Here is a 102,609-nt window from a genome sequence, read left to right as displayed (position 1 = left end):
AAGACTTACATAGGCATCAGGGTTTTAAGGTGGATTGTTCTGTGAAATATCCATCTACTTTGGTTTAATTACCATAACTATCATGATTCTTAAAATATAATGTTTTACCTTCAGAAAGTCAGTGGAATGATAAATATGAAGCCATATCCAAAAGTCACACCAATCAAATTTCTGAACATTTTGACGCATGGATCTTTTAAACGCACACTTGGGAGGCAAAGGAGAAAAATAAACAGACAAAACCTTTCACATCAACTTTCATTGGCTCCTCCATTTCTGCAACAGCAGAGCTTAGCGTTTGTCTTAAGTGACAGATGTGATGGATCAGGCAAAGCTGCCAATTTGCAGTATGAAAATGCACCGGCCGCATGTCAGGTTGTGGAGCAGATGGGGTTAGGGGGGTCCTAATCAGGCCAAAACTGAGTTAAGCCGGGCCGACAGCAACTAGTGGCACTAATAAAGATGAAGTGAGATTGGTGGCTTGTGTCACTGCATTACAATTTCCCCTCCTTTCAGAAATATAGCAGGAGTCAAGATGATAGAAAGAAAGAGTTTTGGGGTTTTACTGTTTATGTATTTTATGGCTGTGGTGCAAAAATATTCTTGAAAGAAAGATGAGAACATATAAGGAGGGAGAGAGAAAGGGAGAAAGAGACACAGAGGGGTGGGGAGGGGGGTGTAAGAATGCATATATTATAGTCGATAAGGGTGCTTCAGATGGCGGAGGGTGGAGATCCGCCCCTTGCTGGGATCTAAATGGGGGAGGGGTCTCAAACTGGACAGAGAAAACCCCTTCAGTAGGGGTCCATTGTCTGCTAGCAACAGCTATGAATAGAAAGCTGATTACAACAGTCAGCATATTGTACCCCCATTGCCAGGGTGTCTATGTTTGATCACCACATGTTGCCATTTTGTCTGATGTCTCCCCCTCTCATTTCCACATAAAGTGTTTCACAGTTTTTCAGTGAAAAGCTTTTGTTTTCATTTTGCATCCAAACTGCAGGCTGTAAGTGTTTTCCTCTCCTCTACATCATGCCAGATAAAGCAAATCCTCCCTCTCCCCATCTCAAAACGACTTGTCTATTATTAAAAGCTTTTAAATGGAGCAGTGTCTTGGCTGACTACCAAATCCAGTGCCTTGTTGCCAGGGAAACACATACCCGTGGTCTCAGTTCTCTCTTTTTTCTCCCTCCCTGGTGGCTCATATTTCAAAACTGTCAGCAATCTTGTGCGCTCACACTGCTGCCTTTCAGCTAAAAGCTTTTTGTGTTGCCAGTGGAGCAGAATGGAGGGGAAAGGAGAGCGGATGGGAGTGGTTATAGGAGAGGGAGGGAAAATGAAGGGCCTCCCTCACCGTTGCCAAGGCAACTTGATGTCACGGTGACATCACGCACCACTAAAAGCTTTTAACCGGATTCCTCTCCTGCCTTAGGCCCCATTTTGAGTCCTCTTTCAGCTAGGCTAGGGGGAAGGGCATATGCAGGAACAGTGTGTGTGCCTTCTTGCATGTTTTACTCCCTGACTGCAGACTAAACACAGCTTATAGCACAGTAAAATACTTTCAAATTCAACCTCTAAAGAGCAAATCTCTGCAAAACACAGCCAGCACAGGCCAGGAGAACAATTTTTTTTAAAAATGGCATCAGACGATGGTTTCAGCTACTTAATGCCAGGCCACAGTGAGAAACACAGGCGGGCCCCAAACTGGACCGATGGTGAAATGAAAGCTCTCCTGTACGTGTGGGAGGAACACCACAACGAACTGAAAATGAGCAAGAGGAACGCCAAGGTTTACGAGAAGATGTCCCAGAGGTTTTTCCAGCTGACGGGTGAGCAGCGTTTCAAAGAGGAAATCAAGATGAAAATCACCAACATGTCTTTCCAGTACAGGCAAGTGCACCTGATCTAAATGTCCAGCCAAACTCCAAACTGTTGACTGCATAACTATAAACATCTATTTTTGTTTTCACAGGCGGCTGAAAGCCACAGTCGGCGAAGGTGGCGAGGCGCCGGACTGGCCGTATTATAAGGCCATCGAGAAGATCCTCTCCAAGCCGCTGGAGAACGGGCGGGTGAACTCTTTGGAGTTTCAGGCCTCCACTGCAGGTCCTTCCACTTCCTCTCAGTCTACAGATAACCTGGTGTCACAGGGAGAGGAGGGGATGATGGGATTCCTGCCAGAGTACACAGGCTCATCAGATGAGATGGAGATAAAGCAAGAGCTGGACTCTTTGAGCTCTGACAGTGAGCACACGCAGGGTTCCAGGTAACAGGGGGGAGGGGGGTTACATGTTTTAAGTGTGTGTGTGTCTTTTGATAAGGGTAATAAGAAGTTGATAAACTGACCTACATGTTCTAGTTACACAGAAAACATCCACTATTAATAGTCAACTAGATAATGATCTTACAAGGCTTTTTTCTCAGTCAAGTTGTAACGTGTTTCCTGTTGCATGTTTCATGAGAAATGTTACACTGTGAACCAGATCATTGCTTAATTCAAAGTTCCTCATGTAGCAGAACTCAAATTAAAAATACTGTATGCCATACAGTATGTTACATATTAAGAGTTAACAATTTATCAAATCAATCTCAACTCAAGGTTCTCTTACTCTGCAGTGTTTCTGAAGCTTTTAGCAGCTTTCAGCAGATAGAGTTGCTCAGTGTCATTGAAATGGTTTAGTTTTTTATCACAGGACCTAAGCATGCAATTTCAAACATGTGATACCAGGCTTTCACATGAATTTTACATATAAATTGATCTGATATCATATGATACGGGATGATGTCACACCATATTTTGATATAACATCTTCATATGACAATATGACTCATCATGTTCAAGCACAAAATCATATTCAACATAACTGAGCATCAGCTGAAGAAGGCACTAATAGGTAGCTGAAACCTTTGTTTACAACAATTAAGTAGACCTTGTGTAGAGATTTTTTTCTCCCCCCAAACTAATGTTTCTGAGGTATGAGCATGAACCTTCACGCTTAAGATTGAACTTGTTATTGGGTATTACTTCTGGAGCTGCACCATAGATTATGTTTTTATGATATTTTAGATATTGTATTAAGTTATTATACAAAATGAGCTTTAATTATGAGCTTTAATTTCTAAATTAGCAAAAGCAACTTGACCCCCAACAACTGTGAGTGCTTTTATCTGTTTTGTGTGATTATTTTTTATATACTTGTGACTATTTTTATTGGGGGGGGGTTCTGTTTTCTGTTGTCAGACATTTCAGACTGGACTGTTTTAGATCATACGAATAACACAGAGGCAGTCACTTCTCATGATACATAATCACTGCCTGTTCTAAAACGGTCCCCTCTCTCTTTTCCAGCTCCCATCCTACCTCAGCCAGGAAAAGGCATGCCAACAAACATCTGTTCATGAAGAGGAAGAAGCTGCGTGTGATGCAGGCCATGCTACAGCAACAGAAGAGGTCGAGCCGAGCCATAGAAGAGACGTGCAGGGAGGTCCGCCGGGCCTTGCACCAGCAGAACCTTCTCCAGGTCCAGTGTCTGCAACTGCAGGAACGTATGATGAATCTCCTGGAGAAGATGATCCAGCCTTCCTCCGCCGCGTCAGCATCGTGGGGTCAGAGTGGCGTCAAAGATCCTGGGAAGCCTTGAAGTGAAGCATGAGGGTTGGGAGAGATCATGGTCCTGTTTTCACCTTTAGCCTCTTTGGAGAAAAAACAAAGTATATTTATTTGGGATTTCCGTTCAACATTAGACATTTTTATTGTTTTTAGTGTTGCATACGTCGAAATATAGCCCTGATCAGCAACAAAATGTACAAAAATATACTGTAAGCTTTAATATATTCAGTGAAAGTTGACCCTTTTGACCATAGACATATGCTGGCACTTATACAGCACGTCTATCAGTATCATTAAAGTATCAGTGTTCATGTTAAGGATATTTCAGATATATCAGATCCTCTTTCCTGATACTATTCAAGAGTCCCATTAATATCACTGTGGAAACAACAGCCTTGCAAAAACAGACTTCTTTTTTTCACTGTGCCAGGATAATTACAAGTTGGAAAGGTTTGATGCCAACCAGGATAATTAGCAGCATTATAAACCAGACAGTATCATGAGTTACAGCAATAAACTCTCCTGATACTGAAGAGATTAGGAAATCTGACAGAAAATGGCAAAATTACCAACAAAAACTACATCAGATTTCTTTCCAAAAGGAAATTTTACAGCTCTCAAAAGATGTTTTATTTGTGCTCAATAGCAGTACAGACAGTCTTTGTTGAAAGCATGGCGGCTTTCCATCATTCATGGGTAAGGCAGAATGGCTGCTAACCTTGATTTCACAATGTCAAGCTGATGTCGCTCCACTGAAAAGAAACTGTAAAAGACATGAATCTCAGATGCAGGCCGCACTGAGTATAGGAAAAAAGGAACATTTCCTGCATTCTCGTGACTGTTCAACGTGAAGCTCATTTTGATTTAATTATTGAAAATCAAAAACATATATTGAATCCAGGTGCTTCAGATTGGTACTCTGCCTGTACGGTTATTGCACTGAGAAACAAATACCATTTATACAGTGTTTAATCTTGGGTGGCTTTTAGAATCAGATATTAGTGCAAAACTTCCAAGACAGACACAGAAAAGCACATTGTTTCTGATGTATCAGTACTTTAATATGTGAAAAACTGCCTGTTCTTGTTTGCATTTCTGCTGAATTAAACTGCACATGGTTTGCCATCATTTGTGTGTTTCATTTCATTGTAATTTTCCCCACTGTTACGCAGCATATCTGTTTCTGCAGGGTAATTATTGAAATGCAAAACACACAGAAGGCGAGGACTGATAGTGCAGAAAATGTTAAGGTTTTTGCCTTTCAGCCCATTTTAAGAGGATTTGGAGAAATTAGGGATTAATAGTTCCATCAGACACACTACACCAGCAACGTCATGGACTCCTGCATGAACATGTAAATGGAATAGTGTCTGTTTGAGGTGTAAACAAATGTGATTTGATGTTACTGTCACACTCATATAACACAACAAGTGTAACAGCTTGTATGGTCTATCACTAGTCTGTCAATAATCATCCCATGACCTCACTTCCATAAAACGACTTTCGGTTAATTCCCTGTTTACTGTCAGCGTGTAGGCTGAGACATGTGTAGTTAATAAGCCATGTGACCGTGTGTACAACCGTTGCAACCCTTTGACCAGAGAGGTATTGTTTACAGACCATCCGCAGAGAAGTGTCGCAGCAGTGTGAAAGAGACTGACAGGGGTCGACCCACATTCAAGATAGTGACACTGCGGAGATAACTAAATTATATGGGTAAGGTTGCTAATTTGTTGTGCTTTTTTATACTCATGGAAAACTTACCGTGTTTACAGCGTTGTTTGTTTTCATATATAACGTGTTTCGTGACAGAGCTTACACTGTCGCCTTAAACGCTGTGTATAAGCGGCGTTGCTCATTTAAAAAATCCATACTTTTAAATTTGATTCACTTTAGCGCACATTAAAGATTAGCAACTGTCAGTATCCGTATCAGCCAATCACGTCGCTCCAATCGTTTGAATATTGAACGTGAGACGCGGGCTGATTGGCCAGAGAGTGATACGTCACAGACTCCAGAGACGTTGCGCTGTCATGGTTACTATGAAAGACGCTTTGTGATAGCAAACGTTGCCGTGTGGAGTACTGAATCACGGCAGGGAAATATTGCTGAATAATTAATAAAAAATAAATAAAAAGGAGCTGTAATGTGAGAAATGTAAACGTTTGGACTTTGAGCAGCGTGAGTGTAAAACTGGGCGTTTTGCGGAAGTTTTCAACACTGGGAAAAGGTAATTTCTAAAGTTAGTCATTTAACAACCTCATTGTGGGTGAGTAACTTTGTGATTTACCGTAAGTTATGTGCGTGCGCATTACTTTAAAATACTATTAAAGGAGTCACATGGCTTCGTCTGGGTGTTTCTGCTGTTTCAAGCTATTTAACTTGTGGTTAGAAGAATATTGTAACATTTAAAAACGGTGGCTGACCGAAACCCAAGAGTCTGGTTGTCATTAAAGTGTTGGTGAGTACGGAGCCAGCTGGCACAGTTTTTTGGGGGGTGGGGGGTGGGTCCCTTAATTTACAAGCTCTGTTGGGACATAAAAGCTTTCTGTGTCTTATCTTTGACAGATAATTGCTAAATTAAGATTTATATCCGTTTCACGTGGTTATTTAATGCTTTTCTAATAATAATATGCACCACAAGAAACACTCTACTTCTTAATTTGGCTATACATATAGCCTATTTTTGTCATTTCTATATTAGGCTTCATAAATTAGTGAAAGAAATGCACGTGTGTGTTGTATTTTGATTCGTTTTAAAGTACATGTATTGTAAATTCAGTGATTCCTCTGTATTCAATTCAGCTTGATGTGTCACCACAACAAGAGAAAATGTTAAATCAATTAAAAGATTGTAATTTAGCCTTAATGTTATCTGTAACTAAAGTGTAGTCCAGATGCTTTAGAAGTAGTGATTATAGAGTGATTAAGATTTTTTTATTTATGATAAAGCCTCAACTTTAAAAACAATTTAGACCTAAACAGTAATAGATATGGGATAAACTATTATTGTCCAAAGCACCACAGCTGTTTTAAAATTACAGAAGAAACACTGAAATTATTTTGTGATTCTGTTTTCAACAATTTCGCTCAACATAAAGTATTAAATATAACTATTTAAGCATAAATATAGTGTCACTTAATACACTTAATGATGTAGAGAAAGTTGAAACATTTAGTCTATTAATTGATTACTCCAATTAAAGTTATTGAAATTGACATAGACTTTGATCAACTAATTGTTTAAGTTAGTTTTCAAGCAGAAAAATGCTAGAAATGCTGGCTTAAAAGTGAATATTCACAGCTTTTGAACTCTTTTAGTTTGGAAAAAACAAGACATTTGAAGATTTAATGACAATTATTCACTCAATTATCTAAGTTTTAATAGTTAATGGATCATGAAAACTGTCTAATATAATGCTTCAAATTAGTATTTCACCATATGTCTCTATTAAAAGCAGATGGGCAACCGTATTATTTGGCAATGCTTTGTAATTGTCCTCACTCCTACTCAATGATTAATTGTGAACAAACTACTACCACTTAACATTTGTGTCTTCCTGTCTTTTGCCCACATTTGTGCAACTGTAGGATGACAACAACACAATAGTGTTGGAGACCTGAAAGTGTTTCATGACAAACATGAGGATACAAGGACAGCCTGAAGGTGCGAGGAGGCGTCTGGATTTAAATGCGGTCGGTGATCTCAGGGGTGTGGAGGTCATCCGTGGTCGGGCAGGATATGGCTTTACTATTTCAGGACAGCAGCCATGTTTGTTGAGTGGCATCCTGGAAGGAAGTCCTGCTGACCTGGTGGGACTCAAACAAGGGGATCGCATCATGGCCATCAATGGAGCAGATGTGTCCACGGCTCTGCATGAGACTGTGGTGCAGTTGATTGGCAGCTGCAAAGGGCCTTTAAGGTTGGTTGTGCACGCCGAAGGCCGAATCATGGAGAACCCCATCCTTAATGACGAGAAATTTGGGATTGGACAGAAACAGCGTCTTTTCCAAAAGGCAGGTGTTCTTCGCACCATCTCGCACGATTCAAGCAATTCCTCCTTTAACTCGAGTCAGTCGTTGACCCCCAAACAGAGGCCGGTGTCAGAGCCCGACATGTCACAGTGGTCACAACAATGGAGCGCTTTAGCTGAGCGGCCGAAGGAGGAAACTTCCAGAGTGGGGGACACAGACTCTGTTTTTACAGACACAGAAGAAGCTAATTCAGACTGGAGTATGTTAAACATGACCTTGGTGGTGGGCTACCTGAGCTCTACGGAGCTGATTTTAAACACTACGGAATCAGAGGAGGACTGTTTGAAAGCCATTCGGGAGCGAATACGTCAGCTGGGCACAGAGCAGGATACCCATACTCTTGTGTTGATGAAGATCATGTTTGACTGCGTCCGACTTTGTGATGACGCCGGAGCTGTTTTGGCAGCCTTTCCTACCGAGAACCTGGTTTTAGGGGCTGTGTGTGCTGAGGACCCACGTTTTTTTTGCCTGGTCACTACAGCACATATAATCAATGGCCGTGTCCCAGAGGACGGTCCTTTGAGGGCCTCCTGCCATGTTTTCTTCATCGACCCAGAGCTTGGAAATCATGAGGACCACATAGGGATTGCTGGGCGCTTTGGCTTTGACTGCACTCCAGATCCAGATGCTTTGGGCTGTCTGGAATTCCCTCAGACTCCTCTGGATGTCCTTCACTTTGTCACAGTCCTGTACGGCGATTTGGGAGACGCTGTGGAGAGGCTTAGAGTCAAACTGGACGCAGAAGCTCAGCAGCAAGCCAAAGAAAACGGCAGCTCTGGCAAACAAGGCAGCGCCAGCAGCAATGGGGACAGTGGAATTGGCAATGCTTCCCCCCCTGAGGAGAGAGCGGACAGGGATTTCCCTTCTGCAATCCGAAACCACCCTGGGGCCCACCTCCCCAGCTGTCCATGGGATTATCCTCCGGCGGAAGACCTCACCCCAATAAATCTCTCCAAAAATGGCCACAAATGTAATCCAGAGAAGAGCGCCAGCACAAATTCCCTTTCAGAGTCTCTACCTGGCCCAGATTCTCTAACTAGCTTTTATGGTGGCCCCCCACCCAGGCTCGAGTTCCAGTTCAAGCCCCCACCACCACCTCCTCTGCCTTTGGGTAAAAAAACGAACTTTTTGGGAGACCCTCTCAGAGGTAGCCAAAGGTGGTTCTCTAAGCCAAAGTGGCCTAAAACCTTCAGTGGTGATTCAGAGCCTCTGGTGATATCCAACAATAACTGGTCCTCCAGCGTTAGCCTCAGCAACAGCACAAATAACCTGCCGCCCCCTATGAGCCAGATCCCCTCAGATAGGTATCAGTCAGCAGAGGTTATGATGCTGCCCCCAAGAGAGGAGTGGACCAAAAGGTTTCTTGATCAGAGAGAGAAACAACGGAAGGATGGTAGTACCAAAAATGTGAGTAAAGCATTTCTCTCTCTACATTTTACGACTAAACTCAGCAGGATCTGAAAGCAGTGCCTCAATCCTAGCAACAGATGCTCTCTTTAATCTGCTATTGAGAAATATCGATCAGGTTTATCAGATCACAAATAAATCAGTTGTTCCCAACCTTTTTTTTCTTGTGACCCATTAAAACAAAGCAATGTCTACTTCTGACCCCTCGTTACCAATGAAAACAGTTTGTCTACGAGTTGTGAAAAGTTCAACCAAACAAAAACTGATTCTTGTTTTTGTTTCATTAGGCCTGAACAGGTTTAATCATTAATCATCTGCAAGAAAAAAAGGCAAATGTTGGAAGAATTTCTGGAAACGATGAAGTGAACCAGCTTCTCTAAAACAACAGTAGATTAAAAATTTTGATTAATGGTTAAAAATATTTTACCTGTGGCTATTAAATATACATTTACACTTCTATGTAATTATTCAAGCTATAATAGGATTTTCGGTTTGCTGTTTGTGTATGTGTATCCATGCAGGTATTTTCTGCGCCTTGTGTTAATGAGAAATCCTTACACAAAGCAACTATAAATAGCTCCTTTGTAAATACGGTCGCTCTGAGACGAATAGCATCTGTTTCTGTACTTAATTCATGTTTGACAAAGCAACACAGGAAGTATTAAATAGTCAAAGGGAGTAGAGTTTCCAGACACTGAGGGGGGGTTTTTGGTGGCACCTAATATGAAATACAATACCACTTTTTCAGCAGTCAATTGGTGCTGAGTGTGAATTGAACCTTGAAGAAAGCACCTGTTGTAAGTCAATGATGCTGTTGTCATAAACATGTAGAAAGAAGGAAGCAGTTTTTTTTCTTCTTTTTTTTTAAGTGTTGCTGTCCTCATTGCCCACAAGATGTCTCTGTGTATCCGTGTAGTCTCACAAATGAGGCTCCTCTCAACCGGAAACTGTGATTCATGTACAATATCACTGATTTAGTTTCTTTCTCTCAGCCACATATTCATAACGTTGGTGATTTATATGCTGAAATGTAGTTAATAATGTTTTTACACATCAATTCAAATTCAAGGCATTTTAGGTTGTGTGCAAATGTGTGTTGGATAAACTTCATCCTCAAAATCTACACTTCTTTATTGGTGTTTTCAACCTTTTTAAAAAAATTAAAGCGACATATTTTTCTGTGTTTATAAATCAGAAGTGGATTGTCTCTTTGTCTGCCAGCTCGCATTAGATCAGAGACAATCTTGCACAGGAAGCCTGGCAAATTACAGGGTAGAGCCCATGTCATGCAGCGCTAATTATCCGCAATTCAACTCTCGTTCAAACATCAGACCCAACCTCTCCAATCATAAGAACCAGGGGTGGCTGGTTGAACTGCATTTTCTTTTCTAAACTGATAACAGGGAAGCTCTATGTTATCTCTTCTGGTAGTTTGAACAGTAGTAGTTCAGGTTTACTAATACCTTAACATGCATCAACTTAATACAGCAGCTTTAGCAGGAAAATCTGTCAAATTCTGTTAAAAATCTGACATTTCCACGTCATCTTTTTCGGCTGACACACCTCAAAGACCCTCATCAGTTTGCAAAATGTAACATTAATCATTAAATATTATTATTAATTGAGGCTCCATTTAGGTTTAAGAGAGGACTGTGTGTCTTCGGCCCCCATTATCTGTAAATAGCAGGAAAATCTGTCAAATTTAGTTAAAAATCGGACATTTCCACATTATCTTTTTCAACCGACACACCTCAAAGTCCCTCATCACTTTGCTTATAGTCCGCAGATATACATGCTTGTAACTATGTGTTCAGGTCAGTGCTAGATTGGAGCAGCGCGAGGAACGATTTGCGAAACTCTCACAAGATTTGTATGCTTTGTAACACACTGACTGTTGAAGTATACAAAGTTATCATGAGTGTGTATTGGTTATTGTGTCCTTTCTAATGAATTTCTCTTGTGTTGTGACAGGGCTCCAGGTTTTGGGTTAAGGGGGTTCTACGCGCCTCCAAACGCCGCCCAGCTAAACGTCTCAGCCTGGCACGATCTCTAGATGATCTTGAGGTAGGCGCCACAGTCTTTTTCCTATCATTGGTTTTGCTAAGACGTTGGATGTCTGTAACTTTTCTTTTTATTGTTTAAACCAGACCTTGATGAAGTTTTTTTTAAAGTTTTTGTCCTTGCTGCCATTGTTTTTCTTCAACAGAGTTGTGTCAAAAATGATAAGCAGCGGCAGTGTTTTGTAGGAAGTGAACCACATTTTTTTCCATCGCTAGTTTTCTTGAATATGTATGTATATTTTTATTTTTCAGTCCTCTGCACTTTCACTTCTGCTCAGCCTGTACACAGAAAACTTCGACAGTTAGACTTAATGTACACATTCAGTCCAACCATCCCCCCTCCTTTTTTTCATTCTGCTCCACTTTTCAGCTCTTTTTTAACCTTTCATTTCCGTTGCCTTGAACTCTCCGTTTTGCTGCTACACTTGCGGCAAGCGGTGGCTCACAAAGTGGTCTTTGTGCGGACCAGAGGCATGGTCCTGTTTGTTTGGGCTTTGCTAACGAGCACTGCTTCACGACCGAATATCACGCTCGCATTCTCTCATATTAATGTTGCCCAGTAACTCACGGACTCCCCCAAATACACGCATGCCTTTTTCAGACATCCCATAGTTGCTCAAAACGCCCCATGTACAGACACACACAAAAAAACAAGAGCAAGAAATGACACACTGTGCTGTATATCCATGCATTAGTCACAGTCGCACACAGACACACCCGCAGACCACACATTGCACTCAAAGAGGTGCGCTACAAACCTCCTCACAATTGTTCCAAACTCACACTTAAACAGCACTGTTGTTATGAAGCTTCAGGGTCTTAGCAGTCTGCCCCAGATGTACCGCCGCAGGATTAGAGATGGCTATAAAAGGTTACAACAGCTGCATAACATCTATGCCCTCTGTCATTGTTGATTTATGTAATCAAAAGTCCACGACCCCCCCATATCCTTTCTGTATCCTCAAATGACAAAAAACTTCTTTTGTTTTTGCTTTATTCTGACAATTTCTGGGCAGTGTGTCCGGTAGAGTTACAAGCTTTTAAACAAGTAATAAATTGTGCTTTTTTTATTATTTTATAGCTGAGATACAAGTCGCCTGATGGTGAGAGTTCCCCTCACCATGTGTTTTTTGTTTTTCCTATTTAGCTGCCATGTCTCCTCAGCAATTGCTAATTAGGTGCTATCAATAGTAAAATTAATAGTGATTTTTACCTTTGTCTCTAAATGACACAGCTGTCGTTGTGAGACATTCATTCCTGATTTCTGTGAAGTTGAAATGTAACTGAGAAGCTATCAATTTTCTATTCTACACTTCAAGTATCGTCAAGTTCTCTCTTTCTTATACCGTAGAGTTTGTTTTTATTCACCTGTGATAATACGTGGACTTCACAGCTCTCCCCTATCAGCAGCTATTTTCGAAACTAAACTGGGTGAAACAAGCTCGAGCTGGTTTGACATGATATACTATGTCAGTCATGTCAAGAAAAAACAGTGACCTTTTCCACGCTAGCATCAAGGGTAATGTGATTTCTGTCCATAGTCAAGCTCTGACATGTCCGCTGTAAAAGGACGACTTTAAACAGATGAACTAAGCTGAGTTTGATTTGGCAGCCGTGTATTGTGGAAAATGCAATGTGAGCTTCCATATGATGGCATTTATTTTTAGATTAATGAGCTATCAGTGTGATTTTTCATTGTTAGGCTTATTTTGTGTGGGATTGGCTCATCACACACTAACCACTTTGAAAGCCTCATAGTTTAATCAAATTATTTCTGATTGTCTGCATTTGGTTTTCAGGACAGAACCATCATTTTTGTTTATATAAAATATCTTTTAATGAAAAATAAAGAATTTTAATTTAAGAATGTACAGCAAGTCATCTGTTGCAAAGGAAACACCAGTGTAGAAATTAAGCATTTGGTCAATTAATTGATCAGGGAACCAACAGACAATTAATTGCCAACTATTTTGAGAATCAATGAGTTGTTAAAGTCATTTTTGAAGCAAAAATACTGATCATTTGTTGCTTCCAGCTTCTCAAATGTGATAATTTGCTGCTTTACTCTCTTTTACATAATTTTAACACTTACATACTGTTCATATTCTGACTCATACCAATCAGTCTCTACACCAATTCACATTCATAAATTCCCCATCAGTCATTAATAAAGAGTGTATTCTATTTATTTATAATATATAGTCATTTAAAATCACTATTTTATGGACCAGGAGAACATTTTATAGAATATAAAGAATACAGCAACAGGTTTGAATGCAGATTTTTGAAAAACAAGTCAAATTTAGACATTTTCATACATATAAATTAAAATAATTATGCGTTTTTGTATAGTCAGGGTCACATTAGAAAAAGTCCACCTATAGTAAATGAGTATTGGGTGTTTTTACAGCTCTTAAATGTAAAGAATGGGTCAAATGTGACCCTGAACAGTATTTAAGGGTTAAATTGAATCTTTGCAGACAAAAAAATATAATGTAAAGATATTTCCTTCAACATTTTTCTCAATTTCTTACATAGCTCGTATCAAAACACAGCCAGGAATTCTTTCTATTTCCATTCATACAGTTTCAACATACTCACTGCGGTGATCCACCCAGTGCAATCACTACCCAGTCAGTTGTTTGTTTTTGCTCACGGCCATATCAGTTGCACAAGCGAAGGGTGAAGATTGTTTGACATTACATTCTCAAAATTTGCATGTGGTCCAACATCTTGTACCATTAAACGTTTTTGTAGAAATCTTACATAATTGTACAAAACCACCTCCAGGAGAGTTTAGAATATTGCCAAGAAAGCATCAAACATGTTGGAGCTACTCAGACCACATCTAGTTGAGGACGATAATTTACCCGTGAAATATAATATTGTGGCAGGCATATACATTCCAGGTAATAATACCATAGTGGATGTTTCATGGTCGTTAAAGGCAATTAGATCCTTACCTTGCCCCTGGGGCTTTCATTTCAAGGGCTGAGCTTCACCCTGGGTTCATGGTCACAGATCAGTCGGTGCACTTCTAAAAGCCCCTTTTGTCACAAACAAACCTCAGCCCTTCTAATGGCATCACCAATTATCTCCTCATACATATGCAAAGGTTGGTGGTTTTTACTTTTGCATCAGATGTGGAGAATAGCTTTTGATTTTCCTAGAGGCAGCCAAATATGAAGTTTGATACTGTAATCTGTTGAGAAGTTGTGCATCAAATTCAAAACTAGAGCCTGAAAACGTATCGAGCCATTGAGTTAAACTAAATTGTTGACCTTAAATGACTCCTCGCTCATCTATATTCAGTGATAGCAGTGCTGCTATGTGCTAAAGGGGGTGTGTTTGTGTTTGGTTTCCGCAGCACTTTCTAACTTCTATGTCGTGAAGGATGTTTTTCAAGGACTGTTCTCACGCTACGTTTTTGAAAACAAAACAATGACAAAAAAAATCAGTGATAAGCTCTCCGTCACTGCATTGCATCTGGACTCACAAGGACACCGTGAGACTATTTTGGAGGTCACCACCAGTGCTCGGGGCAGACCCCTGCGGATAACCCCTGTATGTGGCCTCGCTGCATGATGCGGACGAGCCCAGGACAATTTGAAACGCGTGTAGCTTTTTCCACGGTCGCCGGTTTTGCGTCACAGCGGCTAGTACAGGATGAGCAAACGCTTGTTATTTTCTGCACGTTACAAAAAGCTCTGACACTTAGCGTTTGCAACCCACACACCAAGTCAGAAAGGCATCGATATATATATATATAATCCTGTGTTTTTGGATGGGTTTCAATGTGCGCCTCTCTGGCTCAGCAGAGGTTGAATGAAATTGGAAATATGATATTGAGTTTGTGCAGATTTCTGTGATGAAGAGTATTTTGATGCACGCTGAGCTTTTATTCTCAGATCCCCTTATGTTCGGGCATGTCGACAAATGTGCCGCTTTGTACCCCTGCGTCTTATTTCCACACAGAGATGTTCAGATCCCAACTGCAGATGCCCCCACATCACCTCACCTCACCTCACAGTTCCACCACTATAAGCCTATTTCTTCTTCAACACCGACTCTTCGTCTGCAGCTCCGAGCAGATGCTGTGCACATGCAACGCTCAGCAGATGACGGTGTGTTCAACTTCGCTCCGTCTTCCCCACTGACTCCGTCTTCTGAGTCTGACGTGTCGCTGCTTGTGAACACATCTGTTAATGTGAGCCCTTAGTTAAGGCGCTCTGTTTTTACTCAGTGCCCTGCTGAGACATTTTGGGGGCTCCTCTCTTGCGCCGTGCGCCCTTTTTTCCTTTTAGGTGTGGAGACATTAGCAGCTCTTGTTTGCACGCCTTCGGGTAATAGATCTATCCTGTGGGCGTAGCAGAAACCAAGAGAGGGCATGAAGACACAGAGACGGGGAGGGAGGTAAACACAGAGGGAAAGAGGAGGAATTTACAGCACACAGAGAGAGAGAGAGAGGAAGGTAGAGCGAGCGAGAGAGGGAGAGAGAGAGGAACCGGCAGCAGAGGAAGAGAGAGGGAGCTTTTGAACTCCCAGTAGCTGTCAGGATTTTCGTCTCTCCTCTCCTCCCCTGTTTGAGCTCAGTCTCTCTCAGCACTGAAAGCACAGATTCGCAACACGCACCGCGGAGCTCCAGCGGATGGACCCGTTTACACACACCAGGCGTCTGGAGCAGCAGCGCTGAAGAAGAGCCAAACGCACGCACACAGCGCCATACATGGAGCAAACTTTAACTCTCAACTCTGTAAGTCTTGTCATGAAAAATCACGGAGTCTTCATTCTTTCGCCCTGTTCTTCACTTCTCCTCTGTTTGGTGATGCCATCTTCATCTTTCACACTAGTGGTATCTTCTCTGCTGACCCTTTACTTTTCCTTCTTTGGGCTCTTTGTAGCTCCTGTTGTTGCCTTTTGAGCGGCATACAGTGGTTAGCTTGTGTGGTCTGTCAGAGGAATGTTTTGACCAGTGCCAGCTGAACTCTCATGTGCAGTATGACACACACTGCACCGCTGTATACAGCAAAATGTGGTCCAGCATCTATATCAGGACGCACGCTGACTTTAAATTAGACGTTATACTAAAGGGGGGTTTTGTGAAGTGACCCAGGATTATTGAGCTGCACATCAAGGGTTGCTTATGGGCCTTTTGAATGTGTGCGCTCTGTTGCACTCGCCCCTGAGAAATTGACCCTTTTTTTTTTTCTTAAATCAATCGGCGGCATTAGTGAGAGGTTAGATTTGGTGTGAAAGGGGAAGCAGAGATCGTGGCGGGGGGATTGTGTCAGATTGAATTAAATCGTCAGCGAATGTTCAGTTGTGTTTTGTGTTTTTTAGGTTGGCATGTAACAGCCGCAGTTGAGTTTGAACTTGAAATGGTTGCCTGTGTTGTTTTTTTTCGCCTTGCCGCTGTTGGCTCTGTGCAGGCATGTCCCCGTTCTGATTCACCACTTTATCTCTAAGCAACCTTTGCTAAAATATGTCTCCTTTTTTTTTTTACTGTATGGTCTTATACAGTGTGTCTTAAAGGAGCTGGTACATGCAAGCAACCAGCCTACATGCACATGTTGAGTTATGATTATTATTAATATTATAACAGTTGCTAAAATTAGATGCCATACATCATTATATGAATTTCCCCCCTTTTTTTTTTTTGATGTGGGTGTTATGACTTGAGAAGATGAGCAAGAATCGTGTGTTCTCGGGGATTAGCTGTAGATGCAGGAGAACACGACGCACTTTTATCTCACTGACATCACATGGCCAGCTCTGGAGTGTGGGTGGACAGTTGCGCTCACGAAATGTGTCCTTAGGCTAGCATTACAGGATGCAAAGACTAAAGCTACAGCCTGACATTTTCTAAATGTCTCTCCACTATGATTCTTTTTCTTCTTTTCTCCTCCTGCAAGAGTTTTTTTTTTAGTTTTTTTTATTGCAATTACACAGACAGCTCTCTCCAAACCCACTGACTGGAAAAACAGTACATTAACAGAGCAAAACTTGAGCAGAAGTTATTTAACTGTCCAGCTGCTCCGGGTATGAATATGCAACAGCCAATAACCAGATGACCAGATGTGGCTGTGGTTGCTGAGTTTGCTGTATGACCAAAACTGTAACCACGGAAAATACCCGCCGCCTCGCCATCTCTGGACGGACACGCACTGCAGCTCCGCTTTTGGCGGTTGTCACACCAACACTATGACGTCATCTATCAACATTAAGGATTATGATATATTTTTTAGGTTAACCACACAGCTTCACGTTATGCCCTGCTGATTGGCTTGTAGGGAATGCTGTCCTAGCCAGGATGTGTATTCGATGTGATACCCAACTTCTGGAAATGATTCATCGTCCACACATTGTTTACCTTCCTCAATTATACTATTATTAAGTTTCTCCACTTCACTGAAAGATAATTTATTGCCAAGGGTGTGGAGGTTACTCAACAAGGAACGGCCTTAGAGCTGCCAAAGACTTTTATCACCTCCTTGGTAACAGTTTAGACATGTTTGGGATACAGTGGGCCGCTCACGTTCAACTCTTTACCTCACACCCGTGGTAGCTCAGACGACGACGGGGCGCGTTTGATTCATGGCTTGGACGTTGAGCAAGACAGCCTGTCTTGTTTGAATTGGAGAGGATTGCAGGGAGTTTGAGAAAGTGAATGCAGTTGGTATCTTTTCGTCCTTGTGTTGGCACAAGACGCTGCAGAAACAGGCCAAGGTCTGTTCTACGTGCGCTGTGCAAGTCATAAACAAGGATTGTCAGGGCGGCCATGTTACCCTCACTGTGATAGTGTGAGGGATTGGCTTTACTCTCTACTCTACGGCAGCCGAAAAAACTAACTTTCACTCGTGAACTATTTCTGTAACGTCTTTTATTTCATGGTCAACGATGAAGAAACAGGAAATATCTATTTATATAATTTGATTATTGCATCACATGCTAGTTGAGTAAAATGTTACATATTTTTCATGTTGTGACCTGCAGCATGTGTCCTGAAATTTCTAAAGGTGGTACATATGACAGCTGACCTGAAATGCAAATTAGTAGTATGAGTAATGCTAGATTAATACCATATTATAGAAAACATATGCTTAAGCAAAAAAGTGGCTCTCTGCCTGTAAGTCTCAAATGTACCTAGAGGAATACTACATTTTTTGCCGCTGTGAGCATTGACATTAACTTGTCGCCATGCCAAACACCCATAAAGACTGAATAGCATCCTATATCCCTCAGCCTAAAGGGTTAAATTTAAACCAAACTTGTCTCTTTCCTTTCTTTCACAGTCTCACTCAACCAGCTCAGGTTCCCTGCATGACCAAAAGGATTAGACAAGTAGGCTGGAAAGTCAGAAGGACTTGCACAGGAAGCAAACAATCATGGCAGCTCCTCATCAGTGGCGAGGTATAGCGTTGTACACATCCAGAAGGCAGATATTGATTCATATCATGCAACAAACAGGCACCCAGACTTTTCATAACACTGTACACTGAGTTTGGTGGAAAATAGGGGGGGGAGTCAGTGAGCTAATTATAAGTGTCAGGTTTCAGGTTGGAAAGTCCATTTTGGGTGTTTTTTATGGAAGAGAAAGAGCAGTATGAGGGTGTGGTTGCATCTTATGTGGTTCACCCACCTCAAGCCCTCCAGGCTCATGTGAATACAGCGTCTACGATAATACATTGAAAAGGGAGGGGTTGTGGTCCCTGGTTCTAGTTTCCCTCTCTGAAGTTATCTTATCTTTGTGAGGTTCAGCTGGGCCTGTAAATGGATAAATAACGATCACTCATTTTTATGTAGCATTTCTTCCTTCCAACTAGTCCACCTGTGGTGTGCCAAGATTCATGTTTATTAACTTTGGGTTCAAGCAAAGTTAAAGCCACATTACTGTAAAAAGTTGGGAAAGACTGATATTGGTTTCCTGACCCTGCAAGAAGTAGAACAGCAGAGGGAAAAAAGGTAAACATCTCCATTCAGAGGAATGCTAACACTCCCTGTCAGCCTTTTTTTTCTTTCTTTTTTTATCAGCAACAAGTGGCTCACTCGCCCAGCAGCAACACTGTACAAATCATAGTAATGACACTTTAATCCAGACAGGAGAGGAGCCGTACCCATCTGTTGTGGTAAACTGGTTAGAGTTGAGGAACAGGCAGTAGATTACTGCTGATCAGGAGGATTAAGAGATGAAACGCATGTTGACGGTGGGCTCTGTTTGCATGCAAATGGCTCATGTCTTGAAAGACATGGAGAACAACTCATTTGTTAGCTGAGGGGGATTACACTTGAAAGCCACCTCCACGGATGTCTGGACTCTTTACTTGGCTCAAGACACACATCCTCCCAGTGTTGTTGTAAAGTCCTCATTTTGTTTATTTAATAGGAAACTCATTTTAATAGATTCATGTTAGATTAAACATGATTAAATCACAACTACCCATTCACCTCTTGGTATTTAGTCTCATCTACTTACATCTGAATTGGTAACCAGTTATTTAATGTTACATTTCTTGTTTCTTTTTATGTAAATCTTTAAAATACTATAAGTCTATCAGTAAAGGTGAAATAATGATCTTGATCAACAGATTCAAAGAATGTTTTTTCAGGTCTTTGATGGTAAAGATCAAAAAGTTACATAAATATTTTTGATTTGCAGTGACTACAATGCTACATGCACACCTGTAAAGCCACCTGGGACTGCTCAGTTAGTTGCAAAACACTTTTATTTAATCTGAAATTCAAATTCAGGATGATTTGTGCTATGTTAAAGAAGATTTAAACCAAAAATCACAAGCCTTCTGATTTCATATTTTCGATGTAACAATAAAACTCAACTCCGTCGGTTTGACTCATATCATTGAGACAAAAATAACTTGCAAGAACATTTGAAACTCAATTAGATCACAAGGGAGGTGAAATTATATCACTGACATAAGTTCTGAGGCTCTTGTGATCGAAATAGGATTAATCAATAGAGCATGACAACAAGTCACATATTAAGATATTAACTATACACTGATTGTGAAAATATGTTGTGGTTGTTTGAAAGGACTGAATAGAGTTGCTCAGTCCTTGATCCGTGAAAATAATGCTGATAGCAAATCTAAGGGGACGCTAATTGTGTTCATATTGTTTACCATTCCTGGTCCCTTAGCATCACATAAGCATGCGGACCTCATCAGTTCCTCGCTAATGTGTGTCTGGTGGATTTGCTGCGATAAACAAGATTTCTCACAGTAAAAACAGAGTCACACTCTGTAACCTTCAAAAAACACTCAAACACGAGGTTGTCTGTCTACACGATCGTCGCTTAGATATTGTCAGAGGAGTTTCATAATTCTCTAAAGAAGTCTCTTTCTCCGCTTCTCACTCCTTTCTCGGTTGGGAAAGAAATGTCTCTTCTTATCAGTCACCGCACCCTTGCATCCCTCCCTTAAAAGGAAGTTGCCTCCATGCGAAGCTCTTTCTTGATGTTATTTTCAGGGAATAGTCTGCCACAGATAGCAGGCCGAGATTATTTTCCGTCTTCGGTCAAGATTGCCCGATGGAGAGCTTGACATGCAATTAGATGTCTTGTGACAAGCAGCGCCCATTGTCGCAGTGAAGTCTGTCTAGAAATGTTTAACAAATTGATTCAATCAAACGGAGGCTCAGAGCTCACGTGAAAGCTGTTTATTTCATGGCAGACTGTCGTCAGTCAGCAACATAAAAGAAATAAATAGAGAAATGCTTTTGCTGATGGCATTTTGGTTTGAAAAGTTCCAGCATGCTTTGCTCTTATAGATGTGCTCACCTGGCTGCAGTGAACTTTCCGCCTCCGGGGGGGGGGGGGTCAAAGGCCAAAAGTAGACCTGAAAGGCTTAAATACAGCATTCTGTGTCCTGGCCACAATTATAGATGACTCAGCTCAGTCCCCTGAATAGCTTCTAATTACTGCATGTCTGCATCACTGCATACATGAAACCATACACAATCTGTCTTCCTGTGGCCCAATGAAGTATGCACTACTGTATGTAATAGTCTGCATAGTGTGGTGTTTTTGTGTCAGTCTATCTAAAGAAAATCTTACTTTTAAAGGAGATTCTGCTACCTTTAAGTTTGGAAACATAAAGAGGAAGTAGGACATTTCCCCACAGACTTTATAAGACTTTATATAATATTTTGGAGATATTCATGGGGCTGTCTCAAAGCTTTTATTTCTTTCAGCTGAGAGTAGCTTGTTAATTTATGTTGTGGTTTACCTTATCGATTAAATTGAGCTTGTACAGACTACTCTGTTATTTCTGTGAATGCGCAATGTACCCAAAACCCAGTTTGAAGAAATAAGTAAAAGATGGAAATGGAACATGGCGTCTTAAGGCCTCAATGTGCTTCAAAAGAAGTGCTCGTGGGATTCGAACAGTGTCTGAAATCATCAGATGTCGGATGGACGTTTTCCGAAACAGGCAATCCGACAGTAATGCAGACTGTGCTTCACGCAGTGATTGGTTGGGTGTGCAGAGGTGGGAAAGTAGGCAGGATTTTACATGAGAACTTCCGTCACTTTTTATGTGTACAAGCGAGTGCAACACATGAATACCTTCGGGAAGAGACAATCTGAAAGTGCGAGTGGAATAACCTAGATTCCTTGAAGCGTACTGAGACTTTTTTTCTGTCAGTATTTCCCCGATGTGCCCCCTCTCTCTTTCATATGTTCATATGTACATGTATGATAACACGCCCCCTCCCATAAGACGTGAGCTGTCATCTGTGACTCGCCTGTCAGGGAGACCAGATTGGCCCCTCCGAACCATTAACACAGCACCACGCACATATGAAAAAACATCCAATTTCCAAAGTGATAGACCATGTAGAAATCTAATTAAACGCGGGGAAATCTACCGTGAAAACCAGGCTGTTAATAAACGCTGCATCTGATCCATTATTTACGGCAAAATTAAGACTAAAGAATACTAGCTCTTTTGTCACGAGAAAGCCTGAGAATGTGCCACCCATGCTTTGATAATAATTGTCGGTCCAGAAACAGTCGGCATAGCTGATTGTAGAGATTTGCTAGAAATGTGGAGGCACGGTGCTGCAGCGGAGACGGGGAGCGATGCCAGAATAAAAACCTATTTTCTTTTTCTGGTACATGAGCTAAATTGCTCGCAGAAAACACCAATTGACACGATTATCGGGGGCGTACGAACGGCTCTCTGTGACAGCAGATAATGAAGCTCGGAGTTCAATTTGTGGGCTAGCAAACTTTTCCTTTTTCTTTTTCTTTTGATTAAACAAAATTCATATGGTTTCAATTTATCCTGACTGGGTATTTTCTCTTTTTCTTTCATGTAAGGAGAGAGCACCCCGGCTGGAAACAAAAGCGAGGGGAAAGGCCAATGTGGTTTTGACAGAGCGAGCGTGTGTGTTTTTGTGAGGGGAACGAAGGGGGGTTTAATTCATCTGATTCCCTCATGCCACTGTGGCAAAGGCTGTATGTATTGTCAGGCGGGTTACCATAGCAACAGCTGCAGAGTAAGGAAATCTTTCTTTCCTCCTATGTACCCCCCTTCCCCTCCTCCTTCTCCCTTCTCTCCCTCCTTCTTTCTGTCCAGTACCATGTCACATTTCTGCCTCTTTCTCCCTCCCTCTCTTTCCCTCTCTCTGACTTGTACAGACATGGTTTGCAGAGTTTTTGGGTGGGGAATGTTCAGGTATGCGTTCGCACACACACACACATATTCTGTCTGTGAGCTGCTTGTGTAGCAGACTAGAGAACAATGAGTCTCAAAAAGAGACTTTCTTTCAAGAGGACGTGGAACTTCAACACTGTAAGTAAACTGTGGCCGAGCCTCCTCTTCCTCCCGCGTATGAAGTGGGGAGCCTCCTTTTGTTCAGTCAGCTGTTTTTCTCATTAATCTCCCTCTTTGTCGCTCGTCTCGCTCCAGCTCTGAACAGCTGTTTGAAGCGGTGGGGACCGGTGGTTTGTTTGTGATTTGTTTGCGGGGTGCTCGAATCAGCCTTGACTTGTGTAGAAGTTTAGAAGAGGCTGTTTTTTAAATCTCGACTAAAGTGATAAAAAGGGTAAATCTCAACCCTGTTTTGAAGGCAACAACATGCCTAAACAAGCCCAAAAGATGAAGAACTCACTTTTGAAACATCAGAAACTCTCTCTGTGAGAGGTGTCAACGGGTGACATTAACATTTGAGAGTGTGCGGTGTACCTTTCAACTTATTTGGCATTGAGAAAAGTTTGTTTTTGTCTCAGTGGCTCAGTTCAGATCATACACATAAATCTGTCATGGTGTGATCATCTACGTTCCTTCAGCATGTGGTGTCTCGAGATGCCAGACTCTACGGCGTGGAGGCTGTACCACAGTAAAGCTGGAGGAGCGTTTTCCAACCGGAGAGCCAAATCTTGCTCTATTCTGAGCCAGGGTACTCGCTGTGACTCAAATTGTGATTTTTGTCCACTTGGTTGATAACAACCTAACGTGGACAACTTCAAGTTGGTTTCCAGCTGGGAAATGGGATAATTTGCAATATACCCTCATAGAGATCAAAGAGAGCCTGTACTGCTCAACAGCCACCCACAGTGGACCGGCTCGTTATGGGAGGTGTCAACAGAGGAAGGGAGTGTATGGACAAGAGGTGATGGTGTGCCTGGGTCATCACTTCAGCCTCATTGTAGGGGACTTGTGGGTAAGGAAGCAATAACAAGTTAAAAAACACACAGTGGTGTGTGTGGTCTAACCCCCGCTGCCTCATGAATACATACACACAACAGCCTCTGTATGTTTGCAGACCTAGTGAGGTAGACCAGGTATGCCTGTGTAATGTGATGTCATCACATTATTTTACTGAAACACTTCGTTATTAAATATTTATTAATATTTTTTAAATGACAGTTGTTGCTTAAGTCATTTAGAATGTACATATTTGCTGACTCTGATTTTATAACCTTTGAAACTGAATATTTGAACTGTTAGTCAATCAAATCAAGCAATTAGAAGACTGGGAACGTTTAAAGGGCAGTTTTCACTATTTTCTAACTTTTATACTTAATTAACAGTAATTTACAAGCAACCTTATTTGATAATAAAAATATAGTCTGACTTTAATTTAATAAGTTTTTAGTTACAGTAGCTCAAATATTTTGCAAAATTTCCATTCACTCTGACATTTACACATAGTTACACAACTTATGACGCCATGCATTAACATAACTCTCCTCTGACATGTATGTGGTATAAAAGAATTAGATATTACATCAACTGTGTGTCGAGCAGCATTGATTATGATTACTGTCACTCCCCCACTCGTATGTATCACTGAATAAGTGGAAGTTCCAATGTTACAGGAAGTAGACGTCAATCACATTTGTCATCTTAGACAGAAAAAAAACTCTCCATTTATAGTTTTTAAAGGTCCTGAAGTATTAATATTCCTTCTCATATACCACAATCTCAGCTTAGAGTCTTTGTTCAAAACCAAAACATACGTCACAATTTGTGATGTCTGTCTTGTTCCTTAAAATGAGACGCAGTCGCAACACATCTATATATTTAAGGTTTGAGGTTTAGCTGCTTTTAGATCCAAAGGGACAGGCAGATGGAGTGGGTGTCTCTCTCTCTCTCTCTCTCTCTCTCTCTCTCTCTCTCTCTCTCTCTCTCTCTCTCTCTCTCTCTCTCTCTCTCTCTCTTCTCACTCACTCACTCACTCACTCACTCACTCACTCACTCACTCACTCACTCACATCACTCACTCACTCACTCACTCACTCACCTCATCTCTCTCTCTCTCTCTCTCTGCTCTCTTCTCTCTCTCTCTCTCTCTCATCTCTCTCTCTCTCTCTCTCTCTCTCTCTCTCTCTCGTCTTCTCTCTCTCTCTCTCTCTCTCTCTCTCTCTCTCTCTCTCTCTCTCTCTCCCCTCTCTCTCTCTCTCTCTGTGCCGACTTCATCCATGCCACCATGATTACTGTACACATGCTAGCCACCGCAGAAGGGGGTGGCTCTTGGGTGTTGACTATGCGGGGGTTGGTCTCAGCAGCCGAGGAGTTGTAAAGAGCCTGTGACAGACAATTAGTGGTTTAGTGGTCTATGTCTGATAGAGCTTTTACATGTGGTCAGTCCCAAAATGGAAACGAGCTGTCACGTCATGACCCTGCTTTCAAATGGCCGGTTGCATCAACACAGACTTAAAAGAACGGGCTGGTCCACAATACGTCCAGATTTGTTCTAACGAACGATTGATCAAAGTGAAAACTACCAATTAAATCACATCTAACAGCAATTAGATATTATAATATGAATAAAGTCAGGCTGGAAAAAGACACCATTGTTTTAATGTCATTGTTCTATTATAAAAAATCTCCACAATCCAGTATTATGAAACAGCACTAAAGCACAAACTGCATGCACTGCTCACACCAAAGCATTAGCCTGGCAGTAAGTGCCTTGTTTAGACGTATCATCATCCTTGAATATTCACACTTTGAAGTGGCAGCTCAGAAAAAACACTCTTCTTGGAAATAGTCGCCTCGTTTCAGACGAATCCTCCAACGCGCTGATTTTTTCAAGTGTTCTTGGACCAAGCCCTGAGATGTGCCTCTCATATCCTCCCCCTGCATTTAAATATATTTTTCCACAACAGCGTCACAGTTTGGGGCATTAAATCTCTCTCTAATCATAATCACACTAATAGCTCTCACAGAAGCCCGATGCTGATGCATTGATTTCAAACTGAAGCGAGTAAATATTTGTTGATCCGCATAAGACATGGTTGGTGTTTTATTGAGCGTTATTATTTGACTATAATTACACTCAATTATGGAAACTGTGAAATGTTCGTGCAACACAAGGGTTCTTGTGTTGGTTGCCTTTAGTCAGGGACGTCGACACATGCATAAACCACTCACTCCCTGAATTAGCAAGTGAAAAGAGGACCATTACAGCCAGTGATGGCCTTTCAAGTAGTTCGGCTACTTGATGAGCTCTGATGGCAGTTAGCAGGAATGCATAGATTCAGGGCTGTGAGTGTGTGTGTGTGTGTGTGTGTGTGTGAGGATAAAACAAAATGAGGGGTGGGTCCTGGTGTGGAGGTGTGAACAGCTGTGCGTGATGGAGGCCAGGGGTCCACCCACTTACAAATTAATGGTCTTGTGAAAAGACCCAAGATCCAACCCCTTCCCAATAGCATGCAGTCTCAGTCACTCACACACACACTCACACACACACCACAAAGAGACACACCTCAGAGCGACTGGTGGGATGCCTGGAGACACCCTGCTATCTGCACACTCTTCAGTCCCTTGTCTCAGCACAGGAGGTCATGAGGGCAGCCTCTCACTCATGTCTTTCTTTGTTCTCTTTCAGTCTGCTGCTTCCTCAGATGGCGGTGAGTACAATTCTTTTATTTATACTCTAACAAAAAAAACCCAACAACATTGAAACATGAACCTTTTGATATTTACTAGGGAGTGAAAGCTGTGTTAAGTAATGCTTTCACTCCTGAAACTGAATTTTTAATCTTTCCCCCTAATCATCCCCTCTCACTGACATAGTGAAAGTTTCTGATGTTGTCCAGCATGTAATTCTTTGTTCAGCATTTTCAGTGTCAGTTTCTGTGTTTTTATTTTCTCATTTTCTGCTCTACCCTCAAAACAGCACTTTGTAGTTGCTCAATAAAATGGTCTAATAAAAAAAAGACATTTTAATAAGGATGATGTATTCACTGTAGGCAGCATGCCTCATTAACAAAAGATGTTTGTTGAGCGTGGTTTGGGTTACAGTCGGGGTGAGTGTGTGTGTATGCTGTCTGGTCCTCCCTTTCATAGCAGTTTTAATAACATTTGCTAACAGGGTGACCTCTTAGTGCAGCTCTACTTTGCTTTCTAAAGCCACCTCTCTAACTGTGCAGCACACAATGCGGTGAACACGGATCCCAAAAGCCTCAGCCTTAATACATTAAACCAAGCCCAGGCATATTTTTAACAGGGACTTTCAGTGTCACTGACAAACAGGTCATTCGGCCTTATTGTAAAATGGGAAATTCCACAGTTTCTCTGATTGTACTCAACTCAGTGCCTGTGCAATTTTAAGGACACATCTACTGATTCACTTGGCCTAATTGCTAAGAAACAAGGATATACTGTTGGTTTTAAGGTCATGTTGAGGCCACATTAGTCATAATCTGAAAGGCCTCACTGTTGGACTGTCGGTGATGTCATGTTTTATTTACAGTGCTTTTATTTCACAACGACACAGTTGACCCCAACCTATTTGTAAATGCAGCCCACTTGTGCAGGCGTATTGGCAAGATGAAGATATGCAGCGCCGTACCTTACTTGACCCAGCTAGCAATTCTGTTCTCATCAGCAAATATAAACGCTGTTAGCGCTGGTTGCCCATGCCAACCGGTTAACTCTCTGCAGAATGACAAAAGCTATATCTGTAACAAGTCCTACTGTGTCCCTTTTGTTTTTTTTCCTTTTAACTGCTTTTCCCTGCTTGGTCGTTCAACAGTTCTCAAATGGCCATCTGTTGCCATGATAGCAGGTACTGTTCAGGGCTGTATTTTAGTAGACCCCCAAATCCCCGACCCTCACCCATTCTCCTTCCTTTAATCAGCTGTGACTCCTCTCTTTCTTCTCCTTTTATTCCGCTCCCTCTTTGCTCCTCTTTTACCAACTGAGTGACATCAGCATTTCTTCCTCATAGGACACAATCAGATCCATTACCCCTGAGCTCCAGTCTGGTCTCATAACCTGTTGTGAACTTTGACATTAGTTTATTGTGTAGCATTCATCGATGAGATGTTTAGCAACTAAAGAAAACCATTTGCTTTCTTCTCAACCCCCTTGGCTTTTGCCTTGTAGTGTAATGCATTTTCTGTTTCTAATTTTATTTGTTGCAGTTATAGGGCACCCATTTCCCTCTTCAAATAATCATTGTGTCTAGATAGATTTAGGATTAGTTCATCTCGCTTTGCTTTTCTTTTCTCTTCTCTTCTTTTAACTCCACTAGGATCAAGACTTTCATTAAATTGCTGGCAAATTATGTGTCTTTTACTTTACCCTCAATTTCCTCTGCCAAACTTAAGCCCTTAAGGAAATTGTTGAAAAGTTTGTATTGAGAGTTTGTGGTGAACTAGCTGAGCTTGATTATATTAGCGCTAGAACTAGACTCTGATATTGTTCCAACTATACACGTTTGGTATTTTGTGTTTTTTTTCCTCCTTGTCTACATTTTCACCAAATATCACAGACATGCCTACTTTTACCATGGATGTTTTTAGAGATGTGTATCAATGGAAGAAACTTTTCTTTCACAAATCATGTTTTTTATGGTTTCCTTAGCTGCCAACAAAATCTTTATCCATAAAAGCCATAAAAGCACGGATTAGTTCAGTTAGCCCTCTCAGAAGTTGAATGGAGGAATGTGGTTTCAAGAGTAAAGAAAACCAACACACACACACACACACACACAAACACACACACACACACACACACAAATCTAAAATCCACAGGAATATTTAAAAGGTTGAGAGGGCACACAAGAGGATGGCTCTAACATTCCCTCTGGCTGGAATTACCCTTTAACATTAGATCCTTTTAACCTTTACAATGCTATCTCATCTTTGCAGATTATAGTGGAGTCCAGTTGCAGGGATGCTGTAGCCAGAGCAGCCTGAACAGTAATGGCAGTCTTCCAGGAGCAGGAAGCCTTCGAGGGGTTCCAGAGCAGCGTGTGGCGAGCTGGGCCGCCTGCTTCGAGCGTCTGCTTCAGGATCCGGTGGGCGTGCGCTACTTCTCGGTAAGCTGAACTCGAAAAAAAAATATTGAAAAATTATCTAACATCTAATCTGGAGCCCTATTTCTGTACACCTGACACATGTCCAGTTCAGTATTCACTTTCTTTTAGCTTTATCTTGCTCTCCCCCAACCCCAGAGGGAAATATCTGTGTTTTTAGCTGCTAAATGCTCCACTATGCTCACCAGCAAGTCGCCAACTTTGTTCATCTTCCATTTAGTGATGGGAAAGTAGCGTACAGTCTTTTTACAAGAGCTTGTTTCACTTATTCTCACTATGTCTGGAAATGATGCTATGAGAGAGGTGCGAGTGATCCCAAACAGTAAATTTGCAGGACAGATAACCACAAAAATATTGATTTCCAGCAGCTTTCACAAATTCCAGGCTCTTGATAATTTGGTTCAGGTTCTAGTTCAGAACTACACATCCATATTCAACCCCAGTGAGTCCAGGCTTTTCATTAAAGTCACCACGTTGCTACCTCCTACATAATTGTCTTTACATGGAGCCCATGACAACATCAGAAAGCTCGACACTAAGTTCTGGCTCCTGGAACCACCTCTCTCCTCACCTTCCCTCAACACCGATCAGTGCTGCACTCGCCTACACTATCCTGCGCCTACACAGACGCAAGTCTTGTTCACAACATTACACCCAATAATTTATATCCTCACTACTGCTTTCAACAACAACACCAGAGCAGGAATGGAAAGAAGAAGAAAAAAAGTTACCACCAATTTGAGACCATATAGAAACTCTTACAATGTGTGTCTCCACAGGAATTCCTCAAGAAAGAATTCAGTGAGGAGAATATCTTGTTCTGGCAGGCCTGTGAATACTTCAGTCATGTCCCTGCAACTGATAAAAAGCAGGTAAGTCCACAGTATGCAGCTACACATGAAGTCACCACTTTTGGGTGCTTTTGGATATTGTTGTTCACTGTGAATTGACAAATCATGACACACTGTAAGCTTTTAACCACTGGGGAAATTCTATTCTTAAAAATGTACTGTATACACTGGATGAGCTACATTTGTCTTCATGTTTTAAGCTAAATGCTAACATTATCATGCTACCATACTCAAAATGGAAATGCTAACCAGCTGTTGGAAAGCAGGTATAATTTAAACCTCGTTCACCAATGCTTTTTATTGGGTTAACAAGTTTACATTTGAAATCAGGGCTAAAAAGTAACAAGTACAACTGATTCTGATGGGAATGTAAATAGTCTATAAATATTTAGTAATAAACCAAAGTACATTCATGGCAATCCATCAAATAGTTGTTGAGATATTTCAGTCTGAACCGAAGCAGTGAACAGACTGAGATTTATTTTTAGCCTCGTTATTAATATGGCTAAAAATTAACTGAGAAAGTCAGAAAATTAAACATGATTTTATGTAGATGAAATATGATTTCGAGTCTCTCCTGTCCTATTAATCATTTCTGACCTCTCAGATTTATCTTGTTACTATTGCTTTATAGTACAATAAGGTTCCAATGAGGCTAAGAACAAAGACTCAATCTAATCTGTATAGCAACCTTGAAACCTGATTCATTTGTGTGTAAAACACATTAATAAAATAGCAGATAAAAAGACATGTAGCAACGTGGTTTTCTACAGTTCTTATCACCGTCTTTCCTGCAGCTGTCCCAGAGAGCTGGAGAGATCTACAACAGCTTCCTGTCCAGCAAGGCCACCATGCCGGTCAACATCGACAGTCAAGCCCAGCTGGCCGACGACGTCCTCACCTCCCCACGGCCCGACATGTTCAAGACGCAGCAGCTACAGGTATCAACAAGGCAGCGGTTGAGCTCATTGATTAAAACACGACAATCTGTTTGATGATAAATAATGTTGTGTTTCCACATTTAGGCCCTCTCCTTGTTTAAGTTATTCAGTCGCACTTTCCTTCAAATGGAGATCAAGACATTTTTTAGATGGTATTAGGAGGGATTCTGTTTGCACTTGGGGGGGGGGGGGGGGGGGGTTCTCATCTAGCCTTTAGTCACTTTGCACAAGCATATTGGGTTCTTTTGGTGGCCATCTGGTTTTGTTTACGAAAGGGCTGTGAGGCTTTACCAGAGAGATAAACACAAACTGGCATACACCCACAGAGAATCTAGCGCATAATGTACACTTAGACACATAGACGTGCAGTCAGAGATCTGTATATTTTCGGCTTGCACACGGGCGTTATACAATGTTAACTGTCAAGACACCTGTCATAACATCAGCTGTAACCATGTGTTAAACACCAGTAGTTTCTTTATTCCCTTTTCTGTCTTTGTTTTAATTTTTTCCAAGTTACCCCCTAATTTTACTCGCCACATGGCTCGTTGTTTGTTTGGCCTCACCTCGTCATTTTCCTCTCTTAACACTTTTCACGAACCCGCATCATCCTCTGTCTGTCACCGCTCGTTTACTTACAAACACCACACACACTCACTCTTTCTCTCCCCCCCCCCACAGATCTTTAACCTGATGAAGTTTGACAGCTACTCACGATTCCTCAAGTCCTCGCTTTACCAGGAGTGTATACATGCCGAAATGGAGGGCCGACCCTTGCCAGATCCCTACCAGATCCCCTGCAGTCCTGCGCCGTCCAAACACAGTGCCAGCTCTGATCGCTCCAACCTCTCCACTCCGAAAAATGTACCAGTATAGCATTTTGACTGTTTTAAAGAGACTTGGATGGAAATATATGGTTAATCAGTTTTGCAGGTTAAGTACATATTATTTGTTCTCCAACCCATAGGACGGCAGAAAACAGAGGTCAGGGAGGTCACTCAATGAGGACAGCAAAGACGAGAGCGCCGACAAAAAACGTGGGATTTTCTTCTCATGGTCCCGCAACAGGAGCTTTGGGAAGGGTCCAAAAAAGAAGGAAATTGGAGACATTAACCTCGGTGAGAGTCTCAAATCTTTTTGATTTTCTTTAACAAACTAAATTAACAAGCCTATTGCCCGCTGCGTTCAAAGATACACACTGTTTTAAGCGTTTGTAACACATCAACTTCTCAAAGTGATGAAATGTCCTTGAACAAGACACCGAATCCCTGCCAGCTCCGGGGTTGCCATGAGTTACACGCAGGGGAGGCATATAGAAACACAGCTGCCCTGCAGTGATCAAAGTGTTACACACACATACAGACAAAGGTCGTGAACTTCTTTCAACGCTGCTATAATGATGAGCTGAATAGACTTTCACCCACAGATAGTGTCGGAAAGTATCAGATTTTTAATGAATTTGAATGCTCATTAAATTCAGTTTATAGATCTCACTACAAGACAAAAACTGGGAGTGTTGAATTAGAAACAAGTGAGGTGGACTACTCTTTAATTTTAAAGGCAAAATTTATTTATTTTTTTACTCTTCAAGCATGAAATATAAACTACTAATGATAATACTTCTTGTAGGCAAATATCCAAATAAAGACCACAAATAGCCATATCAGTATTGATTTAATGAAACATCTACTGTTTATTCACAAACATTTTGTCAAGATGTTGAGTTTTGAGTCATTTTCCTGCTTTACCGTGTCTGTGCTGCATACTGAAAGTGTCAGTTAACGAGTCACTCGCTGGTGTTTCTGATCTGCATGAGCTCATCATCTCCTGTGCTGTTTTGTGCAGACTACTGGGGTAATAATGGGCGGAGGGAGTCCCAGGGCTCCTTGTCGTCCGGCACCAGTCTGGAGATGGCCACTTCCTGTTCTACTGGCAAGATTGAGGTAAGATTCCTCTGGACACATCGCCATGGCAACACGGAGCCCAGCGCCTGCTGAAACCATCATAACAGACCAGAAGTTTTTTTATTTTTTATTTGTCAGCCCACTCATGTTTTGTTCATGGATCACATGAGGAAAAAAATGCAGCTACAATTACAGTTGATCTAGATATGTAAACTTGTAACTCTTATTAAAATCTTTTTTTGTCTTCTCACCTCTAGTCTGACAATCGCCACTCAGTTGGAGTTTGGGAACGCACCCCCAAACATTGCAGTGTGATGTTACCCGACGGCTCCTGCTCTTCTATCGCGCTTCGGCCCGGTGCCTCCATTAGAGAAGTCCTCCAAGTTCTCTGTCACAACATAAGCGTGAACATCGCCGCCGTCGACCTCTTCCTGGTGGGAGGGGAGAAGGTACAATAAACTTTATTGTTCAAAATGTCACCAGTGCACTGAAACAGTAAACTTCGCTGGGATTAATAATTATAAATAACTACTAATAAAAAACACAGAACAATAAATAACATATAAAATTGAATCAAGAAAAAGGATAAAATATTTATAATATGCTGCTTATAGAACTTAAAATATTGGCTTGTATCAGACAACACATACGCTGATACTCATATGATACTGATATATCTCAGGCCTATATCAGACAATAAAAATGAGCCGACAGATATGTTGGTCAGGCTCTACAACAAATTACTGACAAATGCCAACATCTGCTTCTAATATAGCTATAAGCAGACCAGTGCTGCAAGCATCTCTTGAATGAATCGAATCAACCTCCTGTTTATTATAAACCAAACCTAAACTGGTTAATCCAGTATGACTACACCTCCAATTTGAACATGCTTTATTTTCTGAGGAGTCATTGTTAGAACTGAACTGGAAACGTCTGAATTTAATTGAAGTGAACCAAAAAGATTTGCAGATGATTAAAATGGAGACTGAATATTTTAGTTAAGTCTAAAAGATGTTACAGGGCTTTATGTGTTGTTAATATGTTTTTTTTTCTCACAGCCTTTAGTGTTGGACCAGGACTGCATGACCCTCAGCTCACGAGACTTGAGACTGGAGAAGAGGACTTTGTTTAGGTATGAATCAAAGTGTGCTTGGATTTATTGTTGTTCTATAAATGTAGCCTTTTCTGACTTTCCTTTAATGCCGTCACACTCACTTAGTTTTGCTCTTTCTCTGCTCTTAGATTGGACCTGGTACCCATTAACCGCTCCGTGGGGCTGAAAGCCAAACCGACCAAACCAGTTACTGAGGTCCTGCGTCCCGTGGTGGCCAAATATGGCCTCCACCTCAGCGAGCTTGTGGCCAAAATAGTAAGTCGTCCCTGGTGGCTACAATGCCTTAATCTTTTTGAAGCTCCTGTGTGTTCAGAAACCAGTCCGTGCAGTGTTTGACAGTGCCACAGGGTGGAGTATTATGGTTAGGGGAGGGAAGCGACCGCATCCTTTTCCATCTCTACACGGTGGTTAGCGCTCTGACTCAGCCCAGCCTCTGAAGATGGAGCACCAGGACTATAATTAAGAATGACGACACTCCTCAAACATGCCGACTCCTTACTCCTCCCCTAAACCCCTACCAGATGATGTATTTTAGTCCTGTGGGTTTCCAAGAATTATAACTGTATTATACACTCGACCCAGGGCTTAAAAATGTTTCATAAATTAAGTAAAATGCTCATGAACTCAAATGCCAGCTATACGCTAAATATGACTGACAAACTTCTAACCAGGTGAATGTGCTAATTGTTTTGTTTCAGAGCGGACAATCTGAGCCTTTGGATTTGGGCGCCCCAATATCAAGTTTGGATGGCCTGCGGGTTGTGTTGGACCGAGTGGAAACAGCCTCGGGGAAAGGTACCTCCATCAAACACCCCGAAGCCCAATATTTAATGCTAAATATCAAAAACGCTTAAAAATAAAAAACTAAACTTGAAGATAAATGGGTTGTAGAAGCAGTTTTTTGCCTTTTTGGACAGGACACCAGCTTCTATAAATTTTACTGATGCTTGGAAATGGTTTGAACTTCTGTAACTCCACTGATTAGCACATCAGAGTTTTGCAGAACATGTCTCTCATGTCTATAAGGGTCCTCTCCACCCTTCTCTGTCTCACTCACTCTCTACTCTTCTCAGTCTTAACCTGATGAATTTTTCATGTGCCCCTTCTCTCTTCAACAGACAAATCCAAGTCATCCTCCCTAAAAGGCCACCCTCCTACCAGGAGTCTTTCTGCAACCGTAAGTACTCCAGATGTCCAGATGTGGTGTTTTGTCCTTTTTGCTAATGCTGTGCTGCTTCTGCAACATTCAGTATCATTTAATAGCAGCCCATATTAATCTTTATTAACATTGAACCAATGCTGAGCCTTCAATTGGTGTATATTTCCTGTCTGTTTGGCTTGGATTTTTTTGGTATTCCTCACCCTAACACTGCCTGCGGCTGACTCACTCACTCATATTTTTCTGTGCATACGCTATGAAGACATATGTAGGTAGATTATACTCGCTGTAGATATTAGCAAGGACGGTAAAGACACAGAGGCGACAGATGGACCGGGCTCATCTTTATGTGGTCTCAGTAAATCTGGACACTTTGCTCAGTAGGGTGCTTGGCAGCTCATGCTTAGCCTCCCCTTATGACACCCCCCCCCCCCCCCCCCCCCTCCCCCCACACACCTCCCCTCCCTGTCCCTCATCCCCTAACAGAGTGCATTGTTATTGTTGCATCTGCAGGGAGATGAGAGGTCAACACCAAAGGACTTTTCTGTGAGAGCAAGTGGACCAGACTCAGCACTCCCAGGGGAAAAGAGAAAACAGAAAAAGATTAATATAGATGAAGCTGAAGGTAAACCCCCCTTTTCCTTCTTTCTTTCTCATTCTCTCTCTTTTTAAAACAATTTTTTTATACCTCTGGTGGATTTCTTAGCTCTGCTTTGCCTCAGGACTAACTGATATCTTTGGCAGCTCTAGAGGGTGAGGCTGCTATGCTGCATGTTAAACCCAACTAATCCTTTTTCTCACACTTGCTCACCTATTTGGAAAGTTTCAGCGATGAAACGTCTTTGATCTGTTTTTCAGAATTCTTTGAGCTGCTGAGCCGGGCGCAGAGCACCCGAGCCAACGACCAGCGTGGGCTCCTGAACAAAGAAGACCTGGTGCTTCCCGACTTCCTGCGTCTGGCTCCCCCCACCTCCTCTTGCTCCGTCTCCTCTGACCTTGCCTGCTCCACTCCTGAATCGCTGAAGCGAAGCAACGGCGTTTCCTCACGCGGGCCCCTCACCTCCAGTCTTCGTTCGGAGAGCCTGGACTCCTCCCTCAGCTCCAGTGCCAATGGACACTCCGGGACCAGGCGGTGCCTTTTACCCCCTCCTCGTCACGCGCCTTTCGGCACCCACTTGTCCCCCATCCCCCGGCCCTCAGACCCCCGGCCAACCCTCCGCACCGTGGAAGAGGACTCCAACAACGACCTGACCCTTGTGGGGGAGGGCGACATCAACAGCCCCAACAGCACCCTGCTGCCTTCATCTCCATCCCCTATGCCGTCCTTCGAGGGCAGCCTGTCCGAGGCCAACTTCACCCCGCCACCACCCTGCTCCCACCCTCAAGACGCAGGTGGAGAGGGAAAGTCCAGTTCAGGTATTTCTACAGCGTAATAAACCAGTGATCCGTGTGTTTGCGTGTGTGTCGTACGTGCATGTGTGCGCTCTCTCCAGTGGTCTGAACCGGACCGCATTCATGATTAAACTCTACACTGACTCTAATGCACTTTAATGACAAATTGATATTGACTCTCTCTGTCTCAGTTTGCCAATCATTTAAAACTGATCTGTTTTATTAAACATAGCAAAGCATGTGTGTGATTGACTGATTCCACTCAGATCAACTTGTAAATAGTGATGTGTATATTTTGTTCAGTGAGTTAACGTTTACTCGGATGTCACTTCCCACGCCACAGATTGTTGGGTCAGCCACATGACTGGGATTAGTTTATTCCAGTTAAATTTTTAGAGTTTATTTTAGTTTTGGGTGCATGAGAATGCGGATGTAACTGATTGCAGAGCTTACGAATATTAATCATATATGCATAATGCATATGGATTAATGATCAAGATTTGACAGTACTGTTGTCAGTAAATGTACTGATGATTATAATTCAGAGCAACTGAGCGATTTGACAGTGACGAGATAAGCAGCTGTGTTTCCTGGTGTTACGGCTTCATCATGTACAATTAGAAAACATGGTAGCAAACCATTACAAAACAAATGCTGTATTCCTCTCCATCCCACCACCTCTAGTTAAGTGCAATTCAACAATGTCAATGTCAAACGCCATTTTTTATCCTTTTTCTTATGCAACTCTCTACACCAGTGAGTCACTAAACGGTGTCAGCTCCTGCCGTGGCAGTTTGAGCAATGGTTAAAAAAGAAAAAAATTAGTCATTGGAGGACAAATGCTCCTCAGCGCTGGTGGTGACATTGTTGAATTGCCTGTCATTCTTTATCTGGGTCATTCACTCCCTCTCCAGATGCCTGTTGTAGATAATCACTACCAATAAACTCTGTACCTGTGATTGAGTAGATCTAATAAATGTTAGAATTTGAAATCACTCTCGTCTGTCTTTTTACACGTTTGTGAGCTCAGTTTTTCTCTCCCTCCCTCCCTCCCTTCCTCCCTCCTCCCTTCCTCCTCCTCCTTTCCACCTTCACCAACACCACCACCACATCTTCTCCTTTCCGCCTCCGCATGCCTTCTCCCTGTTCTCCCTTAGCTCTGTCTCATTTAGTCTTGTGGCTTCCTCCTCTCATCAGCTCCCACTCCTCTGTGTACTTTTCTGTGCGCTGCTCTTGTTTCTGGGTGTCGCTGCTGCTGCTGCTCGATGTGTGTGTGTTTGTGTGTTTGTGCTCTGATTGCTCGGTGTGGCGGGGGTTCGTGCGGTCTTGTTTAAACGTTGTTTGCCTTTATAGTGTGCTCGGTTTACCTGCTTTGGTGTATTGTGTTTTCTTTTATGGTCTCTTTATGGTGTGTGTAGCTTTAGCAGGGCTTTATGGATCTCTTTGGAACTTGTTCTTTTTCAGAGCTTGCCCGTTGTGTGCAGTGTGTGTTTGTTCATTCAGAACGGAGTGCAAGATCATATCATCTCCTGCAGATGGCTTTCATTTTCTATTTCCCGTCCTTACTCGACATTTTCCCCCCTGCTCCTCCACTGTGTGAGATCTGATGATCTAGAGGTGAATTGATTTGAAACGGTGATTGTTTCCTCTACAGATGATGTGACATTTTAAAAAGTTAAGTATGTGAGGAAGGAAAAAAAACAACTTTCTCTTCAGTTCCAGATATCCAATTAGAAACAGTCAGCGTGTTTTGAGTCTGAGCATGAAAGAAAAATCTTCTTTGACACACTGTGATCTCCACAAAAAGAGAAAATAATCACGCTCAACATGTTTTCCAGCAACAAAGCCTGCACTTTTGATGAGTATCTCGCACTTCAAAGCACTTTATCGGAAGAGGGGGAGACGAGCATGCTCACTCTGACCCCGCTGCCTGGTGTTAATAGACGGGCTTTAATGTAAGGTGATATGGACACAGGATGATGAGGAGGAATCGAAGCCTTTCAGCGTCTCTACAACCTCGCTCCCTCTTTTCTGGTTGCTAAGTGCATCAGCGCTGATTCTTCCCACCATCGGGCGCCATGGTAACCTTATCCACGAGTTGACTGAGCCACAGATAGAAACTGTCACTACTGGTTTTCATCTATCTCCCTGCCTATTTCTCTCTTGTCTTTTTTCCCCACCAACACTTTCTAAAATAGGATAAAAACACTATGATTCAGTATGACTATATTTTAAACCCCAAACACAGAAATGCAGCAAGTCAACACGCCCCTACTTCACTTTATAAAGTTGTTACACTTGGAATTGAGCGGAAAGTCACGCTCACAAACATGATGATGTGTTTACAAGACAAACAGCCTCTAAATATGTCAGAGTCCATCAACCCAAACAGGAGAAGTTCACTGAGTACGGGTTCTCATCTTTTCCTCTGTCAGTATACATGATTCAGTCATTGCTCTCCAGACTGTTTATTACTGTCAGACTGACGCCCTCTGCTGTTCCAAGGGAATAGATATAATTGCGGCTGGGGTGGATCAACATGCTCCTCAAATCAACTTGAGTCAAAACTTCCAAGACAATAATGAAGTGCTGTATAAAGGAAGAGAAAAGTCAAGATGTATAATTTATCTTTACATATGTGGATAAAAGAAATACTGTTGAGTTTCTACAAAATCTCCAAACTACACACAAACACAAACAAGATGAAGGGAAACTTTGACATTTGTGTGTCAGCCAAAGGATAAATACAGTTTATCTTGCACTAAAAAGACACCAGTAATTTACAACTGCACATAAAATAGAAGTACCACGATTATTTCTGGCCCAACACCTCGTTTACTGCATTCATTTGGCATATCCAGTGTAAATTGGCCCATAAATAGACTGGAAATCAAAACCACAGGGGCTCTGGTTTGTACCCAGTGGCGCACAACTGCAGCGTTATGTTACCAGGATTATTTCTTAATTGTCGCTGTAATAACTTCTCCCTGTCTGGCAGTGTTGGGTCTGTGGTCCCGGTTGACAGTGATTCAGGGTATCCACTAGGGGGAGACATCACACAGCCTAACTGCACTCATATGATACTGATTAGTGTAAGTCAACAGTGCAGCAGCTGCTTTCCTCATAAACAAAAATTGATTGTAGCATTTCAGTGTTTAAAAAGAATGTATAATAATTTATTAAGTTCATACAGAGACTGTTTTTACTTTTTCTTCCTCTTTGAAGTTTTTAAGTTTTCAGTCAGATGTTTTGGCCCATACATATCAGTTTAAAGGATTCCTAGAAGTAAATGGGACCTATCTTATGGCCAGGCTATCTCAAAAGAAAGTACTCTGTAATTACTCAAAAAGAGTTTCAGCAGTTTTCACCTGAGGGGCCACATGGTTCAGATTTGATTCAGACTAGTTTCACTTGTCTTCCCTCTTGTGTCTCTGCATCAGCTCTCAGAGCTGGCAGTTGTCGACCCAGGGCCTGCCTTATCTACCATCTGGCGGTCAAGGAGGACCCGACGCAGATTTTGGCAGTCGAGACTGTGTATCTGGGTCCTTTCCAGTCTGGCTGGTCTGCCTCAGCTCCCTGCTGCGGATGCCATGTCTGTGGACGAGACTCACCACAGGAGGCATACCCAAGTTAGACGACTGTGCCAAGAGATCTTTTTTTTTGACACAGCCGAAAACATGTATTTTTCAACTGAAGGGGTAAACAATAGGACACAATTATTCTTGTGAGGCTCTGTATGGCAGATAAAAGAGGATGTAAAGACACACTGAATCTAAAATAATCAAATATATTGGAGTAATGATTTTCCCCTCCTTTAAAAGATGTATGGCTAAGCAAAATCAGTCATATTTGCAAATGACATACCCAGATTTAAGTAACCTATCAACTTCATCCACATACAATCTAAAACCTCTAAATATATATATATTTTTAATGTCAAAATAAGTCATTTATTGTACAAAAGGTCCTGGGTTCAACCCTCAGTGTCCTACTTGTTGACCATGAATGGGTAATAGGTGATTATAGTGGGTATTAATAATGAAGCAATGAGGTTAATTTGCACTCCCCTGTAAAAAAAATTACATGTTCTTTGAGCTATAAGCACATTTTTTAATCTTCACATGTATCTGGATATATTTTATAAGCCTTCAGTATTTTAAAGTATCCAATATTTCACAATTAGATAGCAATTATAAGATAAATTAACTAATTTTATGTAATAGATATAAGGTTTTTTTCATTGTTAATCACCTTGTGACCCCTTTGGAAAGATAGATGGATAGATGAATAAATTTATGGCTGTGAAATTACAAAATTTTATTAATTCATTAAATCCTAATTCATCAAAATGTGCCACCTAGCAGCTCTACATACCAGCCTCAATACATCACATCCTGCGGAAAACCCTATGATGGAGATTTGTGATGATTAAGCACCATCGACGACAAGAGAGCTGAATGGTTTCAGGGTTTTAACACAGTCCCACCATGCAAGTCATGTCCTTGCACTTCAGTCAAAATGTTGGCAGGTGCTGAGAAGTCCTTGAATTAGTTGGAGGTACAATCCTGTGCTTTTAGTTGTTATTGTAGTTGTGCTGAGGGTCTGTGTAATGTCAGCTGTTGGAACTCACCGGCTGTGTTTACATCTGTACTGAACATCAGTGAATCACATTCAGAGGAGTTAGAAGAGCCTACGGGTTGAAGTGCTGTTTTTGAGCCACTCATGCCTCTGTGTTTAGAGTCTTTAGGGTCAGGGGGTTCAGATGAGAAGTGGAGAGTTTATCACTCATCATAATTGTAATGCCACCATCACGGAAACTTTGGTTTTAGTCTCCCGAACGCACACTTAAATGAGATGAGGGGAATACCGTCCCCATGCCCAACACATGCTCTTTAAATCGGATGTTTACGGTTTGTGGTTTGGCTTGTGTTCAGGGTCTTGTGATGACGTCACAGGGCTCTGAAATGTTTGAAATGACAAGTGGTAATGTTGAAACATAACACATTTGACAGAAAGCCAACGCTTTATTACATTTAATCCCGGACTAATTTCATTCGCAGTTCTACGCCATGATTTGGCAAGCGTGTTAAGCAAGTTCGAGCGGAAACAGTTATGTCATCAAGTTTGTCTTGACAACAGCTGTCCAGATTACACAACAAGCCTATACAATTGTCACATTATACAAACATATTAAACTGATGTCTTCATTCGAGCGACGCAGGGTTAAAATGTGTGTGCACCCAAGCAATGACAGGGGACAAAGTTTTCCATTTCTTAGACCCTCTAAAATCTAATATAATCATACTGAGCATCTGGCCAGTGTAATAAAGAGGTGATGCTTAGTTGCCTGCAGGCCCATGAGTCAAAGAAACAGAGATGAAGTGAAGGCCAAGTATGACTGGGTTTTTTGCCTCTATGTTTGGACATTGTCATTTTTTAACAATCACAATGTTTGGTTATTTAAAGCTGCACTAATCCATATGTATATTAACAATGGATTTGTAATGTTAAATAAGTCACTCATAGTGATAAATCCACAATTATTGCCCGACCCTGCAGCGTTTTACTCATTTAAGCATCATTTCGCTCATTCTGTTGGTTAGCTGACCCACAAACCCAGCACTACATGACAAAGTTAGCAACTAGCTAGTGAATGTAGTAGAGTGTTTAATGTGAAAATATCCAGATATGTCCCTTACGCATGAGTGAAAATCAAAACAGAGCTAAATTTTGAGCTTGCATTCCACATCAGGAGGACCGCTGCTGCCTGGCAAACTTCCTACCAAAGCAGTAGTATTAATCTACCCATTCCCCACCTTTTTACCCAATAATTAAATTTCTCAATACATGTACATCCCTACATGTTCGAGCCTGAATCTCAAATATGTGAGTGGGCAAGTGAACAATCCCAGTTTGAGGGAATGTGTAAACAATCCATCATTATCAGTTCACTGAGGAAATACAGGTGCCTTTGCAAGCCCTGGCTTTTGACTTCAAGGTGGCATTTTTACATACATTCAGCTCAAGTTTTGGAACTCTGACAATGTTTAACAAAGACTTCCGACAATATAAGTATAGTATATAAATAAGAGAAAATCACAAAAAGCACGATATGTCCCCTTTAAGTGCACATATTTCACAATCACCTTCATAAATAATCATTAAAATCATCACATCTTGACCATCAAACTACTCCACTAATCTATATTTACATTAACAATGGATCAAAAGACGACTCATCTTGAATTTTCCATGTCCTTCTTTTCTCTGGTACACAGAGGGAAAAACAGACACAAGCTCCAACAACAAAACACCCGCAGACAGAGCCGACGCCGCAGTCCAGGAGGTGATGGATGTGGAGGGAGTACATCTGGAGGAGGGAACAGTGGAAACATCCCAGGGAGAGGACACTGAGCTCAGCCTGAGCTTCCAGGGTTACGTCGCAGAGCTGCGACAGTGCCAGAGCAGGATGAGGAACGCCCAAATGCCCCAGAATGGCCGCAACCCACCAGAGGGCAAGGACTGCAAGACAGACCTTTACAAGGCCACTGTTGTCTGAAAGGGAAACCCCACCACTGCTGCACTTTTAAACCCTGAGGCACTGTCTTTTAAAAGGGAATAAGTCCATTGATGGGCTGCATGTACAAAACTGTCAATATCCACTCCACAAAAAAAAGAAAGGGAAAAAAAATCAATATTATGGTGATAGATATTGTAAATTTCTTAAGAATGCTGGTGTTCTATTGTTGATTTTTAGTACTGGTTGTAATTTTGGGACTGTGATATATGTTCTTGTTATATAGTTTAATAATTAAGTGCAAAGTAATTTTATTATGAGCCATGCAAGACCAAGGACCACCATGGAAAAAGCCCAGGTATCCTGTTCTAATAAGGCATACTTGATAAATAGTTTATAAATTGTAATTAATGGATCGATCATAAACCATGAATTTACAGTCAATTAATATTGTTCTTATTGAAGGTTTTTTACTTTTTCTCTAAAGCGCTACTTAATGACTTATTAAATGTTAATGAATTAATTACAACCTATAAACACTTTGACATGAAAACCTTAACTTAATGCACATAGCAGCTGAAAGCCACAGAAAAAAGCAAGTAAGTGGACCTTGAATTGGGATTTTCTGGTCAAGCTAAAGGTGAGAAAGTGGTGCCAACTTTTGTTGGACCAAATGTAGGCAGGACCTTGTTTTTAGGATCATAAGGGAGGCAAACCACAATGTTCTTCTTTCTATTTAAGTATTTCTTCATGATATCTTCTTCCTGTTTTACAGATGATACATGATGGTACCTGTATTGCTTGTGCTTCCTGGTTGATCAAATGTTGAAGGATTAAAAAAACTTTGATGGCTTTCATTCCAAATATATGAGGCTCTTCTTCCTTTTGAAAACATGTAGTTATTTATTTGCAATGCAATGTACATTTTATCCAATTACATCTGGTATTTATGGCGGGAGGGAAATCCTCGCCAAGTAACCTCAAAGTCCACCTTTTAAAAAAATACTTTAAATACTCATCTGTCATGGTTTATAACCCAAAGTCTTCTGTAGGACACTCCCAGTACTGGATTCTCCCACTTGGCATATTTGGCTAGCTAAATGTGTTTGCTAAGTTAAGCAAAACTTTCAATAATTAACGCTACTGTTATCTTAGTTGAACAATCTCCTATTCTTAAACACACAAACCTCACCTGGGGATTCCTTATTATTGTGGACGTGCTGTTTAGTCGTCCGGTCTCCTCTTTGTATTTTTAACTCAGCATCTGGAGGGAGATTATTACAGCTGGTGAAAATTAGAGGTTAGATAATGGCACTGGGGAGTTTGTCTTGACGCAGCATGTCGCTGCTGGAATGCTGACAGCTTACTTGGCCAACAGTAGTTAGCTCTTCAAATTTATGCTTCACTAAATTCAAATATGTTGCCGTTACTGTTCCTCAGTGGGAACAACAATTCCTTCGGGATCCCTGATCTTTCACTCACCCCAAAATTGAACTCTTGGGTCCAGTTTCTCAGACAGAGATTGAGACTAACCTAAGACTAAAGACAAGATTCTGTGGAAATATCCATTGAGAAATGACTCTCGTCTTGGACTAGACTTAATCCCTGTCCTGCAAATCAGCCCTTGATCTCAAAAACTGGAGATTACTCAGTGACCCAGATGTGAATGTCTTGATGTCTAGACTGCTTCCACCCTCGACTTTTATGCCATTTGCCATCATAGCTGCAGTGGCACCATGACTGTTGGGAATCTTGCAGGCACACCTTTATTTCTTCAGTCCCATTGAGAAGCAATAAACTGCAAAATGATGCGCTTCCAACTTTTTGTAGAAGATTTTTGTAATTTGCAGCAAGTGTTAGCTACATTTGGAAGAAACAAAACCATGCAGAGGTTCATTATAATTACAATAAACTTAAATAATTTTAGCTATTGTCTGTCGTTTCAGTTCTTAGACCTTCATCAGTAAAATTTCTCCTAACCTGATAAAGTCTATGAACCTTAATGTTTCAATGTTAATCACATGAGATTAAAGGATGACGGTGCGCCACCTGTTGGTTCCTTCTCAGTGTTTGATCCAATGCAGAATTTATGCCTGTGTGCAAGAACTTTTCTGACATTTAAGGGATAGCCTACTCTAGAAAATGTTGTATTGCATCTCCATAAAACTGAGGGACTTGGCCCACAGCCGTTGTTAAGAGGTTAAGAGGGGGCTGACCATGAACCGAGATATCCCAAGCCAGGGACCTTAGTCGTAGATTTTTCCCCCCTCATTTCCTGTCCTGTCTTGTACTCCAAAATTTTTTTTAAAATGAAATAAAATAAAATTGGGGTCTTGTGAGAGACAGATTTATAAAGTCTCCAAGTTTTTTGTTTTGTTGTTTTGTCAGCTTGATGAAGCTGCTTGTAAGACACTGTGCACATGTTTTCACTCAAAATGAAGTAAATTCAGCTTTACAGTAGCTAAAGTCATACATATAGTCAAGTGGACACACCTTCTGGCCCCTGGTGAACAAACTACTGTAAGAAACAACCATCATAGCAAAACTATGATAAACTCCATAGGGAGAATTGGGTGCTTTTGACTGGGGGTTCCCCGGGGGGCTCTGACTCATTGATGTTTTTAAAAAGCACTAATTTAAAACATAAAACAGAAAACAATGATATGAAGTCATTAGGAACAAATTAAATTAACAAGTCATGAACAATTGGAAAGATACAACAAAGCTCCTGTGAGATATAAGGAAAGAATAATTCCTCTGGGGTCTGTGGGGACCCAAGCCGGTAGAATTAAGGTTAAATGAATAACAATGATTAAAAATAGCATAAACCTTTACTCTCTGTGGAATTAATTATGAGCGAATAATGACGATATAACCTAGATATTTAGACTGAAGTCACTTTGAATCACTAACTAAATTGTAACCAGATGTGGGCAGCAAGGTCTGGAACCAGGTTTATATCACTTTCTATATGAGTTGAGTTATTTTCCTTTCATATTGTTACTGTTGTGGCCTTAATGTTGCTCAAAAAATAACTTGCTTGATGGTTACACCACCTCCTCTGGGAAAATGTGCTTAATTCTTACTTTTCTATCTTAATATGCTACACCTTTATTATCCATTTAGCCCTGGAGGTCACAATGGGGCTAAATTTAAAGGCTGCTGTTAGTTAATTGACCGTTAACCTGCAATTAACCCCAGACAGTCTAAATGAGATATATTGTTTATTCAGGAATATTTATGAACAATGCAGAACAATGAGGCATCACAAAATGAAACAAGTGTAAAATCTGATAATGCTGGAAAAGTAGACATCGCAGCTTTAAAGACTTTAGAGACTCAGACAAGATGTGAGGTCCCACTTTGAGCCCCAGGCTGCTGGAAAAGGGGAACCCTGCCGAACCCAGATCCCCGCCTCCACCCCTGGAAAACTTTGGTCTCGCCTCTGTCTTGTCCATAACTTGCAATGATAAACCGTGGGCGTCTGCAAGAAGAGAGGCTGTTGGGGGAACACCAGCCGGGATATAGGATGCCTCAGAGATAGACAAGCCTAATGACGCAACGGGTTTACTCAATACAGCTTGAAATTGTGAGGAACAGGATACTACTTGCAGACTTTTCCACGTTTCCTATGACCAAAAGCAGGCTGAGGACTCTGAAACTGACAGATATAACGTGACAGGCACACAGACACTCTTCAGGAAATAAGCTGCTCCGGACACCAAGGACCAATCGATGCAAACTTTCATCATGGCATACATTATCCTACTTTTTCTACCTTGTGTTTTCAGTGCACAGGTGGTAAGTTTTAAACATCCTACTCACCTATGTGCGACTTTTATTTATTTATTTATTTTAAACCATTTTGCGTGCTTAAAAGACGAAAGACAGTGAAATAACTCCTCTTCCTTGATTTCAGCGCATATTAATGCCTGGATATGAAGCAGCCATCTCCAAAGAGCCACACAGGGAAAGCGGGAAAGGTAGGTTTTTACTTCACCTTCAAGAAGTCCTGTGTTTAATTTAGAAGATAAGAGAGGGAGGGAACTTGCAGTGAATCTAATGTATAATTAACTGAGAAAGTTATTGGTGCACCAAAAATCTTCAAGCATGCGTGAGCTGGAGCTTGTTTGGTCTTTAACTTGTCTCAGAACAAATATGATTCAACTGCCTGAGGAGAAGTTGAGAGATTTCCAATCAGATGAAAGTCAGTTTATAAGGAGGGAGACTGCACAAATATTTTGGACAATTTTCTGATTTCATTATCTTGTATTTTGCCTGCCTGTCCTCAGTAAAGGTCACTAACCAAACTTTTTGCTCTGCCTCCAGTTCTTACTACAACAGGCAAAGAATGTAAATTCCCATTTCGTCAGGGTGGAAGGATTCATCACCACTGCATCACCATCCTCTTCTCAAGACCTTGGTGAGTCCTTGCGTGGTTCCTATTAGCCCAGCTGTCTGGATCTACTGTTTTGGTTCACTAATCACTAATGTGTGTGTAATCGCAACAGGTTACCACACACTCACGTTAAGACAAAGACGCAGCTCAACACTTGACAGGTAGAAGTGCTGACTCGTCATAATTGGTTTTATTCAGACAGACATACACTCACACACCACACACGTCACAGGCTTACGGCATGAACTCATATGAGCATGATCTGGTATTTTCCATGATATGTTGCAGCCAGTAATGACACTTATGTGGCATGTAATTGGAATGTGTAGTCGCGCTTAATTACAGCTCTCAGTGATGTGGGATTTATGCAACAGTGTCATCAGTAAACATAATGAGGTAATGAGCTAGTCGGCTTTAATAAATTCCCCATTGCTGAAATCCTTGGCAGGCCTTATAATGATTTGTGTGTCACTAAGAGAATATCATGGTTTTGTTTAAGGTGTCATGAGATAAAGTGTTGAAACTTCCCTTTTAATCTCTAGCCATATCCGTAGTTTACACCACATTTATGACTTGATGTAGTTTATCCTAAGGGAGTATAAACAGCTGTCACAATAAAACCATCACTTTTATTGCTCCAGATTGAGACACAGCAACAAAATCTTCTTTTTATTTTTGCATTACAAAAAAAAAAAAAAAGGCCATGCTGAAGGGCTTTCCAGTCATCATTCCTTGGAGCTGAGACAGGAAGGGTGGGTGCCAGCAAGTTGGAGCAACATGAATCCAATTATATACGGCTCCACAGCTACACATAAAGTTACTGCAGTATGTGTTTTTCTGTGATGTGCTCAGTGCTGGGATGGATTTGCTGTTATGAAGTGCAGATTCTGTGAGAGCTGTACAGGTATGCTGATGTTGGTGAACAATTGACAGAGTTGGTTGGTCATTGTTGAGAGAGAGGTCCCTTAATATCATACTGGCAGTCCAATGTTGCCATAAAACTGTCCTTTACATGGATTTGCAGCATTTCCCACGGTGTTTTAACTAGTTTATGTATGCATTAGTCATATTGCCTAATCTGGATGTGTCATCATAAAAGTGTCCTCATGTTGTAATCCACCTGACGTACTAGTGGCTGTATTATGATTGCTTTTCTGTCACAGGTGCTCTATTACGCATAATTTTGACCGGGACCGGCGGGGGGGCTTCTGTGCACCGGAGAAAACTCAATCAGATGGTTAGTTTAACAAACACACATTAATTCTAGGGAGGATTATTATCTGAAGTGTTTTGCTTTTGTTTATACTTTGTTGCTGTGTTTCAGTTTTTGTCCACACGTCACGAAGAGTCACAGTCAACCCGTGCCAGGTGAATCCGTGTCAGAACAGAGGCGTCTGTACGCAGATCCCATACAGACACTCGTTTGAGTGCTCCTGTCCTGAGGGCTTCTCTGGGAGGCTGTGTGAGCAGAGTAAGCAGACTTTTTGATGATTATTATAATTGTTTAAAATAAACTTAAGCCATGTATTCTGATATAGTATTAAAAACAAGTGTGAGTTATAAGGCTCACACTGTTATATTGTTAATGATTTGCCAACAAATCCAATGAAAAAAACCAATCAATAATTTCATTTATACACAACATTCATGTTTTTTTCGTAGATGACTATTTGTTGGCACGGTCAATTCATTCTTGCTTTTCATTCGGTTTTTGACAATAAGAAACATAAAAGATTGATTTAATTGCCAGACGGAGGTAATCTATGGCAGTAAACACAAATCCTTTCATTTGGTTTTGTCAGATTCTCTGTGCCATCTTTATCTCATTGTGCTTGACAGTGCACCTTTCAAACACATCCCATGGTCTTCATCAGCGATTGAAGTTTGCTCAATTGTTATGGAGTTGCTTCAGTTGAATTCAGTTGAGTAAACACCAGTACAGAAACAGATTGAAAACGACCCCTGTTTATCGTGCAATGGAAGTTCTGCACATGAGCCTTTTCATGTAGGTTTAAAAGGTTAATGTCAGTTGACATGCATTATAAAATAATTGAGGGTACATGGACTCTATTGTAATTATTCTTGTATTTTTTTTTCTTTCTCCCTTAAAGAAGCATCAACTTTAGATTCAGAGACATGATAGAGACGTGGTGGAAATACCAGCCATGAGTAATTTTCAAATAGGTTTTTACTTGATATTTGAAGCTATTTGACTTCAAACTATGGAAAATAACACGATCAAAACTAAAACCCGCACATTAAAAAAAAGGATGTACTTTGAATGCGTCTTTTGCAGCTGAGCCAGTCATCTTTGCTCTGTTACGCTCCATTAAACTCCTCTATCCCCTCTCACATTTCCACCTATCGCCTTTTATGTTTTGTGTCGTTCTTTTCAGAAAAGTGCTATGAAACCATACACCTGCGCTATTATGACATCGGAGAGTCTTGGGGACGAATTCATCTCCGTAATGTGGAACAGTGCACATGTGTGGCAGGGGAAATCAAGTGTGAAAGAGTTCGCTACACAAGTAAGACATGATTTCAGCTGCTGTTGTTCTGCTCCAACTTGTCTTTATTCTGTAGTCTGCTTTGGCTGGAGTGATGAGGGTGGAATTCAATAAGGTGATATATACATGCTAACCAAACTTTCTTAACTCTAGTTACTAATTAGCTACATTGCCAGCAGACATGCATTTTTATACATCATTTATAGCTTATACATTGACTAAAGATGGAGAACAGTACAACTGAGGCAAAGATTGCTTTAGGTTTTCCTGTTTCAGAAAAGTTTTGGACTTATCACACCTCAGAAAATAAAAGTATCAGGTCTCCTTCCAGCCTGAAAAAAAACAAGCTTTTTTTCTCTCTCTCTCCAAAATCATCTCACAGCAAAAGATATGAAAGGCAGGCCCTACCCTTTCTTTGATCACAGCACCATAGTTACAAGAGTAACCCTGCCATGGAAGAAAAGACAGATTATATGACTCACTGTGACTCAGGAATGGTGTTTTAGGACACACCCCATGGGTCCATAAGATACTTTCATCTCAAAGGGGGGATGTTCATGGACATTTACCTGATCCGTGCTCCCTGAGCTGAAATTCTTTCTTTCTCATGATGGTTGGAGCTTATCTTACAGTGTACATATGAAAAAAATCCCATTGTTAAATGAGCCTGAATGTGCTTATCAGATGACCACAGATGTGCAGATGAGGGGGCTTTATTTCTCTGCATATTTCACAGATGCTGCAATGTATCTCTGGAGATTATTCAGGGTCAGATATACTGTGTGTACATTAGGGCGTAGTAGCAGTTTGAATTGTGCTTCCAGAAAGATTCAAATCAGTATTTAAGTAGTAAGATGTATTTTCTAAACCTCCACTAATTGAATTGTTTGCCCTTTGGGACAAAATAAAACACTGACCTATTATTATCTCATAAAGTTAAAACAGCGATTGTGTTACCAAGCTTACTTATTTACATATTGAGCAGACATGGAGCAACATGATCAGTTATTTTGAGTTGTGTTTCTGTCCACAAGGTGAATGTAAGTCTAATATTTACTCTCCTTTCCACTCTATTTATGTCTCCACCAACTCCTGATGCAATTATCTAAATGCTCTAATAGGGCTAAGGATTATTACGGTTATTGGTCTAATCTATTTTTTTGATTAATCGTTTTGCCTATAAAATGCGGGAAAATATATAATTTCTTAGAGTGTATGGTGACATTCTGAAATGTTTGTTATCTGATCTGCAGCTCAAAATCCAAAGATATTCAGTTTACTGTCATGTGTAATACAGAAAGACTTCAAATCTTAACATTCAAGAAGCTGCAACCAGCAAACTAAGGCTAGACTAATCAATTAATCGGCTAATTTTTGCAGCTCCATCTGGAAACAAGGTTGATGACAGTGATATGAGGCTGCAATTAAACTCAGATAATGATAAAAGCATGTATGCATTGAGAGGTTTGTCAAATTAAAACTGTGAATCATCTGCAAAGAAACACACACAGGAAAATGTATCCAGAAAACGAACATGTTCTGTTTGAAGTGAAAGTTATTGCGGAGATGTGATCGATGGTGTTCAGATGTGACATTGTGTGCCTTCATGCGTCCAGCCTGCCGTTTCAACCCTTGTCAGAATGACGGAACGTGTCGGCTAATCATAGCCACCGGCAAGGAAGTGTGTAGCTGCAGACGTGGCTTCGTCGGAACGCACTGTAGCTTTGGTGAGTCAAAGAGTCAAAAGAGGTGCATGACTCCTTGTGATTAAATCTCATCAGTATCATCAAATAATGCTTATATTTAACTGAAAATAACAGATGATAGCTTTAACATGAGAGCACATCTTGCATGCTTTTATCGGGCAGTTGAAAGTCATTCTTCATGTGTGCCGTCCTGTGTATTTGTCCGGTATAGTGTGTCGGTGCAGTGAAAGCGTGTTCATGCATGTGTGTGTGATAATTGATTGAACAGTAGCAGGCGAAGACATGAGCAAACTGCTAAACTTGCACACAGTGGTTGTAGCTGCTATTGTTAATTTACACAGTCGTTTATTTTTTTTAAGACTTGTTCTGACTGATTCCACTTTGAAGATCTGTCATCACACCGCTCCTCATCAGCATTTGGAAACTGTGTGGTAGCATTTAAACTGTTTACATCACCTGCGGAATCAAGATTGGCACAACTGAGATGGGTTTCTGCCTGTTGTTTGTGTGTGTGTGTGTGTGTGTGTGTGTGTGTGTGTGTGTGTGTGTGTGTGTGTGTGTGTGTGTGTGCGTGCAGAGCCAGAGACAGAGTGTTATAACAGAAGGGGCACAGATTACAGAGGGGTGGTGGGCACTACGGTATCTGGTGGCCGCTGTCTGCCGTGGAACTCGGACCTGCTGTATGACGAGCTCCATGTGGGCACTGTGGTTGCCTCTCCCCTCAGGGGCCTCGGGGAGCATGCCTATTGCAGGTGTGTGTGTGTTTTTACGTTGAGACATCCCCCTAATAAGCTGCTACTGTAGATTTCTGGTAGCATCATGATAAATAGAAGCTACTTTTAATTATAGTACACATTTACCGTATGTTGAAACCTGTAGCTTTGTGTGACAAGTTCTTGCAAGAGCTATTATGAGATCCATAAAAATGTCTTTGTTTCTGCAAACAAAAGTTACTCTTGTTGTTTGCCAGTACTAATTGGCTTATCTTTGAGGCCAGATTTCCCTGTACTTGTCCCATAAATTCTTCTTTGAAGCTGCAATAATCAACTTTTTACCCTAAGCTAGCAAAGCTGTCTGCGAGTCCTACCCCTTATCTGTGCAGTTCATATGCCGACACTTGTCATTCATGTGGATGAGCAGCTCAAACGACATTTATTCAGCGTCATTGAGCAACCATAAAACCACCACAAGCATTCAAAAAGCACATGGTGAATGCAGCCTGTCTGCGATTAAAAAAAGTCTTATCTCCTGCACACTCACTCCCTTTTTTCTGTTGCTTACTGCTCTCCTCAGATATTGTTGCATAAGGCATGCCAACAGAAAATTGTACGTGACCCAAAATCTCCCAAACATTTAAAGAAAAGCCTATTTCAAGCAAACATTTGGATTTCGGCACAAACAAAAGCTCAGACTGATTGAGTACCTCAGATTCTGATGGTTCATGGGAAGTTGTTGTGAGTTTATTGCTTGGGAAAAAGTTGCATATTGCAGCTTTAAAATCACTGAGAAATCCCTCAAAGCCCCTGTTGGCCAGTTTCTAGTGTGTTGCACTGAGTGATGAAGTGAGTGTTAAAAACAACGATGCCACACCTACACACGCTCTGTCCGCTGTGTTTCTGTGTGTGCAGAAACCCAGATGGAGACAAGATGCCGTGGTGCTACACATTAAATGACGGCGCCATCTCCTGGGAGTACTGTGACGTCCCCTCCTGTGTGATGGCTGTGTGTGAGTAAATGAGGCACAGGAATTTTTGTTTTATTTTTTTTGGCAGCGGTAAAGTGGATTTTGGGCTTATGAATGTTCAATTATTTTTGTCAGGGCAAACTGCGGATCATATGGTGTTGCAGATCTTGATTGTAATAAGATGGTTAAGACGTCATATATCTGGTAACTTGGCCAGATATATCTTGAAAGCAGCATGATTTTGCTTGAGTCTTGCCATTCCTGCATTATTAACTCTGTTCTGTCTATTAATTGTTGGCCTTGGATTAATGATACATGTTGTTTATTTGTTGTTTTGGTCATTCAAAGCCAAAAACTGACATTTTTTCTCACATACCTTGTCAAGGATGGCACATTTATTTAGCTGTCCTTATCACAGACCTCTCTTCGAACATTCATCTCATCATAATAAAAAATAGAAAGCTAATCTCTGTTTCTCTCAGCCTTGATTAAATGACACAGCGACACTTCTCGTCTGGGAAAAATTCAAAACACCTAATTAAATGCTTCCACTTTTAATTAGAAATCCAATGTTTGTGATAAAAAAAAATTAAAAAAGAAAAAATCAAGAGCGCGGAGAATACAGCTAATCTTTGCTGAGTCACGCTACTCTGAAAATGTCGAATCAAGCCAAGTCGACTGGTTCGGCAGCAGAGCTTTAACATTTTAACAACAGCGAGGGCTTGATGAGACATGGGAGGGAAAAAGAAGAGAATGACTCACCCTAAATCAACATGTCATGTCAGGTGAAGCCAAATGTTTATGTGGTGAGTGGGATTTGGCACAGTTGGCCTTCTGTCACGATGCCAGCGGTATGCACAGAATCCATGAGCTCGTTCCATCCGCTGAGCCTTCCACAGCATATGATTTGCAGCAGGAGGATGCTTTGTTACCCTAACATTATCACCCTTCTGCTTCTTGCAGGGGAGAATCAGTCAGCAGCAAAATCCAAAATAATCAGAAGAGGTATTTCTAGGAGGCGTGGTAGCAAAATATTGTAGCTGTTCGACTAGTTTTTTAGTCGTTTGTTGTAGCGCAGCATCAGCAAATATTGTAGCTGTTCAATAATCATGTATTTCAATTTGTGTTGTTGTGTAGTTTCTCGAAGGATAATCCCAATGAACGTCCTGCCCGGTGTTAAAAAACCAAAACCCTCCAAGCCTGGCAAAAAGCCTGTGTGTGGGAAAAAGCACAAGAAGAGGTTATCGGTTCCCAGGGGCCGGATAATGGGGGGAACTTCCGCTCTGCCAGGTACTCACCCCTGGATGGCAGCCCTTTACATCGGACAGTCGGACTTCTGCGCCGGCAATCTGGTTTCCTCTTGCTGGATCGTCTCTGCAGCGCACTGCTTCTTCCGCAAGTATGTCTGAGTGCACTTCAGTTGCAGTGGATGGTGATATTTATATTTATGCTACTGCAGCACCATTATGTACAACATGTTCTTTTTTTATTCACAAAACGTCACCAAATGCCTCTGAAACACTGTCAGTGAAATTTCCTCGGGAACACTTTTTGACCTGTGTATGAAAGGTTCAAAGCATTTTATTTGAGTCCTTCAGTATCCTTCGGAGACAAATCATTCATGGTTCAGAGGCAGCATTATTTTCTCAGAGCTGTTTTTCTTACCAACGCCGCTAACACAGAGGTCACAACTCAAAAGGCGTGCGATTTAAAGACTTTGACCCCGCAGCATCACAGCTTTATGAACACACTATATTTAGACAAGCATCCAGTTCGAGGAAAACCTAAAAACGTCTCATGCACAGATGCTGTTTACATGCAGGAAAAACATACATTTCCCTTGTGATGTCAACATTGTTCAGGTTCAAAAATGCTTTTTATGAGCATTAAATCATTAAATAGGAGTACAGTATATTTATACTATATCTACAAGCCTGCAAGTCTTTCTGTAAACTGTATTTTGGTACCAGCTGGGATTTGATTAAACTAATTAAAGCAGAACAAGAGAGCATTACACTCCACAGTACAAATTGTTGAACATAATGAGCAACATGCTGGGGGTTTAATTATTAATAAAGCCTTTATTATTACAAGTGGGGCTGAAAGTGTAAAGTTAATCTCATGGAAAAGCTAAGAGATCATTAAAGTCAAAAGGGTTCAAATCAAATGAAAAGATCTTCTGGGGAGCAGGAACATACTAATGGACTCATTATATGGCAGCCAGCCTGTGATTTTTAATATTTCCTGTGCAAACCTGGACATTTTTTGGTTAATGGTGATGCTAAAATAGAAGTCAAGGGTACATCCTCTTGGGAGCATTCTCAATGAATTTCAAGGAAATCCAGCTGGTAGTTGTTGAGATAACAAAGTGTTGGACAGAGTATTATGAGTATACCATTGCACTACCTACCTATGATAGATAACATAATGTGTCCCCCCGCAGCCCCCTGTTGTCCCAGATTCGTGTGGTGCTCGGCCAGCAGAGATTCAATGTCACCGATTCCAACACCAAGACGTTCGGAGTTGAGAAGTACATCTTTCCAAAACAGTTCTCAGTGTTCAATCCAACGCTACATGACATTGGTAATAATTATACCCCCACACACACACACACACACACACACACACACACACACACACACACACACACACACACACACACACACACACACACACACACACACACACACACACACACACACACACACACACTCACACACACACACACACACACACCAGTGACTCACATTAACTAGAAGACCTCCTGTCCCCCATTCAGAAACACACAAACTCACTCAAGACCCCAGTCTGTGTGCACAGCTGTGCGTCACTGAACAGCTGTGTCTGTGTGCTCCCCCTCATGAACACACACACACACATTGATGTCAGGGTGGGGGGGTTTCAGAGTATCGGAGTCTTCAAGTCTACCACTTGTTTTATTATTTGTGTGCTTGTTTTCTAATGCCGCATTTCTGTTTGGCAGTTCTGATCAAACTGAAGAAGCAAGATGGGAAGTGTGTGAGAAAGACTCCGTTTATCAGGCCCATCTGTCTCCCAGACAAAGGCATGACATTCCCTGACAACTACTGCTGCACCATTAGCGGCTGGGGACACATGCACGAGAGTAAGTGATGAAGAAATCTGAATCATTATGATGATATGATCATGAAGTTATCTACATTCATACTTGATCACAGGTGCTTTGTTTGGTATGAATGAAATTCTCCAAGCAGAGCTGGTTTTGTTTGCACTCTAGCACTTTGACAAAGGTTTGTCTACATTTTCAATGCACTTAAGGTATCTTGTATCATTTTGGAACATGAGTTGTACAAGTTTTTGTAACTCTGAGTTTAAATAGGAACAAGAAACCTCCACAGGGCACTTTTAAGCTCTTAGTAAATATGTCACCAATTGTGTCATTCCAAAGGTCTCTGTAGTTTCAAACCATTGATTTACGGGCTCAGGTTGCACCATTGAAATGTTAAAAATGCCACCGCTTGTGAAGACTTCTGTAATGTGTAAATTGGTTGCTAGGAAACATCTGTAGCTCTATCCAATCAAAAGCCTTGTAAACAGGAAGTCTGCAATTGCAAAAAAAGTTGCAGATGTAGGTATGACTTTGTTTTATTTATATAAAAATACACAAAGAAGTATGTGTACGTGTTTCATGACAGCAGTACTTCTATAATCCTGGCTCTTCAGGATAACAAGGATCCTCTTTTTTGCAAAGTAATGAATTATTATGTGACTCTTTTTATTTGACAGAGGCAGAGGGGTACTCCAGTCTACAGGAGGCTGGTGTGAGACTGATTCCTCATGAGTCTTGTAGGAAGCCAGACGTCTTTGGCAACCATGTCACCAATGACATGATTTGTGCGGGGCTCAATGGCTGTGTTGACGCATGCCAGGTAAGAAAGTGTTTGGAGACAGACTGCTATTAATAAATCCAACACCACAGACTGGAATCCTGGATTGTCACACTATTTTACCTTCTGCTATAACACATTTTACATTACAGTGGACAGAACATACAAAAATGCACCTTTTATGACACTTTCATTGCTCTGCCTTATTTGACATTCCGACTAAATAGACTCCTAAAACCTACATGGTTGTTGACTTCCTCCCTCGGCTCTGCAAGGGTCAATATCAGAAAGTTTACTTGAGGTATCAGAGTAATGGAACGGCACTTAAAATGGCAGCAGGGATTCCCCTGAGTAAAGTCAGTGAGGATCTAAAGTTTGCAGTGCCATACTACCCACTCAACCTGCTGTGTTAAAATATTTAAGCTCTTTCCTGTTAAGTGAAATGTCACAGTTAACTGTTTATCTCAGGGCAGAGTGCAAGTTTTAGTAATATATTAGGTTTCAAGTGTGTGACTCAGCTGTTTGTGTATCTCCGCTTTGATCCGCACATATATGTTTATATGTGTGGATTTCATCTTACATATGTGTTTGTGTTTCCTCAGGGCGACTCCGGGGGCCCTCTGGCCTGTGCGAAGGATGATGTCAGCTTCCTGTATGGGATCATCAGCTGGGGAGAGGGCTGCGGTCGCTATGGGAAACCTGGTGTTTACACTAAAGTGGTGAACTATATCGACTGGATTAATTCAGTGATCAGACGCAAACCTAAGATTTCGTGAATAGACATTACCTTCCTTAATGTATGTGATATTGTACTATATTGTTATCTATTATTTTATGCGTAATGCTTGTAAAAATGAACAGGATATCTTTTTTAACTGTGAAAATTTTTGTGACTGAATAAAACTTGACTCGATAAAACTTTGTGTGTCTTTAAAATCAAACAACCAAACTTTTGTACAACACATTTCATACATGAAACTGCTTTATTTCAGAGTGGCCTTTTATTGTGGCCAGCCTAAGGCACACCTGTGCAATATTCATGCTGTCTAATCAGCATCTTGATGTGCCACACCTGTGAGGTGGGATGGATTATCTCGGCAAAGGAGAAGTGCTCACTAACAGAGATTTAGACAGATTTGTGAACAGCATTTGAGAGAAATAGGTCTTTTGTGTATATAGACAATGTTTTAGATCTTTGAGTTCAGTTCATGAAAAATGGGAGCAAACACAATAGTGTTGCGTTTATATGTTTGTTCAGTGTATTTTAACAGTATGCAAAATGGATGTAATTAGGGAACACGTTTCAACCACCTAAGAATTTCATTGTTTTTTAATATTCCATTTAATTATCTGCCTATTTATTTTTATAGCAAGTTGTGCTGGGCAATATATCCGCATTATATTGATATTGTAATATGAGACTATATATCGTCTTAGATTTTGGATATTGTAATATCGTGATAAATCATAATTGTTTTTTCCTGGTTTTAAAGGTTGCAATACAGTAAAGTGGTCATTTTCTGAATTTACTAGACTCTTAGCTGCTGCATTAGTTGCCTTTATTCACTTAGTCATTATATCCACATTTCTGATAATTGTTTATCAAAAGTTTCATTCTGTACATATTTTGTGAAGGCACCAATATGTTAAGCTAATGCTAATGCTGTTTGCTTATGGCTTCAGAGATTTAGACTGTGTACACATGGTGAAATACTTTGACTTTTTGCTTATTAGGTTTCTAAGTTCCACTTGATACATGTAGGTTTATTTTGTTATAAAACTTAAACTTAAATTATTGTTGTTTATTGTTGTTGTTGTTGTTGTTGTTATAGTCATCCCTACAATATCATGGCAATATAGATATCGAGGTATTTGGTCAAAAATATCGTGATATTTGATTTTGTCTATGTGGCCCAGCCCTGAAAGTGTTTGTTAAAACTTCTAAACAATCAGGAGTCTTTAGGCTATGGGATTGTTTTTTTTTTAGTTTATGGATTATGTGATTGTTCCTTCCAGTAGTTTTCTCAGTGGCAGCAGGTGGTGTAAACCAGCCCAGGTGGCCGCAGCTTGGTCTGCTGTGCTCAGACACACACACTGACACTGCTCATGCCATTTTCCATGTGCCTGCCTTGCTGGGGGCGAGTTTGCGCCCCTCAAGCAGAGAGAACAGCTATTTTGAAAGTGACCCCTCATTCAGGCAGCGACTCTGCAGCTGTCAGGAACCATGACTGAAGATGACGGATTCTGTTGTCGTGGAAGGATACGCCAGACTCAGAGATGGAAAAAAGGTGTTTTAGTTTGACTATATTTACTGACGGATATGGTAGAAGTAGCTTCAGCTGTGCTCATAAAAAAAGTTTTTCTCTACTTTTCTTTTCTCCCACAGTGGAAAACTAGGTGGCTCGTCCTTCGCAAGCCGTCGCCTGTAGCAGGTAAAAAAAATATCGACGTTTACTGGAAAACCGATGCTCAATTGCACACACATTGCTTTAATTACTGCGACCATTATCCAAATGAATGTGGAGCTTTTGCGCAGTGCGTAAACAAACCAATGCGCTCGTCAGCTGCGTCACATAGCAACTTGAAAATATCAGGTGCTGCTCTGCATGTGTTTTCCAGTTGCATGGACCCTCTTGTCTGCAAAGAGCCTGGTTTGGTGTTCTTATTCAGAACTTGGAGCCAGTCAAAAGGGCTCAAATAAGGCTAAAAAAGATTAAGAGCACGGTGAAATAATGTTCAGAGAGTGTTTCTAAACCCATGGTTGTAAATCACCCTTTCTAACCTGACAAAACTCTGCATAAGAAAGTCGTTTGTGAATGTGTTGAAAAGAGTTTTGTGAAGCAGAAAAGAAGTGTTTTGTATGAAGTAAATGTTGGCCTTGCTATTGGCTGTAGAAGAAAAGTGCAGGGCCAAAATTCACACTTGAAATTGAAATGTTTGTTCATCTCTTAACTTGAGTGAGACACACAATGTAGGAACTTTGAGTTTTACAGTTTTCTGCTTTGAATCTGTGCTCAGATTTTAACAAACGCTGTTATTATGCTTTGTGTAACCGTACAATCGATGTTTTTGTGCAGAAATGTCACAACAACAAATCTTTCTTTGTACGTTCACAATCTTGGGTTGCATGCATGCAGGGTTTTAGTCACAGGTTTGATATACAACCACTGATTTAGGAAATATACACTAGCCCTTAAACTTAATGAGGTAAAGACTGATAGTCTGAGCCTCGCTGTATTTTTAGATGCACTCTGCTGGTGCTCTCAGTGAATTTGGACTAATTATTTGGCCACTGAGGAGGCTTCTGCTTCCCTGACGTTGGTTTTGTGCTTGTCTAAACCCTGGAATTAAACAATTACCTATGTCCTTTTTGTGTAACCAACGGGGATTGAGAGTGATGAAGTGCCTATATTGCGTTACACTGGACCACAGAAGAGTTTTAGTGCCGCACGGTGCAACATGCTCCACAGGTTAGACCGAGGTTGCGTGATGCTCCTCTTCAGATCTTTGATGCCGGTGTTATCACAGCTGCCTGCTCTCATGCCTGAGTTATGTGTGTCAAGAGGAGTGTGTGTGTGTGCGTGCGTGTGTGAAGGAGAGAGATGCGAACCCTCACAGTCTTGTTTTGTCAGTTGACACTTGATTGTTTGAAGGTGCCAAAAGACCAGAGGACACCAGAGCAGCTACTGTATGTCAGAATGCATCTGATTAGTGTCTAACTTTGGAAATTAATAAGTTACTGCAGTGTTTAAGGACTGCTATGACTACTACTAGAAAGGTAATGGTAGCAGCAGTTTAATGATAGTTAAATGCTGTGGTTTGATGTGTGACTGTTTAAAAACCTTGTCTTATACTGGAAAGACTGTTTTCACCTTAACACACTGCACAGATATTAATTCTGCACTCAGTTTTCGATATTCGGGCAGGACTTACATACATAGTTTTTTCCAATGATTAATGAAGCTCTTTTACACTTCCAGTAAAGCCCCCAGCTGCCCCTCTACACATATAATTTTCACAAGTACTGACCCATACTTGCTTCTCTCATATGGCCTCTATGTCCCCCTCAGACTGCCTAGTGCTGCTGGTTTTTAAAGACAAGTCCGACAAAGCCCAGGGCAACAAGGAAAGGGCCAGTGTCACCTTGGAGGAGATTTGCGGCCTGGAAACAGGACAGTGGTATGAGGGTGTGGCTTTTACTCTGGCCATCCTCTGCCTGAACCAGACTGCTCTACTGGGCTTCGACAGCAAGGAGACCCTGCAGGCGTGGGATGCCCGCCTGAGATACAGCCTCGGAGAAGGTAAAGGAACACTCAAACACTCCTATTTCACTGCTTTGGCTGCTTGTGTGTTTTGTTCTTCAAGTGCTTATTTGCTGTAGAAATGTAAAAGACTCACCATAGTTAAAGTCAGGGTTGAGATCTGAGACTTTCGGGCTCCCCTTAGACAAAGCTTGGAAAAAGCCCCCTCCCTTAGTTTAATTGCTTAGTTTTGCTCAATTCCTGGATGCCTATGGGATCATGACTATGTTATTTCATTTCATATACACTCAACAATTGAGCCAAGATTTTTCTGTTTGATGTACTTCATACTGAACCAAATACTAAAAAATGTCTGTCTGAAGGCATTATTTGTCTCTCTCTCTTGGAAAGTGGGAAAAATAATAAATTCCACAAAACTACTGCATCTCTGAGCTATCTCTTTAACCAGATCACACACTTTTAGGCTTTTCAAGGTAATCTCCTTTTGATAACTAATATGTTTAACTTCCATTCACTGAGCCTCACCCGAAACTGTTTGGAGCCCCCCTGGGGAGGCTTGCCTCTCACTTTGAAAACTTCTGGTTAAAGCAATTCTCAACAAGCGGATTAGTTCATCCATCATGCTGGCAGGCTTCTGTGTTGTTGCTGTCAGAGAAAAGCGCTCTGTAATCTGCCAAAACCTACACAAAACAAGTGATTTTTTTAGTTACAGGTTTGCACTGTTCTAGAGTAAGTTTCAAAGTTCACAAGTCAATAAAAACAGCGTCAGACCAACAAACAATCTACCCTCCGCAGCAACGATAATGTTCAAAAAGGTTTTTTAATGCGGAAAACAGTCTGCACTACTGATTGACCTGATGTGTGTAGGAAGAAGACAGAGACATGAATATTTGACTCTAAAACAAGAACAAAGTTGGAAAAACAACCACAAGGTAGGGACCTGGTATGTCACTCATGAAATGTAACATTAAGCTTCCATAATGAGAAAATGTGATGTTTTCATTGATGTTATGAATGATTTTTCTGAAATGCCGTCGGTCTTCAATATCATCTGCATTAAAAATAAAACAAAAAAACAAGTGAGCAACGTGAAGATGTTTTCAGTTAAAATCCCTACTGGCAAAGAATACCTCATCCATATTCTAAATATCAGCTCCCGTGATCTAAGTCGTACAAAAGAACATGTTTAAATACAAGCTTAACATATCACTGCAGTAGGGCTACAAATGTTAATGTATCTAACTTTCTAATACAATCTGAAGGTAGAGAGTTATGTAAGTGAGAAATAGGCTGCTAAGATGGTGGCTGCAGTCCAGCTGAATTTTAAAGTGCTTACTAATGACAGTGTTACGGGACGTGATGATGTTCCAGTCTGTCGTGTGTGCATGTGAAATATATGTGTGCTTGTATGTGTGTTTAGAGGGCTGGATACGTGCATGATGTGTGTGTGTCTTAATGCTTAATGCCGCGCAGTGGATTGTGTCCAAGTCAGCAGAAATGTCACCTGCCAGCCTGTGGGCCGAGGGCCACCGAGCGCAGAGCTTTTGTTGCTGTGTGTGACACGGCATGAATCTTTCTTAACCTGAGTGATGATGTGATGAAGCTGGCTGACATTTCCTCATCGTCGGCCTCCATCAGTCTCACCTGGCCGAGTTTGTTGAGCACAGAATCGGTCAGTTAGAAGAACTTAAAATGGCAAACAAAGCAGGTAGAAACACAAACTTAGTGCTCTAAGTTTTCATCCAGTTTTCGTCTTTTGTTTCTTATTAGTAATAATACACAGACTCATATACACAGATGGTTATGAAAATCTTTGATTCATTGTAATTGGCTTTAGATCTGAGACCACATGTTGATTTTATTGTGTGTGTGTGTGTGCAGCTGCTTTTCCAACTTTTATTGGTGAATGAAATTAAATCCACGCGGAGGTAATTATTGTTTGAGGTCACATTCTTTTTTTATCCTTTCATAAAGTACGACTCATAACTTATTTTTCTATCATATCAATGGATTCTCAGTTTTTTGGACTACCAAACTGATGAATTCCACAACAATGAAACACAATTCACGAAGAATGTCTTCCTTAACATAATGATGCTCAATCTAATGCTGTAATGTCACATGTTGATGAAAAGGACCGCTTTTGTCCCATCTGTCATTGCAGCGCCAAATAAAATAACTCACTTGTTGCTGATTGTATGGAACTGTAAATGTGTACAAGTAAGGATATCTCTGTGTTTGCATGCATGTGGCCACATTAGAGCTGATGCTAAATGATCCACAGCTATTTGAGTAATCAATTAATCAATTAAGGAATTTTTACTTGAGTGTAAATTAAAGGACTTTGGGTTTTGGACTGTTGGTCAGATAAAACATATAGGGTTAGGGTTTGGAAATTGTGACCTGCATTTTTGACTGTTTTCTGACTTTTTAAAAAACCAAATGAAGAAACTATTCAGCATGTCATTCTGTAATGAAAATAACCAGTAGTTGCAGCTGTGGACCATGTGTATGTCCTGTGTGAGACATGCACATGTGCAGGTTTTTCTGTGAAAACAACCTTCTTTCCAGCATCAAAATTATGTTTATTTCATGCTGCATCTACCAGCTTTCGCATGATATACTGTTTCCTGCTTATTTTTGTCCATTTCATTGAAGTAAGTAAGTCAATATGTTGGAAAAGACATGCTTCGGGTACTTGTAGAATTTGATGCAAATCCATCTTCTAAACTGAAGTTGTATTGAACATTAAAAATGATGGGAAAATCTGGTACCAATTGATATTAGCTTGAAGTTTCAAGACCCTAATTTCTGTCATTTGCCTTCCTTCCTTTCTCTGTATGCTCAGTTCACAGATTTAGTGTTGGAATCTTACCAGGGACCAAGTTGGAGATTGGACCTGCCACTCTTCATTTGTGCAACAACTTACTGGCTCTTGCCCGCGATGTCCCCCCTGTTATCATTGGCCACTGGAACCTTCCAGACCTGCGCAGATATGGACCTGTACCAAACGGCTTTGTGTTTGAGGGAGGAACAAGATGTGGTTACTGTAAGTTTGTTGCTGCTTACATTTAGATGTGCTTAGTTTAGAATAATCAGCCATTTTCTTATTGTGTGGATACATTAAATTTGTGTTTTTGTGCTTGGCAGATAGTTTATCTCAGCATCACTAAAATGTATTATAACGCTGAAAAAGTATATATCTGTAAGGCATGAAGAGAACTAAAGGAACTTTAAGGAGTTCAAAGCTTAAGGAGCATTGGACATAGTTTATTGGTTTAAATACCACAAAAAAAGGTGAGCGAAATACACATCCACAGCAAAAGTGAAACAGAAAAGAAAGTCAGGTTAACAGCAAGGTTAAAATGAAAAAAATAAGAGAAAAAAGGCACAAAAGATCTTGTCAGACATTATAAAAAAACAAAAATGCCGGATCTGATGTTTTTTTTTAAAAGGACTGACAGAATACAATTGGGTCACAACGTTATAGACTAATAGCTCATTAAATTATTATATGAGCTGTGTTTTCTCAAACCGACCAAATAATCACTGACTGTGATTTAAGATGATTAATTTGTATCTTTCATTCAATAGAGGCTGTGAAAGAGATTCTCTTTCTCACCACAATAACTGTCTCAAGGGAATAATGAATTGTTCAACTTTAAAAAATAAAGACACGCTTTACAGACAGTCAGAGGAGGGAAAGAAGTCCATTCTGTGGTGTCTGCAGTCGGGCAATGTGGACTACATACAGATTAAAACAAGAACATTGATGCTCTTCTGTTCAAAATAAATTAAATAATCATTCACAGGGCTTTGGGGCCAGGGAGTTCGAGACTTGAGAAAAGTATCTGACCCCTCTAGCCAAGTTTGAGTCATTAGTATTGATTATGTGGTCCTGCCTTAATTTTGCATATTGTTAAAAAAAAAAGAGTTTAGTCCAGCAGTCCATAGAAATTGATAATTCGGCTTACAAGTCATTTTCCTTCAGGGCCTGTTTTTCAGTTGAGGACTCTCTGCATGAAAGCTTGTTCAGCAGAGCAGTAATAACTTGAGGGTGATTAGTTTTGATCACACTGTTTACTCTCTGCACTGGAAGGTTGATGAATAATTTATCAAGTGTGGACAAATGAATGTGATTCACAGAGGGGCACACCAAGGAAACAAAACTATTCAGTAGACTGTTGAAACCTTTACAGCACCGTAAAACCACGTCTGTAGGATTATTTTTTTTAATGAATTATAGTTTCATGATCCCTCTATTCAGAGTTGTTTGTCAAGCATAATTAATATATTTTCCTTTGATTCAGTTTATCCCTGTGAAAGTCGCTGTGTTTGATGGGTTTAAATCATAGCCATCCTGTGTATTTTAGTGCTGATTCTTCTTGTGTGTGACACTCCCACTTCCAACTGGCATCTCAGCACGGAGAACATCAGTGTCAACATTAGGATTAGTAGGCTGAGCTGAGTCACTGGATGTGTTTTTTCCCCTGTGGTCGTACATCTGCCCCCTTCATGCAGGCACATTCAGAAAGATGCTCAATTAAATTTTTATGAAACAACAAAAAAAAAAAGAGCCATCAGATGTGTTTTATAGTTGCCAGAAGGTTGAACATCTACATGTGCAAATGTCGTCATGAAAGATTTTAGGACTTCCAATCCTTGTTTAACTGCTTCATATCTGAAAGGCGTATGATATTAACATTTATATGGCAGCTAATGACCCGTGACTTACTTCTTGTGCTGCAGCTGTTTCTTAATGGTTCTACGCTGGCTTTTATTTTTTCACATTTGTGTTCGATTCAGAGTGTTTGAGGAAGTGTTTTGTTGGCTAAAAGAAAATCCATTTGGAGTATCGAGCTCTCATTTCCCTGACTTACTATAGCAGGCCTTGCTACAAGCATGTGCTCATGTCCACACATGCCATTGTTTTATAGTATGACCTCTGTTGGTGAATACGTGGAAGACTAAATTGATTAGAAAGGAAAACTTCACAAAATGAAACGATAAAACAATTAGTATAATAGAAAACTAAGACCAAAATGTGATTTAAAAAAAAAAAGAAAACATGGTTACACTTTAAAAAAAGGCTATCCAGTTGAAAAGCTGGTAGTTTGTTAGCCATTGTGACAAATAAATATACTTACTACTTTTTAAGATGCAACATTACATTTTAAAAAGTAGTTAACTTTTGTTAAAATGAACAAAATGTCTTTTTGACTCAGCCTGCTGGAGTGACATGTCAGAGGCTTGTTTGATTGACATTAGCTAGCAGGCTACTGGTATTACCATGTAAAACAGAGACAAGGTAATTAAACTGCTGTAGCGTCAAGTCATGGACAGACGGCGTGTTGTTAACAGGAATTTTGAAGAGCAACAACCAAACCAGCATCTAACGGGACCAAAGGGACATTTTCAAGTGTGCTGTAGCTGAGCAGCTAGTTAGCTACCTTGCTTGCTAACTGACTTTTAGCGATGCACTTTTCCCCCAGGTGATTTGTGTGTTTGGCAGCTTGTTCGAAAAGCTAAGGAGCAGAACAGGTTATGTGTTCATGTTTAGAAGTTATATAAGAGGCAGGAAAGCTAATGTGGATTGTTGTTCAGTCTTGTGTTGTGTAGCAGGATGCCAAATGTGTCAATATATTTTATCAAGTCGTATTTACTAATTCTTAATAGCTTTGTGGCAGCAGTTAGGTTAAGAAAATTGACTTTGGAAGAAATTGACTTCCACAGTCCTGTACAGTGCTGTACACTTGTGGGATAACTGCCAACATGAGCGCCAGTTTTCACTAATGGTTTTTTGGCTGAATGGGAGCAGATCCCTGCAGCTGAGTACCAAAATACTGTGGAAAGCATTCCCAGATTAATGGTTTTGGAATTGGATGTCCAACAATCGCATATTGGTGTTCAGATATTTGTTGTTGTGTATAATATGTATTGGAAATCAGTACAATTAATAGTTACAAATTTGAAATATTGGGCAGATATTTTTGATTTGATTTGCTCAGATGAGTAATTGAAAGCATGTGTTTGCCCTCTCTGATTCGGTCGATGGGGCATTAAAAACATCTGATTCATGACGACAAAAGTTGCGTCGGAGAAAATGATTCAGTTTATGTAGGATCCCCCCTGCTGCCCCCCAAAATTAAACATTGTGCGTCATTCCAGAGAGGAGGTTGTTTTTGAGAGGCATGAGTTGTCCCTGAGCTCAATTTAACAGTCACGACTGTGACTGTGTGTGTGTGTGTCTCTTTGATAAGTTAAACCACAGTTTACATCTTGGAATAGAAATGAAACCATTAGAGTGAAGAGGAGTGTATGTCAACACCTGAAAGGGACAGAGACAGACATGAGGAGAACGCCGGGGAGCCGATGAACATCAGAGCGTTACAGACACATGATGACCCTGCTGGAAACATGACACTGAAGAATGTGATGTGTGATTTATTTAGCTCCATTAAATCTTGAGCACTGTATGTCACATAATGTGAATAAGGACAGAAATCACTTTCACCTTTTATGTAAAAAAGCAAATAACACAAAAAAAGAAGGACTATGAAGATGCATCTACTGTAAATGTTAGTGTGAGTGGAAGGGTTTGCATTCCTGTGACATGTAATATCGCAGCACAGTTTGTCCACAGCAGAGAGAGAGGTGATGTAACGGTGTTGGACCTCTCACTTCTGGTTAAAGCAGCTGTTGAACACTCTTCGCTCGGTTGTTTGCGTCCATCTTGAGAGATTTTTCCTTAATGTTTCCTCAGTGTTATAGTGGGAAATTAGAGAAAAGTAGCCACATTTTGATGGTGAGGAGAAGTGTTTTAGGGCTCATTTAAGCATTATGCATCGGACTAAAGAGGACTTGGAGACTTAACCTTGGGCCCTGAATTGGTGTGAATTATATAAAGAGAGATTTAAAGCTGCACTATTTATTATGTAAAATGTGATAGGTGTATTTTGTAGTGACAAACAAACAGAGAATCATAATTTTAGTGTCTTATTTTGGTTTTCTTAACTGTTGCGGTTCAGTCTCACCCCTCTCATCAACTTCCAGAAGCTAATAAATCATCTGATTATCACAGCTGTTTAACTTCCCAGCACCAAATGGCAAGTAGCTGGTGAACACAGTGGAGCTAAAGAGACACATGTGTTTTTCTCAGAAGGTGTTCGAGGCAAAAACTGAAGACTCCAAAGTAGTGGATGTGTAATCAGGCAACTGTTTGCTACATTTTTTCCACAACATTTTTAAAGCAGCTATAATCAATATTTTTCACAACAATACTGTATCAAAAGACAGTGTGTAATCTAAGCCTACAGAAAATGTATCACCAGAGTCTATAAACCCTCTCGACTGTGTGTAGCTTCAATTTCCAGTGAAATTGAAAATGTTGTCCCAGTTTTAATCCGGCATCGTGTTGTTCATTTATCTCTTGTTATATGCCAAATATATGTAAAAAAAAATCAGTGTCAGATTATTTTGACTTCCAAATCCCTGTCTTTTCTTTTCCTGTAGAACTGTTTCAAAGGTTTGATGACTCACCCTGCACTTGAGGGTGTTTACTTTGGGCGAGTAGTTAGCCACACTTGTCATATAAAACCGCACTACACTGTTTGTGGGTGGTATTACAGCAATATGGAGAGGGATAGGAAGAGGTGTGTTTGGATATTAGTGGGCAAAACCTTTGTTTTCATTTCCAAAACATGTGACTGACATTTAGTCATCTTTCCCTCATCCTCCTCCTGATCTAACAAAAGGTTTGTGTGTGTGTGTGTGTGTGGAGCCAACAGCCCCCTGTTCAGTGGTCCAATCAAATGCAAAGGATTTGATTTAAATCCCTCTTGTAACTGTACACCGCTCAAATTTTACTGGGGAAATAAGTCACAGTACAGAAGCTAAAGATGTTCTGACTTCTGTTTCACTGGGACTTTAATAGCGACTTTCAGCTGACTGTTTAGCTGCAGCTTTACTGTTTTGATTCACTCTCACCACTCTCATGGTGTCGTTTTCGGCAGTTGTTTTCGTAGAAACCCACTGCACGAAAAACCCACTGAGCTCTATCTGCTCAGACAGACACAGTAAGCGACTAGCTGGTGAACATAATGGAGCATTTAGTAATGAGCCCTGTATTCCCCTCAGGAGTTAGATTAAAAAAAAACAAAAAACAGAGCAACTTCAATTTATCAGGAGGCCAAAACTATGACAAATGAATGTATAATAAAATAAATAATATTACTCCGAAACAGCTGGATGTGTAAAAAAAGAAAGAAGAAAGAGTTCAACATGTCAATTTGAAAGGATGATTTGTCAGTGGTGTGTTTACATCCTGTAGCTGCTGTTCCCAAGTGGCCAAAAAAAGCTGCAGTTAATGCTGCGTTTAAGAGTCACAATGAGTCAGATGCACTTTGTTCTTTTAGTATTGCCCAATAGATAGTTCAGGATGGGGGTTTTTATCTTGAAGGGAATTAAATTACGCATGGTTAACATGTATTTATAAAGTTGCTAATTTCTGTATTAGTCATGCTGTGGGAAAAGTTGTACCACTGAGGGAAGTTCCTGATTACATAAACCTCTGAGTTGATCTCAATTGTGAAAAGAGGTAGTTAAAAAATAAACTCTTTTTTTTAATGATCGTCTGTTTGGGTGTCAGATGCTGCTGTAAAATTAAAAAGGCCAAACCGCGCAGTGCCTGTGAAGATTCAAGTTAATTTACACTTCCCACTTACTGAACAAATGTACTAAGTTTTATTTCTTTGTACGTTTTATTAGTGTTGGAGGAGAGAACAGGAGGGTCCACTTGAGTTGTTTTGTTCCTACGCAGAGTCTTTATCATGCTGTAAACTGGAGCGAGCCCTGCCACCTGTTCTTTGTTTTGCTTTGGGGTTGTTGTATTTTTTGTACTCTAGCTTCTCTCGCTGCACCTGATACTCAGTCACCTGCTATCAAAGCACGGCATCGTTAAATGAGGCTGAATTTAATCTCTTTTTAAGTCTAATGCAAGTAGTTATTGTGCTGCAGGTCAATATAAGATGAGATGCTTTTCAATCAGATCTATATCATAACCGTGTTAAATGTGCAATACATCTTCAATTTCGATTGGTGCAGACATCTTAGCAGTTTGCCAGTGACCTTTGACCCTGCTCACAGCCAGGGGAGTGTTTGGTGTGTGATTGACGCCAGCCTTGACATGGGTGGTCTCCAGGACAGGCCGACACTATGTCACCTTATTGGTGACCCCCTGTAAAGGACAGCCACTTGTATTGTCAGAGGGAGGTCGAGAGTGCCCCAGGGAGCATGATCTTTGGCTTTTGCATCAGTATACATCACCTTTGACACTGTAAATTTACTAGAAAGACAACTTGGAGTGGTGTCTGTACGGCTGCTTGTATTCAGATGACATTAAACATTTTGAGAAGTTTGGGTTTCTTTGTTAAATGTAAAAAGATTCAGATTCAGAAATCATCTCTACATTCAAAACTCAGACATACAATACATCCTCCTAAAAACAGAATAAAATACACAGCTCCACTTCCCGTTAAAAGGGAGTTTTTTCTTGCCACTGTCACCAAGTGCTTGCTCATGTGGGAATGTTGGGTCTCTTTAAAATTAAACTTAAAGAGTACGGTTTAGACCTGCTCTATGCTTAAAGTGCCTTGAGATTACTTTTATTGTGATTTGGTGCTATATAAATAAAGATTGATTGATTGATCGACTAATGCACCTGTCACAAACACCACACAGGTGTGCAAAGATTTTTTGCATACCAAAATGTTTTTACTTGATTATTTTTCTAATTAGTTCCTCGATTATGAGGATTTGTTGCTTCTTTTTGTCTTATGAAATAGTAAACATCATATACATTATCTTTACGTTTAGGACATAGTTACAGCTGTTGTTTTCAGTATTTTTTAGAGATTTATAGACAAAAGAAATAATCAATAATTCAAATAATTGTTGTTGCCCTACCAGATATCGTATTGATTCTAGACAGACTGATAAAATTAAACCTGGCAGTACTGAAAAAAACTGAAAAACTGAAAGTGACACTAACAAACTGTGTGTTCTACAGGGGCTGGTGTTTTTCTGCTTGCATCTGCTGAGAGCGAGCAGATCAGCTTTCTGTTCGACTGTATCGTCAGAGGCATCTCCCCCACCAGAGGCCCTTTTGGACTGCGGCCAGTTTTGCCAGGTCAGTACTGGAGCAGCTGGAGAGGACTGGAAAACTCTCCGCAAACAGGGCAAAACAATTTGTAAGGGATATCATTTAAAGAAAGAAAGTACATCTCTTTGTGATGGATGATTAGTAGCTGCGCAGTTGCCAAGCAGTGTGAGCAAACACTTCAAGTCAACAGTTGCTGTCTAAACTGTAGCGCGGCTCCCCTCATGAGCTTCCTGGGGTTTATCATAGCCGCTTGGTTTGCTGCCTTCCTGGCATCCAACCATTTCTGTGAGAATGAGTCAGAGGATTCCTCTGCGGATGGAAATGCTTTGATGTGACTAAATCATGACTGACAGCTGTTTTTTTTTTTTTACATAATTTATTAATCCTCTGAGGCAATTTATAATTTTAGTCAAACATCCTAACCCCTGACTTAAGTGTACTGCGGTCACCTTAAACATCAGTAAGAGGATAACTAAAGTAGTAACTGTGGTTATAGCAGCAAATTCAATTGTTGTCTATGTATAGATGAGTGTAGTGCTACTGGTGGGCGAATTGGAGGATGAGCTGAGCTTCAAATAGCCATAGGGTTTGTTTTTTTTTTTCACATAAAAAACACACTAGTTTAATGTGAAACCTAATATATGAACATCACAATCTCCATTTGTGAAAATGAGGAAACTGAAAAGTAAAACAAAAAAGGGTTAAAAATTGCAGCACATGTATAATGATGCTCTGGCATGTCCGTCCTCAGCTCATCTGCTCTCCTGTGCTGCTGCCTCTCATTGTGCACATCTGACAATTTCTTGGATAAAAACAAGTTTTAATGTTCCAGTGCACATCTTGTTGTGTTAAAATAACATCCATATTGTTCATTTACTTAGTTGTGGACGTCAGTCGGTGAGCTGATCAAAAGAAAAGTAATCCCCAACCATTTTTGAGAATTGATAAATCAACTATCAAACAATAACTCAGAAGGTTTGTTACTTCCATCTTCTCACATGAGGATTTGCTGCTTTTCTCTGTGTTACATCACTGCAAACTGATTTAATCTTATTGGATAAAACAATGCGTGTACTATTTTCTGACGTTTCACTAAATAGTTAATTGTATAGTTTGAAAGATTAATTGAGTTTCTTTTAAAAAAAACATTTTTTTAGTTGACAAGATAAAAAATCTCTCATCTATGTTAGTTCTCCTATTTCTGTTTGTAACACATTGGACGATACATCTAATATTGCCAAAGCTGCTAAAGTGCACAGCAGGAGAGCAGAAAATGTTTAACACCTTCCATTTTCTACACTGGCACTTTTAAAAGAATGTTCTCACCCAGTCTGAAACTTTACAAGAGACCGGGCAGCTGTGGGCGCTCGTGGATATTCTGGTGTTCACACATCTCGCTCCCCAATCGCAGGTTGAGCTCATACGCCTATTATTGTTGTGCGTAGTAGAATAAATAGCAGTGAGGATGTCAGAGGGGGAGCGAGGGGTCAAAGTCACAGTTCACACAAGCAGAGCAGCCAAAGCCTCCTAATCACTCCGGGCATGTGTGTAACCTCATCCACAGGATTCCACTGCCTCCCCTCCTCCTTCATTTCATACCCGGGTCACCCAGCGCCTCCCCTTTCTCTCATTTTAATACTCTGTGTCTTTGCTCTCCTTAATTGCGTCTCTCGTGTTCTCACTTATGGTTCACCTCACAGTCCTTGTCTGTGTCTTTGTCCTACATAGCTCCTGACTAAATCTCCTCGCCTCTCCCGTAGACGCTATTTTGATTAATTGCTGTTATGTTCCCAGGCTCAGTTATCTGTTTGTCACCCTTGCGTGCTGTAGACTTTCCACCTCTCTCTGCTATCTATTCTGTCTCAAGGATAGAGACTTTATTCCCACCGAGGCCATTTTGAGCCTTCATCACTTCGAAAGTTTGTCTCCAAGGATGGAAAATGTAAAACAAGTGGACATCTAGGAACTTAAAGACCTGAATGTGCAACTTAAATTACAGATGATGTTTGAAGATGTTGACCAGCTAGTTAGATAAACTAAACTATGATTTGACACGTAGAAAATACGATTTCTAGGATTCGTAATGACAGTCTTGTGCTCTAATTGATTATAGTGTGTTGTTTCTTAAAACCACAGACTGAAGAGGACATTTACTAAGGCGTTTTTAGAGCTGTAAAATACTAGTTTGGTTGAAGGGGAGGAAGAAGAGGAGGAGGAGGCCAAAGTGGAGCTTGGGTGGGAGAGGATGAGACACTCGTCAGTGAAGGAAATGTAACCCAAAACACGCGCTCCAATACTTAACCAGCACAGTGTTTGTTAGAGCCGGGTGGGCAGGATTTCCACTCCATTTATCCTTGGCACACAAAACATACCACTTATACTGACTTGAATTGGTGACCCGGTGCGTCAGATAAACAAAATCGCATGTACGCCAACCACAGCGTAAACAATACGTACAGATAAACAGATATTTACTTCAACTTTGCTGAATCCAAAAAGAAACTGCACTGTCTCTGGCAACAAAGAGAATATATAAAGAGATAAAATTAAAGTTTACCTCAGCGTCTTCACTTCCTGCTGCTGTTTGATCAGTAATATAACAAGCGGCAAGCAGCCTTTTCTGGTTTTGACCTGGGATTTGTTGAGAAAAGGCCAATTTACTACTGTGGAAGTACAAGGATTCTGTTCTTTTGAAGTTCTTTTATTTTGGTTTTTAAATTATAAACATAAAACACTAGACAAAAATGACGAAAACAGATTTTTGTCTGACTGTAAATTCAAAAATTTTAGACTCGAACTGCAATAGACTTGAAATCTGGTTATAATGAGAGAACCATTTTAAAACCTTCTCACTTTACAAAGCAAATGTTCTGGTTAAATTTTTATATAAAGTGGTGATTTCATGTTTTTAAATGTTAGTACTATGATCTTTAAGTTAAAACCTTCTAAAATCTGACAGATAAAAATGTGAAAATAAATGATGTTATTTGGATACATCGTTGCACAATCTGTCAGGGAGTCTGTGCATCCTGGTGTTTGTATGATGATGTGCATGGTGGTATACAGCAGTAGACGAGAAGACAAATGCACACCAAAGTATTTGTGTGGTGCTGGAGATAATAGCAGAAATCAAACCGGATAAAATAATAAATATTTATTGCTTTTTTTCCCTCTTTTGTTTCGACAATACTTAATCTATATTTGCTTATTCTAGTGACACATGGTGACAGATTCTGCCCTCAGTAATTGTGGCAATATTCTGCTCTTGGAATGAACTCCACCTGTTGCACATACCTGAACATGTGACCCGAAGAGCCACACCTTTGTGGACTAATGCTCTTTAAAATCAGCTCAGTGCTTTTTCCTTTATTATCCTATCGCTATACAACAGTAGAACATAATGTCAAACTACATACGTATATTGAAGTCTGTTTTACAAATGACATCATCTGTCTTTGGACATTTCATGTGGATAAGGAAAACAATATCAACAAAACATACATATGAGTAAAGCTTTGGTCTTTGAGGTGCAACATGAAGGCAAAAGGAAAGAAGAGATATCCATAATCAACACGACCATTTTTCTTTTTAAATTTGAGGACACATTTGTGAAGCGTGCATGTCGACGGAGCGCATGGAAGACGTCATCTAAACCATTTGCAGAGTTCTGCTTCATTTGCCACATCCCTGTTGCAGCCTCGGATGGATTTAAAACAATCGATACCGTGTTAAAGTTGACCTTGGTGGTCCAAAGTACATTAGATCCCTGCACAGCACCAACAATCTTTAGCCACCAGCAGCAGCGTGCGTACCAACAGAGCCACGTGGCAGCGCTATTAATAAACCTTGTAGTGTTGCACAAATACTGCAAGGTGTTCCCCCCTGTGTGACCCTTTTCTCTGCCCCTCCAGAGGCCTGTTACACTCAGATACGAAACAAATAGCGCACGCCGCTTCTGCCAACGTGTTTGCTGTTGTACTGTTGATCTTTTTTCGCATTAGTCTAACTCTGACATGGTATCTGTTGTTGTGGATGTAGCTTGCGTAATGCCAAGGGAAGATGAGCGAGACCCTTGTGGTTACAGTGTCACTTTGTGTTTCTCTGGCGTAGCTGGATGTGTTTTCACAGCTGTGTCTGTGTCACTGCACTACAAAATGCTCAGCTGCGTCACATTCGATCCCATGTCACACTCGCTAAACCTACCACGTCCCTCGTTAGTTTGATTAACCGCTCAGAGAAATATATATATATATATATATTTTTTTACAATCGTTATCATTTTTTGGGATACAATACAAGTTTTTGTACATATATTAATTATACACTCTTTTGTGTGCAGATCCGAGTGCCAGTCAGGCTAATACGGAGGAGAGATTGAACCACGAAGCACAGGAGCTGGAGAAACGACTGAGCATGCTCTCTCACAGGAGCAGCACAGGTAAATTATGCACTGTAATGTCACAATGAATTAAAAAAAGCATTTAAAAACTCCAACTACAAGCCTGTTCTACAAATCTTTCATTTTATAATTACCCCAAAGCAACTATAATCATTCTTTCACTGCGGTGAGCCTTCCTCCCCTCCAAGGAGTGCAAATAAAACATTGGCTTTTAATCATGTTGTACTAAGATTCAAATTAAGTTTGCAGATTTGACATTACTCGCACAGCTGATTTATTGTTCCTATTATGTGGTGAATACCGGGGAGAGAGGTTGCAGAGGAAAAACAGGCCTAATGACATTATGATGCTTTAATATGCTTTATTGATGAAAGCAATGTTTTTGTTAGAGGTGTTGATTAAATTCATTTAAGTTTAATAAATGCTGTCCTTGGCAGTCTCATCCACCTACTGCCCGTCTGCTGGGGGAGATGACCGCAGCATATCCGGTTCCTCCGACGCCTCTGACACCAGCCAATCAGACTGCAGTATTGGCAGCCGGCTAGTCATTTGGACTGAACCGGCCTCAACCCCATCTGAAAACCTCAGCCACGTGGGCGCTAAAGTGGCACTACAGAGCGTGGAGAAGCTCTCCATCAACCAGGGAGGCGGAAACCGGCCCTTAGCCAAGGCGCCCCGGCAGCTACAGGAAATCGGCCGTCAGAGCTCATCCGACAGCGGCATTGCCACCGCCAGCCATTCCTCTTACTCTGGAAGTTTCTCCTCCTACACAGGCAGCCTGGATATTACCCCCGGAGAGGAATTTGGGTCTGTTTTCAGCTTGCCCCCACACTTGGCTCAAGAATTGAGCCCTTGTACTTGCACCTCTGTTCCAGGACATGAATACCAGGTGCCGACATCAGTTAGATATCTGTATGACACTCCCAAGAGTCTGTTACAGGAGGGAAGTGGGGGTGCCAAAGACAATGAACCCTCCACATTAACTAAGACCACCCCTGCTCCTTCAGAGTCTTTGAAGGGGGATAAAAGCAGTGCCATGACTTGTGAGGGTCACTTAGAAACTCATGTTAGACAGTCTATGAGTGAACACTTACAAGGCCCCTCTGAGGAGAGCAAGAAAACCAAGGTGGCGCCCTCTAGTGACAGTCAACATCCTGACTCCTGTCACATCTGGAGCTCTCTCACATCCGTCTCCAAAACAATCGTGGCCATTTGTTCAGTGTGTGGTGGATTTAAGGTAAGATGGAAAATATCTTTGTATTTTTGTCTTTTTTTTGTGTCGCTTTCCATCCAGAAACATGTACATTTTTATTCTCGTTTGCCATCTGTTTGCTTTAAAACTTAAAAAACGTGCACCTTTCCCTTTCAAATGGTGTCCCGAATGTGCTCCGTTGTGCAACCCGCTGTCATACAGGAGCAGCTTGTGTGAGCAGGTCTCATCATCACTGTATCATCTGTTCTGTAGCTTGCTGTCAGTGTGACCTTTGTGGTATCGTGCGGGCTGACGGTGATGCCAACTAACAACTCATAGTCCCACAGCCCATCTGTCTCACAAGTTAGCATCTCGGCAGCCAACCGAGGTTGACACTGTCATTGTATCCAGCAGATTTAGACCTTGTGAGTTGTGAGTGACTTGCAGTTTTTCCTCTCTCTCTCTCCCTTTTTACAACTCATATTCTGTTTGTGGATATTAGAGAAAAACTGTTATTTTTCATGGATATTTGATGGCTTGTAAGCTTATTCGCAGCAGTTACTTAGTGAGTGTTCTCTTTTTTTAATGAGCAGCACATATAAACTCTAAAACAAATGCCATCCAAGTTTAATTGCTATCCCTACACCCAAAATACAAAATGAGCTTCTGAGGTCTTGCTCTTCTTGTAAAATGAACTTAGTGAGCTACTGTACAAGTTTTAGTTATCTTATTGTGTGAGGTTTTGTCTTGATTTGCCAATCATGGAGTATTTTTGAGAATCATGTCTTTTATTGTCTGGTCTTGGTGAGTTTCTGTAGCTGAAGATAATCCTGTTCGATTTTTGGATGAATTAGTTTTTGTCCTTTTTATTCTGAGACAGATCCTGCTTTGCTGTTACACACATCATGCTGCACATTGTTAAATGTAGTCATGCACATCAGCTTCTTAAATGTTAAGCATGAGCTGTGACTTAATTTACTTTGAAAAATACAATCAGGAGCAATATTAATGAAAGCCCTTTTCTCCTCTGTCAATTTATTGAATATGCCAACATACAGCTCCACCTGCTGGTAGGGCATTTAGTTAAAAAATGCAAATTGTGTTTGATTACCTTTTTTTTAACGTCTTCCTGGATAAATGATTTGTTCTCTTTGTTTCACTTCAGTTCCCAGCAAACTAAATTAAACATGAGAGTTATTGGCCAGAAGCTGATGGATCAGGCATGAGCAGTGAGGCAGGGCATTTATCACCCTCAGCCTGAGCAGCACCATCCACCCCTGAAGTGTTTATTGGCTCACAGCTAAAGGGCTAGTCCAAAACCAAAACATCAAACCATTACTAAATGCATTTCACATTTTTAAATACATCTATAAATGCATGATCATTATTTTAATTATACTATAATTGCAGTCATGCTGTTGTCATCAGACTCCGACTGTGTAAGAGTAATAAATCTGCGAGAACAAACAAAGTGGAAGACTGAAATATGCTGTTGTGGATTCAGAGTGTTAATAGACGTGACACTTCACAGTTTTGAAATGTAAATTAAGTTCATTTCTGTAGAGACTAAACCGTTCACTTTACATCATGTTAAGAAAACAGGCTACAGTGTTTGTTTACTGGTGTTTATTTTTAGGTTGCAGTTATAATCTAATTAGTATAATTTTCCATATCATTTCACAGGGGACATCGTTTACACCTGCAAGTGGTTCAGCGATACCTACCATACCAGGTAAGTGTAATCAGCTGCAGTGTTCTTTGCACACTGCATGCGTTTATTCTTGCAAGCATGAACAGATTTTGTTGCATGTTCAGAAAACAGCTTTGGTGATTTGCTGTAGCAGCCGCAGCTTGCTGATTTGATTAAAAGATCTGCATTTTGGACATAAATCAAAGTGTGTTGAAGGGTTTTTGCCTCCAGAACATCATATTTTCAACTCCAGCAGATCAAAGTGTTGACAAATCACCATGCAGAACCATCACTGGCAGTGAATACAATATTGCAGTAAAGACAATTCTGGAGAAATCCTGGGGCTCTGAGAAGCAAACGCTGAAGAACAGTGAGGAATCACTGTTGCCAAAAAAAGGAAGAGAGAAATTAGCCAGTCTCTTAGCTGATCTGCTCGGCTATCCAAGAGTGGGTAGAGAGCCAGAGGCAAAGTCTAACTCACTGAACTTGTATGAGTCAATGAGCCCTGCATTTGGAAATGAGCTCAAATCGGCACCAACTGCCACACGATTACAAGATTCCCAGCAAGACAAAAGAGCTGTCATTTATGAAAACTGTTTAAAGTGTATAAGAGAGCACTGTCACCCTCCTCCACGGGTCCTACCTGTTGAAATGTACCGCAACAGAAACATTTCCACCATACAAACCTTTCTAACTGGGCTGCACCCGAAGACAAGTCAACAACATGAAGGCGCTGCTAATGAGGAGCTGCGATATCAAGCTCACGGTCATGGATCACAGAGCGTGGACGGGCCGTGTCAGTATGAGGAGATGAATGGTCAGACAGTGACCAGTGAAGGTAAGAGGCCTCTTGAGCTGATTACAAAGCTCCTGCGTCACATTTGGTGTCCTTTTCCTCTTCAATCCTTTGAAATGGACCCTGTATTCTCTTCTTTGTAATCAATAAAAAAACACTTTCTTCTGGGCTTTCTTTTGTTTAATCATCTGCGTGTTTTCTCTCTGCACTCTACGGTGTTTTCTTTTGTTATGTTGCTTGTACATCTGAGCATTTTGAAGTCTGAAAAAAAGGAAATTAGAAATGACACATAAGCTCTACTGCAGGTGGACTGATATTTGAGAGTTTAAAAGAAATTTAGTACCACTTTCTAACAAGATACCTTTTTATAAAGGGAAATAATTGGTTTATAAATGGTTGATTGTTTCACCAGGTGGTACACAAATCCTTTTTACTTATTGGATCACATTTCCTCAAAGAGCTGCAGAATATCTGGTTCAACATCTGTTTTTAACCTGGTGCTGGGACTATAGACTATGGGCAGATATTGTCAGATTTTTTAAAAAAGTCTCACATTTCAGTATGAGGTTCAGATTTTCACATCATTTAATTGAAAGTATCAGTGATATCAGTGTTTCCGTAGTTTAAGGGTTGTGGTTGAACAGTACAGGAAATTACACTAAACTGTCTGCAGCATGTTCAAACTCTTTCCCAGCATGCATGTAGTGATGTGTCGGTCCCTTGTACATTATCTAACAGAGCCCTTATTGAGAGTACCAGACAGCATGTGTTATAATTTGCAGTATTGTGACATGATTAATCATTTCACTGTTGTTTGTTCTCACTGGATCTGCAGGAATTCATGCATTTATACCCAGCAAGCACTTTCTGTCTGCTTTCATTCACAAAATGGATTAAAAAAGAACACTGTGGGATTAATTTCTCTACTGGATATTGGCACAGTATGGTTTCTTATTTTTAAAGCACACTATATTTTTCTCCACCACCAGACAAAAGGCTTAATAGTAAAGAGGAAAGACGCAGAGTTGATCCTGCTTATGAGATCATGGAGAGTCGGGCACCGGAGAGAAACGCAGAGGTAGGCCAATCCAAAACTCTCTAATCCGCTTTATGCTATCAACCGCTCACACATTTTGGCTGTGTAACTCATTGTGCTCTGAGTTCAGCCAAACATTTCTGTGAAAACATCTGATATCAGGGGGAATAAAAATTGATTGGGGATTGTAGAGAAGGAATAACGGCTCATATATGTCAGATTTTTAAAGCAGCTCAATTAATATCTGAAATTGAACTTGGAAAAATATGTTCACTCAGCATTTGACAGCGCCAGTGAGTTATCCCATGAGTGTGTTGGATTACTACACCCAGCTTCAACTTTAGGGTCATTTGGGGGGCTGCAGTTTGTGCAGTTAAATTGGCAGGAGTTTCTAGAGGGTAGATACCTCTAAAATACTTTTAACAGAACTGCAATAAATGTACCTACATGTTGACAAATGTAACTATAAAAAAATACATCAATGCATGATATTTTATCATAACCTTTATTTAAGATTCTCAGAAAACCATTCAGGGCGACCCTCATTTACAATGGTACTGACATTACACATGGAAAAATAAACAGAAACATAAATAAACAACATAATCAGTTAAAACAGCTACTAACAGGCAGTGAACAGTTATTAATTATATGCCTGAAGTGTCTAAGAGGCATGAGAGTATCTATATACAGTACAGGGTTGGCTCACTTGTGATAATGTTCATCCTGATTACTGTTTACTGGCTAGTATAAATGGCTGAAGGCCAGTTCTGCGCTGTGGCTAATTGGTTGAACGTCTGGTTAAATGTCACTGGTTGATGTAGCTATTCTCAGTTTAAAGTAATAGTTTGACATTTTCTCAGTGTTCATTGAGAAGATTTCATGTCTGTGTGATAAGCACTAAGCTAGCCCTTTTGAGATGGTTTAGCTTAGCTTAAAAGTTAAAAGGGAGAAATACAGTTAGCGTTACACTGCTAAACTAAAAGTTATTTTTTTCAATATTGTTTTTTGTATGTATGTATTGTATGTATATGTATAAACAATTATCATCATGTGGTAGACAGATTTTTGTAGATTTTAGAGAGCTAGCTAGCCATTCCAACCTATTTTAAGGGTTTATGCTAAACTAAACACTAGATTTAAATTTTACATGTAATTTTAATATTACTCAGTTTATCCCATATTTATTATGACCTTACTTTTGTTCTATTTTTATTCTTTTATGTGTCATTTGTTGAGTAAATGCCAAGATACAGTCTTTGAATGCTTGCATACTTGACACAAAACAGATTCAGATTCATAATTCAGATGAGCAGTTTCTGGTTCCACTTCTGTACTCTCTTTCTATATATATTTCACTATTCCTTTCACTATATGGCAAACAATTGATTGATAATTTGATAAATTCAGTTCATTTTCCAGTCTTTTTATTCATGTTTATCTCTTTAGTGCTCTGATATGGAACATGAATGTTGAAAAATGACGCTAGTAGATGAAAGTTCAACTGCTGAGAAATGAAGCAATAAAATCAGTTACATCAGTTCATTACTGATATGAGCTTTTATGTTCTAGGCTCATTCACTCTGAGCATGATGATCAATGAATCCCTTGCAGTGGCCTCTGTGACAATGAGAGCGATATGACTGCACTCCACCACTGATATTCACACCTTGATAGTTTAGTTGATAGTCTGGAACCACAGATTATGGGGTAGCAATTTGAAAGGCATGGTTACCCATCCATAACGATGAGTCATCGCAGACGGTGTTTCCACGTGTAAGACATAGCCCTGAGCTTTCAGTAAATCCTGAATATCTGCCTCTCTGCCTATAAATACTCCTGACATGTCCACTGAGCTGTTGAGGAGGAAGTCAACGTCACACTTATTATGTAATAAACATAGGCACAAGCTATAGGTTCGTCATTCACTTCAAATTATAATCAACTGTGATTCCTGTCTGTATGTTTTGCAGGCAGAAGAGAAAAGCAAGTATGAGCTAATGGTCAACTGTGGTCAGCAGAGGTTCCTTCAAGAGACTGAAGGTGAGTGAGACATCCTGACATCCAGTAATCAACATAATAAGGTTGTTTTTTGGTTAATTTTTTTTTTTCAACCAGGCCAGTCAACTATATGCAGATTATTGGTCTGTAGCTGCACAGATGGATTCTATTTTTTCCTTTCAGCTGCACATTACCCAAGCTTCTTACAATAACCAGGACCCACTTATGGAAAGTGAATTAAATTGATGAGTCATGCACCTGAATCAACACAGTTACAAACACATTACCTGTTGTTTGGCGTATATGAATTGAAATGAATAAATAAATGAAATGAGGCTCATTTAGTGTTAGAAATAGCAGGCTGGCACCACACACATACTGTAATGTTTAAGTCCAATATTGATGGGAGGTGGCTACCTCTATATAGCATATGCAGTACTTCAAAAGTTATATCTGATGTTCATGACTGAAAAGTGAGTAGTTAGTAGTGAGTAGTCTGTGAATGGATTGTGCCTCTCATGTGTAATCATTACATTCAAGTCACAGAAATAAGCATAAAACCCTGGTGATATTTTGGAAAACCAGGTCTGTTTTAAAGTTATTTCCAGAGTCTTAAGTTTTTATCAGAAAATGTTCCATTATTTCATATTTTCATGCTGCATCGCTTTCAGTTACCATTCTTTTTTTGCACAAGTGACAACCTTGGCAACAGCTTAAAGGTCAAGCATAAAAGCTCATTCTTGAACTTGGAAGTGGTATTTTGTTATAGTTAGTAGATTGTCTGCCTAGTAGCATTCAAACACAGAAGCATGAACTTCTATTTATTCATCTGCATTTAATGTATCGCCACAAACTTGACCTGCCTAAGAGCTAATTGTGTCGAGAGAAAAAACGTTTGTAACCAAACAGGATACCTGTCCTGAAATGAGGTGAGAGGACAAGTTGTCAGGGGACGTTTGGCCACTTAAAAATCCTGCACCCAGAAAAATGCCCTTGCACGACTGCTCTAGGAAGTCCCAGCAGTTGTCACAATGTGGCACCAAACCCATCAGTCATGTTCATGTACCTACACACACACACGGCTCGGTTCCCGTGTCATCGTTCCCATCATCCCCCATCATCCTGCCTCAGCAGGCACTTAATGGACGGGGACGTGCAGGAGGTGGCCAATTCCAGTGGCTCATGTTTATGTGACATGCAGGCTCAATTTTATAGTTAGGTTAGTTACTTTATTTCAAAAAGCTTTATCTCCTGATTTCATAAAACAGTGCAGGTAGAACAATCTTGCGGGTTTATGCATGTCACATTGTGCAAGATGGGTCTCGCAAAATCTTGATTGCAATCAGCGTCAGACTGTACAATATTAGTTTTGAAACATGTCAGACGTGCAATGAATTCCTGATGAATTGTAGCGCCACAAATTATCTGTGCTATTTTCAGGTTTTTAAAATTCAGCAAAATTGGAAACCAAGCTTTGGCTGTACCACTGCTGCAGTTATTACTATTCCAAAAACGTGAGTCAGTTGGGTTTTGACAATTTGGCAATTATGTTTTTATTGATAAAACAGCAAACTTAAATAGTTTTACATCTCACTCTGTTACGTCTTTACTGTTGTAATGTGTGTTTCCCTATTGGCTGGTCCCTGTTTTTCTTTTAATATGAACATACAAATAATTGAAGAGAGACAAACAAACAAAAAGTGGAAGAATAAAAACAAATAATAAAAAGACTGAACCTACTCAACACAGTATATTAAATTAAGAAGGTGCAGCAATGGAAAGCACACCTGCACGTTTTATAGAATATCAAAAGCAGTGGCTTTACACAAATTAGGGGTCTTCATACAGAATAGCAACCTCAGCAAGTCCATTTTAAATCATTTCATAATGTTGGCTGGTTTGTAGACATTAGTCATGGCAGCTGTCACTTTAAGGGAATTTGGTGCTGAATTTTGGATGCTGTCAGAGTTAAAGCAGGCTGCTTTTGTTCGCTAATTCTTAAAATTGGCCGTCAGTAGACATGTCTCACAATGCAGTTTAGGACTACTGTTTATATGAGGGGCAACCTGCTGCTGCACAGGGGCCTTTAGTTTTAGGGGTGTTTAATCTGGTTGCTCTGGTGTATTAAGAATTGCTCTTGTTGATGTTAGTGCTGTTGGACAGGTCTGCAAAATTTCAACATTTAGGGGAAAAACCTGGCCGGTACCATTGAGACTGGGCTTGAATCCCTGGCAGTGCTACCTGTTGTTTGGTCCTGAGTTGCAAGGGGAAGCCAGTGAGGGATCATGCCCTGGTTGGTCTGTGCACCTGCTTCTAGGAGGGAGGGTTACAAGGTGGAAAGATGCAGCTGGCAGTGCTGAGTTTAGCGTGGGTGGGGTCATGGCTAATCCCTCCCAGGGCACGGTTGGATTTAGCAGCAGCAAAGATGAGACATTGGCTCGTTTAAACTGCGGAGAAAGAGGAAAAACATTCTTAAAAGGATTTTCTTTAAGCATATGACTTTACCATTTCCAAAGGAAGTTTGAAAATGTTCTAAGTTCATATGAGTCATTTGTATGTAATCTTTTTAATTGAAGTGAAAATATGATACTGTGTCAAATGTGGTAATCTGAACAACTGGAATAGCTTGTACATGTATATTAGCTCTTTAGCCCACACTAAAAACAAATATGGCACTTGTCTGAGTGATGTAATAACTGTGTGCGGGGCCCTTTGAACTTCTTGTGGAAGGCAGCAACAAAATCTGGACACAAGTGCTCAGCTCAGCTCGAAACGCATAATAGAGACAGATGTGAATAGTAATGTGTCTCGGCTGTCCGCTTGTGATGGGATCACCTAAGACGCCTGTTGATGCCAGGTGTAAACAAGGCTTATGAGAAACTGCAATATCTGTCTCAAATGTTGGCACTTTGATCACAATCTTCACTCCTGTGGATTCAATCAGGCGTGTTTTCACCTCCACACTACAGCCTGTCTGCTACAGCAACAGGTGAAAGGCTGAAAACGAACTCGAACATGCTCTCACCCTGAAGACACAGCTGTCATTACTGACTTGTGTTTCCCCTCAGAAGCAGTTGACTTTTTTGAATTCAGGTCACTAAGCACAGCCAGGTACTGCCTCAGACATCTCCCCTAGAGGCTTTGGAAAGTATATTATTGGAAAGCCCCCCCTTGAGCCTTAAGCTGTGGGTGAACTCACCATTGTAATGGCAGCCATTATAAAATGACACACTTCTGCAAGGGCTGGTTGGTGTCTGATCAATTAGAAATCAGGCCTCTTAAACGTTGCCAAAGGCTGCACCCACTGAGACTCTGCTGGCGTCTAATGGCCTCTCAATGATTATACGAGTGTCCCCTGGGGTTCATGCTTCAGAGTTGCGGGCAATGGCAACTACCAGCTGCCATTAAGGGACGAGTCAATAGCGAGTGAATCTTTTTATTTGTCCCCAAGTGTTACATATTACGCAGCATTTATGGTAAATGGTAAATGGCCTGTACTTATATAGCGCCTTTCTAGTCTTTTCGACCACTCAAAGCGCTTTACAATACATTTCATTCACCCCATTCACACACATTCATACACTGATGGCAGGAGCTACCACGCAGGGTGCCAACCTGCACATCAGGGGAAGCTAATCATTCATACACATTCATACACCGTTGGCACAGCAACGGGAGCAATTTGGGGTTAAGTGTCTTGCCCAAGGACACATCGACATGTGGACTGGAGGAGCGGGGAATCGAACCGCCAATCTTCCAATTGGTGGACGACCGCTCTACCTCCTGAGCCACAGCCGCAGCACAGAGTAATTATATGACGACAGAAACAAAACAATAACGTTTAAATCCATGACTATCTTAGTTACTGTGAAAACTAAAATGTGTGAGAGTTTATGAAGTATTTCAGAATACAGTAGGATCGACACATGTGATAGAGCATTTTTCACTTTTAAGAATACATTGATTTTACTGTACTTACTGTTAGATGTCTATAATAACGATAGTCGTGTGTTTTTGTTTCAAGCTGTGCTCTCTGTTGTTATTCTCCTACTACAGTTGGGATTGCCTCACACGTGACGGCACACGCAGTTATAAAATCTACCTGTCAGTCATCTAGATATTCTCTTTTATCTTCAAACATCAGCACATATACAAACAGTGTTTATATTGGTTTTATATATGTTGTGTTTTCTTATGAAGTGCTGCTGAGTATTTCAGTAAGAGTCTGAGCTCTGTTTTTATAGAATTGCTTTGAGCTGAACATTTTTAGTTTTTGTTTCTTGCTTTACATGAATTACACAGGCACAATACAATAATTTTTAATTATTACAATAATGTTTCACTATATTATCATTCATTATCTGTTTATACAGCAGCCTCCACTAATGAATACCCACAGGAGGCGTTATAGTTGACAAATGGATTATTAAAAATGTATATGTTTACAATTACATTATAAGGTGTTATAAACCATTTATATCACATATATAAATGTTTGAATGCTGCTTAAAAATGCTAAATAGAGGGACTCAATTGATTGGTTTAAAGTCAACGCCTGGCAAACTTGATCATGGGTGATTCCTATGAAAAGTAAATGTAATTTCAGCCGTGTTTATTTGGCTTTATTGTCTCTCAGCTGTTATATTTGCACAGAGGCAACATCACTAACAAATGTTTGTATAACTGTTCATGAGAAACTGATCATATGTTTGCTTTTCACCAACAGCAGTGCTCAAGTTATGAAATCCTTCAGATATACTTCAGTGAAATGTTCATGTTTTGAAAGGTTATAGCCATCTACGCAGCATTATATTGTAGATACAGGCATTTTATCTAGCTGTTCAGTAACACACTGAGCTAAACAGTATTTATTCAGCCAGCAATGAGCTTGATTCTGCACCTCTTTATCCTGGCCAGCTTTCAGGTTTATGACAGGTAAAGCTATCAGGGGCTTCCTGTTGTCACTGGAAACCAACTATCTAGCACAATAAATTACACAGACAAAGCACTTAAGGCATCACTGCAGCTGTAATTTATGTGTTTGACAGGAAAAGCTATTCAGTTAAAATGGTTCAAGGCGATGTTTCCTTCCTAGTTTTACTTCACACCTTTTTTTTTTTTTTTTTCCAATCTGCTGACTGCACCACAGTATTCGATCAGTTTCATGGGTTCTTGAATAGAACGCTGCGGTTGTGTCTTGTTTTTATCTGGTTGTCTTGTTTTTATTGTCTTAAAAGTACAAATGGAATGGCACCTGTAATATCATTATATGTTTAATATAATGACAATAAAGCTTTGTATTCTATTAGATTCTATAAACTTTGGCTATTATTACCCATAATACGACAGTTTGTGTTGAACATCAGGACAAAGTTGACTATAGTCAATTTTAAATAGCTTATTTTTTAGTACATTAGGCTAAGAGCAATTGCATAAATGCACATGCTTTTTTAACAGTGATTTAACTATTTTATATAATAGAGACTTTTGCTATAATGTGTTGTTTTGTAGCTCTGTTGGTGTAGCAGATATTGGGGAAGAAAAATCTGCTCATTTGCATTTTTTTATTATTTTGTTTTACAAGCACATAGCTGCTCCTGTAAAAGATTTATTGGAATATCAACTTATTAGGATTTTGAAGAAGAACATGACATGCTGGTCAGTAAACGCACCAGCAGGTTTTCACATGTTCTAGGCATTCGATATTGCATGGGGAGCTTGGCATATAGTTTACAGCAGCATAACTGAATTGACAGAATGGCTTGATGGTGGCATTAAAATGGCAATAAGTTAGTGTTTTACTGCCCTATTGCACAAAATGACCATAATGCCTCTCATAATTTATCCTCGGGACCTATCGGCTAATTATGCACAATTAGCCTCTGGGGGGGAAAAGGGAAATTCAATGGGATACAATGTGCTCCAGTGTAACTGCTTAGCCAATATCTGCGTCTGCGCTTTACTGGATAATGTCACTGCCGGCGTATAGTCACTTTATTACAGATATCTGTATTTTAATTAATCTAATAGACTTGAGGCGCTTAATAATTGCTAATCAGGAGTTAGTCAGCCTGGCTTTTGATTAATGTTAAAAATGTTACAAATAATTACTGCTTAAGGATAAGACTGGTGTTATTTTTTTAAAATCTTTTTATGATTGTCAACAAAATCCTATGAAAAGATGAAAAACTACAATGAACTTATCCTGCTGCATTTATCTCTGTGAAGTCACAGTCTGGTATAATTAATGCTGCCGTGTGCCGTAGAGCTATAATATTGTTCAAACACAGTTACAAAGACATAAAAGACACATCCCATTGTATGATGGTGACACATTTTTCATCACAATGAAAACAGCCGATGCAGAGAAGTCCTCTCAGAAGTGTAAACAAAACTGCATCCTCGAGCAAAACACTGCCTATCATAAATCTTCTCCATAATAAACACTGTAAAATACTCTAAAATCCACTGGCAATGCTCATTGTAATGAAAGAGTTGTCACCCAAATATAACAACATGGCTGTTTTATGTGCTTTTAATGGTTTTTGGATGACAGTGGAGTTATTTGGCAGGGAGATGCAATATAAGATATCAAGCTACACAGGCAAAACCTGTTACTAAAAAAAGTTGGTTGACCCTTCGAGGGAATTTGATGCTAAGAATAAACATGAATGAACACCAAGGTTTACACCTTTAAGGAAAATATGGCTATGCTACTGACACAAGTTTCACTGAGATAATAGAACAAACCTGAGCTTCATTACTTTGCCACTGGTTACCTTTTACAACATATCAAGCCTGTTGAAAGAAATCTTATCTTGTTTGAGCAATTTATGTTTTAAGCAACATATCACTAAACTAATCTTATTGTGTTTTTATCATCTCAGAAATGTTGCAAAAAGATCTGTTTTAAATTTTATAGATGCAGAAACTTTTGCTTGTGCTTTTATGTCCTCACATCTTGATTATTGTAGCAGGCTTTTCTCTTGTCTTAATCAAAAGGGACTACAGACTGTTCAGACCTCAGCTGATAGGCTTTTAACCAGAACTGAGAGGCACAATCACATAACACCTGTTTGAGCCTTGTAATATTGGCTTGCCATGTTTGTCTTAGGATTGATTTTAAGATATTATTTATTACCTTTTAAAGTTCTTTATGACCTGGCTCCAGATTATATTTGAGCCCTTTTAATCCCTTATGAACCTTTGCATTGTAAGATCCTCGGAGGTCTTTTTTGTTTTTAATTTCATGTATATTATTTTTAATTTTGTGTTTTACTCCCTTCGTATTTTATGTGTTTATTTTAATGGCTTCAGTTTGATTTAATCTCTGTGTTTTTACTGTAAATATATCATTATTATTATTTCACAAGTTGTTACCCTTGCTTTGACAGGAGCAGTGTTCGTTTTCCCCCCGGAGGCACCTACACTTCCTGAAAGGCCTCGCGGCGACGGTGTGACATACGTAAATATTCCTGTTAGTCCCACATCCAAGAAGCAGCTCAACTACATGGAGCTGGAGCTGCAGGAGCCAGGCACACGAGGGACTGTCGCACATCTGCCGGCACCGAGTAAGAAAGCATCTGAAATAACCTCTATTAAGAAAAAGTGCTTATTTCTAAAGGCAACTGTAATCTGACCAAAATTTGACCACTTACTCAGACAGTAGCCATGTTGAACAGGTGGTTATTTTTTCCCCCTGCTGTTACTGTTGTGTAGGAAGATGCATCAGAAAATCATGCACTACAAGAGACAGCATCAAGAATACCAACATGCAAGATAGTAAACCTAACCTCGGATTCACTCTTTTAGACTTAGTTTTTTAAGTGTTCAAAATGGTTGTAATGTGCTACCAAAAGTAACTGATAAAACATTGCTCCACATCTTTCTGCTTGTTTAGTTGCCTTTAACTCTGAAGAGCCATTTTGAGCTGGTAATTACAGTCATATGTTTCTCAATTATGTCCTCTAAAGTATCAAATCTCCTAATGATGTATTTTTTTGGTCCCAATCAAAATGTGTGAACCAAAAAATTGGCTCTGATTACCTTGTTGGATTCAATCTTGTTTACTTATTATTAGTCATGTTAGAAGCACAGCTCTAGTGTCAGTCGGTCCAGACTGAAATATCTCAACAGCTATTGGACAGATTGCCATTTTGTATCCTAGCAGGTGAAAGTTCTCATTTATCTTGAGAAATATCTCAGATAAGTGAAATATCTATTTATTTTATGTGCCATCATGAGTTTGACATTTTCAGTTTTGAGTTGAATGTCTAAACAACTACAGGATGGATTTCCCTGAAATGTGGTACCAACATTCAAGTCTAGTTCAGAATAAATTGACATAACTTTTTGTTGAATGCTATTTAGCAACTATTAGCAGTCTAACTTGCCAAATGTTGGACATGGTAAACATTATACATCCGCATGTTAATATTAATTGTTGTTAGCATGCTAATGGTAGCATTTAGCTTGAAGCAGAGCTGCTTGCATGATTGTATATTTTTGTTTAATCAGATAAAGTTTTAGACTATTTTATGTGGAGTTGTTGTATTGCTGATTGTGGTTTAGATAACATTTGGCATTTAAAAACTTTGACTCCTATCGTTACGCATAAAGTATATAATTTAAATAAACATTATTTCCCAATGTCAGATATAAGTATGGCTTTGGTATGAAAACGTTGATAGAAAAATTAAGTGACTCCCAGCCCTAGAGTGTATTTGATATATTTTTGTAATGTCCGTCATATCGCAGTATTGTATTTGTCCTGTTTCTAAAGGACAAATCTGCCAAAATGTATGTACTTGAATTACACTGGTGGCTAGGCTAGGTACACAGCTCGCCTATTATTAGCAGCTGTTTCGAAACCCTGCTTAGTTTATATCAATTCACTGTTCCACTTTATAAATCTTAATCATTGCATGAATCTGTGCTAACAGGCCCTCAGTGGACACACTATAAATGCCAATCATCATCATAATAATGAACTAGAAAAGTGTAGATGCTGGTTGCTTTTATATATTCATATCTCTATTAGAACTTGATGAATTAAATCCTCATGAATTTCTAATGGAGATTTTTTTTTTTTTTTTTTTTTACAGATAAGATGTGAGCAGCTTGCAATGCAAAGTTTAAATGTGAGGGGGAAAAAATCAGCTGTCTGAATAAATTACAATCAAAGCAAAGTGACCTCAGCTTGTACCCACATGTTGTTGTTCATAAAGGCTTTCTTATTTGTGCTCATTTTCTGATGCATGGAGAATTGTGAAAATTAAGCTTTTAAATGACACATTTACTGTTTGATTCCTGCAGACAGGTTGAAAAGAGCCAGAATATCAATATCAATCGAGGGCGACAAGACACTCTAGATACATGATTGTTCTGTAATTCCATTTCGCTTCGTCTGATTTACAGGAATCACTCCTCAGCATTTGAGAATGATTTCCTCTCATCTCACTAAAAGACAGCTGAGTCCGTGTCATCGGAGATGTGGTAGTGAGCCGTAATTGACGGACAAGTCGACTATTAGCGTCATTGCCCTCAGGAATATGAGCTTGAGCTTTGACATGAGAGAGGTTAATATCTGATGTCAGCAATACAGCCTATATCTCGGCATGCGGCCTCATTAATCTGTCACCTTAGAGGGGGAGGGGGAGGGGGGGGGTGTCCCTTCTCACCACTGAAAGAGGGTCAGAGGGCATTCATATCACAGCTGTGAATTCACTGGCTCTGATGGGATCCTCCTGCACGGACTGCTGATGTGCTTTGAGTAGCTGGTTTTCAATTTCTCGACTTTGAGACTGTAAGACGCACAACTCGAGCAGCAGACAGTGATACAGTGACATGCACTTTACTGATATTCATGCACAATCTGAGTCTGCGATTAAACCTTGACATCTTGCACTTATTTGATTTTCACACAAGGAAGGACACTGAATTATGGTAATGCCAGTGGCCTGCATATGGCCAACTACTCAGTGCGTGACGAGAATTTGAAAACCAAATCATTTGCATTTCCTCCAGCTTTGTGAGTCGACACTCGCTCGTGCTCACACACATACATTAAGCAATCATGCTGGCAGCGAGGGCAGAGATCCGCTTCACTTTGAACTCAGAGTTGACATGTTTGTTTGGCTGTTTTCAACCCTTGTAGAAATTGTGTCTTTTTGAGATGATTCAGCAGCTATTTTATCTGTCACCTCCAACAAAAATGTGCTTTAATTTCTGAAATATTTGCAGAATTACTATGGTATGACAAGAAGTTTTGCTTCAAGCTCCAGAGAGAGTTGAAACTACTATATTAGCGTGCTTATGAACTACACTTACTAGCATTGTATGATCTCAGAATAGGCAATGGACCCAATGTCCAAAACCCACATAGAGATCTAATGGCTTGCTGACTAGCAGTTTTCAGTCTTTAAGCTAAGCTAGGCTAACCGAGAGATGGCTTCAGCTTCGATCTACCATACAGAAATAAGTGTGGTATCCATCTTCTCGTCTAACCCTCAACAAGAAGCTAATAAGTGTATTTCCCAAGAATTTCAAAATATTCCTTTAATTTTCTCAGTAGCAGGCTACAAGAGAGGGCATCGAGCGCTCTAGTGATGAATATTCCAGTATTTCACTTTCTATGACTTTCCCAAGTTAAAAGAAGTTCTGTATTGTGTCTCCACAGGGAAGAGCTCTACTAAATACGCCCAGATTGACATCACTGCCACAGAAACGGCCCACAAAGTCGGTACACAGCATGCGCTGGGTCGGCAGGAGGGTCTCCACACTCTGGAGCAGAGAAGAAAGGGGACGCCGCATTGACTTCTTCACCATTGAACTGTTGATCTCAGCAGGATGTTTCTGCCAAGCACCAAGCCTACTACATCCAACTTTAAAGTTTGCAAAAACGCGGCTCCGAAGGGCTTTTTCCAGTCCAGACTGTTCCTGAAATATCCTCATAGGTTTACTGTGGGATTCCATCTATTGAATACAGATTATTTTTGAAATTCCTCCAAGCAAATCTACTGTACGCACGCTCAAATCCGAGAAAATGTCATCTGCCTCAGTGGGCATTTTCATAGATCCGGACTTGCTTCTGTAATCATAAAGCAACATAAAGATGAAGCCTCCTTGGAAAGGTTTGGCACTGGATCAGGAGCAACATTTCAATCTTGGTCTCTCCTTTGTGGCATCTCATTAAATGGCATTATGTCAGTGCTGGAGCCTCAGGCTAAATTGGAGGAAGATGTGCCAGCTGAGCTGAGTCACCGGTCCTGATAAATCCCCCAGAGCAGAGGCATTTCACAGCTCACTCGGGCCATCCCTAACAACATGCAATATGCTGTATTTGTCCTTGTTTGGGAGAACGAGGCAGGGTGGCGACAGGGGAGGAAGTAGAAATGGTGTTTATTCTCACAAGGAGTTTACGCTCATTTATTCCTCAGTGATTCCACGTGTAGTTACACTTGTAGAAACTCTTTTCAGCATATTCAAATTTGGGGGACTCTTTCCATTTGTCTTAGTCTAAAGTTTGCAACATTCTGAGTATCTCACAACATTTCTGTTTGTATAAGTAAGAGCAGGATAATTAATGCTTCTCCATTCATTCTTCCACGTTTTGCATGACGACTATTGTTTGCGTGGTTGTAACTAATGAATTGGTGTACATTATATGAACAGAATCTCAATGCTGCTCTTGTTTATTTTCTGCTTCACAGTTCATATGGAATGGGAATTACTGTGGAAACGTGTTCATAAATAATGCAAAAGGGGAAAATCGCTGGATTTTTCTTTTTTCAGCAACAACTAATTTATCCTAGAACTGACTCTGGTACTCTCACTACATGATATCTAAATTTCAAAATTATGCATTTGAAATATAGTTTGGAGATTGCTTGACCATGAATCCATTAAAATGGTTAAAATGGCATTATTTTATTATTATTCCTTATTATGTGTGTACACATAGGCATATTATTTTAAAAAAACTGGTTTGTTACTTTTTAGAGCTACCCATGTTAGACAATATATTCTTTTGCCTGATACTCTATTTTGATATCTGTAAATACATTTTATTTCTGTTAAGGTGATGTGGATTGTATACATGTGAAGAAATAATGTATGTACTGTAAAGATGTGTGGAAAGAGGTCAAGGACCGTGCCTGTCTCCTAAGGCACCTTTTTTTTTCTTGTAATACTATTTTTCTTGTAAATTATTTATAACTATAACTCCAGTACTGCTTTGATGCGTGTATTCAGTATTTGTAGTGCTAGATTATATGGGACTCCTCCCACCCCCATGTACAGTTGTAAACCAGTTGTGTACCATATTATATAAAGCAGCCTTACAATTGATGTGTCTGTTTTTCATTCAACACAGACTGATGTATGAAGTAACTAATCACGCATTGTCAAAATATATGCAGGGCCATGATTTTTATCACCTAAGGTTATGAGTGAAACATCCTCCACCAACAGACAATTTTACGCTCCAAAACATTTTAAAGGATGAGTCTGAAGTTTTTCCTAATCACTACACATGAGGAGATGACTTTTTACAGTTAATGCTCTGTAAAAGATGTGGAACCAAATGTGCATTCTCAGTGAAATCTGGAGAGTGTTGTTGTCCTTGCAGTAACATAGATAGGTTTACGTTTATTGCAGGTGTTTTGCCCCTGCGACTGCCGGGACATATCCCTCCACTACGGCTGTGCAAGTAAAAAGCTTGGAAGGTCTTTACTTTCTTATTAGTTTGATATGATCTTCAGAGTACCAGACGGAGGACTGAGGATTTTGTCCCTCAACTCTTACAGCAAAGTCACACTACGAACTAATTCTTGATCATAGCCATGAATGACTCTTTCAACATACATAAAAACATGTCACTATTGTACTAGACTATTCCCGGAAAAATATAAATGACTATAGATCTCAATGCTCCCAGTAGTGAATGAACACATATATATATATATAATATATGAACATTTAGGCTATAGTAGCCATATTAGACATCTGCTGTTATTGAACAACATTTTTTTTAAGTGAAAAGTACTCAAATGTACTTTACTATTTCAGTCGTATAGAACAGATGTGTTGAATTTTGGTGCCATTTCTGATATTGCATTGCATGCTCACTAATGGTTTTAGATGCTAGAGTGAGTAGTTGTCCAAGGTTAATATTAAAATGAGCTTTTTTTGCTTGTGTAAATTAGTATGCTGAAAAGAAAACAGGGATCAAATGTATCATCTTTACCTTGCACTGATGTTTTTACTGCCTCTTTGTTATATACTGGAGATGGACATAATAACAGGAACACCTTATTAACCTTTGTTTAGCTTGTAATGGTTGAAACTGTGGTACAGAGGTATTGATTGGTCATTTTCTAATAGTGCCCTGCATATTTGCCTACAGTATTTAAAACTCACCTGCAGAGCCTGCATGGACGAGCCCACAGGACCACAGCTGGCCAGCAGAGACTTTGTTCTTTATCCACAGTAGAAACATCTTTGCAGGAGAAGATCTTGCAGTCTAAGAGATTTGGAAGAGAAAAACAGTGGCACATTATTTTCACAGATCCGCCTGCAAAGGGTCCATATTGTAAGCTTCTGCACAGAGGGACTATTAATAGAGATTGTTCTTGCTCCATATATTTTCAAGATGGTGATATATAGCCACATCTCAGAGCGACATGATTTACATTGTCACACAGTCAGTCACACTATGGACATTAACTTCACTGACCTGGAACGAAGCCATACGGTACAGCGAAGTGTTTCTTAGAAACTCATTTACTCATTAAATTTAGCCGGAGAGAGCAGAGAAGTAAAGCATAATTGGCTGTCTCTGCGGTCAAATATTGATATAAATAAATGAATGTGAATGCCATTGAGAAACTGGTGGCAGTAGTTTAATGAACTGTGCAAATCCACAGACAGCTTGTGTGCAATTGTAGTGCCTGTTTTCAATGAGGGAAACAGCAGTTTTGATCTTCTGGGTAGACTTTTAATATCTCCTACTGTGCCCACCAACAGTGAACACACCACAGGTCTGTTTAATTCTGTACTACCATCTGTCTGCCAGAGCTGCAGATTTGAGATCTGGACTCAAGCCACACAGGTTAGGACCTCAGACTAAAATACTGTGAGACTTGACTTGAAAGCAAAAAAATTTTTGCAAAGAAATCTCAAGTCTTGACCTGCTTCAGTCTCAGAACATAAAATAATCAGGAACAGACAGATCTTGTATGACTACAACCATTTAATATTTAATTATCAGGCCTCTACATGGAGATGTCTAATAAATTCAACTGGTACCACTTTAAAAAGCTTCTCTGCAAATTGCTCAAGTAGACTTGTGACTTGACTCAGTAACTTGACACTGACATGAGATGTCATTTGACAAGTATAAAGACTGACTGTGACAACAATTGAAACTTGTGACTTTCTTTGACAGAACTTGAGACTTGATTTAAAACTCGCTTTGACAAGTTAGAGAAAAACTTTTCTTCGAGTTGACTTAAAATCATCTCTGGTATTTACACTGTCAGTCTATTCAGGAATGTAATGTAAACATATGAACAATGCCTTCATACAAATAAAAAAAACTGTACAATCCCCACTGTATCCAGGCTCACACACACAAAACACACTCAAATTACAAAAGCTGTGCCTGAAACTCCAGGACCCATCTGTTCTACTTGCACTGATTCAATTATCTGAAATCTCCTTCTCCGCCTCTAAGAAAATTACATCCATTGAATAAATAATTCGTACTTCCAAATCAAACTGGCTGCTTTGCTTTGTCAATCTTATACATACTTGTCTGAAAACAAAGTCAAACAACTCAGCCTGATTAATTATTTATGCAGTATTTTTTTCCCCTCTGCTTTTTAGTAGTTGATCAGTGATTTCACTGCTGCTTTCACATAAGTCAGAACTAGAAATAAAGGCTAAATTTCATTAATTATGCAGGAACCCTAAGAAAGGATTATTTGCAAGGAGGCGCACTTTCACGCCAGACAGGAAACTCTTGCTATAGAACACATGAATAATTCTTCAAGAACATTAAAAACATTATTGTATGTAATTATTACACCTCAGTGAATTGCACACTGTGCAGCTCTGACTGTTGCAGTTGTTAAATGCCCAGAACATGAACTTTCACTTCACTCCTGCTGTAACCTCGTCTCTTATGTCATTAAGGCCAAATAAAGATGGTTTTAGTATTTTTTTTGGGGGGGGGGGGGGGGCTGCACTGTGGCATTTAAAGCCGCAACTACAGTATCACCTGCAGTTTCACTCCTCTCTACAGAACATTTTAATACATTTTACTGTTCTGGTTCACTCTCATGGCTGTCATCAGTTGTTGTCCCATTATACACTACTTTTCCAGCACAAAATCACAAAGGTTAGGTCTGTTGCTGGATGTGTAAATTGGAAACTATTGGCTAACAAGTTTCCAATAATAATAACTTGTTTTCTTTACAGCTTGTTGCGCTGCCTCCAAGTGGACACAAAAATCAATTAATGCAAAATAACAATAACCCAACCAATACTGTAAACTCTGTAACAAAGCCACGCCAGCAGCACAATCCACAGCTGAAAAAGAAAACATCAAATCATTACACGCTTTCAAAAATTAAACTTTCTTCTGCAGCAAAGGAAAATCAAGTGAAATGTCAATAATCAGTCAAGTTGAACACAATTTAGCGTAAAGAAAAAATGTCCCTCCGAACAAGTACATAAATACAAAAAACGACAAGTGTTACTGAGGAACTCTCTACCTCTGTGTCATCTGCTACATTAGCCCATTGTGGTTGATTTAATGCATCTATTAATGTTATCACAAATCCATTGATTTTACTGTTTTGACAAACATTATTTCCCTCTGACTATCGATCGGCTAATTGTCCTTTCTCACTACATGATATTGTTATTCATGTCACTGTTTTCCTCTTGTTTCAATCAATTCTCATTCTGCATCAGCAACAGATTAGATTACAGCAGCACATGTTCTTCAGGTAGGCGTCTGGCAGAGCAATAAAGCGCATAAAGGACACTGGAATTAGTCATATGTAGGTTAAATGTCTTCCTTACCTTGAGACATATTGTAATGACATACGGTAATGAACTGGGGTGACATTAGACTGCTTTTGTTGAAGTATGTTGATATTAACTGAAATATTGCTCACGGGGGGTCAAACTGTGAGCAGGCGAAGGGAATCATCCGGAGCCTTAACATACTCGTTTCCACTTTTGAAACTCACAAGCACGTAACGTCACAAGTGTTGAGTCTTGCTTCACTAAGTGTTAAACAATGATCTCTTAACTCGCGCACTGAAGCTTGAACCTACAACCTCATGTCCTCTAAGTAAATGTTATGCTTCCACAAATAGCAGCTGATGGTTTATCTGTCGGAAGTGATTTGTTGCAAATGGTCAAAGCCTCCAGGGTTTAGTAGCATTTCCAAACGGCAACCCAATAAACTCTAGCCACTGACCTTTTTGCTTTAGTCATTGGCCTTGTTCAGCCCAACTCAATTACGACCCCTAATGTCTCACACAAACACACAAAGAGCCTCTTGCAGTCAGTGCCCACAAGGCATCTCAAGAGGAAACGCCTTAATCTTGTTCTTTATTTCCTATGCAGCCTTTATTCCCCTTGGACTGCCATTGTCTTTTTGCCTGATGCTTCCATGTATCTTTATTTGTTACCACTTTCAAATGTGCTCATATGTGGATAATTGTCTATTTTAAGTATGCTAAATTGTGTTCCTTTATTCCAGACTTTCAACATGGTTTAAGGACAGTTAAGGATACAAACAAAATCATTATCTCCACTTGACCTGCCTGCAGATTACTGTGGAGACTGAAAATACAGACAACCCTCCCACACGCAGACACCAAAATGTACTGCACATCAGTGATGGTACAGTAGCTCCTTTAATGTGTTCATTGACACACCCTGATGAATGTTTTTCCTCTTTCCTCTTGCTGAGTATACTAAGTGTTCAAGGGTGCTCTTCAGATCAGACAGAAACCTTTTTTTTCTTTAAATTACTGGCTCAAGTCATGAAAACCCATTCAGCCTGTTTGATTGAGTCAGTATGAATTAAAAACTAATTTTTGGAAAGTATTGGTTCACATTCTCTTTCTATTGTGCACAGATGGCTGCCTTCTGGTTATGTCCCAGTTTACTTTAATACTGCTTTTGTCCAGCCAGTTCTAAAAACAACCTGGGCTTGAACCTACCCTCCTAGATTATCACTGTATAAACTGCTTTTTTATTTATAAGACTCTTGAAAAAATTGTTTCAGAGCAGCTTTTTGCTGCTGTGAATAACAATATCATCTTAGGAAAGTGTCAATCAGGTCTCTGTTAGTATTACAGCACTGAGACAGACTTGAATGTGCAGCCTTTTGTACAACTGATCATGGTATTCTTTTAGATAGACTGAAGCACTGGATGGGCATATATGGTACTGCATATATGGGACTCATTCTCATCATATTCGTCAAACAGGAAGTTTGTGTCTCTGTCAAAGACTTCTTGTCATTATTTTTCCATACCAACTATGGTGTGCATGAAGGCTCAATTCAAGGACTGATTTTGTTCTCCTTATATATGCTCCCCTTGGATGATGTCATCTGTAGACATGGTATTTCTTTTCATTGTTATGCAGATGACACACAGTTGTACCTCCCTGTTGAACCCTGTTCTCTATAGGATTGCCTGATTGATATAAAAATCTCTGTGTTTTGAATTGTTTTTATTGTAAAGTACCTTGTAACAGTGTATTGAAAGATGCTATATAACTAACGTTTATCATAAATTATTACATATAGTGTGTGACAATGACTGAAATGTAGATATTAACAGCATTTAGGAAGATTTTGAATGGGGTAAATGTTCTGTTTTGAGCCTGATAACATCACGACATGAAGGACATTTGGGTATAATCACTCCAGCTAACAAATTCGATCTCTCATTCATTTCTCAAATCTCTCATTATCTGTTAAGCTGCTCCAGGCTGCGCTTTTAATCTGTTGCTATGATTCATTCACTTTTAGCTTAAGGAGAGATGATCGTGATGCTAAATATTGATTGGACCATCTCTGCTCAGGAGAGTGACATATTGGAGCTCCGGAAATTTGTCATATCACCGCAAGGGTTCTGTTTAAATCCACCAACAGCTGCTGCATTTTGATTAAAAAAGGGACTACTTTGGTAAAACTGCTCTGTTTCTGACCTCCCTGTTTTTTTTTCTCTACATCAGGTGAGCAATGCTGTTATGGCAAGCTTTGTTTGGCTAAGTTGTTTGGTTACATAATGCGCCACAGAGACCCATCCTTTATCTGTTAGCAGTTAACAACAATGAATGTCCGGCCAAACCCAAACATTTCAGCCTGATAATCTGATTCTCATTTGCTGATTGCTATGGAGGAGGGGGAAAAACAAAAACTGTCAAGTGGCTCAGAGAATGAGTGCAACAACAACAATCCACTTAGTGACGTCACCACCTCAGTACTCTCTTCACCTTTGTCTTGTCTGTACCATCTATTGATTTCCATTAGTTTTGTTCAAATTAGGCAAAGCACTGAGGGTTGAACATGATATTCTTGCTGCTGAACAGTAGTCAAAAGAAGGTGGATGTACAAATTGGTTTTCCCTTCCTGTACATTATCATCACCTCATCTTACCTCAGCTTACTTAAAACCTGCCAGGCTGTTTTTGTCTTGATTTTACTTTCAGTTAACTTCACTGTCTGTGTCTTGCAGGATGACAGACACGTATCAGAAAAACTACTTTAAAATGAAGGCTAATTATTACAGTTAGAGCTCCACAACCCAGTATGACTCAACCCAGCATGATACACACGATCCTTTAAATCACCTACAGATTTTTTGGAAGAAACTATCCAAAAGAGATGTCAGATGAAGCTTGTAGCAACATCTAACTCTTACTTTCATTTTCTTTCTTATTCATTTCTGTCAACACTGTTGATGCCTTTCGTCTAGATGCTGCTTCACTTGTCTCATTAAAAAGAAACAGCAACTCTTAAGGCATTTACCTTTAACTCTGTTTGAAACATAGCAGTTTAACAGTCCACACTAAAGAAATAAAGTTTTTAATCTAAAGTTATGTGATCGAATACGCTGGACAGCAAGATTAATCTGTTGTTTAGTTGAGAAAGGTGGAAGTTGTTTCCTCAGAGACTCAAAAGTACCTGAGGCGGGTTGCAGCAGCTGTTAATAAGTTCAATCTTAGCCTAGTTATAGCGTAAGAGTTCACTTAGTGGAGATTTAGGCTTCACTAAATTAAAACTGGTTGCACCACACAAACTAGTTCTTAGGTAGAGATGAGTTGCTAATATCTGACCTGTTTCGATTGAAGAGAAAAGAGGTACAATGGTCAACATATATGACCACACACTATACCTAAAATTACAAAACGTTAAAACAATAATGTTAGACTAAATGACCAAATTAGCATAACCATAATTATTTCCCTCTCCTAACTCTAAATCTCTTAAGTTCATTTTATTTTTTGGCCCCTAAAAACTGTTTTTTAAAGTTATGTTAGTTTGTGATGTTACAGTCACTTCCTGTTTTCGTGTATTTTGGAGAGTTCTACAGATGTTTTATTGCATCTGATTTTCACATCATTTAAGTGTTTACTAGACAGACATTTCTAAAGTTTTAATGGTGCAACTTAATTTAGTAAATCACTGGTTGTAAACGCGTTAGTAGTCATTAAGAACTTAAAGATTTACGATTAGCTGGTGCAACCCAGTCCTAAACTCCAGTTTCAGCCAAATTAAAATTATATAGCTAGTGCATTGTCCATATCTTGATACAAAAAAAATCTATATCATCTGCATCAATATTACCTCCTTGGATTTAATAGTCATCCATATACTTTCCATGTAGTTTATTCTCCTGGAAAACAGAATCCAACTAGATTATTTGTGACTACACGGTGCATTCAGTATTCTCTGCATTCCCTAAAGTGCAAGAAACGTGTCATACAAGGGCATTATGTTAATGACATTTTAATTACAGTCTAAATATTCCAAATTCATTTTCTTCCTTTTGTGGCATGAAATCCATCTCTTAAATGGAAAGTGACACATGGTGC

At 40.1% G+C, this 102,609-nt stretch overlaps 4 protein-coding genes across 4 annotated transcripts; all 4 read left to right on the top strand.

Annotated features, from left to right (window-relative positions):
- Window positions 1-1,636: 1,636 nt before the first annotated feature.
- Window positions 1,637-3,641, top strand: msantd1 (Myb/SANT-like DNA-binding domain containing 1). Its single transcript, XM_062445108.1, has 3 exons — window positions 1,637-1,890; window positions 1,973-2,266; window positions 3,350-3,641. The coding sequence occupies exons 1-3, from the start codon at window positions 1,637-1,639 to the stop codon at window positions 3,639-3,641; spliced, it is 840 nt and encodes a 279-aa protein (XP_062301092.1).
- A 1,644-nt stretch (window positions 3,642-5,285) lies between these two features.
- rgs12a (regulator of G protein signaling 12a) lies at window positions 5,286-42,832 on the top strand. Its single transcript, XM_062444655.1, has 19 exons — window positions 5,286-5,326; window positions 7,221-9,052; window positions 11,024-11,116; window positions 26,467-26,488; window positions 28,736-28,905; window positions 29,682-29,774; window positions 30,551-30,694; window positions 31,376-31,558; window positions 31,662-31,812; window positions 32,540-32,637; window positions 32,856-33,047; window positions 33,660-33,733; window positions 33,844-33,970; window positions 34,414-34,510; window positions 34,834-34,892; window positions 35,167-35,259; window positions 35,388-35,499; window positions 35,733-36,290; window positions 42,545-42,832. Exons 2-19 carry the CDS (start codon window positions 7,244-7,246, stop codon window positions 42,823-42,825), a joined length of 4,356 nt encoding a protein of 1,451 aa, XP_062300639.1. The 5' UTR covers window positions 5,286-5,326; window positions 7,221-7,243; the 3' UTR covers window positions 42,826-42,832.
- Window positions 42,833-46,707: 3,875 nt separating this feature from the next.
- LOC134005903 (hepatocyte growth factor activator) lies at window positions 46,708-57,721 on the top strand. Its single transcript, XM_062444932.1, has 13 exons — window positions 46,708-46,766; window positions 47,113-47,206; window positions 48,346-48,419; window positions 48,531-48,653; window positions 49,579-49,710; window positions 51,306-51,416; window positions 51,973-52,147; window positions 53,024-53,121; window positions 54,217-54,478; window positions 55,523-55,662; window positions 56,063-56,203; window positions 56,845-56,987; window positions 57,548-57,721. The coding sequence occupies exons 1-13, from the start codon at window positions 46,712-46,714 to the stop codon at window positions 57,719-57,721; spliced, it is 1,722 nt and encodes a 573-aa protein (XP_062300916.1). The 5' UTR covers window positions 46,708-46,711.
- Window positions 57,722-59,179: 1,458 nt separating this feature from the next.
- LOC134005546 (protein Dok-7-like) lies at window positions 59,180-93,295 on the top strand. Its single transcript, XM_062444471.1, has 12 exons — window positions 59,180-59,233; window positions 59,332-59,377; window positions 61,016-61,246; window positions 64,056-64,256; window positions 71,274-71,393; window positions 75,706-75,804; window positions 76,203-77,002; window positions 78,879-79,485; window positions 80,433-80,521; window positions 82,453-82,522; window positions 89,875-90,029; window positions 93,164-93,295. The coding sequence occupies exons 1-12, from the start codon at window positions 59,180-59,182 to the stop codon at window positions 93,293-93,295; spliced, it is 2,604 nt and encodes an 867-aa protein (XP_062300455.1).
- Window positions 93,296-102,609: the final 9,314 nt, after the last annotated feature.

Source organism: Scomber scombrus, chromosome 23 (assembly GCF_963691925.1).
Source record: "Scomber scombrus chromosome 23, fScoSco1.1, whole genome shotgun sequence".
NCBI classification, from domain to species: Eukaryota; Metazoa; Chordata; class Actinopteri; order Scombriformes; family Scombridae; genus Scomber; species Scomber scombrus.
This window is presented reverse-complemented; position numbering and strand designations above follow the sequence as displayed.

Coding starts and splice junctions, on each gene's coding strand:
- rgs12a (XM_062444655.1), top strand. CDS start 7,244: ATGACAAACATGAGGATACAAGGACAGCCTGAAGGTGCGAGGAGGCGT. Junction 28,906..29,681: donor TGGGCGTGCGCTACTTCTCG/GTAAGCTGAACT, acceptor GTGTCTCCACAG/GAATTCCTCAAGAAAGAATT. Junction 32,638..32,855: donor GTTCTACTGGCAAGATTGAG/GTAAGATTCCTC, acceptor TCTCACCTCTAG/TCTGACAATCGCCACTCAGT.
- LOC134005546 (XM_062444471.1), top strand. CDS start 59,180: ATGACGGATTCTGTTGTCGTGGAAGGATACGCCAGACTCAGAGATGGA. Junction 59,234..59,331: donor GACTCAGAGATGGAAAAAAG/GTGTTTTAGTTT, acceptor TTTCTCCCACAG/TGGAAAACTAGGTGGCTCGT. Junction 71,394..75,705: donor ACTGCGGCCAGTTTTGCCAG/GTCAGTACTGGA, acceptor TTTTGTGTGCAG/ATCCGAGTGCCAGTCAGGCT.
- LOC134005903 (XM_062444932.1), top strand. CDS start 46,712: ATGCCTGGATATGAAGCAGCCATCTCCAAAGAGCCACACAGGGAAAGC. Junction 49,711..51,305: donor TGAAAGAGTTCGCTACACAA/GTAAGACATGAT, acceptor TCATGCGTCCAG/CCTGCCGTTTCAACCCTTGT. Junction 56,204..56,844: donor CTGGGGACACATGCACGAGA/GTAAGTGATGAA, acceptor TTTATTTGACAG/AGGCAGAGGGGTACTCCAGT.
- msantd1 (XM_062445108.1), top strand. CDS start 1,637: ATGGCATCAGACGATGGTTTCAGCTACTTAATGCCAGGCCACAGTGAG. Junction 1,891..1,972: donor AACATGTCTTTCCAGTACAG/GCAAGTGCACCT, acceptor TTGTTTTCACAG/GCGGCTGAAAGCCACAGTCG. Junction 2,267..3,349: donor GAGCACACGCAGGGTTCCAG/GTAACAGGGGGG, acceptor TCTCTTTTCCAG/CTCCCATCCTACCTCAGCCA.